Source organism: Cynocephalus volans, chromosome 5 (genome assembly GCF_027409185.1).
Source record: "Cynocephalus volans isolate mCynVol1 chromosome 5, mCynVol1.pri, whole genome shotgun sequence".
In the NCBI taxonomy this organism is placed as follows: Eukaryota; Metazoa; Chordata; class Mammalia; order Dermoptera; family Cynocephalidae; genus Cynocephalus; species Cynocephalus volans.
Genome location: NC_084464.1, coordinates 137132138 through 137276316, shown reverse-complemented (window position 1 = coordinate 137276316; position 144179 = coordinate 137132138). Strand labels below are relative to the sequence as shown.

Below are 144179 nucleotides of genomic sequence, written 5' to 3'. Positions count from 1 at the left end.
GAAATCGTCTAAGTCCCGTTTATTAAGCCATTCGTCATCTCTTTCCCTACTATTTTATGATACCATCTATTATAGGTTGAAAGGGATGCCCCAGAAAGATAAGTTGAGGTCCTAACCCCCAGGACCTCAGAATGACCTTATTTGGAGATAGGGTCATTGTAGATGTAATTAGTTAAGATAAAATTATACTAGAGAAGGGTAGGCGCTTAATCCAATGTGACTAGTGTCCTTATAAGAAGAAGAAAAGAAACAGACACAGAGCAAAACAAAAAGAGCCCTGTGAAGATGCAAGCAGAGATTGATTGGAGTTATTTGCCACAAGCCAAGGAATGCCTAGGGCTACCGGAAGCTAGAAGAGGCAAAGAAGGAGACTTCTCTAGAAATTTCTGGGGATGGCTCTGTCAACAAATTGATTTCAGATTTCTAGCCTCCAGAACTGTGAGAAAATAAATTTTTGTTTGAAGCCACCCGGTTTGTGCTACTTTGTTATAACAGCCCCAGGAAACTAATATACCATCTTAATCATAAACTAGATTCTCTCATAGGTTAGGATCTGCTTTTTGATTCCACTAATTCATATCTATTATTATTCCAGTATAACACCATTTTATTAAGGTTTTTCAATTTATTTTAATATTTACTACTTTCCCCTCATTACTTATCTTTTCTGAATTTTCTTAGCTAATGTCACAAATTATTCTTCACAATAAGCTTTATTTTTAGAATAGATGTATCAAGTTTTATTTCCCCCAAAACACAATCCTAGTAATTTCTATACACTCGGTGATTTATTATTTAACAAGAATAAAATTCATAACACGATTACGTTAAATAACAAAACCTACAGTTCAGTAAAATATGATCTCAACTTTTAAAATTGATTTATATGTAACAATTTACGTTTATTCCAGAAGATTAAACCAATATGTTTAAAACATTTATAGGTTTTAAGGAATAATAAAAAAATGTATACTCCCCTGTAGTTGAAGAAAACTATGTTTAAATAATCATTAAATTATTATTATTGATAATGATGTCTCTTTGACTTCCACATTATATAAATTTTTAAAAATTTTTTCTTATCACTTCTTTCAAGTAAACAGTAAAACAAACATTCTGCCTCAAGAATGTTTACACATTCACCACCCACCCAGCCCAATGCTCCAGCTCCAATTATGAATGTTTTTCCAAAAGCCTGCTTCCCCCAATCTTACCCTTCCCTATATCACCAATGCTAGGATACCATCAGTCCTTCAAGGCCCCCTCAAGAGTTGCACATACCATGCTTAATGCCTTGAAGCCACTCTACTTGGAAGTAATTTCCTCCCCCTGCTGAAGTTGTCACTTTTTGTCTGTAGTTCATCTTGCACTTATCATTTAGCATGTAATAATATTAACTATCTTTTATCTAGGTTCAGGGTTTGAACTGTGATTTATTAAGTCATATTAGTTTGAGCAATATCTTCTGTTACATTGTGTTCTAAAACTTTTTTAAAAATCAGATTGGCTGCTCTAGTTAGACTGGCTATTATCAAAAAGACAGAATAACAAATGCTGGCAAGGATGTGGAGAAAGGGGATCCCTCCTACACTGTTGGTGGGACTGTAAACTGGTGCAGCCACTATGGAAAATGGTATGGACATTCCTCAAACAACTCCAGATAGAACTGCCATATGATCCAGCTGGGTATATATCCCAAAGAATGGAAGTCGTCATGTCAAAGGGATACCTGCACTCCCATGTTTATTGCGGCTCTATTTACAATAGCCAAGAGTTGAAACCAACATAAATGTCCATCATCAGATGACTGGATAAGAAAAATGTGGTATAATTATACAATGGAATATTACTCTGCCATAAAAAAGAATGAAACACTGCCATTCACAGCAATATGGATGAACTCAGAGAAAATCATGTTAAGTGAAATAAGCCAGACACAGAAAGAAAATTACTGCATTTCCTCACTTATGTGTGGGAGCTAAAAAAAAAAAAAAAAAAAAAGATAAACAAAAAAAGAAAGAAAAAAAGATAAAACAATCACAATAATATGTTGAACTTTCAAGAGAAGAAAACAGAACTAAGGTTAGCAGAAGTGGGAAAGGGGGGGGAGGGAAGAAAGGGAGGAATTGGTAAAGGGCCACAAAAATCAATTACATTGTATAATGAAGAGTATACTAATAAAAAAAAAAGAAATAAAGAAAAATCGGATTGGCTGATTCCACCTATTCCTCCTATATTTTTGCTTCCAAATGACCTGTTCTTCATGTAGAAGTCAATGAGAATTGGCCTCATCTAAGACATTTCTATAAAGGGGAGCACTAAGCATTTAAAATGCATCTTTATGTAGGCCAGGAATGGTCCCTGTAGCTAATTCTCTGCACACTAGATACAGACATTAGTACCACAATGGTATGTTTTCCAACGTGCTTCAAATCTAACTTTCTTAGCCTGGTGAAATAAGCTCTCAGCAAAGAGTCAGAAAGTCTGGATTCAAGTTCTGACTTTTACTCTCTGGCCACAGTTTCTTTATCTGCATAATGATGTTATTGCACAGGTTTGCATTTTTGTTTTGCTTTGCTTTGTCTTGTTTCAATTGCAGCTGCAGTTCAGACTTTAACAACTCAAGTGGGAGGAGGACAAGGATAAAAAGAAGCTGCCCTGGTGGAAGCTGGGATGGGCTGGAAGCCTGTCTCTTTACCCTTCCCACCCTTACAAACAGGCCTGGAATCTCTGCGGCTTGAATTCCAGTGTAGTTCCTGAGAATGCACTTTGAAACCATTCAACTAGGTCAGGGTTTCCTAAGCTTCAGGCATCCACGTGGCACCCTATGATTTTTGCCAGAATCAGCATATACCATGTGCCATTTATTCATTCATTCAACCATTCAACAAGGATGTATTTACTGAGAGCCTACTCTGTGCCCTCCAAACCAAAGCCCCTCTGTTGGGGATGTGATTACATTCTAGAGAGTCATGTCTCACAGTGGTTATGAGTCCAGGCTCTGAATTCAGACAGATCTGGGTGTGTCTGGATTCAGACAGGTCTGCCCCTTATCACTATGAATTTGGGTGAGTTATGCAACTTTTCCTTGCTTCAATTTAGTTTCCTGTAAATTGGAATTAAACTCATAGAGCTGTTGTGAAGATTAAATGAGGAGTTACATTCAAGGCACTTAGTACAAGACTCGGCACACAGCACTTAATAATAGTTGTTATTTTTCTAATCTACATACTTTTTAAACTAAGTAATTTACTTAGTCTCATTCTAAGCAAATAAGTTTAATACACCAGCTATATATTTCTAACACACTTGAAGAAATATTGCAACAATTCCATTTGAAGTCATTTTGGTCCCCCTGCAGTGCATGTGGGAAGCATAATTACCCTCCTTCCCTCGGTATTACCAGCCCATGCTCTGGTTGAATGGAGTGTAAGACCTCATTTTCCCTGTGCCTTGCTATCACTCCCGTCCGTCTTAAGAAAACAGTCATTAGACGCTCAGTTGCTGCAGCATTCGGCATGTAGGGAACGGCCCACACCTACTTCTCTGCCATCCAGATAACGATCAGAGCTACACAAGGCGTGATGAAACCTCGCCCAGATCATGCAGGCACCTCAACAAAGACAACAAACCAATATGCAAAAAGGAGATAACTCATTTATATCATGTACGTACTGCTCATATTCCTTAAGAAGGATTCTTCAGGGATGGAGACGAGAGTGAAGCTCTGTGAAGTTGGCGATGCCAGCTCCACATTCAGACCACAAGTTCACCCACCTTCGCATAGTGCCACTCCCGCCCCAAGGGGCCTGGCTGCTACTTACAAACGCCTGCAGAGCTCCCTTCTCCTGTCTCCATCTCTCCCAAGGCAGAGCCGGGCAAGGGCAAGGACATGGGGAATCCTGGCCCAGAGACCTTGCGAGCCCCCTTCTTGCCACCACGTGAAAGCAGCCTTTTCTAAAAGCCAATCTTTCCTAGGGCCTGCCTGTCTCACCCCAACCATCCATTACACACACACTTTTATCTCCATGAATTACCTGCCAATTATTAAAAGAGTCAGATGGCAATCACACAAAGATAGAGAATCTCAGGAGTAAACACACAGGTTTTCTAGTGACTAGATGGGCCAGCCCTCTGGGCCGTTCAAGGACTCTCTCCAGACAACACCAAAAAGAGATCATGACTCCCGCTCCTCTCCCTACCCACCTTACAGCTTACAGCCTGAGTGGTAATCATATTTGGGGACTGTCAAAAGGGCTAGTTACCAGGCAATTATGACACTGAGTAAGTTTAACCCTCTCAGCCATATTTTCCTTTTACAAAAGGAGAAGTTTGTTTGATGGGATTTCTTAGGCCTCTTCCAAAACTAGCATTCACCCAATCTGATTCTAACAATCTCTCTTCTTCGTGACAGCCTTTCCGATGTTTAACTGAAGCATTCACATCATCTCTTCCTCTGCAAATGTCCCCGTTCCCTTCCACACATCCCTGTCGCTCCTGGTTTCCAGATCCCTCTCTGCTCTGGTCATCCTCTTCTGGAAGGGGGCCAGCTCATCAGCTTGGTTCAGATAAGGGGCACAGCAGAGCCTGCCTGGGACTCCTTCCAGAGCACCTGCTCATCGCCAGACACAAGACTGTCTGGCTCAATTAGAACATCTGGTCACCTTGCCTTGTCCTCCATAATACAGTGGCAAAACCACTAGCTTCACAGATAGAGTTAGTTAGATTCAAAATACTGGCTGTTAGGAAAAGAACTTTTAATAAGGACTGTGAAGCTTCCCAGCTCCTCAAAGAGCAACTTGTTTCTGAAGGTATGAGTGGGGAGAAAACCATTTCTTCTCCAGTTAAAGAAAAAGCACCCACTAGACTGGATGAACGCAGCCAAGAGGATACTGCTGCCACCGTGTGGCCGCAGTTGTTACACAACGTCTCTATCCATGCACGGAGGACATGTGGATGAATGGCCGAGTGAAATAGAGAGGAGCTGGTTTTCATATCACAAGTCCTGAGACAGAAAATGAATGAAGAGAGCACACTTGACCAAAACGTTACCCAGATTTGTTCCCTCTCTTCAGACCACTCAGGAACCAAGTGTGCTTTGGGCACGACCCTGCACTGTGATGTCCATCCCTGTGGTAGCAGGGGCGGCGGCACCTGCAACTGCCAATCTCTGACTCCAGCCAGAGTGTGGGGCAGCTTCTCTCCCTCTCCCTTTTTCTCTCTCAAGTCTTACCTTCGATCACATCCCTAACCATCTGAGTGCCTCATGGGAGAGACCCCATGTCTGAGGCTTTTTATCTCTCTGCCCCTACCTGAAAAGGGTGTGGTCAGTGGAGGTTTTCTCAACATCCTTTCAAGCTAGTTTAACCTCATGGTCCATTGCCTCAAATGACACCAATGTAGAGAAAACGTTTTTGTCCATAGTCTGCTGAGTCCTGCAAGGAAGCCCCTGCGGTCTGACTTCCATCTCTGCAGTGAAGATGAGCTGCCCCCTGGCCCCCTTTTTGGCAGCATTATGGCCGTCGGATTGGTATTATGGACGGTCTCCACCAAGAACCCTCCTTAGAGGTCCCAGGCTAAGATGGTGGTCCTGGAGCGCTCAGCCACAGCTTCCTATGGTTGGTGCCTCCGGAACCCAAGCTCTGTGTTCCTGTGTCTATGCAGGTCAGCAAAACCAGCTCCTCCCCCCACAAATGTGTCCCTTTTCCTTCTGAAAATCCTACTGCAGAACCAATGTACAGGAGCAGGGGTGACCGTGTATTTCTGTTCTAGTGATAATCCCCTGAGGCTGATTTCAGGAACTTTGGCAACCTAAAAACAACTTATTTTCCTCATCACTAGTTCACAGTTTCTACTAACTGAAGACAAAGGTGCAAAAAAAGAAGGTAGCAAATTCATCAATACTAGAAAAGAGCTGTGTTAAGCTTACTGTGGAGCACAAACTGATATCTATCTAAGTATCTTTCCCAGGCAGTGATAAAAAAAAAAAAATCATTGCTACCTTAAAGAGAGAAAAGAACCTAACTTTCTGTTTAAAAGGTGATGAGAAGAAATCATCTAAAGAAGGGGAAGAGATGGACATCGAAACAAAATGGAACATACTAAATGCTGTACATGCTACATGATCTAGAGCAGAGGACAGTCTCCTGCACATCATAAACCTGTACTTTATGAGGAGAAGGATTTGCAAACTAACCAGTTACCAAGTGGAACTGCTTGGCCACATGTGAGGTGCTAGCATATGTCACTGGAAGTCATCCAGCCTTGGAGGCCTGGGCCTTGTGACCACCACCACACTGTACTGGTCCCTCCAGTGCAGTGGGGCACAAACAGACATATGAAGTACCTGGAATAAGATCTGGAAAGAACAATGCTGAACTGTGACCGTGGTTACCCTTGCAGGATGGGGGTGGGGAAAATAAGAATAGAGAGGGGTGATTAATGGGAACACTAATTTGTAATATCTTTTTTTTTTATTTTTTGCAAAGAGAATGTATTCATTTAGTACTTGAGTCATTTTTTAATACATTAAAATTATTACAAAATCCAGTAGAAGCAGCATGGGAATAAAGAGCACAGCTAGATGTAGGTGCCAGCTCTATCTGTATCTCACTAGTATCTAGCTTTGGGCAAGTCACTAAAACTTTTGAGCCTCGGTTTCCTCATCTGTAAAATGGAAGCATTAATACTTAGCTCACAGGGTTGTTGTACTGATTGAGAATGCAATCAGTACAGTCGGTCGTCAATAAATTCTTAAGAAAAAAGAGATTATTGCCCAGACCAGAGGTAATGCAGGCTTATGAAGATGGTGGCAAGGAAGACAAAAAAGAAGAGAAAGATGAGAGAGACATGTCAGAGACACAATAGAAAATAGACGATTTGCCAACAAAACTTACAAACCAAACCCTCTTCCCTGCACCCTTCACTCTCCCCAAGCTGTTCTTTTGTGCTTCTTTTCTCCCTTAAGAAGCTGCCAGAATGTTGCTGCTGCATAAAAATATAAAAGGGGAAGAGAGAAAAGAATGGAATTGGATAAGCTCAAGACCAAATAAAGTCCATGGTGATATTTTTAAATATTTATATGTACAGAGCAAACAATTTTTAAATGAATTATTTCAATTATATTTATTCTGGCTAGCTATTAATTTAAGACACATTAAGTAGGGAGGTAATAAAAAAGCAAGTTAGAATTTTTTTAAAAAAAACATGAAATATAGTTGTACCTTTTTATGTTGTTTGCATATTTTATAGTATGATGGGGTCTCTTGTTTAAGAAATGTGAGAAATGATAAATGATAGAAGGTGTGTGTGCATGTGCAGGTGTGTGTGTCTTAGGATTTTCCTGAAGGAGGGAATATGGAGTCAGAAAAGGAGCACGGTATCTGGTTGACTCTGTCAGTGAAAAAAAAAAAAAGAAAAGGAAAGAAAGAAAGAAAAGGTACATGGATCTGAGAACCTAGGCACCATGGCTGTCCCCTCAGCTTTTCTGAGTTAAGTGGGTGATGCTAGAAAACTCTGAGCTTTGATTTTCCCCCTTGTGAAATAAAGGAAAGATTATAAAAGTCCCTGCCACCCCTAAGATTCGATGTGTTGAAACATACTTCTACTACATCACAGATTACAGAGGTTTGTGGGGTTTTACTTACATTGTTACTTTTGCTAAATATTCTGGGTTTGTTTGTAATTTTTTCTGATGTTTTGAACAGAAGCAAGTTCTCAATTATAATGTCTTAATAGGAAAATATAATCAATTTAACCATAAACCACATCACATCACAGTTTCCAAGAAGAGATATTTGCACCAACAGATAAAACCTGTTGTATGCATCTGTTTTAAAAGATCACACTCAATCTTCTGGACGGATGAATGGACAAACTAAATAAATAAATGTTCTTGCTGTCTATTATTGGGTATATTTCACAGGTGACACCGAGGAAATTAAGTGGCAGGTGTATGTCTTTCAGCAATTAAGGAAGGTTGGACATCGTCCCTAGTCTAATAATAGGTGTATGGATGGGTCTGCAGCTTAAATCCACATTAGCAGCACTCTATCTGCCAGCTTCCCAGAGGGCTTTCTAGCATTTTCATCACACTCTCTGCTTTCTTTCTATTAACACATCTGAACAGTACGTTGCCCTTGCAAAGGGCAGTGACAGCATTTAAGTCTGTAATGTCAAAGAAAATCTCTGTTGGTAGATACATTTCCCTAGTCCCTTTTCCCTTAAGAATTATGAGATTTATAGGTTGCTACTAACAAGTCAGATTGTGTTTTCTTTTGATATGATATCCCATATAAAAATTAATAATTAAATAAATACACAAGTACAAACACCACATACACCAAGAGCCGCTTACAAAATCAATATAATTTTGAGATTATTAAGCGCCACAATAAATTATAAATGTTTCTACTAGAAAATTCTCATCTAGAAGGGCTTTTTAAAAAGCAGTTTTCTATTTGGGCCTAATAAATTAATATAACCAGATAGCTATTGGTTTAATTATTTAATTATTCCTAACTAATAGATAAAGCCCAACTGACAAAAACTAATTCTAATATCCCAGGCTCAGAAACTCCACCACAGATGCTTCCTGTATGCCCCATTCATTTGAGATCTACAAAGTCAACACCACATTGTGATTGTTGCTTTAGTGGCCACTTCCTGCAGCTGCCATCTGGCTGATTAGAAGGGGGAAAGGCCTACGGTGACAAGCCCTCAGGGCATTTCTCCAGCCCTTTGGGAAACAGAAGGAAATGCTTGGGACTCTAATTATAGAGACCCAGGAACCACTAATAAATAGTTCAAGCAACCTTAAAGAGAAGAGATTATGGGTCTGAAACAGGTTGATCACTTCACGTGCCATATTTCACACTCTCTGTTAGTGCCCTCCTTTCATTTTTGAAGAGTCTCTATTCTTTCTTTCTTTCTTTCTTTCTTTAAAATTACAAATCATGGCCCCATTATTAGGAATTTTTGCTCTGCATCAGGCCTATGAGCCCATTCGATCATTCATGTCTATTATGCTCCAGGTGTGGAAATAAATGCTGGGAATTCAAAGACAAATAAGATAAAATCTTGCCTTGAGAGTACTTAGAACATAGTTGATTCAGTGCCCCCTCTTCCCTGTGTTTGTGTCTTTCCCTTTTTCAGTTTCAATTGTTTGTTTTTGCTCACAATATAGCCCAGAGGTTAAGAACACAGACTTTGAGCTTGGACTGGACTTGAATCCTAGCTCCACCTTCCATTTCGCACCCTCATAGATCTTGCCATCACTCATGTGTTAAGTAATATACTCCAGGTCACACAGCTTTTAATGGGTGGAGCCAGAAAGGGGTAGAGCCATGATTCCAAGCAGTCTGGCTTCTGATTCTATGCACTAAACCAGTATGCTGGACTGCTTTTCCAAACTAACATGCTGTTGTTTTTCACTTAAAAATGTAATATAAAGTTCTTTCTAGGTTCTTGATATACATCTATATAATTATTTTAATAATTTAATAATCTTAGTAATATTCTATCTGTATTCACATTAATATATGTACACATATAAAATAAATATGTATTTATTATACTAGAGTACTTACTATTTCTATGTTTATAAATATTTATTTATAGATTTAACCAACCCCCTATTATTTAACATTTATGCCATCGTCAATTTTTATAACAGTGATCCACTCTTATCTGAGGTTTCGCTTTCTGCCATTTCAGTTACCGGCAGTCAACTGCAGTCTGAGAAAATTAAATGGAAAACTCCAGAAATAAACAATTCATAAGTTTTCAATTTCACGCTGTGCTGAGTAGTGTGACAAAATTTCGTGCCATCCCTCACTGGTTGTGAACCACCCCTTTGTCCAGCATCCACACTGTGGACACTCTCGCCTATTAGTCACTTAGCAGCCCTCTCAATCAGATCAACCAACTGTCTTGGTATCCCAGTGCTTGTGTTCAAGCAACCCTTACTTTACATAGCAATGGCCCCAAAGTGCAAGAGTAGTGATGCTGGCAATTCGGATATGCCAAAGAGAAGCTGTAAAGCGCTTCCTTTAAGCGAAAGTGTGACCTTGGCATTCCTTGGGTAGAGTCTGGTACTATCTGCAGTTTCAGACGTCCACGAGGGGGTCACGGAACATATCCCCTGCAAATAAGGAGTGACTACTGTATCATAAACAACAGTGGCCATCATCCTTATAAATACAGGTGTATGTATGTCAATTTATTTCCTCTGGATAAATACCTATAGGTAAAACGCCACATCAAAGGGTATTCACTTTTTAATACTTTTAGTGGGTGGTCCCTCTAGACAGCAGAGTTGGCGCCGACTTTGTCCACACTGTTGCCAACACCGATAAAATTTTTGTCAGGCTGAGTAGTAAAAACTTTTCAAATATCTACTTCTATTGATTAATAGTGGAACATTTCTTTGTTAGTTAATTACCATTGATAATTCTTTTGAGAATTGCCTTTCCCTGTTTTCCTAATCGAGTTTTTGAATTGTTCTAATTGATTACAATTTTTCCTGACATACCAATTACCTCTTGTCTGATACAGATTTTTAAAATATTTTCCTCAATTTTTAATAAGCTTAGTAATAGAGGGGTTTTTTTTCTTCATAAAAATATGTGTGTGTATATAGGTGGCCTTCTCAATCCCAAAATTATAAATATATTCACTTATATTTTCTTCTAGTCCTTTTAAAAAGTCACTTTTTAAAAGATGAAATTTTCGTGGAATCACCAAATGTATGCCTAAGATATGACTGATAGCAATAAAGGAAAAAGGCGTTGTAACCCAACCAGATTGAAATCTTACTAAGTTGAAGTATTTCAACTTTTTAAATAATAGCTGTATAATAATTTATAATAGTTTGATAATTTTAAAGATAGGGGAAAGCAAAATATCAGACTGATAGAGAAATGATCCCACCGATGAGAAGTTGGGAGGCCTAGAGAAATGAAGTGACTTGGCCAAGGTGATAGTGTCATTAATTGATTAAACGAATTTGAGCCTCGACTACCTGGCTTCAGTCACTTAACTTCTCTGAAAACCGAAGTCCTCTTCTCCCATCCCCGCACCCCTGGTTCCTACCCTCACTCACTCAGTATGTTGCTTCTGGCTTACACACCTAAAGGATTTCCTATTGTCCCTGACTCTGGCCATAGACCCTTTTGATTCACCAGTGATGTCAGCGTCCTGGACGTTCTCGAGTGAGCGTTCTGGGGGTTGGCTGGGTAGCTTTACCCTGGGCTTTGCGATGAGCAGTCGGCTCTGGCGGCGTCTCAGTGCCCTGGCTCGAGGGCAGCCGCCTCATTTGCGGGGCCTAATGCAAAATGAAAATGTGGGGCCCTTTACTCAAAAACCAGGAAAAGTGCTTTTTCTTTTTTTTCCCCACGGTTTTTCTCTTGCCCCTTCCTGGTGTTTTTTATTTGCTATTTAATGGCACACTCCCACGGGCACAGGGATACTTGCAGGATGCGTGCAGAACCTCCAAATCGCTAGGGACCCTGTCCTGTGTCTGGGCACACAGAGCATGCGCGCGCGACAGCCCGGGCCCCCGCCCCGGGGAAGGGGAAGGCTGCGGTGGGTGATCGGGGTCTAGGGGGAGACAGGGAGGCGATAAAGGCTCCAAGCTCCTAGCTCCTGTTCCATTGTGCCATCGCTAAGTGAAGAAAAGACTTCACTTGAAAGATACTAATTCAGAAATAAGTCAGAATTGCAAAATTGGGGAGTTTGGAAGCCCCCTTCTGGGCGCGGGGCTCTGTGTGCCTGTCCTGGTCGCACGCCCATGCAGCTGGTCCTGTCCTGGCTCCTCTTCCTCCATTGGAGCACCTCCCTCCTGAGCTCTGGTCTGCATGCTCTGTGCCATAATTAACTTTCTTCCTCCCCTTCTCCTAGCCACCCCAGCCCACTAGCCCACAACCACTGAGCTGGTTGAGATAAGCACCCGAAGCCACAAGGAAAGCCAAGATGCCCTTGTGTGTGAGGTCGGCTAGAACACGCTTAATTACCAGGAGAAATCCTCTAGGACTGCTTTTGATACTATTCCTAGAACCGATTAGCCTGAACCTTTCATTTAGATGCAACTTGAAGATGCAGAAACAAATAACTGTGGTACTGTATGTGAACAGCTTAAACAGCTCCATTTGTTTAGCTGAAACACATGAATAGCTTTCCAGAAATACACAGAAGAGCACTTCGAGTCTGATGAGTGCATGACAATGGCAGCTGCGAAGTCACAAAGGAAGTGCCATTTAGGTGGCATTTGCTAATGAGTTGTATTTTGGGAGAGAAAGAAAAAAGTTGTGAAAATAATGAAAGTCAAAGCCTAAGTAGAAATCTTCTCTCATCTATTTTATTTTATGAGTTAACAACTCAATTATCAGTTTGGAATATGATCTAGTTGACATCAGCCAGGAGCGGGTTATAGCATTTAGTAAGGGAAGGCTCTGTCTCAGAGGACTTCTTTGACTTCACTTTTAAGTAGGAATCATGTAAATGAGATTATTTTGTAATTGTGTGACTGTAACATTTGCTTTTGCTTTCGTAAAGATATGTATTAATCATAAGATAAATAAATATGCTGAAGAGCCATATTTAGAAAGCAGAATTTCTAAAATAGGCAGGTGAGTTTCTCAATTCAGTGAACACAGGTAAAAGCTAAGCTAAAAAACATGAAACCTACTTTCAAATATTTTCTTCAACTTTTAGAAAATTGTGGATTCAAAATAAGTTAGCAAAAGAGTTTTATGAACTTTGAATTCAAGCAGAGATTTTTAAAATTAACTGTTGTTTTATTTCTGATCTCTCATTCAAAAATGGTTTTGCAAAATTAACTTAGTTGATTTTCTACCTGAAGATCCTAATCTTAACAAGGGTGGTTTTGAATTACATTGGCAATGATATAAGCCCGACAGCAAACATTTCACTGAATTAATACAGACCTGTCAATTTGCTGAATTAGATGAATAGAATGATCAGAGAAATGGCCTGTTCCTGAATGACACTCTAAATGTGCATGTAACACATAAAATAAGGTTACACACAAAATAAAGACCCTTAGCAGTTTTGAAAGTGCCGAGAGAGAGAGATAGTATGCTCTAGTTGAAAGAGGACAGAACTGCATTATTCCAGCTCTGAGGACACTGTAATTCAATTTGGGAAGAGTAAGCAACATCTGCAGCTAAAACAGTGCTCATGTTGGAAACCAGGGACACAGAATCGACCTGCCCAGTCTTTATCTTAACTCCTCTTGCCTTCTTCCAAATTGTACCCTTTCTATCTTCTACTCATAGTCTATTTTGTAAACCTCTCGTTCTAGTGTTAATCTTAATTCCTTTCTTTATTGAACCCCTGAGTAAAAATCAGTCCCTCCAACACACTCCCTCACAACCAAAAATGTATTATTATTTAGACTGCTTTGGGGTTAGTTGTCTGTGTTGCAGACAGACACATTGGGTTCTAATTCTCGTGCTGGTGAAGTGAGTCAATGTCCAGGTGATAACACAGAGGGGCCAGCCATGATCAAAACCAAACTAACTCCTTTGTGCCCTTTCTGCTCTCCCCCGTTTCCCTACTTGCCTGGTGCTGCTTCCTCCTCACCACTGCCCTCTCTACGCCCTACACTCTTGTCCATCCCATCCTTCAAAGAGTTCTTATCTCCTCTTTCACGAATGTCCATCATGCCCTACCCCAGTGGTTCTCAACATGGGCACAGGTAGTATTATGGAAATCAGTTCCTAGATCCTCAGCATCCATATGGGCTCTTTACTAACTGTTCTACCTGAGGAAGAGCCTGTGGTCCAGGTGTCCTGCTGGTTCTCTGTTCCTGTCTCCCCTTTCACAGGCACCCTCCTCCCGGTGGAAAAGAGGAAGGCCCCATCTCCCCTATCAGAGCTCACCCCAGTGTATCATCTCAAGGGGTTAACACCCTCTGAAGCACTCAAGATAAAACCAATTTGAAATCGTGGTGTGGGTGCTGATACTGTGAAGGCTCTAACAACTGGGTAACAAATCCTTACAGAGTTGATAAATCATTAAAAATTTTTCACAATACATCACCGTGTAATTTTGTTAGGATATGTCTTGGAAAAGTGAATGGTTTTTCTTATACCAAAACTCTTCTCATTGACATCTGCTTATTTAGTGAACAAAATTTCTCAATACTTACATCTATAAAAATAACAATTATGATGAGAATTGGAGATGAAAACTATCTCTTCCTAATCATAAGTAATATTTATCCATGAATATATGAAATAACTTTTAAATGCCTCATCTATTTCATTAAGAGATGCAGTTCTAATAGAATTTTATTTTTATATTTAGTAACTATTAATATTTGTAATATAATGTGGAGGATGAACTGAGTACTAATAATAATTGTAATAATAACTCAATCCAGAAGAAAATCTTTAAACACTTTGAGACCTATGGTCAAAGGAAATTAAAAAATCAATTTTAATTTATATACGTATTTTTGTTTCAGAAATATATTTAAAACTTTCAAGCATAGAAAACACTAGGATAAGATTCCATTGGAAAATGGAATAGAAATATGATTTCAAAGATTTTAAGGAGAAAAAGGATGATATAAGATTTCCTTCTCAGGTATGCCCATGTCTTTCATAGTGATGCTATTTAGGCTACATTAAATACATTGAAAATGTATTTTATTTTAAATAAAGCAAAAGTGGAACTTACATCCTTTGCAACTGCATAAATTTAAGTTGAAAGTTTTTAGATATCAACTTGGAAATGTGCAAGGAATACACAGCCTTTGAAAATTCTCTTAGGGATACACAAGCAAAAAAGTTGAAAGACAACCACTGCTCTACCTCGTTCTAATCCACACTGCTTCCCTCCCAGGCATCCTGTCCAGAGTGTTCTGCTTCCAGCTATGGTGCAGTGGTCAGGAGCATGGGCTTTGGAGTCAGGGGGACTAGGTGGGATTGCTGGGCCGAGGACAAGGCAAGCTAGGAGCCAAGGCTGCAAAACTGGACACACTCAGCTTCATGCATGTGTCGACACTGCACTTGTACAAACCGGAGTTTGCCTCCCTAAATTTTGCACTTGAGGTGACTTGCTTGCCTCCCCCAGTCCGTTCCACTTATTACTGAGTGTTTTCAGTAGATCATTTAGCTTCTCTGATCCTCAGTGTTCCCGTTAGTAAAATAAGAGAAATAATACCATTGTACAGAGTTGTGAGGGAGGATTCAAGTAAAAAACATGCCGAGTCCTTGGCAAAGTGCCTGACTGTGGTCACCAATCAATAAATGGTTGCTGCTTTATTCTGACACTGAGGAAAGTATTGATAAACCAATTCATAATGAGGCAGTAATCACGGAAAGACTTAATGGATTATCATTCCCAGGAGGTTTGATGTTAGAAGGCCCTTGGAGAGGCAATATTCTCTCTCTCCCCCGTTCTCTCTGTCTCACACACACACACAGAGCCAGGGTGGCTGACCAGTGGAAACTGTAGCTGAGAGAAAGTAATATCTTTTCCTCAGCCATTGCAAGGTTCACAGCTGACACCCTTACAACAAAAGACAGATTAGCAAGAGAAAAGCATAGCTAATTTATTCAACCAAAGTTTTAGGAGACACAGAAGGCTTCAGAAATAAAGACCCAGGGAGAACTGTATTTTTATGCTTGGGTTTCATGAACAGACAGTCACATAGAAGTATGATTGGCCAAAAAGAGGTTGTGACCTGATCGTAATAAACTGGGGACGAGGGGGGCTTAGCAAGGCCGTTTTTGTTCCGATTCTTCTTGACCTGCAGGTATAGCGCAGGATGATTCTGGAATGAGGGTCTTATGACTTACTTTCAGGCAAGAAAAGTAGAAAATTCCTTTATGACCATGCTTCAGGGGAGACAGGTAGAAGGACAGAGTGACTTCTCACTTCTGCAGTTTTCTACTTTGCTAGAGAGTCATATTTCGGGGTATGGTGTTCTGAGCCCCCACAAGGCTCTCATCCTTTCCTCCTGTCTGTCTCCTGCTGCCCTCTGTCTCCTCTGCTTACACTAATATGTGCCCTCTCTGTGCTCAGGAATGTCCCTTTCAAAACAGACTTGAAAAGGGCAGGAACTTGCAATAAACACAGATATGAGCACTTAGTCCACATAATACTTTAAACATAGAACAATATAACCCAACAGCATGGTCTCCGAAAGACATTAGTGGAAATACAAAAGTGCACAGGGGGATCCCAGTACCAGCTAGCTGCCAAAAAAATTAAAAAATAAAATGAAATAAAATGCTTGGTTTTTGAAACCAAGGAAGGCTTGGTTTTGCAAGAGTGCAGTAGACAACTCTGTGAGAAGCCTAGTGAAGATTTAATGGTCTCCTTTTTCATTCCTTTTCAACTGTTAGGATCTGCTTTAGGACTTGGTTCTAACCTCAAGCTTCCAGTTACCAAACACTGAGCGTGAATTATGCAGGGCAATGTTCTCGGGCAACGTTCTAGGGCAGTTCAGGATGCAGAGATGAGGAAACACAACACTCACTTGGTGCAATTACCTTAAAATTGAGAGGATACATTGTGTTCTCTTAGCTGCTTGTTTTCTCTTTTCTAGATTCACAACACCAAACTGATACTTTCATTTGTTTGTTTGGTGTTTGGGTTTACATGCCCAGAGTCACAGGGACACTAAATGTTCATTCAACCCTTCTCTGTAAGAGAGTTTTACTCATTAAAATATTCATTCAACAAGTATTTTGGACAGGCAGCTGTCTAAGACAGGCAACTGTTTTAAGTGCTGAGGACAGAGCAGAAACAAAACAGAAAAAATAACAAAATCCTGCTGTTGAGATGAGGTGGGGGAGGTGTCGCTTTTATTAAATTAAAACCCAAACACTCAAGGCTTAGGCAGATAGGGAGTGCCCAGTCTCTCTCTTAAGCCACCTGTTCCTTAGGCTTCTTTCACTTCTGTTACGTCTGCCACCCTTTATCCTGGGCCCCTGGAATGGGTCATATCCCTTATATCTGTCTACAGCACTCTGAGGTCAGTGGGCCAAAGCCAGCCTGTTGCTCGTTTTTATAAATAAAGTTTTATTAGAACTCAACCATGCTCATTCGTTTATGTGTTGTCTATAGCTGCTTTCCCACTACAATAGCAGGGTTGAGTAGTGGTGACAGAGGCCATAAGGCAAAACTCAAAATATATACTATCTGGCCCTTTAAGAAAAAAGATCAACTCCTATAGTCTAGAGGCCTAAACCAGCCCGTACCTTCCCTTAGCTCTTCCTAGCATGTCTGAAAAAGGCTCAACCTTTCAAAAAGACATTATTAAATATTTACAGAAAACAAAATGGAAATAAATAGAGAATAAAATCAGCATGCAAACATTCTGACACTGGACAAAACATTGGTATCTCACTTTGTCACAGCTGAGGTAGCACAGTGTGCTCCCCAGGTCTTTAGGTTCTACCTAAATCCTGCCCCAAAGGCAAAGACAAACCCAGAGCTGCAGACTCTTTATCAAAACCCTGACAGATTCCTACTCCACAGGCTTCCTGGGACTCTTTTTATTTATTTATTTTTTTTAAGACCATTTTTAGAGCAGTTTTAGGTTCACAGAAAAGTTGAGATGAAGAAAGAGATTTCCCATATACCTCCTACCCCTGCACAGGCATGGCCTCCCCCATTGTCACCATTGCCCTCCCAGAGTGGTACATTTGTTACAACCTACATTGACACATCTTTATCACCCTAAGTCTATAGTTTACATTAGGGTTCACTCTTGGTGTTGAACATTCTACAGGTTTGCACAAATGTGAAGTGACATATATCCTCCATTATAACATCATACAGGGAATTTTTACTTCCCTAAATATCCCATGTGCTCCACCTATTCATCCCTCCCACCCCAACCCCAACTCTTGGCAATCATTGATCTTTTTATTGTCTGCATAGTTTTGCCTTTCCCAGAATGTCAAAAAGTTGGAATCATATACAGCCTTTCCATATTGGCTTCTCTCACTTAATAATATGTGTTTAAGTTTTCTCCATATCTTTTCATTACTTTCAACACTTAGTAATATCTTAATGTCTGGATCTACCACAGTTTATTTATCTATTTGCCTACTGAAGGACACCATAGTTGCTTTCCAAGTTCTGGCAATTATGAATAAAGCTGCTATACACATTTGTGTGCGGGTTTCTGTGTGGACAGAAGTATTCAACTCATTTGGGTAAATACCAAAACAGTGTGATTGCTGGATCATATGGTAAGAGTAGGTTTCATTTTGTAAGAAGCTGCCAAACTGTCTTCCAAGGGGGCTGTACCATTTTGCATTCTCACCAGCAATGAATGAGAGCTCCTGTTGCTCCACATCCTCACCAGCACTTGGTATTGTCAGTGTTCCAGATTTTGCCCATTCTAACATCTCATAGTCATTTTAATTTGCATTTCCCCGGTGACATATGATGTGAAGTATCTTTTCATATGCTTATTTTCCAAATGTATGGCTTCTTTGATGAGATGTCTGTTAAGGTTTTTGACTCATTTTTTAATCTGGTTGTTTCTTGTTGAGTTTTAAGAGTTCTTGGCATATTTGAGATAACAGTCCTTCATTAAGTACATTTTTTGCACATATTTTCTTTCAGTCAGTGGTTTGTCTTTTCATTCTCCTGACTGTCTTTTAGAGAGCAGAAATTTTTAATTTTAAAAATGTCCAGTTTATCAATTCTTTCTTTCATGGACTCCATATTTGGTGTTGCATCTAAAAAGTAATCACCAAACCTAAGGTCATCTAGATTTCCTCCTATGTTATCTTCTAGGAGTTTTATAGTGTTACATTTTACATTTAGGCCCAGGATCCATTTTGAATTAATTTTTGTGAGGGACATAAGGTCTGTATATAGATTCTTTTTTTTTTTGCATGTGGAGGTCAGTTGTTCCAGCACTGTTTGTTGAAAAGATCATCTTTGCTCCATTGCAGTGCCTTTGCTACTTTGCTAAAGATCAGTGTGATATATTTATGGAGGTCCATTTCTGTACTCTTTATTCTGTCCCACTGATCTATTTGTTTATTCTTTTGCCAATATCATACTGTCTTGATTACTGTAGATTTACAGTAAGTTCTGAAGTCAGATAATATCAGTCCTCCAAGTTAGTTCTTCTCCTTCAATATTGTGTTGGGTCTTTTTTCTGTCCATATAAACTTTAGAATCAATTTGTTGATAGCCACAAAGTGATTTGCTGGCCTTCCTGGGACTCTTTCTCTCGGTTTCCATTAAACATTGAGTGCTACAGTTTTTCCTCCAATGACTGACCCAGTCAATGACCTCATTCTTCAGAAAAGGGCCTTGTCCAGACTACAAAACCAATAGCATAAAAACTCCTGATAAATGTAATATTCCAATGAAAGGATTACCTTCATGTAGTAGCAGAGAATTAATACTATCACCTTCCATTTTCAGAAACCCGATCTCCTCTATATAAATATGTAAATTACCTGAGAAAACCAAACCTATTGGTGGACAATAGTCTGAGAACAACATGAGAAAAGTCCATGAATAAGGATCGGTATAAATGTAGTTGCTGAGGGCTATGGAGTGAAAGAATGGTCACAGAAGTGGGAAGAAGAGGCAGGGAAGGCCTCCTTGAAGGGGTGGAACTTGAATAAATGTGGGATAAGAAATGACAGGGGAAATCTGTCTCCCTAAGAGACTCTGCTATGACTTCGCCACTCTCAGTTTTGCCCTCTGCATTATTTCCTCCCTTTTAAATTGTCTCAATAGCGGTCACAACAGCAGTGGATGGCTGGGGGCCTGGTCACAGCAGCTAAGGTACTAATGGCTGTGCTTACTGGAAAAAACAAAAAAAGATTTGAAGAGATCTTAACTCTGAAGAAAAATTTAGGCTTTTAATGATCAACAGTGAAATAGAGTTTGCTCAAATAATCACCCATTTTATAAGGAAAACATCACTAAGAATAGAGGAAGTCTGTGACTAAATAGTAACTGTAAGAGAGTTTTTCCCACCTTGGCAAAATGGACTTTCATAATTATAAGGTAGCTGCTTATAGAAACTGATTTCCAAAAAAAGCACAAAATTTCCCCAGCACTGCAGGTTTCCCCCACCCAATAACTCCTTTTTAACTCGATTTTTCTTCATCATATGGTCATGGAATAAATATTCTTTCCTTATAAGTTAAGCGGATTAGACTTTGATGTAAAATAAAAGTGAAGACACTTATTAATGACAACATTAAGCTTAATCATTTGCCTTTGGATTTTGATCTTCCACTCTATATTAGTATTTCTAAGGAAAAACTGATGAGGTCCAACACATGATAACTAGCACTTACTTTACCTCAAAGGAAAAAAAATCTTTGCTTTTGTGGTATAGTTGGGCCCCACGATTGTTTGGTATCAATTTCATTCTAATGGCACTGTTTTCTGTTTTACAACTTACATTTGAATTATTCCATATATTTTACTTTGATGCATTTCCAAAGGAAGATCCATACAAATTGTCTGTTTTTTCTTTTAAGTGTAATGTTAAAATCCTATTCTCTGCCACTCCTCTGGAAACCTTATTAAAATTTTAAAAAGTCATCAACTTTGATCTATCCGTGGAGGTTTACTGGGGGAGAGGAAGGGTGGAACAAGATGAAGGGGATGTTTTCATCAGAGAATTGTTCCAGGATGAAAAAGCTCCCAGGAATATATAATGTATTTCAGAAGAATTAAGGGGGGAAAAAAGCAGAGGTTGGAAGGAATCTGATCCTGTGGGTGGCAGACGCACAGGAGAGGCTGCTCGTACATGACATGTTTCAGATCTTTTGACACGGTCATGCAAGCAACAGAAAGTTATATGGTTTTTAGTCTTCTAGGTAGCAGTGAAATGATAATGTGGGTGGAGAAAAAATGAGCTTCTCTTCATTTTTTATTTAAATTACTTTTGAGCTAGTTCTAGACTGTGGAGGAGTTGAGAAACCACCCAGTTCCCACACACTCATACCTCCCCAGTCCTCCACAGCCACACGGAGGTTCACAGACTCACTCTGGCCAAATCTTCGCTCACACAGCTTGCCTTCCCTTACGGAGGTACTGGTGTATGTGGACATCATGTTTATACTCTGGGAAAACAGATGAAAGAATACATTTTTCGCCTCTGATGAGAAAGTCAGATGTGTAGACAGAAACTGACACACAGCGGGAGGTCTAGTGCTAGGAGCAGCATGCCACGGGCCAGGCACTTACCTCAGCTGGAGATGGGCCTGCAGTGGGTGAAGGAAGACTTCCCCAAGGAGGTTACAGCTCACTGGGTTTTGAAAAATGGACAGGAGTTGCGCAGGAAGGAGCTTTCTGGTAATCCCAGCTGCACACTTCCAGATGTAAGATGTGGCATGGAAAAGTTTCATTTGGGAAAGGAAACAGGGGGATCACAGTCTTGGAGGCCATCCTAAGAGTTTAGACTTCATTTTGAAGTAGATGGGAATCAATTACTAGGATACTTAAGAAGGTATCGTCCAATTTGTATTAACAGCATCAGTGTTATGAATAGGCTGCATATAACCCTCCCCAAATGACCTGAATCAGGAAAACCAACTAGGACAAAAGGCAGGGCTGGAGCAGTGGGTGTGAGGACAAGGAAACACACCCATTCAAGAGATATTTACAAGAAAGGAGCAAACCAAATGTGTTGATGAGTTGGATGTGAGTAGTGAGTGAGAGCTGAGGCCAACAGCATAGATGTTGATACAATTCAGGGCTCAGCAATAGGGGGCTTCATAAAGGAGGAGAAAGTGGGGGGGGGCAGTGGTGGACACAGTTCAGATGAGATGAGTTTAATCAATGGAAACATCCCATGTGCAATTGGATTTAGAGATCCGGAGCTCAGGAGATAGAACAGGATAGAAAGGCAGGTATGGGTGCTGTCCAGGGGGTAGAAGTCACAGGTTGGGAATGAGATGGTCAGGAGAGATATGGAGCCTACCAGCATTTAAAACAGATGCAGTGGGCACATGGGCAGAATGAAAACTATGTCAAAGCCAAGGAGAGAAATAGAAATGTGTTTTAGGAATAGAATGATCAACAGGAACAAATGCCACAGAAAGGCAGTAAGATCAAGCTGTAGATGGGACTTGGCTTTTGTAAGCACGACATCCTCAGGACCTTGACAGAGCAATTTTAGTGGCGTGGTCAGGGTAGAACCCAGATCGTGAAGCCTGAAAACTAAATGGACATGGGAAAACAGAAAGAGCAACACAGACTCGAATTTCCAGAGGCCTGATAATGTAAGGCACGTCAGAAGAAGGGACAGAAAACATAGGTGGATTCAGGTCAAGGGAGGAGTGTGTGCATGCATGCGTGCGTGCGTGTGTGTTTGTGTGTGTGTGGGGGGGGGGAGAGAGTAAGAGTGACTCGGGCTTTCCACTAAGAATATACCATCTCCTTCTCTTTCCTGACCAGTGAGAACTCCGGCGTTAATCTAACCCAATTAGCAGGTAAAGTAAAAAAAAAAAAAAAAAAAGAATGTCATACGTGGTCCAGGAATCAATATTTACGGAACACTTACTGCACGTCAGAAGCATTATGTATTTTTTCCCTTTTGTCACCCCAGCAGTTCTACCGCACAGACATTTTTTGTATTAGCTTCCTTTGAACTACTGGGGATATTGAGTCAGTATCACCCAAGGCCCAATGTAGGTAACAATGAAGCTAGAATTTGGTTCCAGGTCTATCTGAATCTACATCACTGATGCCCTGGAAGTGAGAGGGCCGGCCACTCTCTAGTAATTGCACCTCAAGGGGCCTGTTTCCTTACCTGAAAATAAGAGAACTGGGCTGGGAGGTCCCAGCCATGGACTTGCTCACTGCCTTTGGTGCACTATGCAGTCAAGACCAAAGCGTTCCATTGAAGGAGCAAACCATTTGGTAAACAAACCATGTGAAAATCCATTTATTAATCTTCTTGCCACTCTAACTCCCATATACACACCTGAGCACACAATTCTATTATTTTCAAACTCTAATTTAAGAATAGGAGGAAATGAGTGGGTTTTAGCACCGTAAGTAGCTAGCTCAGCATGCTGAAGACCCATTACACTAAACACAAATGCCTTTCCGAGGCAGTTTCAGAAGACCTGTTCTGGTAAGGGAATCTTTTTTCTTCTTCTCTTTATATCAGGTTTCTTAAAGTATATATTTAAATTTTAACTTTTCATTAATATGCACCATATATTTATAATAATGAACACATCGTAAGTATTTAGTTTGATGAAATTTCACAAGATAACACAACATGCAACCAGCAGCAAAATGGTTGACTCTTTTTGAAAATTATTTGTTCTTTGTTCCCACAGTTATAAAGCTTGCTTGGTAGCTCAGCTCTCTACCTCACAGTGAATTTAGAAGGGCTAGCTAATTATAGCTTTAAATGTGAAACACTTTGACAAACTTGAAGTAGGTAGAGAGCTGTTTAAATTGATTATAATGTCACATGGTTTCTACCTAAATTATTTCACCTGGAAGAATGTCAAACTGTCCTCATTAGCAGATCACGAAAGAAATGTGTTTGAAATTCAATATAATGGAGACTTCTGAATTTTTAAAACTATTGGTGGCTTGTTACCTGAAATATTCCTGTTTAAGTTTTCTGAGTCAGCCTCCTTCCCTTCCCATAACTTTCTCTTTATTTCTTTTTCTATAGCAATAGAAACATTTTGAGTTTGAAAGGAATAGTGGCCCCCCAAATGCCCATGTATTATGAATTGGCAATATAGTTGGCTACCACTGGTTTCCAGCCTCAATTCTTGGTTTTCAGGCATTGTCAATGATATTTTGTCTACAGCCACATTCAGATTCGAACCTTTCAGAGTCTACTCTTGTTCTAGGTCATTTCTAGTATGGAGCGGCATGGTTTGAAACCACTCAGGTGGATGCATCTTAGTAACTGGCCTCTTTTGAGGACTATGCTTCCACTACCTCATTGGGCAGTGGCAGAAAGAGGCAAAGGGCCCTCTGTAATGAAAACTGATGGTGAAATCTAGAGAGTCCCAGCGTGAAGAGCAAGAAAAAAACTGCAAGATTTTTGTCTCACAAAGTCAATAGCACATCAGCCGTTGGGAAATAAAGAATAATGATGCTTCTTGTGGCACATGAAATAATAATGAACTAAAGAATAATGATGCATCTTGTGGCACATGAAAAGGGGTCTCCTTAATATTATTAATATTTAGTTACATTGTTTGTGTCCAGTCATTCCAGCATGACTGGAAATTGCTGGATGATTCATTCTCTTACAGATGGTTATTTTGGTAAATCTAGTTATTTTACATAATCTCTGGGAAATTGTTTTTCTTCCACCTGCTACCTGTGTGAAAGATCTAGCTCATGATCTAGATTTGTATTTACTGTAGACAGACAGGTCTCATTCCCAAATTATGTGCCTCCAATCTTTCAAGCTCAGAGATTTACTAAAGTAGTAAAATTTAGCCCAGCTTCAGTAGTTCTGAACTTTATTCTCCTTCTTGGAGCAAACATGTATAGTTTGCGGATTAAAGGCCTGTTTTTACTGTTTCGTCTGTTTTGCTTTTGGCATGAGTTTTGTACTATCTTGGATCTTAGGTCACTTGCCATTTACCTATGTCTTATAGGACAATGTTAGATCCTTGAGAGCAAGAACTAAGTCTTAAACTTCTTTATATGCCTAAAGTGCCTCATGCAACACAGTGCTAATAAATATTTAACTGGATGATTGGACAAGGAAAAAAACCAGATAGGCCATATTAATATTTTTAAAATTTAGGAATATGCTACTTGATTTTGAACTGTCATAGTAGTAGTAGTATAAACTCAAAAAGACTTTTTCCAACTTAAGCCACTGTTGCAGACAATAAGCAAATCAGCCACCCAATAAGGTTGAACATGAGAGAGAGCAACACCTTTCCTTTTATAATTCTAATAATATCTTCAGGTGAGGATCATAACTAATTTTAATCCATCTTAGATAAAGTAACACTTTTCCCCCATGAGCAGCTAACAAAATCATTTGAAATAAGCTAAATGCTTCACTGAAAAACATTTTAGATTATATTCTTGTTATCAGCTCTGTCAATTCGTGCAGTCTCAGGAAAACATTATTTTACATATCTGACGATGAAAATTACTCTCTCAGCAAAGTGCAGCACCCCTCTTAAGCAATCCATGTGAGCAACATGAATAGAAGGAAATAAGAAAGATACTTTGGGATGCATGTAAGTGAACAATGTAGAATCTTCATTGACCTTCTCAGAGAAGACAGCCTTTATAAATCCTGAATAGTGGCATTATTAAATATTTCAAATGCAAAATATGGATAGATCTGTTTTGCTAATTAAGATGTCTGTTCAACCAAGTAGTTGGCACCTCATTTAAATAATTATCTAGTAGAGTATATTGCACTTCTATGTTGTACTTTAAGAGCGTTCAATCAGGAGAAACTCTAGCCTGCTTAGGGATGTTTGTTAATTAAAAGATTTGGAGATTTAAATGGAGTACCTCCAGCTATGGGAGAATCCTCAAAGTCAAGTCAATAAAAATAAAGCTTTTATTGTTCATCTGGAACTAACAACATGCTCTGGCAGTCATTTGAACACATCCTCAGCCACATAGAGGTAGCTCCATTGAGTAGGCCACTTCTAGAATGCTACCTTTGCTATCCTTCCATAACTGGACTCTTCTTGCTTGTCCAGCTTTGCTGGTCTCCCCAAGGATCTTTTTCTATTACTGAATCTGAAAACAAAGCAAAAGAAAGCAAAAAAGTTTTTTTTTTGTCCCTAACTGCCCAGCTTATATAACAATGTCTTGCTCAGGTTTGAAAACAACCAAATTTGCCAGTAAGAGATTCGTAACCAACTTAATAAAAAGAGAAGAAAAAACTAGATGCCTGTGCTATAATGCGGTTTTAATATTTTGACAACAATCCAAGAGCAGGAAATTCAGGGAGGATTTTCAATGAGCCACCTATTTTCAAGGTCTGTCATCGAAGGGTCTGTGAATCCCCTCATTGTGTCCTGTTAATTTTCATGATAAGTGTGTTTTGGAAATTTAGTTTAGAAAAAGTCTCAATAATTCAAAACATGTTTTTAGTGCACCAGAAGGGGTTTATGCGTTGAGTAAGCACTTACTAAATGCCTACTAGTTGCTAGAAATCAGAATCCCATGGAATACAAATATGAGCAAATCCAAGCCCTGCTCCATGGCACCTCAGTCTAGGGGAAACACAAATACACAACAAATAAAAACACAATGTAGGTTGCAAGTCCTACAACAGATGTTTAATAAACCCTTCAAGCTTGAAGAAGTCAGTGAGGCTTTTTGGATAATGGTTACTCCCTACTTAAAAGAACTGTCTTCAGAGTACTTCTATAAAGCAAATTATCTCTTTTGTTAGTCACATTTTCACATATTAAGATTTTAAAAAACAACTGAGTTATACTCATCGTCCTAAAAAAAACCCATATCCTGAAGCTCTTTGATCTTCCCAATTTTCAAAGAGGACTGAAGCCACCAGGGTAATAATGGGAACCCACTGCAAGGCACACGGTCCTGGCTTCTAGTTTTTCATACAACTCTTTAACTTCCTGCTGACACAACTGAGGACTTGGTAATTAGATTTGGCTCCTATATCAGAATTAGTCTTAAAGAGAAAGACTCCCTTAATTTTTTTTTATGGAACTATTAAACTTAAAAATACTCCTGGACCCAGAAATTCTATTGGATTCTCAAATAATATCTCTAACCATTTGCATCCTCAGCATTTGAGTCAGTGATTATATTTTTTTCTTTTATCCCTCTTTCTTAATCAGAGGTTCTCTTGGGTGTGACCTAAATTGTGTTGGTGTTGAGACACACACCCCATAGCACTGGTGCCCCTAAAACATCTTAGACATCATCAATGTCACTGGCTCAGTCTCAGCACCAGCAAACTCTTCCGCTGTCCGTAAAATAGACTCCCTTCTTTTTTGCTGGTTCCCCCTCTTCGGTGGCTTCTTTCCTCACTCACTTGGTTCACTTTCTTGCTACTGTATCTCTTCTTTCATATCTTTCTCCTTAGACATTGCCTACCTCTGCTAGGATAGCTCAGCGCTAACTTAGTAGCTGCTAATTGCTTTGTTAAGAGCCACATTTCTTCAAACTCAGACATGACCCACCAGTATCCCAGTTATCTTTTATTGTGGGGCCCCACTGGGGAAACTTCTGGCCTCCAGTGGGACGTCTGGTCATTTCCAATTTATTAGTTATATCGATCACCACCCGCAGGGGAATGACAGAAATCTTGGCACAGATATTAACTCCAAAATACAGAACAAATTTCATCTGCCAAGAGCTATTTCAAACACTATTCAAAAGATTAAAGAAAAGCCAGGACAACTTCACCCTTCGTTTTTTGTCTGACCTATTTCTACCTTCCCTGTCTGAATTGTTAACAATGATCTATATTATTTTTCAAGACAAGCATCCTAGCCAAAAAAAAAAAAAGAAAGAAAGAAAAGACAGAGAGAGAGTTTCTTTATGAGCATTTTTATTAAATTGAGCCAGGGCAAGTTTCCTAAAACTTGTCTGCAGAGAGCCCCGGGGCACTAGGAGTGCTGAGCAAGAGCACTTCTCCTGGCTGAGCAGACCTCCAAACACACCACACCAGGCCATCCTGCTCCTCTGCCTCTTAGCAGACACTACCCTGCCTATTCCTCATCCAGCAGATTCAATTTATAGCATTTGATTTTCCAAGAATGGCCCTATAGGCAAATCAGGCTTACCTATCAAGCCATCTTCAAAGGAGCTTATAATACACTGTAGTTTCCAATTGAATGAGAAAACTAAAGTTGTGCTTTGATTTCATGTCTTTGATTCTTTTGTCAGTGAGTGAACCAATATGTATTGAGTGCTAGACCAAGTTCCAAACACAATGTTGGGCACCAGGAAGAATTAGAGCAGGTAAGACAGCTGGAATGCCTGCCTTTGTGAGGTATACTGTCTGATCTGTCTCCCTTTCTACAATCATCTCTCCATAAGGTTATGGTATTAAAGAGGTTGGTATTTGCTCACAGAATCATTTATCAATGGAAAAGGTAGTGTCCTCCTATGTTTGAGCAGTGCTCTGGAAGGCTGAGATAAAATTAAGCAAAGTGAATTTCCCTTTATACCATTGCAATGACAGTAAGTGCCTACAGAAATGGCCATTTACCAAGTCAGTAAGAATGTTTATAAAATATATTGCAGATTTTGGAAGACAGCCACTAGGTGAATTGCAAAATGTAAAATCTTTCTGTAACTGCCAATACAATTCATCGAAAAATTGAACATTATTCCATAAGGAAAAACAGGAAGTAGCTATTTGAACTGGGTTGCTTATGATGGACTGCTTTAAGGGTAACTAGGCATAGCAGTTATTGACGACAAAGAATGGTAACCCTCCAGAAAGGCGGGCAATTGGTATGAAAGCACTCTACATACAGCCAGGACTTCTGAGCCTCAGTCATGACCTGTATTAACTCTCATAAATCCAAAGCAGGGTGTTATACAGCAGAGAATTACAACCAGTGGTGTTATATTAAGTCACACAATAGATTGGCACTCTAGTCACACCATAATTGTATGGAAAGCCAGCCCCAAGACCAACAGCAGCTCTCATTCATTAAGGGATCTTTGACACAAGGAAACACACACATGCACACATGCATGCACAGTCTACATGAAGCCAAGTAGCCAAACAAAAAGCAATAAATTTGGTCTGTGGTCCAGATATCACTAAATTAGGTGTTCTGCATCAAGTACCAAAAACATCGAAAGAAAATGGGTTTTTACATTTTTTTAACAAAGATTTTTGTCATCACATAATTAGAATCAAACTTTCTTTCTTCCATCACAGTAAAGAACAAGGTTGATCCAGAGGCAGGAATGTATCAAGCATATTTGGAATTACCTCATGTGAAAGGATAAAACCAAAGGTATGCTCTTTGCTAATAAGTGATCATTCTTTTCGTGGCACCAAGTTTATTTTATGGATTATTTTCAGAACATATCACAGAGATCAATCCATTTTTACATTCTTTCAAGCTTCAAAGATCTACCAAATTAGTTTACAATAAAGGAGGAATTTGAGAAAAATAATGGTTTCTATCCTTTTGCTTTCATGTTGTAAAATCTTTTCTATGGTGAGATAAAAGAAATAAATGACAAATAGACTTGACTCATGTGACTTTTTTGAACATATCTAGTATATTCAGTTGACTCTCTGTTGGCACAAACCATGAGCTAATTCTTATTTGAGTTATACTACAGAATATGGTACTTATCAAAACTATCAGCTGCTAATGAAATCAATGGGAAAAAATTAAACAGTAATAGCTTACTTTTATATACAGTACTGTGCCTTCAACAGTTCAGTAAATCAGAAGTAAATTCACATAGAGGGTCCAGGAAGTATGGAATCCTGGGGCATTACTGGTTACAAGCTGAGGGCTGGTTAGAATGAGGGAGGAAAGGAGTAAAAGAGGGAAGGAAGAAGCCCCCAATTACTGTCTCTTTCATTTTTCAAAATCATTGTCTTTCTCATTGTGAGAGGTGAGGTGATGATGGATTAGGTGGAATATTGGCTAAACTGCTGAACTGAAAAGAACCCTAAATCCAAAAGCTGAACAGACAAAAGTGTATTTTATCTCAAAATAATCTGAAAGTAAAGGTAGGGATAGAACGGTAGATAGCCTTGCTCACAGGACTATTCAGGGCCCCAGTTTTCTTGTCTTTGCTTTGATGTCCCCTGGAGCTTTGTCATGGCTGAGTCAGTGCCATATCCACAGCTGAGCTGTGAGACTGGAAAGAAGGAAGGAAAAGACAGGCAGGTGTCTCTTTTTATTTTTTTTAATGGCTTTATTTTAAGATCTAATTTACATACCATGCAATTCACCCATTTAAAGTGTACTAGTCAATGAATTCTGATATTTTACATTATCGATATTTTAAATTGTGGTAAATACGTAGAATATCACATTTGTTATTTTAACCATTTTTAAGTGTACAATTCAGTGGCATTAATTACATTCACAACACTGTGCAACCATCACTACTATCTATTTCCAAAACTCTTTTGTCACCAAGCAAGTTTCTTTTAAACAAGTGACACGGACATGTCTGCATCCCTTGCATTCACCTTCCATGGATGAGATTAGTCACACAGCGGCAGCTAATGCAGGGGAGACCTGGGAGAGTGGTCTGTGGTTGGCAGCCAGTGCCCAGCTAACCACAGGGTGCTCCTGAGCCAACGGGGAGAAGGGAGGAGGGACGCCTCAGGAAAACTGCAGTCCCCCAGTGGCAGTCATCTAAACCAAAATCTTACACGGCACCAGCATGTGTTTTGAGTTCTTTTCTACAAACTTTATTTATGTATCCCTTACACTTTGGGGGACATATTAAGGATTCATCAAGTCTCTGGTGTCTTCATTAGTGGGTTGTCATTTATATTCAACATCAGCAAACAAGCACCAGTATTTTATCAAGAGCCCAGGGAAGGGGAATTTGGGAGAGAAACAGGCTTTGTTCTTCTCATAATGGAATGTAACCATCTTTTTAAATTATTATTTTGATTTTGAATAGATAATTCACAAGACACAAAATCCAAAAGGTACCAAGGGACACACAGTGTCTCCCTCCATCCCCTGTATCACAGCCACTGGAATCTCTTTCACAGTGACAACCATTATTGCCAATATCTTGTGTAGTCGTCCAGAGATATTATTCTGTGTATATATCCCTTTTTGAAAACACATGGAAACATACAATTTGCACTTTCCTGTACCACATATTTTCCTTAACATATTCTGAAGATCATCCCCAAATAGAATGTTGTCTTTCATTTTTAAAGGCGGCAGGTATTCTATTATTTGGCTATATCATAAATTATTTAACCAGTACTCTTTAGATAGAAATTTAGGATTTCTGTAATTTTTGCTATGACAAACAATGGTTAGTCCTTGAACATATATCATTTTGCCCATGTGCAATTATATTTCTCAGATAAATTCCAAAAATGAATCGCTGGATCAAATAATAGGTGCATTGTTTATTATCCTGTTTTGTTTTGGTTTTTTTCCCCTACACAGGTCATACCAACATGTCCACTCATGAACAGCCGGTGAGAATTTCAAATTCCTGCAGCCTGTTTTCATTGTACTATAATTTGCTTTTCTCCTATTTAAATTAGGTTAAGGATGTTTTTTATGTGTATAAAAGCCATTTGATTTCCTTTGCTAAGAACTTTCTGTTTATATCTTTTTCCCATTTTTATAGGGCTTCTGGATCCTTCTTTAAACTCTTGGTGAACATAGGAAACATTGCCCAGCTTGGTCTTTCAGGTAGACGTCAGAAGGCAGGCTTTACAGGACTTTCAGCCCCACCCCGCAAGCTCTGGGGAGGTGAGAGGGGCGGAAGGTTAAGTTGATCACCAGTGGCCAATGATTTATCAATCATGCCCATGTAATGAAACCGCCACAGAAACTCAGGAGAACTGGGTTTGGAGAGCTTCTGGATAGCTGAGCACGTGGAGGTGCCCGGAGGGGGGCGCAGCTGGCGAGGGCATGGACGCTCTGCGCCCCTTCTCCAAACCTCGCCCTATGCGTCTTTTCACCTGCATTCCTTGTAACAGCCTTTATAATAAGCCGGTAAACGTTAAAAAAAAAAAAAAAAAAAAAAGTAAGCCTTCGAGTTTGTATTTCCCTTTCAAAGAATGACAAGTGTTTATCATTAAACTCGCCCTTTTGGAAGTAATCTTTCATGTATATTATGTCACTAATTACCTTTACTGAAAGAAATAGTAGAAAGAGGAAACTGTTCAGAATTGGTATATAATATGTACTTAATAAATGTTTGCTGAATCAATGACTAGATAATGGATAGATGGATGGATGAAAGGAGGAAAACGTGTTGCAATGGAAAAAAAGTTTTGCTTTTCAAGTATATTTTTCTTTTTGAAACAAAATTATCAAATTTAAATGGCATCAGTTTAGAAACTGTCGATTAAAAGAAAAAGAATCCGCAACCAAAAGTGACTCTATTCTCTCATCTAACAAGAAATCTGGGTGTGGCGGTTCCAGCATTGCTCATTCAGCAGCTTGACAATGACATCCCTCATCCCTCCCGGGTGTCCTCAGCACGTCGCCCTCTGTCCTTGGGATCGCCCACTCCCGGTGGCAAAATGACTACTGTCGTTTCAGATACCACATTCTCACCAACTGCATGCAAAGGCGGGATAAAAGGGAGTTTCTTAAGAGTCTTTTTTCACCCTCGAGAAGAGCTTTCCCAGAAGCCCGTCCCCGCACACTCACCCCTGAGAGCTGGGACACAGCTCGCTCCTGCACCAGTCACTGGCGAAGTGATGCGAGTGCAGCCTGAGTGGTTTAGAAAAATGACAGCTCACCCACTAGGGGCCGGCCCAGCTCCCTGAGCTTGTACCTCAACAAATGGAGTTCACTATGCAAGGAAGAAAGGGGCAGGGGCCGGGGGGAGATGATGGTGAGCAGACAACCAACTTTGCATTAGTTGGAAAATTTTCCAGAATAACTTTCAGTATGAGTTTTGTATACAAGGGACGGAGAAGAGATAATGTTTTAATAACTACAGTTTTTCCACATTCTAGGAAGTGGTGAAGAATTATTATGGAGGATGTCTGCTCTTTTGTTTTAAAGAACACTGTTAGAGCTCTTCTGTAGAAAAACATGGAGAAAATGAGGAACTGGGGGCTTGAGTCGAGGTCGAGGGTAACTGTGAGAAAAAGGAGTTAGAGAGAGCCCATGCATGTCGCAGCAGGCAGGGCCCAAGGAGAGGAACACTCAGAAACCCCACCAGCGGGGGCTTCTGATACTGACTTTAAAGTATCCCTTTTCGACATTGAAATGCCCTTATAATCGGTGGCTTCAAGTGTTCAGTAAATCTGTCAATGGCATCCCAATGCCAGTTTTGTATCAGTAGTACCTTGAGGGGGAAAGGGAGTATAGGAATAGAGTAGAAAGAGCAGTCTGAAAAAGCAATTTCAGGATAGCAAGAAATGAGCAGTCCGAATAGGCAGATCTATGGAGACAGAAAGTAGGTCAGCAATTGCCAGAGGCTGGGGGATCAGGGAGAAATGGGTAGTGACTTCTAATGGCTACAGGATTTCTTTTTGAGGTGACGAAAATGTTCTAAAATTAGACAGTGGTGATGGTTGCACAACTCTGTAAATAATAAAGACCATTAATTGTACACTAAAATGGGAGAATTTTATAGTATCTAAATTATATTTCGATGAAACTGTTCTTTTAGAGAAGTGACCAGCACAGCAGCCTGGAGCAGGAAGTAATCAGCAGCACTGAGCACGCTCAATGAGTCCTCAGAAGTACTAGTGGAGGTCTGTGCTTTATAAGGCTAAGGAGTAAGTTATATTATTTGAATATGAAAGAAGATATTGGCCCAAAAGTTCGGATAGCTTGGGGATACTTGATTTATGATAGCAATTGAGCCCTCTTCTCTGTTCTGCTTTTCATAGTATCTCAACCCCTCTTTCAGTCTCTTAGCTCTCACAAACAGAAAACTATTCACAACCTCCACCCCCAGCACACACACAGGTTGATTCAATAAACAATATTGTATCCTATTCCCTTCTGAGGACAGCAGAAAGGAGTGAGGGATAGAGTGTGGGTCCTCACTAAGTTGTACATCTAATGAGCACTGGAACTGCCTACCACCACTCCCACCATATCCAGCTTCATGATGTCACGTTGAATGCTTCTCAGCAACAGGCAGAATAGCAAAGTGGTGAAACATATGGGCACTGGAGCCAGACTACTTGGGTTCAAATCAAATCCCAGATCTACAAATTACTAGCTATGAGACCTAGGGCAATTTTCTTAGTCTCTCCATGCCTCAATTTACCCTTTGTAAACTGAGATAATAATGCCAATCTATAGGAATGTTGGTAGAATAAAATGAATTAGTATGGGTAAAACACAACTGCATCTAACAAATAGCAAGCACAATAATATTAAGCCTTAGGTATTATTATTTATAGTAGTGTGCAATACAGTTTCCAGTGAATTTGTGAAGCATGAATGTAGGAATCAAATGAATTATAAATTGAAGAAAAAGACAGTAGATAAAACTATGGGTTGTTTAAGACTGTGGGTGATACATGCTAGATGGTAATTTGCAAGAGATCAGAGAGTCAATAATCCCTAGTCAGATGCAAGGGTAACAGAGGTCCAGCTTGTGTGGTGAAAATTAAAATAAAAAACAAACAAGCAATAACCCTCTTTTGGTCCTCCACCCCACCCTGCTGGCTGAGAACCAGTAATTTATGTTTGTTTCATAAACTTGGGAATTTTGGAGTTTCAAGCAGTAGAAAGCTCAACTCAAAATGGCTTAAGCAAACAATAAAAACAAAAAAGACTTATGTCACTGACAATCTGAAGGACAGTGTGAAACTCAAGGTGAAAGTCAGCTTAATACCAGGGCCATGTAAGATCACCAGGACTCATTCCCAACCCCGTCCCTTTCTCTCTAGCTCTCTGGGCCACCTCTCTGTGTTGTTTCCTTTCTTAATATCTGTTCCTGGCAGCAAGATGGCGGCATCATATCTGCCCCATCCCATTCTATCCTCCTAGGTTCAAGTCCATTAAGAAAAAAATATACAACTGAAGTCGTGACAAAAGAATCCTTGCACCTTATTGGCTCTGACCAAGTCTCATGACCATCTCTGAACTAGCCAAGTGGAGGAAATGTTTTGGTTGGATTGACTGCAGTCACATGGCTGTGGGATTGAGTCAACATTGTCTGAACTACATGAGCTCAGAGTAGGCAGGGGATGGTTGCCCATGAGGGACTTGGGATTCTGTTTCAATGGTTACATGTCTTGCTATTCTGTTATACTCTGTTCTGGTCACAGGTTCTCTTCCAAACCCTGATGTTTTATCTCAGAAGCAGGAGAAAGCAGATGGGGAAAATAATATATCCAGAATTAGAAGTAGCTGTTATGTATGTAAGGGGGTGGGGGTAGCCAGGGAGAGGGCATAGTTTCAGCAGATGCTGTGATGATGTCCAGCCTGGCAGCCCTAACTTGGTATCTAGAGACCAAGGCAGCAGATGAGTCAGGCCAGCAGTCATCACTGAGAGGTTAACATGAAAATTATAATGTAGTAACGGGTAGTTGGGACACAGTAAAAGAAAACCTAGAAGTGGGAGAGACTTATGTTATATAGAGGCAAAGCACCCCAAGACAGAGAAGGGAGAATTGATCCTAATTACAATGGCTGTGGCACAGCAATCTTAATATGCATTGACTCTTGCTTATGATGCGCTGGGATTTGAATGTTACCCACACCCACATGCATATACCACTATGGCTGAGTGCAGGAGTGGCCAACCCTCCACAAGCAGTGTGGGAGAGCAGGGGTTACAGGAAGGGCCAGTAGCTTTGAGTACCTTTATATTCTTTTGGAAACTTCCTTAGGAATATCTAGCTTCCCTTTACACTTCTGTTTTTACAGCAATTGAGCAGACTTTTCAAAAGTGTTCACCCAGGACATCTGGTTTCAGCTCCAACATGTAAAGCGCTTGGAAGTTGTTACTCCCATTCTTACAAGAAAGAAGATGCGCAAATTGAAAATCAACAACTTTTCTTGGACCCGTCAGAGAACTGATGTCATAGGGTAAATCACCACCCCTAAATCTGGAGAGACAGATGAATCCAGAAAGTTGTAGCTCAGACCTCCTTACCTGGAGCAGAAGCCACTGGAAATATAAATTGGTAGAAACACTTAAATGGCAATTTTGATCAATTTCTAGAGCTGAATATGGCCTACTGTAAAAGTAAGAAACTCCTGGGAGGCCACAATCTTAGGGGACACCCAAATTTTCATGGGTTTGACCTACAGGAACTCCACAGGTGGTGAAGAGCTGAGAAAGATCCCCTTGCCCTCTGGCAGGGAGAAGGGAAGAGTAATCACTGTGAAATATTCCCAGAGCATTCTCCATAACAAAGGTATCCTCTCTAGGGCAAAGACTTAGCAGGGCCTTATCCCACCTGAGGGAAGAGCATTTCTCCCACTCTAGGCCCTTCTAGCTTTTCTGTTTCATCTAAAAAAATAAAAAGCTAAGAAACACTTGTGAAGATCAGAGCCCAGGGATACAAGCCCACTAAAGGACTGAGATCTAATAAGATTATAGAAAAGTTTCCGTCCCCCACATTTTCCATCATGCCAACAGGGCTCCAGTGCAATAACAGTGGATTACAGCTGAAAGAGCTGCAATGTGTGGGCAGACTCTATCTAAGGAGCAGTTCTTAGGGAAGCCCAAAGACAACAGGAAGACGAAAACCAGAACACTAGAAGAACTTGGAACTTCTAGCACCTATGATTGCCCCAAACATTAAACATGAAATCTCACACTTAAAGACCTATTTGCCTCCATTTTTATTATCTAATATATCACCTAGCCTTTAACAACAACTACAAATTATTAGGCTTGCTAAATGGCAAGGGAAAAATATATCAAAAGAGACAAAGCAAGCATCAGAACCAGACTCAGATAAGATACAGGTTTTGGAATTATCAGAAAGAGAATTTTAAATAACTATAATTAGTATTTTAAGGGCTCTCATGCAAAAAGTAGACATTTGCAAAAGCAAATGGGTAATGTAAGCAGAGAGATCAAAACCCTAAAAAAGGATCCGAAGGAAAAGCCAGACGTTAAACAAAACAGTGTGACAGAAATGAAGAATATCTTTAATGGGCTCATCAGCAGAATGGACAAGGCCAAAGAAAGAATCAGCAAGTTTGAAGATGGGTGGGTAGAAAATTCCCAAACTGAAATGCAGAAATTCTTCTGTCAGTTAAGGACTTGTAAGTTTCCCCCAGTTATGTCTTCATGAAGCATTGCTATTACTCTGTTAGAGAATTAGGTCCTGTGATGGCTTTCGTAGGACTGCTGGTCTTGTGGGAGCTTAACTCGCTGCGCAGCTCTGCTCAGGAACCCCCAGTAACATGCACACACCTTCTCACCTGATTGCATAGTCTGGGCAATCATTGCTCCAGTGTTTCTGATTGATTTATGCTGCAATTAATAACAGGGGGCAAGGCACCACTCAGGGGAGGGAGCCAGCAGCAGAGCTGGCATTAAGGAGGTCTGTCTGACACCATTCTGTATTTCAGAGACCAATTCCAGCTGAGAAGTGAGAGGGGAGCATGAGATAATGCCTCCATCCTGAAGAACTGGTGTAGGAACAGATTGTCAAGGCAGGGACCCAGCTGGGCACAAGGTGGGGATATAATCTAAGAAAGAAGGTATTACAGGGACCACTGAGCTCCTGGCTGAGGCTCCCCCAAATTGATACCAAACTCACAGGTTCAGCTGCCTGCTTCCAGACAAAAATCAGACAAACATCAAATGCTGGTGAAGATGGAAGCCAGCTTTTATTCAAGAATACCAGTAACCTGAGGAGAGATGTCGGGCTAACCCATCTTCCCAGTAAACGTGAAGGAGAACGACCAGGCGAAAGCCATCTCAAAGACTCAGATTTACTGAGGGGTTTTTAAAGAAGAGGAGAGAATGGAACACAGGAAATGAAAAGCAGAAGGGAAGGGGACATGAGCTATGAAGGGTCCATGTCTATGAGTCAGATACAAAGTCTCACCAAGGCTTTGTCTGGTTTCTGCACCCATCTTTGCTGTTATCTCAGGGTCTGGATGGTATGTGCGAGTATGCAGCTTCAGGCTGACTGGAAAAAAACTTTACATTCATTTAAATAATGTCATCTTGCCCCATATCCAAGGTCCAAAATATCAAATAACCATGGGAAAAGATGGAACTCAGAGAAATGCATGCCAAGAAAAAACTGCCCTTTCAAAATATTTTAGAGTACATGTGGTTTTAGGTCCCAACATGGCTTCAGTCCTGCTCACTCCAACCAAGGGAGCACCTGAGTTGTCAGAAATGGGGCACAAAGACTGGGTCAGTCAAGCAAAAAGGGTGAGTGACTTCCAGTGGAGTCCCACCCACAGTGACATACAGGAGTTCTTCAGAAGCCTCCCGTCTGCCTGATGCAAGGCCATACCAGAGCCCAGCGGTCAAGGTGGACCTGAGTCTGTAAATGGGCTCAAGTGCTACTGATATGGAGAAAGGATTTGGAAGCCAGGCACAGCCTGCCACCTGCTCATGCCTTCTGTGGTTGAGCCCCAGGCACTGACTCACAGACTGCCCTGCTCTGTGACTTACTTTTTTTGCTCCATGTTGAGATTCCCAAGATTTGCCAAATGAAAGGGTGTGACAGAACTTCTGCTTTTGATCTTCCTGGGTTTTTCTTATCCTATCACCCCCCGACCCACAACCCCCTCCCAGCAATCCTCTCCCACCATAGGTGTCTGTGATGGTTACTTTTATGTGTCCACTTGGCTAGGCCCTGATGCCCAGCTGTTTGATCAAACTGCAGTCTAGATGTTGCTGCGAAGACATTTGTAAGATGTGATTCACATTTGCAATCAATAGACTTTAGAAAAGCTGATTACCCTGCGATTACTGGATGGGTAGGCCTCGTCCAGTCAGTTGAAGGCCTTAGGAGCAAAGACTGAAGTTTTCAAAAGAAGAAGCAATTCTGCCTCAAGACTGCCTGAGCTTCCCACCTGCCAGCCTGCCCTACAGATTCCGGACTTGCTGACCCTTCAGTCACCAATTCCTCAAAATCTCTCTCTCTCATGTGTTCTGTCTCTCTGGAGAACTCTAATACAGTGCCTCTACAAATCTTTTGAGAGGAAAGAGTTAATCATTTTGCAATAAATTCAAGCTCACATTTTTAACCAAAGTGGAATTCTTTTCCATGAAAAATCATTAACAAAAGATATATATTTCATTCAACTTGCTGCTTTTCATTAATTCTCAGCTTCACAGAGTTGCAACAGGATGTTATCCTCTAGCATGTTGACATAAAAATGAATGCTTATTTTTAAAGAAGTCATTACAACCCTGATCAACCATTTCTAACTGCAGCCATCTGAGGGTTCCCACATCCTCCACAGCTGTGGATGCCCCTGTGGAGGCAAGCGATGGCCTGTGTAAACCAGGAACAATCACCAAGCACAATTAAATTGGCTCACCAGCTAGTGGAACCAACGGATGGAACTGGAATTTCACATCTACTTCTGCTTTTTGTTTTGTTTTGATTTTTGGAAAAGAGAGAAAAATATAAGATGCTACCACTTGACAGTCTCAGGAACATGCTGGCAAATACGAGTGCCCTCACTTTCAAAGTACCCCCCTTGGAGAAGCCGACAGAAGGCTCCCCCTCTGTGGACTCTGTTATTTATCACATCTCAAACTCCATGTTAACTAGACTCTGGTGTGGATGGCTTTCATACCTCAGCATGACACAGTATTTTGTTTTACGTTTTAATAGTGTCCTTTGCTAGAAAATGTGAGTGTTTTTGTTGTGGTGGTGGTGGTGCTTATTTTAAACTAAACTCTCATGTTAATTTAGAATGTTCCCAAGGGGCTGGCACCTACATACGAGATTCTGTAGACCACACGTCGAAGGCAAACATAGACTGTACAGCAAGGATAGAACACAAACGCGTCTAAATTTCTAACAATGTATCTTTTAACAGATAGACTCATACTTTATTTTGACAAATTTAAGATAGAAAAATATCATAATGTGAATATAGCAGTCGCTTTCTGTGACATGGTTTGGAATGTGCAGTGAGACTTGAATTGCTTTCAAGATGGTCTCTCTTCTGGTTGGGCTTCAGTTAATACTGTATTATATGTCAGCCATTGCATTTGCTTAAAAGAATACCGGACAGAGTAAAACTGGTTTTTAAAAAGGTTATGGCATTCAGTAATAAATAGTATAAAGCGATGAAACAAAACAGCTTTAAAAATATTTTGATAATTACTAAATGCAAACTTTAGACTTCATGATTAAAGCTAATAACTCATATTTTCAAAATAGCTTTGACACTTTCTACCAATATATAATAGAATAATAGAGCACTTATTTTAAAAAACAAGAGAAGAAAGATTAAACATATTTCAGATGACTATAAACAGTAAACATCAATTCAGTGTATTTATATGTGTCATTTCAACAATACACTCTTTGCCCAGCTGGCAATAAAAACTGTGGTTGTAACTATCATCAAAAATGTGCCCCTGAATGTCATCTTTGAGCTTATTAAGTGCTGTCATCATTTCTGCATTCCATCTTCCGAGGGGGCGATTGAGGGACTCTTGGTACATGCAGACATTTGGTTACGGTGATAACGACAAAAAATAAAAGTGCCAGGAGTCGGAAGCTGAAACCGCTGCCTTACTTTCAGCACCTCCCATCCTTTTGTCTCCGTGATGCCTCAGGTAGTCACGCTAAATAATTCACACCACGTGCTAATTTTGTTGCTCTCAGTCGCTTTCAGCTTCTTTCTTTGCTTCCCCTCCCCTCTCCTCAAGGAATAAAACTGGGAGGCCCCTCATGAAAATGTTATTTCTAACATATAAGTGTATGTACATATGTACACACATGCCTTTCCTTTTCAAGGACTGGGTAACTCCTCATTTTCTATCAAATAATCCTTCCTCATGTACTTGGTTCCCCTAACTAACCTCCACACTTCCAGGTAAGCCTCCTTCAAGGACCTCGTGCCGCCTTCTCCACAGCTGTCTGAGATCTGCGAGCTTCCAGCCCCCAGCGGGACTCCTCTGGGGCTGCCCCTCGCCTCTTGACCCCTCTGCTGAGCGGAGCCACCTGCTCCCTGCCCACCTGCTGACCTGCCATTTCCACCCTCCCCGGGCAGCTCCTCCATAACGAAAGGCAGCTGGTCTCCACTTGGCTGCGCCTCTAGGTCCTCGTAGTTGCTTCTCTTTTTGGTCTCCACGAATTTAGCCACACAGTAAATAATGGAGCCCAGCGTGTTCACCACGACGCCGGCAATGAACAGAGAGGTGGGTTCCACGTCGCTGAAGGCCACCATGCCCACCGTGATGGTGGCGATGCTCTTCACCACGCCCACGAAGCTGGTGGTCACGGCCGAGTTGATGTAGGTACAGTGCAGCGTGGTGAAGTTCATGGCGCAGCCGATCAGGATGCAGGCCACGAAGATACAGACCATGGCCGGGTCCTTCCAGCCGGGAAAGGCCCAGGCGTGGATGGAGTCGGTGCTGGCGAAGGAGCAGACGACGAGCAGCGGAGTGGCGGAGACGGCGATGACATACTGCGCGGTGAGCGGCCCGTGCTCCGTGTCCGCGCTCGCCTTCTGGATGAGCACCAGGTAGGCGGCGTGCACCAGCACTGCCAGCACGCCCGTGACGTATCCCATGGGGTCGCCAGTCAGGTCGCCGGCTCCTAGAGCGCCAGAGGAGGTCAGCGGAGCCCGGGAGGGAAAGGAAAAGAGAAAAGACACCGGTTGGCGCGGGTGGGTGGCCTCGGGGGCAACGCGTCGGGTTGGAAAGTAGACAGGGTTCGCGCCCCAGCTCTGCCCATCGAATTCCTAAGTGACCAACAGATGCTTGCCGTGCCTAGGCTACCGGTGTAAAATGCGACAGCCAAGCTCAGTCAACGCCAGGTGCGATGCGTAAGGAGAAGCGCCCTCCCTCCCATGTCCCCGGGTCACTCCATCTCCCTCTGTCCACGACAAAAGCTCGGGGGAGCACACATACCCTCGGGGTAGGCGCTGCAGCTTCCCCCGGCTGGCAATGAGGAGGCCACCCGGGCACGTGGTGCCTCTGCTCACCCCACCCCACCCCGGTTCAAGGAGCACCAGAAGGAAGAGGGATTCCTGGCTAGTGGCCTCTAACCTGGAGCTGGCCAGGCGCAGGGCAAGGAACATCTCTCCCTCGGTCCCGGGAAGATTTCCCGCTGCTCCGGCTCCCATCTCGCTCAGTCCGCCCAGCCCGGCCCGCACCCGGGTCCCGGTCCGGCCCCCTCTGCCTCGCGCCCGCAGCCCCCGGCGCGGCGCCAGACGCCCCAAACTAGCCCCGGGAGCCAAGCCTCGCTGCCACCCCACCCCCATTGCAGCCCCTCGTGACCCAAGGAAGTTCACGGCCCCCTCCTTCCGGCTCTGTCCAGGGGTGGAGGACTCCAGCTCTCAGGCTCAGGCGGCTCTCCCACCTCTCCCGGAGGAAGGGGTGAAGGGGGAAGACGGGGGGTGGGGGCGGCGGGACGGGAGATACCGGGTGAAGCAGGGACGGGGGTCGGAAGCGGGGATCCTGAGGCGGGGAGGAGGACCTCAGGGAGGAGGCTGGAGTGCTGGGAAGGCTCCGCTGGATCTCAGAAGTCCCTTTTGCGAGCCGAGCGACCACTGTCACAGCCCTCCGCCTCTCTCTGCCTCAGTCTCCCCATATGGAAGTGAGGGCGTTGCACTAAGGGGTCCCCGCGGCCTCTGCTCCGTGGGGTGGGGTGGGGTGGGGGTCGGCGCGGGTCCCGCTCACCTGCCAGGGCGGCGCCGCAGGTGGTGATGAGCACGGCCGCCAGCACCCCAGGCGAGGGCGCGCCGTTCTTGAGCACCAGGACGCCGATGAGCATGGTGACCAGGGGCAGGCAGCGCTTGAAGACCACGTACATAGGCAGGCTGAGGCCACGCAGGGACCAGAGCGTGAGGCTGGACTGCAGCGTGGAGAGCACTGCGACCCCCGCGAAGGCGCGCGCCAGGCTCAGGCCGAAGGGGGGCACGGCGATGAGCCCGAGGCGCCGCAGCAGCTCCAGGCTCAGCGCCGCCGTGGAGCTGGTCAGGCACTGCACCAGGGTCAGGAAGGAGAACTGGTAGCGGCTGATGAGGAACTTCAGCAGGATGTTGAGGGAGCCCGAGAAGACCCCGTGCGCGATGGCCACCGAGATGCCCAGCAGGCGGCCCCGGCACAGCCGCCGCATCGCGCCAGCCCCGCCGCACCCCGGCGGTGGCGGAGCTCGGGGACCTGCGGGAGGGGAGCCGCGAGGAGCGGAGCGAGGGCGGCGGGGGCGCCCGCCCAGAGCCGCGGCGAAGGGCAGGGGGCGCCGGCTCGGCTGCAGGGGGCAGCTCCAGCCCCGAGTCCTAGCGGCTCGGCGGCTCCGCTCCGCGTCCGACTGCCCCGCAGTTCTGGGGAGGTAGTGACGGGGGCGGGGGACTCCGAAAAGTGGCAGGGGTGGGGGGGGCCGGTCTGAGAGGAGTGGCGGGAATCCTAGCGACAGCGATTTGTAAGGAGGTGACGAGCCGCGAGGGGTTGTGTCCCGCGCGGTTTCATGGTCAGAGGAGACGCTCTGCGGAGGGAAGCCGGGCGGCTGGGTGCACCCGGGCGGCTGCCGCAGGGCGGGACGGGACCCGCGCCCCTCGGGCATCCACTGGCCATCCGGGCGGGCTCTCGGGTTGCAGGCCCCCTGTCCTCCCGCAGCTCCAGCTGCTCTCGCTCGCCCCTCCCCCGGTCCCGAGCCGAGGGGCGCGGGTTGGGGGGGATGCAGGACACAGCTAAAGAAGATATTAGAAACAGCAGCGCTTTAGGATCTAGCACCGTTATTGGTCGCAACAAGTGACGGCGCCCCCAGCCTCCTAGCGCTTGTGCTGCAGCGGCTTTTCCATCCGGATCCCTCCCGGCGCAGCAGCGGGACTTTATCCAGCTGCCGGCCAGGGAAGCGAAAGCTGCCAGTGCTGGCGGGCAGCGGGGCCTCTGAGGCTCGGATCCGGGCGCCGACGCCCAGACATTGAAGGACCCCACTGCCCCGGGACGCAGCTCCGGCGTGTTTTGGGGTCTCGGGGTTGGCCCCTTTGCAAACCAGGCGATGCGCGTCCGGGTCCGCTCGCCTTCCAGGGGAGGGGGTCCTGGTGTTATGATCGCGGCTCTAGGGGACTTTCCCGCGTGCGCGGTGGCCTCTCGGGACAGCAGAGCCTGAGGGTGGGGGCACAAATTCGAAGTTAGACAAAGATGTAAAATCAGCAGAAACCAGTCTCCGGTGCGAGTAGCCACTAGCGGCCCTGGAGAAGCGCTGGGGGGACGCTGCCGCAGGGGTGAAGGGGGTGCTGGCTGCGTCCGGGGATGGGGCGGGGGGGGGAGGGAAGATGTGGCGGAGGCGGGACCCTGGTCCCCTCACTGTGCCGGGACACTCCGTGTGGCGTTCTCCAGATCTCAGTGATCACACTTCGTTAGGGAGAAGGACAACGCATTGTGCCACCTCCCCAGGCCGACGTATGCCTCTGCCCCGCCACACTTGTGAACTATGTGCTTCCTTTATGGCGAAGGAAGAAAATCTTATTTTTTGCGGACACAAGACTTCGGTGACTCTGGTCTGAATTCAGTTCTCTGGAAAGTGACGCCGGGACCCTTAGTTAACTCAGCAGCAGCAGAAGGGTCCGCTCCGCCGCGGTCACCGCTGAGCGCCAGGCACAGCTTAGCTTTCGCGCTGCTGGACACGTATGGCGGTGCCCAGGATTTGGGCTTGAGGAAGACAGTCCGAGATCGCTACGCTCCGTCCTCCCTTTCATTCACTGTCGGCGATTACGTCTCTGAACCACGGGATCGCGACCTCCTGACATGTATGCGCTGCTCCACATGGCCTTTATACACAGGGTCCATTTCGCTCGCGATTCTTCTGTTGTCTGCCTTACTTCCATCTGTGCTGAACGCGATGCTTCAGCCCAGGTGTTGAAGTTGTGATTATTACCGCAGCCGAAACAAACAAACACAAACACAACGTACAAAAGGCATGGGCAGCCTCTCTGCAGCCCTTCAACTGGGAGAGCTTTTTAGGTTATGGGTGCTTCACTACGGTGGGAGAGGGTTCGATCTCAGTCAGTCCACTAGCTCACGTCCGAGAGCCCGGTAGGGACACCTGCCTGCCCCCGACAGGTGGGCACTCAAGAACGTGTTCGTGAATGGCCCACTGTGCCAACTTTCCAGGAACACTGCTGGAAAGCATTACACTGAAAACACGTGCTTCCGGCTCTCCGGGGAGCTCTTGGGTTTTGTTGCTAAAAGTTGTGGTTACACACTATCGGCTATTTAAAGGACTCTGTTTTTCAAGAGTTGATATTTCTTTGAGAAATGATGAAGTCTGAAATAGAAGTTCACATTATGTGTATGTGTATGGTATATTCAAAAGGGTATGTTCAAGGGCCGGGCCCGTGGTGCACTCGGTAGAGTGCTACGCTGGGAGCGTGGTGACGCTCCCGCAGCAGGTTCGGATCCTATATAGGAATGACCGGTGCACTCACTGGCTGAGTGCTGGTCACGAAAAGCGACAAAAGTGTATGTTCAATATATACTCAGATAAAAACTCTGAAAATTAACTTTTTAAAGACATTAGCAAGTAACAGGTTTCTAGTTCTAGGGACCATTCCAATTGAAAAATGGCTGCTTTGTCATCCTAAATGAATATTATAAAGAAGTGGCTGCACAGACCTAGTTTTGGAATGATTCATTTCTGCCAGCAATTATAATTGCTTCCATTTGTGATACTAACATTAGGTGAAAGATGGGGGCTGATTCAGCTATCTTATCTTTCTCATTTAGTCAAGAATATTTAGCTTATTATTTGCAACCCGCAGTGGCCTGAAACGGAGCACATTTTCTCCACTTTACTGTGTATAGTTCTTTCAGAGCTTTTGTTTTTTTAAAAAAAATATTTTTAGGGGCCGGCCTGTGGCTCCCTCGGGAGAGTGCGGTGCTGATAACACCAAGGCCACGGGTTTGGATCCCATATAGGGATGGCCGGTTTGCTCACTGGGTGAGCGTGGTGCTGACAACACCAAGTCAAGGGTTAAGATCCCCTTACCAGTCATCTTTAAAAATATATATATATATATATATTTTTTAAGCTCATCTCCCACAAAACCATTTACTAGATAAGATTCCAAAAAAAAAAAAAAAATTGAAAATAAAACTACTATGTTTAGCAAGGTTAATGGAACAAGAATATAGATCTGAAGATCAAATACCTATTTGACCTACTTGTATCAACTATCAAGGGTCTAGATTCAAGCTCATTAACTTTGAAGCTACTCAACAGCTATCAATGACATTAAATAAATTCTGTAGTTCATTCATTCAGTAAACACAGGGAGCAAGTATTTTGTGCTGGGTAGTCTGTTAGCCCCAGAGGATTCAAAGATGAACATCATCTCAGTCTGTAGGGATTCCCAGGTGGGCGGAGGCAACAACGAAGCTAAGGCCATAGTGGGGTGTTGGGGCAGGAAACAAGCGAGCACCCAGGAGGGCAAATAAATCAGGTCGAGAGGGGTAGTAGAAAAGTCTTCCTAGAGAAGGAAAGATGGTCTTTTTTGAAATCTTTATTTCATTATTTTTAATTGTAAAGATAATATATACTCATTGTCATATACAAAGGGAAAACAAGCTTTATAAATAATAGATGAACATGCTGTCTTTAATGTTCACCATCCCCAGCTCCACTATATAGAGCTCCTTATTGTTTGTTGTGGAACGTTTCAGTCTTTTTTGTATATATATTTATATACACATCAACTCCCACTTTTTAAAAGATAACAAAATTAGGATATCATGCACATTTGTCTATGATTAGTTACTTCAAAGGGCATATTGGGTAATCAGCCTTCAAGATAGACCTCAATGATCTTCTTCTTCCTACTCACACCGATGTGTTAATTTCGCTAATAATGAACCAGAGTTGGTCTGTGTAAGGAACAGAATATAGCATAAATGATGGTATGTCACTCCTGATATTCAGTTATAAGACTGAGGCTTCCATCTTGCATTTTCTTTCTCTTTTATCACTTAGTCTGGGGGAAGCCAAATGCCATGTTATAAAGACACAGAGACATCCTATGATGGGTAATCGAGGTGCGCTAACAACTACACGAGTGACTTTGGATGCTGATCCTGCAGCCCCAGGTAACAGTTTAACTGCAATGTCATGAGAAAACCTGAGCCAGAACTCAGCCAAGCCACTCCTGGTGATAATACATATGTGTTGTTTTAACCTGCTAAGTTTTGTGGTTATTTGTTACATAGGAGTGGATAACTAATACACATAGTAGTAGCAATGTATTTTCTCCATGTTAGGATGCCTTATTCTTTTAAATGACTGTTTATAGAATAACCTCCCTTCTGTAGACAGGCATTTAGGTTTTACCAAACAATGATGTAATGAACACCCTTGGGCATTTATTCTTACATACTTCTGCAAGTATTTTGGGAAGTGGGGAGACAGGGAATTCTAGAAATGGAACTGCTAGGTTAAAGGGTAATTTAAAATCTTGATTTATTGCCAAACTGCCTTCGAAAAAGGTGAATAACAGGGCTCTCATTTTAACCAATATTGAATATTATCAATATTTTAACTGTCTGCCAAACCGTTAAGCAAAAAAGAAAAAGAAAAAGATCTCATTTTAACTTGCATTTCTTTGTCATCAGTGAGACAGAGTCTGAGCCTTTTTGAAGTGTACTAAACACTTGCCTTTCTACTTCTGGAAATTGTCTATTGATACCTTTTGTCCACTTTTATGTTTGGTTATCTTTTTAGTGATTTTTAAGAGTTCTTGATAAATTCTGGGTATTAACCATTTGTTAGTTTGTTGCACATATATCCTTCCATTATGTCCTCTGTCTTTTAACTTCACTAATGGTGTGTTTTGCTACTTTAATTTTTGTATGTTGTCAATCTTTTCCTTTAGTCATTTCACGTGACTTTTAAGTGTTGGGAAAGAATTTGCCAAGCCAACAGCAGGGCAGTCCAAGCACATGGTCTATCTTGAGCAAAGATAGAGATGAAAACCTGTATTCTTTCCATGGGGATCTGTGAGCACTTTGGTGTTGCTGAAGCACCAAGTGTGTGAAGAGAAGCAGTGCTGCAGAGAGGCAGTGATTAGTCCCAGAGGACTTGGCCGCCTGGTTAGTGAGCTTGAACTTTTTCCTGTAGGCAATCCTGTAAGCAGAGAAAGGTTTTACACTGAAATTGATGTAATCAGATTGCATTTTAGGTCAGTCTCTGGCAGCTTTGTTGAGGAGGATGGCTCTGAGGGCACAGAACTACAAACACTGTTTAGGAAGCTGCTGCAATAATTCAGAGAAAAGCTAATGATGGCAGGGACTGGGGCAGTAGTGGTTGAGTGAAAGAGATAGAACGGAGTAGTATTTAGGGGATAAAAGGAACAGGACTTAGTGATGCATTTGATGTGCGTAGAGTAAAGAGGTAGGAATAAGGGAAGGAACAAGGAACAGACATAAACTGGTCTGTTAGCTTGGTTCTATTGGCAACGAATGAAAAAGCATGTGTGGGAGAAGCCGGCTTAGTGAGCAAGATGAGTCTGGTTGAAACAAAATGAATGCAAAGACTTGTGGGATATCCAGGCGGGGAATGCAAGAGGTACAGATTTGGGAGTATTCAGTATGTATATGAAGGTAAAAAACATTTAAGTGGATTAGCACATCCAAGAGGCCTTTTAAGTAAGAAATAAATGAGAGTTCATTTTTGGAAGAGCCACATTATTGCTAAGATATATAGTTAAGTGCCAAAGGCAGAAGTGACAATTGGCTCTCAGCCTGGATTTCCCTGGGCATGATGGACCTCGGTAGGGTCACCCCAGAATCAGGCTCAGCTTCGTAGCTCTTTGAACTTGGAAACTCAATTTTTTCAATTTTCTCAGGATCTTGTTAGAGTTCCACATCTTGACTCTTTCTCAGTGGTGCTACTTCTGTTATTCCTGGGAAAAAGAGGTTACATGGCAGGACCATGGGTTTGGATTCAGCCACTCCAGACTTCAAATTCTAGTTTCTTTACTTCCTGGTTATTATGACTCCTGAGAACCTTGGCTTCCTTGTCCGGAAAACAGAGAGGGCTACCTTGCAGGGATGTTACAAAGATTAAAAGGGATAACATATGTAAAGCATCTCACACAGTGCCCCCATCACAGATCAGTGACTTTTCCTCCATCCACTCTTTAGTGTTGTTCTGTCACTAAAGAAGCAGGAGAGGCTTGGGGAGGCAGCCAGGATGAAGCTAAGAGCTTAGCAGCCAAGAGACAAATGCTGATTTTCCCAACTTGTAAGGAACGACTGGCTGTCCAGATGTTGCTTAGCTTGTGAGCTACAATGAATTTAAAAATCCTGCACATTCTCTTTCAGGAGAGAATCCAGCTCCACTACTAGTTTTCCAATTCTAGTTCCAGGGAACCAACTGGATAAATGTACACATACACTCTTTTATATTGATAGACCCTGTGCAATGCATTATGAAGTCAGTATTCTAAGCATCTCTAACATCCCTGAAATAGAGGAAAAATAAATAAATAAAGGGCTGTTAGTTTTTAAATCATAAGTTTTTGTTCCAAAAGATAGATCGTAGATTATCTTGTTAATAAAATCTCTTGCATTCTAAAAGGAAAATAAATAATTTCATTTCATTGTAAATATGATCTAGGTTGGGATATTTTGAAAGGTCTGTTACAAATTCTGCTGATACAGAGAACATCCACTGTGGCTCTTCTATTGAAACCCTCCTTGGTGTGATGCCATTAGTTATATGGAGGGAAGTAACAAGAAAAAGCTCCATGAAACTCATCATCGTAGCAAGTCTAAGTATGTGGTTAAGCACCTTCTTCATTATACTTATGTTAAGCAGTGTCCTCTTCATGGGGTCTCTCAAAAACAATCAGTATTGCTGATCTCATAAGAACCAAAAACACTTGTACTTTCCCTGGGACCATTCATTCATTTAACAAATATCTATTGAGCACCTTTTATGTGCCAGGCATGGCACGAGGCTAAGCCCGGCACTAGAAGAGTCCATGCCCTCAGGCCAGGGGCACTGAATTGTGTAACTGATGAGGTTTCCCATTTATGAGGTTAGAACCCTTGGTAGCAAATCTTTGGCCCAGTCAGTAGCAATTTTTTAGGACTTTGAGGTATATATTTTCAAGCTCCACTCCTGGCTCCACATTATATCTTTTGTTCCACCTTTTAATTTAGGCTGCCTTGTTTTTATATCTTAAGCTGTCTTAATTTTTTTTCTGGACCAAGTAAACAAAAAATATGTAAATAAGACAATATGCACATATTTTATTTCTGCTGATTATTACAAGTATATTTTGTTTTTAAAAAAATCCTCAAAACTTAAGAATTTAATTATAAATTTTGCCATTCATATTTTAATGATATATAAAAATATAAATGCTATGCAAAGTAGTTTGTTTTACTAATTTTTTCTTTTTAACCTACTTTTTTTCAGTTTATCAACACCTCAAGATTTTTCAAGGAGACTTAGCAAGGTAAAAAGGAGGATTTACAGTATCACTTAGGGCTAGTTTCAAGGTCAATAGCTAGAAGCCTTAGCAGGACCTAAGAGTTTTTGCTCAGTGGACAGTTTAATATATTTTTGATAGTAGAGAAGTGAGAAGAAAGAAATATAGAGTCATGGGTACAATATCTAAAAAGATTTGAGTAAATGTAAAAAAAAAAAATGTAAGCTCTTAGCTCACAGCATTCCATGTTCTTAAAGCATGGCACCAGTCCTTGGGAGAATCTCAGTCTGTGTGTCAGGGATATAGTAGATGCTCAATAAATAACCACTGAATAAATAAATTAATCTACATTAGTGCCTTGTTACTGAACCATAGATATATCTACATTACATATAGTACTGTATTCATATATACAAGGTATTAGAAAGAACAATCTTGTTGGGGATGTCATAAAATGATAAATGATCACGAGATGCAGTTTGATTTTTATCGACAGCAGTGATTATATTTTATATCACAAATGATATAAGTTAAAAATGAAATACATCACTATCAATACAATCTACTGATCTCCCATTCTTTAATCCATTTTACAATACAGAGATTACATTTTAATAGATATTATAAGATATATCATAATATCAATTATCCCTTACGCTTTAAAGCAATATGGCTTATGTACCAGGCTTAAAAGACTGAACCAAAGTCTTTACCAGCTGCCTCAAAACTGATTCCAGGGTAAATTTGAAAAATTTGAAATCTGAACAGCATATAAAAGCATAATGTCTATGTTCCTAACAGTTAATTTATTTGCTGTTAAGTAGTTCTTCAGCCAACATCCTCTGTTTCTGGCCACAGTAGTTATCTCAAGCAGGAATGGTAAGACAAGCAGGATCATATATCTTTATCGTTTCATCCCAAGAACAGTCAGCCACCTACAAAACAAAAACAAAATAAAAAGAAACATATTTAGACATACAAAAAATTGGCAGCAAAAGCCTAAGTCATTCAAAATTGGCAGCAAAAGCCTAAGTCATTTAGAGTGTAGTAGACCATCCACCAATAAACATTTCATTAATAGGAAATAGGAAAAATACAGGGATAGGTTTTTGATAAAAGGTCTATTTTCCCTTTTAAAGATATACTTCAGAGCCTGCTTCCCATTCACTGAATTTACCTATATCCCTACCCTACCTGACAGCTACATAATTCTCTACTTCCTGAGATAAATGGCTTAGGTACCAGGCTTATGTACAAAGGCACAAAAACAAAGATTTGTTCCTAGATTGTGAACCAAGACACTGTGCTAGGTATTGTGGGGACAAAGAAGAAGATGAAGTACAGTTCTTGCATTCTAAAACCACTCATTTAAGACCGAGTATGAAAAGTGCTCTCATAGAGACTCCTAGAGAAGGGACTATATGATTCCAACTGGGGCAGTGTCAGAAGACTTCACAATGCTGTGGCATTCCCACTGGCCCTCTGTAGGAGGCAGACAAGGGAGACATGGACCTTCAAGTCTAAAAAGCCATATAAAAACATGAAGGGAAGAAAGTCCATGGTGTTCAGGAATTGTGCGTGAAAAAATCAGTAAATATAGCAAGGTCTCAGGGTATAAGATTAATACATAAAAATCAACTATATTTCTATATAGCAGAAAAAAATTTAAAATATTTAAAAATCCATTTACAATAGAATCAAATAACAAAATACCTGATAATAAGTTTAACAAAAGACATGCAAAACATCTATTCTAAAAGCTAAAAAGTGCTGTTGAGAGAAATTAAAGAAGGCCTAAATAAATAGCAAGACATACTATGTTCATAAATTGAAGACTCAATATTGTTAAGAAGTTAATTCTCCCCAAAATAATTTATAAATAATGCATAATCTCAGCAGGCTTTTTAATATAAATGGACAGGGTGATTTTTAAAATTTATGTGGAAACACAGAGGACCTAGAATAGCCAAAAGAATTTTGAAAAAGAACAACAAAGCTGGACTACTTACACTAGCAGACTTCAAACTTAGCATAAAACTACAGTAATCAAGACAGTGCAATATCTGTGTAAGAACATATAAGTAGACCAAAGAAACAGTAGAGAGTTCAAGAATAGATCACACACCTGGACAACCGGTTTTCAACAAAGTTACCGAAACAATTCAATAGGGAAAGGGAAGTCTTTTCAATAAATGTTGCAAGAACAAACAACTGGATACCCGTACGGAAAAAAGGAAACTTGACCCCAGCTTCACACCATAAAATTAACTTGAGATTGGCCATAGACCTAAATATAAAAGCCAGAGATATAATACTTTTAGAAGAAAACGTAGGAGAATATGTTCTTAATGTGGAGATAAGTAAAGATTTCTTAGACAAGATATAGAAAGCAATAACCACAAAAATTTGATAAATCACACTCAACCAAAAATAAAACTTTTTCTCATTAAAAGACATTATGAAAATGAACAGGGAAGCCACAGGATAGGATAAAATATTCACAAACGTATGTCTGACAACTCATATCCAGAATATATAAAGAACTACTACAACTTGATAATAAAAAGACATCCCAGTTAAAAATGATGACCAAAAGACTTTAACGGAAAATTCACACAAAAAAAGATATATGAATGACCAATGGTCAAATAAAAAAGTGTTCATCTGTTTTAGTCAGTTTTGTGTTGCTACAACAGAAATACCTGAGACTGGGTAATTTATAAAGGAATGAGGTTTATTTGGCTTATGATTCTGGGACACCAGCATCTGCCATGGGCCTCCGACTGCTTCTACTCATGGCAAAAAGTGGCAGGCAGCCGGCAGGTACAAGCAGATTACATGGCAAGAGGAAGCAAGAGAGAGAGAGAAGGTGCCAGGGTCTTTCTAAGCAACAAGCTCTCGTGGGAACTAATAGAGCGAAAACTCACTCATTAATCCCCCCACCCCAGGGAGAGCATTAATCCATTCATGAGGGATCCACCCCCATGACTCAATCAGTTTCCAACACTGCCACATTGGGGATCAAATTTCCACATGCATTTTGGAGGGGACAACACATCCAAACTCCATCTACATCATAAGGCATCAGGGAAATGCAAATAAAACCCACAATGAGATACCACTATATACTCACTAGAATGGCTAAAATTAAAGACAGACAATACCAAATGTTGGCAGGGATGTGGAGTAGCTATAACTCTCATGAATTGCTGGTAGGGCTGCATACAGTACAACCAGTTTAGAAAACTATTTGGCCATTTCTTACAAAGTTAAGCAAATATCTATTTTTTGACCCAATAATTCTACTCCAAGATATTTAACTAAGAGAAAAATGAAAACATATGTTTACAAAACAATGTATACAAGAATATTCATGGCAACTTCATTCACAATAGCACAAAACTGTAAACAACCAAAATGTCCATTGATGAACAGATAACAAATTGCAACAAATTCATAGAACAGAATGCTGCTCAGCAAAACAAAGGAAGGAACATCAAATAAACTCAAGAACATGGATGAACCTCACAGATAATAAGCTGAGCAAAAGAAGCCAGAAACAAAAGAGTACATAACAAGAGATTCCATTATATAAGTTCTAAAACAGGCAAAACTAATCTAAAGCTTAATAGAAAAAATCAGAACAATTTTTTTTTTCCAGTTGGTGGTAGGGGTGGGAATAAAGGAGATTGGAAAGGGATAAAAGGGAAATTGGAGCAAAGACGCAAATATTTTGAATTGCAACAGGATGTGGATCACACAGGCATATCTGTTCATCAAAAATGTATATCTAAGATTTGTATGTAAATTTCAATTTATATACATTGACTATATATATATTTGTAAATGTATATCTAAGATTTCAATGTATGTAAATCATACATAAAAATAGTAATAATAATAATAATAATAATAATTGAATGAGAGGTGGGAAGTGAGTAGAGGAATAAATAAAACAAGAATGTTGATAATTGCTGAAGCTGAGTAGTGGAAGTTTATTATCCTATTCTGTTTACTTTGTAAATGTAAGAAATTTTCCACAATAAAAAAAGACAAAAAGAAAAAAATGCAAGCAAGAATACAAAGGATGAAATAGCAAGAGAGAGATTTTGACCAAGGTATTTGCACTCTATTTCCTATCCTTTAATGGTTACAAAGGCCGAAAATTACATAAGGAAGCCCCCAGTTTTGATTAATCTAATTTCTTAGCTGCCATTAACCATGAATACAAGAACGATTCAAATTAATCAGAACACATTGACTCCTTATCACTTACTAACAATATTTTTTAGATGATAATCCAAGCTACAGAAAGCATTAGAGACCTTTCAGTCAAACATTTTAATTTAAATATTAAAAACCAGGCTCCGAGATTTGATTGCTACCTACTTCTTCATTTCTCACACATTCAAATCCAAGCACGCTGTTTATGCCTCTGTGCTCTTGTCCTTTTACTGATCCCTTCCCCTGAATAACCTCCCTCTCCCTCCCCTTCTATCTGCCTCCTCTGCCCCCTCTGCCTTGCTCTTTGCCTGGAGATGATACATCTCTTTTCAAGAATCAGTTTAAGCATCACTTCTGTGCAGTCATTCATAGTACCCATAATACTTGATTATACTTATTTATTGATACGTGTGTCATGAGCTCTTTGAGGGCATTAACCATTTCTTGGTGGAACATAATGACTCAAAAAATATCATCTTATCAAGTCAATTTTATAGATTAAGACTTCAGAGATTAACTTTGTCCTCTCATTCACACCAGAGTAGCAGAGCTGGAACCAGAATCTAAACCTGTTGAGTGTATCCACTAAAAACAGTGCCTCATAAAAGGCAAACTGGAAATCATTATTTGCCTAATCTTGCAGTTATAAGTTTTTATACCAAGGGACACAAAGATCATTACATTAATCTATCCCTGTCTCATCTATGTATATTTTCACCAGTGCTAGACCTTTCTGTTTGTTAAACATCAACTATTATCAAGAAAAGAATCAAAGAAGACTCAAGCTTCTAATGCAAGGTATCTATAAATTATGTTTCTGAATCCTTATTCAGCACTCTGCAGTCCAGCTTCTTATTTACTCAGGACTCACAATAACTAACAAATGTCAAGGTCACGGAATCAGCAAATGTTCACAAATCTATACTTACCTGTAGTACAAGAAAGATCTAAAACTGCAATGATACAGAATTATGAACAGATTCAAATTAATGTAAATAATAATATTTCTCCAAGGGTTCATTAAACACCACCTAGTTCTACAAATTTAAAGAAGCTTATAATAAAAAATAATAATAATAAGGTAAGAAAAAAGGCACTTTACTAAACTGGAGAGGCTCCAGATTCTCCAAGGCACTGTAGAGACTTCCTGGTAAGGAAAAATGATTGTACCATGTGGTCCCTGGGAGGGGGCATCTCATTAATTACATCACCACCCCAATGGCCTCTAGGACTGAGAGTAAACACAAGGCTCTTTCTTAATGTCCCATAGTGCCCACCTGTGGGCAGCCTAAAAGATATTTTAAAAAGATGGTGCTAAAAATAAAATATAACCAAAAGACAAACGTTTTTAAAAAAAAAACTTTGCTTAAAAAATGTTAACAAAAAGACAAAGTAAATAAAGGGGCATGAAAATAAATAATCTGCTATAAAGGATGTGATCACTCAATCTTTAGCTCGCAAACAGAAAAATTTTTCCTAGCTCCCATCCCACTTCCTCATGACAAAAGCCATCTTTCCCTCCCATCCCTGGGAATGCACTCCTGGCCATGAAGATTCTTTCAAGGCCAGACTCAGGGTAAAAGAATGAGAAAGGAAATGATGACAGGAATCTCCTTGTCCACCTACCTAAGAGCCCCTTCCTCAGTTTTAGTTCCCTGTCTGAGGACTCACTTCTTTGCCCATTATCTTGTGTCAAAATTTTTGAAAACCTGAAACCAGTAAAAATATTACTAGGTGTCCTTTCAGTGCAATGCTGGCAGTGTCTTAGGGTCCTTCTGGGTCACCTGATTCCATAAGGGTCTGTGCCTTTTCCTGTCTTTGAGTGGATTATTTTACAACTTTGTAAATTATAGAAAACTGAAAGTAACGCAAATGATTCTCATCCATAAAAGTTGCAAAGGAATGTTGTCCTGTGGGGATGTAACTGATGCCCGCCCCCAAGAGATTATTGCAAACCTTACAATTTATTGCCCAGTGGATACTGACCAGTTACGCATCTATTAGTGAACTCATTTCAGAATTCTATGATTGCCTATATGTGCCTGTTCTTTAGTTCCTTTGACCTAGCTGTAAAATCTTATATGAGTTACATGAATGAGTTATATAGAATCTTTGACACACATTCATACTATATTTATGTGACAGTCATGATCACCATTTTGAAAACTGTCCTTTAACCTGGCCACACACAGGGATATAAGTTTATTTGCCTCACGAGAGTAACTGTTAGTTCTATGGAACATAATAACCCTTGCTTTCTTATACAGCATAACACAGTGATTGACAGAAAAGCCACTTCATTAAAACAACAAACATGAAATCGGGAGATGGAATAGATAATTATACTACAAAAAGAGGTTTAGAATAATTGCTAAAATTGGGCATGAAATTAAAGGCAAGCAATAATAATATAAGATAAACAGATAACATAATCAATTTGCCAGTTCATCAGGGGATATAAGTTTTTCCTAGTACTTGACTATAAGAGAAATATACAGTATGCTTACATTACAAAATCATTCAATGCTGAAAGAGTGGTTTTACAGAATATACAACGTCTTTCTTCACATGATCGTTTTTTCAAAAAACATCTCAACCTTCAAACAGGTCAAAAGCATACTATTAAACTGTAGTTTCCTTGAGGCACCTCTATGAGACAGTGGTTCTCAAACTTTAGTGTGCATTAGAATCACCTGGAGGTTGTAGATGACTGGTCCCCAAACTCATAGCCTTGGTTCTCAAAGTGTGGTCCTGGGATTGGCATCACTGGCATCACTTAGAGCTGATATACAGCCTGAGGTCTTTAAACCAAGGTCCACCGATAGGCTTCAGAAAGTCCATAAATGCAACATTTTGTGTATACGTACATTTAGTAGGGAGGGGAAGAGAATCCATAATTTCCTTCAAATTCTCAACCCCTGACTCCCCAAAACATTAATCCAGAGCATTCTCCAGCTGTGCATTATTATAATCTATGGAACTTTCTAACATGCAGCTAGAATTGAGGACTTCTGATATAGAACATAACGTACACCAATTTTCTTAACTGGGTTTTTGTTATGTGAACTAAGATGGAATTCTTTGGGAGTACTTTATGTGCAAGAATTTTTTGTTGTTGCCTAAAGGAAAATTCAAAATTTGGCAGGATTAAAATATTCTTCATAAGGAAGAATTCTCTTCCTTTCTTGAGGGGAAAGAAGAGATAAATATGCTACTAATATATTGGAAAACACCATGTGCCATAGTTTCACATTTTTATTTAAAATCTAAGTTTCAAATCTGGTAGGTTGATAAGCGGTGGGAAGACAGAGAATTGAGAGGAGGACTAAGAGACTAAACTATTTTAAACAAAAACCTCAGCCCTCCCTGAAACATTCCTAAACCAAAACTTTATGTAGCTTCCCAGTCCTATTCTACATAAGCCAGTATCCAAAATTTCTTCCAAAGGACAAGAGAAAATTTTACTAATCATTTAAGTTATGGAGAGCACACCCAGAGTCCTAGGCAGGAGCTGAGGGTGGCATCGCCTGCTGGGAAACAGGCCAGGAGCACACCAAAAACACCATCTGCTCACGGGTGGCACGCCACAGCCACGGCTGCCACAAAAGTAACTTGATGCCACAGCAGTAGCTACAGCTACTGTGCAGGAGGCCTGCCAGACACCCGACTGCAGTGACACAAGGAGAGTCACCAGCGGAGACTGGAAAGAGAAGAGGACATCTCTCTCCTCAAAGCCCACTCCAGCATTAACAGAAGAAGCAACTGCCCTACTGTGCCCCTGCTTTATTTCTGATTCTAGTAATTTCTGTCTTCCTTTTTTTCTTGTTCAGTCTTGATAAGTCTTTGCAAATTTTGTTGATCTTTTTAAAGAATCAAAAAAAAAAAAAAAGACTATTAAGTTGTCTACAAAGCACCATTGATGTAAATATTTTAATCAAACATTAACTTTATATAATTCTTTTAGGATATAATCATCTTTATATAGATTGTGTAACTGTTAAATATGTAATTATCATTCATTTTCTTTGACAGACTTTGTTATGGGAAATTGAAATCAAGCTCAAAACTCATTTCTCATTATGATCTAAAAACAAAACCAAAATGGAATCAAATACATTTTGAACTAAAAGAAATCATTTAAGTTATGGTTAATAACAATATTTGAATTTATTTTACTTGAGATTTGCACCCTATTGACTTCTAAACAGGTGAGGTGGTTTATAGATTAACCCACAGGGCCAAATAAGGTAAATCAAGATTAAAAACATACATACAAAAAATCTGTTCTAAAGGGAACAAATGGAGCAAAAGCTTTCAGGCACCAGAGCTGAGCACATCACAATACCTGCACAATAACTTAGGCTCTGTGCTTTATGACGGCTAATGAGAAAACAAATACATGCTAGGTAATATAGTTTCTAACAACATTCACGTACGGATATAAACACTTCTGTGCAACTACACCTGAATAGGATTTTTTTCAGTCAGGGACTGTCTCTTGATCAAATCTGTAAATCTGTATTCCTTGTGTTTTGTATATAGTAAACCTTTAATATATGCTTGTTGAATAAATGAATGAATCCATGCATGAGCTGTGGCTGGAAAATTGCAAGATTTTGTTGCGTACAAAGACCGTCTCACATAGTAAAGAGCACCTAATCAGGTGTGAGGTCAGAAATTGAGGTAAAAGCAACAAGTATCACAGGATTTGGGGGATGAAGTATATTGAATTATGTCCCCCTGAAACTCACTGAAGCTTGAACTGTGTCCCCCAAGTTTTATGTATTAGCAACTTAGCCCCCCCACTGTTACTGTTAAGATGGTGGGAAATCCTATTATGGTAATTGAAAGGTGGAACCTTGAAGAGGTGATTGCATTGTAGGATAGTGCAGTAGTGAATGGATTAAAAATAGTGGTCAGTGTCTCTCTCTCTCTCTCTCTCTGCTCTCTCTGCTTCCACCATCTTGCAATGAGAGACCCCTGGGTCACTGTTGCCACCACCAGATGGACTTTGGACTTTCCAGTCTCGGACACTGTAAGCAATAAATTTCGTTTTTCTTTATAAATCACCCAGTTCCAGGTATTTTCTTATAAGCAACAGAAACTAATACAGAGGCTTTATGGGATTTTTGAGTGTCATGAATATCATTCAGAGAAGTTTCACAGAGAGCTTTCCTTTATGTGCTAGAACCTATTAGTCAGATATTCCTCTGCATTGCAAAGCTATCTAAAACATAACTCATTTATACATATATTCATCCATTTATTCAACAAATATTTATTGAGAACCTCCTCTGTGTCAGAAGTATGCAGAGGCTACAGCAATAAACATAATGGTCCTGGTCTCTGTCCCCACAGATCTTGAGTCCAGTGGAGATAGATAAGTAAGGAGACACCTATAATGCAGAGGAATATGTACAATAATAGAGGAATTATTGGGCCCAGTAAAAGTAGGTAAGGGGTCACTCTCACCAAATTTGAGGAAAGTGGATGCTTCGTAGAGTGTTGTTGTTAGTCGTGGGACAGGAGCACGATGGAGAACAGGAAAATGTTTTAGGCAGTGGGATAAGAATGAATAAACGAAGAACTAAATGTTCAAGTTTTAAGGTAACTAAATTGCAATATAGCTCCTCTGATGAGACTCTTAATCTTCTGTAAGGAGGGGGTTTTTTTGGAATCCCATCTAGGGTTTCTTGAAAGCTGGCTGCCAAGGATTATCTTGTCTGGTCCTCCTTCGCTGCAGTATGAGTGTGCTTGTGCACACCAAAGGGTGGGAGCCTCCAGGCTCTACTGCTTCTGCCCAATAATATTCAAGTGGAAAATTTATTCCTTAACCTATAAGCCACCACTGTAGTATATTTCATCCTTGTGCCCTTCTGAATTTCCTTTAACCTGAGACCAAAATGCAAATCTTTTCATCAAAATTCAGAATTAAGATTATCAAATTAGATGAAAAAAATGGATTGTCAAAATGTTATATTTCTTTTCACTTAATGTAAAATTTGAAGAGATAACCAATCTTCTTTATTATTTTTAAAATCTGTTATCTTCTAGGGTAGTGAAAAATAACTAAACTGATAGGGTAAGATTCCATATAAGACCTACTTTTAATTATTTCATTTTCACTTATACACAGCAAAATAGACATTTCTAAGTTTTAAGAATAAAGCATACTAATTAGAAATGTCTGTTACTGGCTATTGCACCAATATGTCAATTTCTTTAAAACATATAATGAAACGTTCTTGAAAAACTGAATAGAAAATCATCTATCAATATTGCCTATTAATATCTAAATACAGCTATGGCATATACATCATGGCATTGTCATAGATGGAACGCTTGAGAGCAACTGTATTAAACAAATATTTCAAGCTTGCCTATGTGCAAAAGTATTGGGCTAGATGCTACATAGACCCAAAGATACTAAAGAAACATATATTCAATAAAGAGTTTATAATAAAAATTTATCATTGGTGGGTCAAATATGATACATTGTAGAACATTTTCAATAATAATGGTCGTATAAATGCAGATTTTAGAGAAGGAAACATTATAATGAAAATACCTTGCTTCACACATGTGAAATTAGAAGATAAATTTACATTTCTTAATTTTATCCATTCTCTCTATTAAAATGTTTTCACATGCTACTGCTAAAGTAATTTATCTCAAATGATAATATGGGTGTTATTAGTACAAAACATTCCAATTGGCCCATTAAAAGATTTACTTTACTGACAAGGTTTTCCATTTCCTATTTATCATTATACTCTTTTCTCTCAATTTTGTGGACAATTGCTTTTGCCCTTGGGAAACTTGTTCAATCTACTATAATTATCTGTATGACATATGGCCTCTTTAGCAAAACCTAACAAGAGAAATAGGCAGAAAGATGCAGAGAGAATGAAAAACGGCATTAACAGTGAAATCTAAATTTTGAAAAAGCAGCCCAGTTATGATGATGCAGTATATTAAATTTGGGGCTAAGGAAAGAAACACATTTTTAACAGGAAGTGACTATGAGGGGAGAATATGGTTTATCATGTTAGTCATTAATAGAGTTTATACAAAAGGAGAGGGTTGAACAATACACTAGAAAGAATTCTTTTCATTCATTCATTCATTCATTCCATATGTATTTAGTACATAACTAACAGTTTACACTAATCTACTGTTTATCTAATGGCACTCAAAATTTTTAGTTGGCACTCAAAATATTTATTGAAGCAATGAAGGAAGAGAGAAGGAGGAGAGAAGGAAGAGAACTTACCTGGACTTTAAAAGTCAGAAATATTTTGTATAAGCAGAGGAGGAGGACAGCAAGAGAACAGTAGCAAAAACACGGAGATGACAAATAATAAGATCCAATTAGTCTGCAATGGAGGATTACACAGGATAGTGGGAAATAAAATTAGAAAGGAATACAGATTACACTGAATCTTGAAAGCAAGATCAAAAGTGCAGACCCTGCCCTGAACGTAATGGACTTCCTCTTGAAGGTTGCTGAGCAAAGATGACATGATAAAAATCATAATTTAACTGTGTTCATTTGCAAATTAAAACTGGTATACAACTCGTACAGCAGAAGGTTAATGGTCAGAGTGGCTTAAAAGCAACACAGGGGCCAACCCCGTGGCTCACTCGGGATAGTGCGGCGCTGGTAGCGCTGAGGCCGCGGGTTCAGATCCTGTATAGGGATGGCCGGTGCGCTCACTGGCTGAGCGTGGTGCTGACCACACTGTGCTGGGGGTTGCGATCCCCTTACTGGTCAAAAAAAAAAAAAAAAAAAAAAAAAAACCGCAACACAGGAGTGGCTGACAAAAAAGAGAAGGACCTGTTAGTTGGCAAATATACTAGCTATCTGTATGAGATGACAAAGGCATAAAAAATGGCAGCAATAAGAAGAAAAATGTATTCTGTTGCAGGACCATGATATGCCAAGACTGGTAAAAAGACTTACCAGTCTTTTAAAAAGGTCCTTTAGTAAAGTCATATAATTTTCTTCATCTAGAGTCTTGCAATTTTTATTTCTGCATGTATCCCCCTCCCCACACACAGAGTTGTTGCTGCCATGTAAAAGTAATTTTCTAACTGATAGTTGCTGATATCTATAAGGTATTTATCTTTGCATATTTATTTTTACTTACCTTCTTACTGAGCTCTTATTACTTTTAATAGGCTTAAAGTTGATATATTTGGATTATTCAATTTGACAATCATATAAAGTACAAATGAAAATAAAATAAAACTTTCTACCTTTAAAAGATATTTATATTCCATTTTGTATCCTTCTATTACTAATCAGCTCCAATTTTTAGAACCATGTTGATTAACAGTGGTGATGGTGGCAATTCCCAGCTTGCCCTTGCCTTTCATAGGGCTACTGCCATATTTCACATCAAGGAAACAAAACCAGATTTGCATTATGGAAATCTCTCTCTGGAAGCAGCATTTAAAATCAATGGAATGATGGAAAGAGTTTAAAGACCAATTACAAGGTAACTGCAGTAATCCAGAGCAGAGATACAAATAAATGCTTATCTAAGGTGGTAGAGCTAGAATGGCATGGCCCAGGTTGTAGAGATATTGGTAAGGAAGAATTCATGAGCTTAATGCCCAGTTGAATTTAGGGGGTACAGAGAGACAAGAAAACTAGGATGACTTCTCAGGTCTCTGGCCCCACCATGCAATTGATTGACCAGGTTGGGAATACCGAAGGAAAAGCAAGACATCTACTCAGATCCAGCAAAGATAAAGGCAATTGGATAAATGGGTCGAGCATCACTAGCATAGAACTAAATGACAGCTTCAAGGGGAAGTTGCACAAAAGTAAGAAGACTAAGAGTGAATAATTGCAGAATATCTACTTTTGAAAGAACGGTAAGGAAGAAACTGGCAAAGGAGATGAAGATATTTAGCAAAGAGGTAAGGAAGAAGAGGTTAGTATGGTAGCATTAAAACAATAGGAGAGTTAAAATATTAAAAAATTTTAATATCAGAATTATATAGCTAAATAAGAAAGAAGTCTGAAAAAAAAGGCTAATTTGGTTTTCAGGAGTTTACTAGTGACCTTTTGGGGCTTAACTTCAACTGAGTGATGAAAGGAAGACAGAAGGAAGACAGATACAGAGGGTTAAAAGAGAGCGAGTTTTGAGAAACTAAAGGCAACAGGTAACTACTAATTTTACATGTTTGATAATAGAGGTGATGTAGAACATACTGGTAGTGAAATAGGACACGGGGGTCAAGTGACAGTAAACCCCACAGAGCTTTGAAAATAGAGAAAAGAACCGACTGAAGACCTAAAAACAGTGGATAATTAAGAAAGCAAAGACCTGGATGAGGGAGCCAGTGTGAAAATTAGGAACCCACTGAAAGGAAGGAGAAAAAAGAGAGATAGAAAATAAATATTTTTGAGGTGACAGAGATGGGAGAAGGTGCTCATTCCTGGGAACTGTATTTTTACAGTAAAGTTGGATACAAGGTCAAATGTCCAGATACTGATACTGAAAAAAACTTGAGAACAGATACTGTGGAGAATAGGCTAAAAAATCAAAATGACTTCAAAGTTAGATTGAGTGGAACCACAAGCCCAAATGAAGTTTTTTCAAAGAGTAATTTGTAGTGTGCCAAGTCAGTATGTTTGCTTGGTTTTTAGAAGCAATGCTCTCTAGTCTAAAGAAAGAAAAATGAGTAAGAAAGTGGGTGGTTGAGGAATAGGAGCCAGAGGCAGCAGAGGCTGAGGTGTCAACAACTCTGGGAAGCCGTCACTATAAGGGTTGTCTATGACGCACAGGGCACCAGACCCAGGCAGCACCATCCACCCAAGGAGCGCACTGAGATCCTACAGAGCAGGGCCTGGGCAATGTTTTATGGCTGGGGGAAAACAACCAGTGCTTGTTACATAATTTTAAGCTAAAAAATTACACAATTATGAAAGCATCAAAGAGGAAACAGAAGAGACTAATGCCTAAGGACACTGAATGCTTCTGGCACATGTTCTTTTCAACTCTAAAGATAGTCTGTGGCAGATGCAGAAAATATCCTGAGATGAAAGGTGAACAGGACACAGATATCCTAACTACCTGTAATGCTAGCCCTCTTCTAAAATCCAAATTTCCAAATTCATACTGAGAATTTTACTTTTTATTTATTTTTCAAAATTTATTATCATTATTATTTTTTACATTCTAAGATGTTAAGAAGCAGTTGGGGGTGGGGGAGGAGGATATGATGGAAGTGGGGCATGGTCAAAGCCCATGGACCCCTCCATTCTGGCAGCTGCTTGGTCATGGCTTGGCGGGATATGGACTTGGGGGGCATGGCTGAGGCCCTTGGCATCCACCCACCCTGGCTTGGGATCCCAGGGCACCTCCAGCAGTGGCCTGGTGGTCGTCACTGGGCTGGATGTGGATGTCAGGGGGGCACAGCTAAGGCCCTCAGCCCTCCCCCATCCCTGGTTTGCTAGCCCAAGGGGCTTCTGGTCCTTCTAGGTTTTATAGGTGTTCTTTGGTGGTATCTGATCTTTACTGATTAATATCAGAACTTCATCTCTGGTCTGTTGGAATTTTTTTTCTTCTCTAAGTTCTGTGTTGGATTATTCACTATTCCCACCACTTAACCTCTGCACTGGAACTAATTTACTGTCTTTTGATTACTTTTAAAATGGGGGAACTTTCTGTGGGAACCAGCATTTGAACCCTGTGGTTGAGCTAAATTACTGCTTTTTGTGGGAAGGCTTTTTGTGCAGCTCAGGTTTTAATTGCTAACTTTGTAAGCACTTCTGGGTCTTATGAAGTTGGACACACCTGGGTTGTGTGGAAACTCTGGTCTGGGCTTGAGTCATTTCAGCAACTGCACGCCCTGCAGTTCTATATTCCTGACCAGTCTCCACTGAGTGCTGCTTTGCTGACTGGAGGGCAGAGCAGCTGTCCATGCTGTGCCCCAATGTTCCCCGGGTGGGCCCGTCTCCCCCACCACCTGTACTCCAAACACTTCCCATGGGATGGGCCATGCGCTTGTCCCTTACAGTGACTCACTGGCCTCTGAGTAGCTCCTTTTTTCAGTTGTCTGTGGCCCCTCATTCCTATGTGGGTCCACAGCAACCCTGTTAGTAGTCTTGCTGGCCCGTGGGCCACCAACGCCCTTCTCTCCACTGCAGCCTCCAAGCAACTGAAAGGCACAGCTGCAGCTTTTGCCAGCTCCTGCTCTGTGCACTCACCAGATCCAGCCTTGAAATGGCCAGGGCTCAAAACAGTCAGAGTGGTCCTTTCTTTCTCTCATCATGACTTCTCCTGCCTTCACGAACTCTGTGGGTTTCTCCTCCTCTTCCCCTGAGCTCCAGTGGCCCCAGTTTGGTATTCATTGCTTTTTAATAGTTATAAATTGGTTGATTGTAGGAGATGGTGATGCTGGGGACCGTCTATTCTGCCATCTTGACCGAAAGTCCTCCATATTGAGAATTTCAAAATATTTTTTTGACCAGTAAGGGGATCACAACCCTAGGCATGGTGTTGTCCGCACCATGCTCAGTCAGTGAGCACACCGGCCATCCCTACATAGGATCCAAACCCATGGCCTTGGTGCTACCAGTGCCGCACTCTCCCGAGTGAGCCATGGGGCCCGCCCAATGTAGTTTTTTTTTTTTTTCCAAAATATTTTTATCCACTGTCAACCTTTAAATTTAATATTGACAATTGTAGAAATAGAGATGTGAACCAAAACATGAGAATTTGTAAATGATATGTAATTTTTTTATAGTAAAAAATCAATAAAGCAAAAGATACTTTTAAAAACACATCTAAAGAACTATTTCAAATCAGAACCAAATCGAAGCAACTTCCACTGAAATAAAACAAAAATATACAAAATTTCTTTTATTCTATTTTAAGGAAAAGTCTTTATGCTAGGAGCTATATGTCCCAAGTATGGATAGACTAAGATATTCATTAATTAAAGATTATGTTTACCGAGCATTTTGGGAGTCCCAAAAGGTAAATTCATTTATGTTGTGTAACCACAACTATGAAAAATGAAGAAAAAGACTGCAAGAGTAGACTTTTTACTACGTAGGAAGCAGGGAGTGGGTAAGATTTGGGACGTAGCTTCTTGAATGCTGACAATGTTCTATATCTTAACTTGGATGGTAGTTATACAGGTGTGGTCATTTCTTGATAACTTATTAAGCTGTACACCTAAATTATGTGCATTTTTCAATACAGATATTACACTTCAATTAAAAAGTTTTTTTAAAAGAACTGAAAAAAAACAAATGAATATGGTGTAACAGAGATTCTTTCTGGAAGTGTGGGACTGCAGGTAATCTTTTTTCTTTCTTCTAAATGTAATTTCCCAAATTTCATTATGAGAAAAAAATTCAACTTTATTAAACATATAGAGGTGATATCTTGTAATGAACTGATAATGTCTACTTTAAAAGAGATTAAAGAGGGAAATAACTATGCCCCAAAAGGAATGTATAAAGATATGTAAACCTGTATCCAGTTTATAAACACTAAACTAAATATTATTGAGAAGTCAAAAGAGTAGAATTAATACTGCAGAGCACAAAGTTGGGAATTCTAAAGATAAATTAATATAGAAAATCCAATTATACAAATGGGTGTATAACAGTTCTAGAATCACATACCTAAAAACAGAAAAATGGATCCAATTTAGAAATAATAAGGATAAGACAGAAAAGAGAAAATGCTAGGACTGTACAAATCATGACCAGAGGGGGGAAAAAAATCAAAGAAAAATTTTTTCGAGCAAAAGGTAACTTCAGCCTGGTTAACAAGAAAGGGCGGAGAGTATTTCTCAGCAATTATCCTTAGAGAATGACCCTAGACATTTATTGTCAAGTTTCCAACCTTTAAAGACAAGATCTTACATTCTGTCAAGAAGAAAGGTGGTATAATACAAGAACACCTTTAGACCTCATTTTTCAGATCTCTAAGAAGAGAGAAGCTAAAAAGAAAAAGAATTATAAATACAAGAACTCAGATAAATCTCTTTTATTAAGACACAGAGCCCTAAAGTAACGTCAGCAAGGTCCTATAGTGGCTAAGACCACAGGAAGAAAACAGGTTTTTAAAAGCAAATGGAAAGATACTAAGAGGTGAGAGGAAGATACTTTCTAAGAGAATAAAATATGAACATAGGGTAAAATTAAATTAACTTGCAATCAGTAAAACTTGATCAAATATTGTGAGGATAAAGGATAAATATAATATGTCAAAGTAACTTAAACAACTAACTATACCAACAAAGGTCAGTGTGGTAGATTTTAAATGACTACAAATTCTTCGCAGCTCCTCCCATTGAGAGGTGGGGTCTGTTTTCCATTCACTGAATCTGTGCTGGCCTCAACTTGATTTGCAACAGAAGGAATGTTGTGTGACCTTCAAGTCTAGTCTTCAAGATGGCCTAAAACTTTTGCTCTTATTTACCCTCTTGGAAACATACAACTGTTAAGTGGAGGAGCCTGGGCTCACCTGGAGACACACGGCCCAGAAGACAGGCAGCACTACCCAACAAACATGTGGATGAGGCCATGTAAGACCACCCAGCCCTAGCTAAGCCACCAGATGACTAGAACCACAAGACTAGCCACAGGCAAGATCAACAGAAGAAATGCCCAGATGAGCCCAGCCCGAATTGCTGACTCACAAAATTATAAGCAAATAAAACAGCTGCTGTTCTAAGCCATTAAGTCATGGGGTAGTTCATTATACAGTACCAGATAACTAATACAATAAATGAGAGAAAAATATGGAGATACATCAAGAACTGCATTCTTATCTCCTTTAGAAAGGAGTTCAATATTACTTGGTAAAAACATAAGTTAATAATATAAACAATTCACATGTCTGTGTTCAAATGATATTAGATATGTAAAAAAACACAAAATATTGGTTAAGATCATATTAGTTTAAAATGACAGAAAGTTTAAAATCTAACACAAAATATAAATAAAATGAGATAAAAAAGATAAACTAAGATAAATTTATAGAGAGAATAATATTGCAAGCCCATCACTGAAAATATTATACAATAAGTAACCAGATCCTAGAACTTGGAGTTAGAAAACCTCTTCTTCAAATCAAAAATCCAGTAAGTCACAAACTGTCAACCTAGAGAGTTTCTCAAAGTCTCTCACACATCTTATCACTTTTTTTCTGTCTTTTAATTGGGATGTTTAGACTACTCACATTTAATATAATTGTTGATACGGCTGGCTTTACATTTTAAAGGTTTTCTACATATAAGATCATCTAATCTGTGAACAGAGATAATTTTACTTCTTCCTTTCCAATTTGGATGCCTTTTATTTCTTTTTCTTGCCTAATGGCTCTGGCTAAGACTTCCAAAACTATGTTGAATTGAAGTGGTGAAAGCGAGCATCCTTGTCCTGCTCCTGATGTTAGAGAAAAGTCTTTTACCTTTGAGTGTGATGTTGGCTGTGGGCTTTTCATACATGACCTTATAATGTTAAGGTAAATAACTGCAGTAGTAAGAACATTACAACAGTATACTTCCAATTTCTCCTTTACTACCTTTGTTCTATTACTGACACACATTTCACTTCTGCATATAAACTGTCCCCTGAGGTAGACAAGCCTACCAGACATTTCCATTTGAATGCCTCAAACAGAACTCTTGATTGTTCCTGTCCCAAACCTACTCCTCTTCCCCTACCTCAGTAAATTAAACCATTGCTCACTCTGTTTCCTAGGTCCAAATCCTAGGAGTAAAATTTGATTCTTTTGTTTCTTTCATAGTCCATTTCCAATACATTAGTAAATTCAACTGTTACTATCTTCAAAATGTTAAGGTGAACCATATGCAAGTTCCAGCAATTTCATATGGTTCAACCTAATATATTCTGAATCTCCATCTCTCTATCTCTAGGACTCTACTTTAAAGTCACCATGATCCTTTGTCTAGATTACTTCAAGAGACTTCAAACTGGCCTCCTTGCATCCACTGTTGCTTATAGTCTATTCTCCCACAGTTGCCAGAATGATCTTTCAAAGACACAAGTCAGATTCTATCATTTTTCTACTTTTAAACTTCCAAGGGCTTTATGACGCAATTACAGTAAAAATCAAACAGTACGGTCTACAAGGTCCTACACAATTTGATCCCTACCTAGTTCCTGTCACTATCCCCCTCATTCTCTAGGTTCCAGCCACAGTGGCTTTCTTTCTGCCACTTAATTATACCAAACCCATTACCATCTCAAGGATTTGACATGTGCTGTTACCTCTGTGAAAAACATTCTTCCCTTACATTTTTGGATGGCTAGCTCCATTTCATTAGTCAGATTTCAGCTTGAATTTCACTTTCTCAGAGAGTCCTTGACAGACCATTCAAGCAAAAGTACCTCCTCCCCATCATTCTCTATCAAATTGCCCCAATTCTAAATAGCATTTACTACTACATAAAATCATCTTATTTGTTTACTTGTTTGTTAGATTTCTCCCACAGTATGTAAGCTCCACGAGAGAAGGAATCTAGTCTGTTTTGTTCACTGCATTTTCCCTAGTTCCTAGAACAATGCCTGGCACTTAGTAGGCACTTGACAAATATTTATTAAATGAATATTTTCCCAAAGCATCCTTTACTTCCCTCTGTTTTAGCGTTTACTATACTACACTGTAATTACCTGTCCCACCTAGCTGTAGTAGATACTCCATAAATATGACAGAATGAAAGAGTGAATCAGCAGATGTCAAAGGAGGATTAAGAGAAACAGTCACTATGTAATAATACTTTTAAAAGATTAAAAATACATTAAATAATAAAAGATGCATTAAATAAAAATTCTTCAATGCTGTATATGACCCACGGTACACAGCAAAAATTATATAAAGAAAAACTAACCCTAAAGAATAGGGAGTGCTATGAACTAAATTGTGTCCCCTTAAAATTCATATGTTGAAGTCCTAACCCCCAATGTGATTGCATTTGGTGATGAGGCCTATAATGAGGTAGTTAAGGTTAAACAAAGTTGTAAGGGTGGGTCCAGATCTGACAGAATTATAAGAAGATGCACAGAGAGCTTCTCTCTCTCTCTCTCTTTCTCTCTCTCCGTCTTTTTCTCCTTCTACTATGTGAACATGCAGTGAGAAGATGGCCATCTACAAGCCGGGAAGAGAGCCCTCACCAGAAGCAACCCTGTCAGACCTTGATCGGGAACTTCTGGCCTCCAGAACTGTGAGAAAATAAATTTCTGTTGTGTGAGTCATCCAGTCTGTAGGATTTTGTTATGGCAGCCTGACTACACTAATACAGGGGGAAACAAAATTTAGTTAATAATCTCAACACTCAATTTTTAAAACCATGACAAGTTAATGAAGATATATTTAAAATTCTAATGTTGAATAATATACCATAAATAAGATATAGATTCTTTGTTTGTTTTTAATTTTTTATTGTGGTATAATATATAAGATTTGCCTTTTTAAGCATACAATTCCATGGAATTATAGTCACAATGTTGTGTAACCATCACCTCTATCTATTTCTAAAACCTTTCAACATCCTAAACATGAACTCTGTACCCATTAAGCAATAAAGGAAGAAATAAATCCTTTCTTTCTCAAATACTAGCCATGTTCCTCCCCTCACAGGGTCTGTGGCATACCGTTACCTTTGCTTGTTTATGATCTTCCCTCTGTCTCTTCATATTGTTAACACCTATTCATTCATCAGACTCAGATGAACCTCACTTCCTTACAGAACTCTTAAACAGGTCAAATACCGGTCCTGATTATGAAGTCTTGAGGCACAATGCACTTCTTCACAGAACTTGTCACAGCTGTCCATTTACATTCATTTGTGAGATGATTTCACCTAACACTGGACTAAATGCTTTATGAAAGCAGGGCCAAGTTTGTTTCTGTTCCCCACTGAATCCCCAGTACCTCGTACAAGGTCTGGCAAATGAAAATATTTGTTGAAAGAACAAATAATGAGAGGAAGACTCATTTCTAAGATCTCCTCAGTCCCAAAATTCTGTCCCACTATGAATTAACTCAGAGATTTCTAGCACAGTTGAACTGTGCATTATGCTGTTGAACCTGTTTCCAGCTCAAGGACCCCTGTTTCTCCAGTCCTATTTGCTTGCAACAGCAACCACTTCCTTAGTACAAATGGAATTTGGTTATTCACCTGGAAGAGATACTAGCAGTCACCAGGCTACCAACAAAATATATGACCCGGTAATAAAGTATCTTATTGTTTAAGGTTATGTGTCATCTAATTAATGGAACCTCTAATCATAAAGCTCCTCTTAATAAGGTGGGTCTATGCATGGAGAATTTAGAAAACATGGAATTCTTCACACCTAAGTGAGGAACCGCCGTAACAGAGGAAATGGAGAAGCCGCAGGTGCTGCTGCAGTCCCCAGTCTGGGTCCCACAGAGTATAGGTGACAAAAATACATAAGAATGAATATTCAATGAGTATTTACTTGGGATCCTTTCTTTGGTTTTGTCATGTTTGAATATGTACATTACAACTTTTTTTTTTTTTTTTTTTTTTTTTTTGTCTTTTTCGTGACCGGCACTCAGCCAGTGAGTGCACCGGCCATTACTATATAGGATCCAAACCCGCGGCGGGAGCGTCACCGCGCTCCCGAGTGCGCCACAGGCTCCGCCCCATTACAACTTTTTTTAAAACAAAGGTAGAAAACAGGTACAATTATTTTATTAAAAATCACCTATAATAAAAGTAGTTCGTTTGAAGCACATTATATTTACTGCCATTTTACTCATCACTGTTTCAGTTTCTTCTCTTCTTACATGTTAAATCATATTTAAACAATTATTCTCACATTAATGAGAATATTCTAAGGTCTACCCGAGAATATTTTAAACTCAGATTTACATCTCAAATACCAAAAATAAAAAGATGCCTGTGTATTTATCTAAACTTAAGAACACAGAAATGTGAAATGGGATTTTCTTTTTGTTTAACTTCTAAAATTAGAGATGGAATGTCCTCCACACAAAGAAATGATTACATTTTGTAATGATGAATATGCTAATTATCCTGATTTGATCATCACACATTGTACCCAGGTATTGATATTCAACTCTGTACCCCAGAAATATGTATAATCAATTACATTTCAATAAAAAAAATTTTTGTAAAATACAAAACCGAAAAACAAACTTCTAAAATTTATCATAAAAGCATACTTCCTTTGTCATACTCTAGAATTTCCAAATATTACTTTGAGTTTCATTGATATATTTTTTTCACAGTCTGCTATAAAGTGCCTTACAACATATTGTAGTGTTTCTGACCTGATTTTACAATTTCTGAACCAAACAGTTTTTTAAAAACCCCTAAAGAATATTTAAAGTCCAAAATATTTACTCTCAAGTCCTCAAGAGAACAAAAGAGGAAAAATATAACATTTATTAATTAAAACAATACACATTCTCTTCTACTTTGTTCTCCATCTGAAGCCTCCTGTTTGGCATGGGGTGTGGAGACAAGGGCGACAGTCCTGAGAGGGAAATGACCTGCCCATGGTCTCAGCTGCTTAGGAGGACAGCTGAGCCTAGGACCACATGATCCTGACAACCACCAAGCTCCGGGGACAATCCTCCAACATGAGAGGCATATCTCCAGGGAAATTTCCTTTTCCTCTCGGAGAAGTCAATCTTTCAACAGGAGAGAGGTATGCCACGTTCTGAATACCTCTTATTCCCTAGTACAGTTGATCCTTGAACAACGCAGGGGTCAGGGGCACCATATCCCCCTCCCCTCCACACAGTCGAAAATCCCCTTATAACTCTTGACTCTCAAAAAACATAAATACTGATAGCCTGTTGTTGACAGGAATCCTTACCAATAACATATATGGTTAATTAACACAGACTTTGTATATTATATGTATTATACATTGTATTCTTACAATAAAGTAAACTAGAGAAAATTTATTAAGAAAATCATAAGGAAAAGAAAATACATTCAGTACTATACAGTATTTATTGAAGAAAATCCACATGTAAATGGACTCATGAAGTTCAAATCCATGTTGTTCAAGGGTCATCTGTATTTCAATGCTCAAATTTATATAGCAAAGGAGATCAGGTTAATTAAGTAAATGTACTTAGCTCTGCCCTAAAGGCAATGATTTTATTAATAAAAGCAACACATGCCACATGTAGAGTTAGCTTTGAACAGTATGGGAAGAATAAAAAAAATCATGAGATAGCACCCATTACCTGAGTAGGACTCTGAAGACTTAAATCTAAACCACAAGTAAACTCAGTATGATGCTCCACGGTTTCAAGAAGAGGGTCAGGCTTTGAAAAGTTCCAGAATCTGTGAAGATAAGCAAAAGGAAATAATTTAAGTGCTAAAATTACCAAAAAACTCATATTGAGAAAATAGATATTTGACATAGCAAAGATTTTATCAAAACAGGCCTAACCAATTCATAAATGCAAAGCCCCACTACTGACTTACACAAAAATCTAACAAGTAAAAACAAAAGTATTCCATCCCATTATATCAAAAAACAAAACAGAATTTTTAATCAATCTACTCTTGTAAAAGATTACTGTATTTCCATTAGTACACCTTGTAGGATGGAACATTTAACAAGTTTTAGTTTTAAAAAATTGTTTTCATATTGCACAAGAACATTTGAGATGAGAGACTCTATCTTTTTGTACCAATTTCTAAAAGCATTCATGGCTGTAAAATAAGGATATTGGATTTGATGAACTCTAACATTTTGTGATTTTTAAACACTACTTCATTTCTCAACAGCTGAGATGAAAAGATCTTAGGCTTAATTTCCATTTCAACAGCAATTCAAATTCTTTGGGGAAAAAAATTGTTTTTTTATGAAAATATCTGTAATTCTGAAAGGCACAGACTTTCTTATAGATTCCGCATCAATGTAATTTCTAGAGTCAAGAAAAACAGAAATGTGTTTTCCTGAGCCAATATTATGTATTCTACTTAAACCTCTATAGACTGGGAGTGGTAATATTTTCCATAATACAGCTCTGATTTCTACTGTGCCGAGAAGAATTTGGCCCTATTTTCAATACACAAAATAGTACTTTATTTCTAAAGCATTATTTGCTTATCATCTTTTTTTATTTGACTCTAAACATATTATAAAAATGGCACATTCAGAACCATAGAGTCATACCCTAATTCAGCTTCTCTAATGATCTACACCATGGAACACTGAAGGCTTAGCAGATCTCTTTGAAAGAGGGTAAATACACAGAACCAACAGTCATAGTTTGTTTAACCTGGTGGTATTATTTCCCTAATAAACACAGAGTTGGCCCTATTAAGTTTTGAAAAGGATTGTTGCTATGGATAATCCACTGTGTGGGTACCAGACAGAAAACGAATAAATAGTTCATTTATCAGATTACTGAAATCTACAGAATATTTAGGGAGAGTGATTTTACTTTTGAAAATTTGCCTGTTCATACAAATGAGGGAGCAAGCTATCAGTCTTCTCAGAAATCCTAATAGTGGCCTCCACTGTTTTTGCATATATATATGGTCCTTTGGGTCTAGAGACAGTGAATTGTACCAAAATCTAATTTTCAGTGAATTGTACCAAAATCTAATTTTTAAATAAGCAAAAGTAAACATATAATTGTGTAATTTCGTTTCTAAAACATGGTTATTCACTGATTTGCATTGTTTGAAACAATAATCTAATGATTTTGCATATACCTACTATGTTCCAAAAAATATTCAAAATGGTTTTTAAAATATGCATTTAATATGGCAAAAAATTAGTAAAAGAAAAATTAAGATTAGGGAAGTACATTGGAACCTGCAATGAGATTGGTAAATAAAAGTACATGCCATAAAGGTGAATGAGCTTAACAGGGGAGGACCTCCAGATCTTAAGCTTTCTAGCAGCCAAAGGAAAAAGTAAGACAATCACGCCCCCAACTCATGCTATCTACAACCAAATTGCTCCTGGACAGGTCAGAAGGAAATTCTCCCTTGGCAGCTCATACACAAGAAACCTTCAGCTTGTGTAATGAAAAACATCCTCAATAACTCCCACAGAGATGTTTCATCAGCTGCTACTATGAGTCAATGGCATCACCCCAAAGGCAGTTTAGTGAAACATTCTATGGGAAGGTCAATTTTATTTCAATGAATGGATAGGCTAAATATTCTTTACATAAACCATAAAAATTGGTTTCTTTCAGCAGAACAGAACTATTTAAGGATAATAAATAGCAACAATTCATTTACACCCTCCTGACAAGTTCCTGGACTACAGTTTCTGTCGTTATTGCCGTTGTTTTTCAGCCTGAAAGTGTGACAAGCGAATCACACGTTTGGAAGGGCTGATATTTACACCAAAAGTGCATTTGAACTTATGGGCAGTCAAGGCCTCATAGAGTTCTATACCATAGTGTCACAGCCATCATAATTTAAACCTGGGAAAAACTATCAGTATTTATCTAAATTTTACAAAAAATTCATCAAACAAAGTGCATGCTAAAACTCTACGAATACTCTTTGCTGGAGAGAGGGTTAGTCCAGTGAATGGCATAAAAGCACTACTGGCCATTATACCATTTCACAGCTCTAATAGAGATTATGTAATATGCAGTGTATATTATGGTGAAAAAATTATGAGAGTTTCACTTCTAACAGAATGGCTGACTAGGTAGCTAGACCAATATTTTTTAAACAACCAAAAATCCTAGGCAAAGCATACAAACAACCAAACAACCACAAAAACTTCATAAAAGCATTAGTGAGGAGCACTCAAGTAAAAACTAAGTGAAGACTGGAACCCAGAGTAGTAAATGGAACAATGAAGGCAGCATTTGCCTTGAGAGGACTTGCTAAACAGAGAGAACTTAATCTTCAAATTTTTAACCTCAAGGGGATTCGGAGCCGAAAGCTAAGCAGTATGTTGATATACTAAAATTTATTTTTAAATTACTAATGGCTTTCTAGTAACAAAAGAAATATATGTATTTCTTTCTTCACTCGCACTCACTAATGGCAACCATTGTTAACAGTTTGACAGGTACAGTTCCAGAATTTTTCTATGTATTTCCATTTCAAGTTCTACTAGGAAGGGGTGAGTTGTAAGGAGGAGATGACAGAAAGAAAGCGGGCATTTCTCTACGTTTTCTCACATTTTCTCTCAATTAGGGGAAAGGACAGGGTCTGTCCTTGCAACCTTCTTCTGGACTCGTCAGTCCCATAAGTGCTATATATCCAAAAGCCTTCATGCACCTATAACACAAGTAAAACAAACTCCTTAAAGCCAGGATACAATATAAGATTAGGTGGTCAAATAAGGGACATTATTTTTAAGTGAAATGTTTGTTTTGGTCCAGCATATTTACCACTTGGTGCCTTTTTGTCTCTTTGCTGATGAAATCACTGACTATTTAAGCTCCCTCATGGGAAGTAAATAAACTAAACAAGGCCTCCAATGATGAAAAATATTACAGAACTGTAGGAACATTTTTCATCTAAATTGGAGATCATAATACAATGCCTTGGTTGAGTTACTTTTTGTCTTTGACTCCACAATTCCTTAACAAAGCAAGCATGCATCATTGTATTAAATAAAACATCAAAACTATTTCCAAAATTAAGCTGAAATTATTTCCTACTTTATTAAAATGTAATTTTGAAATCTATATACTGACAATTTTGAAATTTAGCCAACAGATGAATTCAGTAGAAGGTTTAAAATATTTTTAAAAGCTTTTCCTTTTCCCTTCCTGTTCTCAACTTATGAGTTAGTGATTAATTCTTTGTGAGTCTTTCCTAACTACAAGAAAGGGAAAATGTTTTGGCTATTTTTCAAGGACTTACATGTACATTAATCTAGTTGTGTTCTTATAATTTTAAGCAAATTACACCATTACAATCTGTTCTGTTTGCATTGCTTGGGTCTAGCAGTCTCTAGAACAATGAGCAAAAAAAAAAAAAAAAAAAAAATCAGAACACTTCTTTTCTCCTCATTTAATTAATTACTCATTCATTCAACAATTTATGAGTCCTACTACGTGCCAGGTACTGTGCTAAGCACCATAAGCATAAGAGACTTGGCCTCGGCCCTCCTGTAGCTCATAGTTCAATAGAATTGACTGACATTTTTTAAAAAATCACCAGAACACAAAAGTAATTATAATTGACAACTGCCCCAAAAGGCAATGCAGGATGATGTAAGAATGACATCCTCAGGAAGTGACATTGCATTGCAATCTGAAGACTGAGGAGTTAGCCAGGTAGAGAGCAGAGTATCAGCTTGCCCCTTGTCAGCAAGAAGCCTGACAGAGTGTGACAGAGAGAGCCTATGAGGCTGGAGCAGGGAAAGGGGAAGACTGTTCCAGGCGGTAAGCAGGGCCAAATCACATAGATGTTGCAGGTCATTTGAAGAATCTGGGATAAAAACAAACAAAAAAACACTAAAGGGCTTTAAGCAGCAACTATATATGGTCAGTTTTTGCCTTACTTAAAAAAAACTTTTAATAAACTTCTTATAGAAAAGCTTTAAATTTACAGAAAACTTATGAATAGTACAGAGGGTTCACATATTCCCAAACAACCAGTTTCACCTATTGTTAATATCTTACTTAGTATGGTCAGCTTTGTCTTTAAAGGTGTCTCTTGCCATTATGAAAAGAATGGACTTGAGGGTTCAAGAATTGGTGTGGGAAGATCAGTGGTCCAAAAAGAGATGACAGCAGGTCGGACTTAAGGTTCAGTGATGATGAAGAAAGGTTGACTGATGGAAATATGTTTAGGCAGAAGAATTAATAGGACCTGGTGATTAACAAAACAGAAGACATCAAGAATGATTCCCATATTTCTGGCTTCTATCATAGCACTTACAATACTTCCATGCATTTATTTATACATCTATTTGGCTTTAATAGGCACTGTCCTACTCTTCTCTGTAGCTCTTGCATATATAAAAGTGTCTGATACATGGATACCCAAAGAATGTTTCATGAATGAATGAATGAACAAATACATATACAGTGGGTAAAATTATTCTACTTCCAGAGATGAAGAGAATAGGCAAGAAATTAACCAATCCATGGATAAACACCTAATAAATGGCAACCCCAAAGCACAGACTCTTCTGACATCGTGTCCAGTACTTTCCAGACATGGCATGATGCTGCCATTCACTTTTTCTCCACTTTTTGTGTCGTGCCAGGGAATTGGGAATAAAGGTGGGTAGGATCTGGAGTTTTTCAAGCAGTTCTGATTAACACCTTGAAAGTTGAAATGAGCCTAGACCAAGTCTGGTTTCCCCCAAACTCCTCAAACTACATAGAAAAATTCCATAAGCCAAAGCCCATGCCAGGACTCTGTTAGTCAGCCAACTACATTCGAAACCATACCCTAAGGAAATTACAAGCCATACTAAATCTGAACCACCATGGCAAGGAATTTAGGAATTTGCCTTTCTCTCTTCTAATATTTTTTATATGCACTCTCTGCACCCTTCCTTCTACTTTGCTGTCTCTTCCTAACTTATGTATCACTCAACTGATCAACTCTTTATTTAACCACACAGATTCCCATCCTTCTGCAGTGCATCCCCCCTGAGGAGAACACATAGAACCACGGGCTTATTTTATTGTTTGTATCACTTTTGTAGGAGATTAAAAAATAGAAATTGTTAGCTAGCAAAACTATTTTGTAAGGAGCTAAACTTTCATTCATTCACTCAAAGATATTTATTGAGTACTAACATTCTTTGTTTATGTAATTGGATTGGAGAGTTGTTTGGTTTGGTTTTGGAACTGGTAATAAGAAAAATAAAGTATAAAACAGAAAAAAAGGAACTGCCTACGAAATGAAGAATATTTGATTTTGAAAAATTATTGAGTAGTTTTTTTGTTTTTTTTTTTCACTGAATAGTTTTCAAAGATGACTTTTAGAACACTCAGCCACAAATATCCATAAACTATACCATATCTACAAACTTTCAAGGTTAAATATGATAAAATTCCAGTCGTAAGCTTCCTTATCAAAATGAATTAATTACAATATTTCAATTAAAACTTTAATCATAACAGTATTTTAGGGGTCAGACTCCACTTCATCACAATAAACATTAAACCCAGGAACCATATACCATAAAGCCTACAGTACTTTGACAAATTAAAGAAAACCATTAGGCTGATGGAAGGCTTGCTCTGAGAGTATTTATGGCTGCAATCCACAGGCATGCAGGATGACTTTCTGAAGAATGCCACATCTCAATAAGAGGAGATAAAGGAAAAAAAGAAAAACTCTTACAGGGTTTGTTTACTACTTATTGGTACAAATCAAAGAATCATTAAATAATTTTTGCAATACAGTTTCAAATATATATTTAAAAAAGAAAATTGGGAGAACTCTACTCATGAAATAGTATCAACATATCAAGGATAAGAATAGTATCGGCACATTTGGACTGTTACTGGCATCACAACGTCACTACCTAGAACAAAAGAGCATTTCACAGAAGTACAAATGGATAATGCAATCAGATTGAATTTGCATTAGAATTTCACTCCACACCTAAATGTTGAAAATCATAGAACTTAAAGCAGCTGCCTGCCTGAGCTTTGGTCATTTATTAGCTACATAACCATGAAATACTTAACATCCTCCTCTCTACAGCTAAGCATTCACGAACAAGCCCACTTGGTGTTCAGGTTGTGGGATGTGTGCATGATTTACAACGGTTTCCTTTATTGGATGGGTATGAGGGGGGATGTGTACAAACATCAACAAAGATGGAGAGAGAAAAACAGAGACAGAACAGACCAAATAATGATGTTTTTTTTTTCTAGTGACTGGACATGAAAGCTTGAGGGGTAAAAAAGAAAAAACAATGTCTGCAGAAAGAGGAGAAATGATGAAGTAGGCACTAAGAATAAAGCAGTTCCAGAACCTTCCTTAGGCCCTACTACACTCATGCCCTTGAGCTCTGAAGGACCCCAAATCCTCAGAGAAACATTCCCCCTTTTCTATTTAAGCTAGCTAAGAATGGTTTCTGATTACACACTTGTGCACAGGCACACATGCATGCATACATGTCCTAAACAATATACTGGAGAAAGATAAGGAACTCTGCTGAATTTTACTTAAGATGAAAATAGATTAATAATTATTGTTTTTTATTCTCTGTATGGTTCATTCCCTTAAGTATAATTTCTAAGAATTCAATTTTAGAATATTTAGTGTTGCCACATCCTAGATTTGGGTCTCAGGACAGATCTCAAGGGTGAACTATTTATCCCTGAGTTCATAGGGAACAGAGTAAACTACTACCAGGTGACTGGTAGTACTCAGTTGATCTAAATAAATAGGCTTACTATGTGTGCAAATACCTAAGAGGGAAAGACTGAGATTTTCTACTCAATTATCTTTTTCTTAAAAACTATAATTGCACAAATTAGGGTCAACTATTTCCACAAGACTTCTAACAAAAAACAGCAGCTTCTCTGCTGTACCCCCATCCATCCTTTACCTTAGAGGCAATCACTCTAAATTCTTCAGGTTGTTTCTTCTGATATTTTACTCTATATTTCTAAATAATATCCTCATAGAATTTATTGACTTTTTTCATTTTCTGATATTCTATTTTGACTTCTTACTACTGAAAAAGAGGCAAAGCAGTATCTACATTAGAAAATACAAATATAAGCAACGAAATCCACTAGTTGCCTTATTGAAACTGCACAACAGAATTTTTAAAAATTATAATGCAAATTAACTGACAAAATCCATAAATTTTCTGGTGGAACTAATCAGCACGATTCAAAGTTCAAAGCAGTGGCATACCACATTAAGCTAAGGCTTAACATTCCTCACTCCTTTTAGATCTATCTATTTATTCATGTGCTTTCATTAGGTTATGAATTAGACACAGATTTGGTTTGATTCTTGAAAATGTTAGGACTAAATAATTCTGAAAATGTTCTGCAGTTATAAATCATGATATTTAAGATCAAAAGTTTTCCCAGTTCCTTTTTAAATTAATGTATGTTGTTTCATTTTATAGGAAGTTATTTTCATTTTTCATCTGGCATTTAACTTACAAAATTACGCTTCACTTCATAAAAAGATCTTTCCAGTATGACAATAATTAACATAAGAATTTTTTTTTTTTTTTTTTTTTTTTTTTTGTCTTTTTTGTGACCGGCTGCACCGTGCTCAGCCAGTGAGCACACCGGCCATCCTTATATAGGATCCGAACCCGCGGCGGGAGCACTGCTGCGCTCCCAGCGCCGCACTCTCCCGAGTGCGCCACGGGGTCGGCCCAACACAAGAATTTTCTAATTTAAACAAGTCAAATGGAAAAACTCTTTTGGGATGTATAAAAAAAGTCATGTATCAACAAACTTGGGAGTTATTGCTTCATATATACAAATATTCTAACCTATAGGTATATGATGCTCAAAGAGATTTATCAGAGTATTGCATATTACAATTGATTGTAGAAAAAAAATAAAAATATTTATCTGTAACTTTAGTTAATGATCAGGATACCAATACAATGGTTCCAAATTTGTTAAATACTAACATTCCCAATCTAGTCAGTACTGACATAAAAACAATAGAACATCAAGTTTCCTCCTTGGAAAATATTTTCTCATGCCAACAGGACTTTCCACCTTAAATTCATTTTCATTAATGACCACTTCAGACATAATTAAAAAGAAAACCATATTAAAATACAATTGTTTGCCAGCTTTAATAGTCAGAGTAGCCAGAGTAACCAAAGGGTATTATAAATTTTCATATAATTTAAATTCACTGACATTTATAAACATTTATTTAGCATACCCACATGCAGGTGCTAGAAACAAAACAATGAAATAGACAATTCCTACCCTGTAATCAGGCAATGTGCTTTATTAACACAAAATATATTCAGTACAAAAATATGCTTACAAGAATTAAACATGGGAATGCAAATACAGTATTCCTATTCTTAAAAAGGTAACCAAGGATGACTACATTGAGACGTTTTCCTAATGTCAGTGGTGATGGTGAACCTTTGCCATAAAGCAAAAAACGTGACAGGGTTACAAAGAACATTTATATCTAAGATCTCTGAAAGGCACAGAACATTAAACAAATCTTTGGTCATTCTAAGCATCCAACCATAGTCCAGTCCCTGCAAATGGTAACAATTAGTATTATATCATTAACCACATGATTTCTGGTAGTTTGATGAACAAATGTAGAGGAATTAAAAACAACTATCTTAAAAGATGAGGTAAAATGATCATTTGAAGCTGCACAGCAGCTCACATTCAGCCACATTTCTTATGTTTACTTTGACTGACCTTTATTGTGGGTAAGGGGGACTAGGTAAAGTTGAAATGAAAGGTTTGTGAGACAGAGTACATATTCAGCTATACTATCTGTTTACTTTCGCTGACCTTTTTTTATGGGGAAGGGGAAGAAAGAGAAGTATCTGCCTGTAGAAATCTCTGTGCTAACAAACATAAGGATCAAAAAAGCCCATCAACCATGTCAAAGTTAAGACACTTACTATATGAATGCAAATCCCATGAGAGTAAATGTGACAAAGACAAAAGGTATTTCTGTATCTGCTGCTTTAAGATTCTAGTTTTACTACAATCCAATTAAAGATCATTTTCTCACTTGTGCAATATAATAAAGTTATTTATCTTATTCTAAAATTAAACAAGTACCGTTAAATAATCACATTTATTAGAAAGCATTAGTAAGAAGCATTTTTAGTCTTATTTTGCATGAGTAAATACAATTTATTTCTCAAATGTTTTCGTTTTGAAAGTTACCAATCCACAGAAAATTTCAGATAATAGTCTAATGAACACCTATATATTCATCTAGTTCACCAGTTGTTAAAATGTTGCCATATTTGTTTTATCTTTCTCTCTCTACACATACACTTATAAAATAATATTTTTGCTGAACATTTAAAAATAAATTGCAGACATCATGATTTCAGTGTCTGTGATTTTGCTGGTTTTAGCAATTTGGATCAGAAATATAAGAACACGTATTTATAGTGATATGGTATTAAGTACAAAGTTAGAATATATAGAGGAAGAATATATACGGGAATGAAAAAGAGAAGGAAACTAAACTTTATTGAGTGCTGGATATGGGCCAGTCACTATGCAAACAGCCTTGCACATACTGATATTTAAATCTTATAACAATACATTTTATGACTGAGGAAACAAAGGCTCAGGGAGGCTAAGTGACTTTATGAGAGATGTGAATCAAAAGCCTCACATACATTCAGCTCTGCAGAGTGTAACCACTGTACTGGTTCATGCTGCACCATATTCACAAGGTTCACTGTCCCTACTTCACCTTCACAGTGCAATAAAAATTCCTATTCACAAAGCTCTTCAGTGGCTTTAAGCAATGTAATTATCTTATCAGTGTAATGCTAGGTAAGGCATGAATGATTAATACCTTAACTCTCCCTAGGTACTTACATTTTAAAATAGGAAACTTATTATTACTATTAGTATTTTCATTTAAAACATCTGCTATTTTTTTGAAAACTTATTATGTGCCAAGAGTATTGACACATACTACCTCATTTAACCCTTTGAACAACCCCACAAGGTAGGTATCATTTCCTATATTTCACAGCTACTAAATGGAAGAGTCAGCTTTTCACCTCAAGTCTCACTGGCTCAAAGGTCCACATGCTCAACCCAACACATAGACGTCTCACCCACAGAACTGTCCTAAATGTCTCCAAAGAGCAAGAGGTGATTCTAGATAACACCCTGCCACCACTTTCTACTCTTCTCCCACCTTCAAGGTGCAGAGGACAACAAAAGGCCTAGTTGAGGTTGCTTGCTTTTGCTGCTGTTAAATAAAAATTATTACCTCACCCTTGAAGACTAGAACCGAAATGGGCCTCAAGCCCAAAGAGATGGTCTTCTGTCAATGCTGGCATTAATAATGGCAAAAGTAGCAAACGCTTATATAGGACTTACTATGTGCCAGCATTTGTGTATAGTAATTCACCTAATCATCACAACTATCCTTTGCAGTAGGTACTATTATTATCTCCATTTTACAGATGAGGGCACTGAGCCATAAAGTATAAAATCACTTGCTCAAGTTTATGTAGCTAGTAGAAGTAAGTCTGACTCCATCACTGACTCCAGTCTGTGATCCTAACCACTGTGTTACATGGGAATGCGCCAACCCATAAGAACTCCATTGAATATGTGTCTTCCATTACTCCATATCTATATTTGTGACTGCATATCTCCCACTGCACCAATAAAACTGACATGCTTAGGGTTCTCTTAAGTGTGCTTCTACTTCTCTCTAAGCCTTCATTTTTATCATGTCTTCAGCAAGATATTCCAAACTGTCTATTACAATGGCTGGCAGATAACAGACGTCCTATACACATGTCTGAATTTTAAAGCAGAGTACAGCTGTACAATTCTGTAGTCAAAAAGTAGCTTAACAGTTGAGTTGAAAACATTAAAGTTGCTGGTATAGGCAGAGAGAAACTCACATCATGCAAATTGTGGATGAATACAGTTTGATAACAGTGAAATTAAAATTCACTTTATATTTTTCTCACTAAAAAATCTATGTGTCTAAAAACAATAAGTGCTTGGTTTGGTTTATTATTGTCAAAGACTATTGATTAAAAATGTTTTAAAGGTTAGAATATTTACAAAAGTATCATGAAACTGAAGAGCATTATTTTATTTGAAGCTAAACTAATCACATTAGCTTTATGAACTTATGAAAGTTACATATTCAAATATCTGAGAAGTATTTGCTACAATGTGGAAGAGACAAAATGTTGCTCTTCCTAATGAAAAAACATAATTATAGCAGTTTTTACTTTTGTTTGATTGTCACACATACCTGGTTTGCTGATTTCTCACTGTTTATGAAATAAATGATCTATTTGGTATGAAGCTAAAAACAAGCATTCAAATCATCAGAATTCAAATCATGCTACGCACAGTTGGCACAGCAACATGGCTTGGCAGGAAAAAGAAGTAACCTAATAGTCTATCAGGAGAAAGATAATATGTTAAAATCTATGATGAGAACACTCATAGAAGAAAGGAAATAATTTACTATGAAACATTTTAGATTTACTATTATCTTGAGAGTGAAGTTTTGAAAGAATTGACGTGTATTTTTAAAGTATATTGCCCATCAGCTGAAGGGAGTTCTGATATTTTTCATAAAAGTTGAAGTTTTTATTTAACCTTTTACCATACCATATACTTGAAAATGTTAATGTTGTATACTACTTTTTAGATTTTCATTTGTTATTCAGTGAAACATAATAAATACTATACAGGTAAAGGACTTGAAGCTTCTTCTATTAGATACGATATATATTGACATGAAACAAAAATATGAAACTTGCATTTTATAATACTAAAATATCTATCACATCATCAGTATTTTTCTTTTTTTTTTTACTGGCAGCTGGCCAGTATGGGAATCCAAACCTGTGACCTCAGTGTTAAAAGGCTGTGCTCTAATCAACTAAGTTAACCAGCCAGCCGGTATCATCAGTTTTGATGTAATACCACTACATGAACTATTTTTGAATGGAGTTTTAAAAGTTAAAAAAACTAAACAAAATATAACAATAGGCAACTAAATGAGAACTTATACTTAAAGAGCTTGCATTACAAAGACTAGCCATCCAGAATCTAGAGGTGATATCTGTATAATTATCAGTGCTAAAAATTAAACAGGTTACTGCTGGTCTTACATCTTAAATCTTTTTCTACTTGTTACAATGATTTTTCTGGCACTAAAAATATCATCAATCCAATGAGATTTAAAATTCTTCAAAGGATAAATTTAACTCATACCACGTGGGGTAAAAATCTACCAAAAATTCACCTTTTCTGACCTTTCCAATCAGTGGTCACCACAGACAAATAATGAGAGACTAGACTCACACAAGGCATTAGTATGATTAAAGTCTTATTCTCAACATGTGTTGAGAGTTACAAACACACATACGTATAATACATACACTCAAAAATGAAAGTTCTTCAAATGATTTTATTATTTTCCTTTTTATAAGAAAGTCTTTGATAATCTTATTTTGGAATACATTGTTATTAGCCTCCAGTTACATTTAGTTTGAAGATGAAACAGTAGCTACAACATATCTGTATGTTAAAATTAAAATTCTATTTCTGAAAAAAAAAATGGTGTTGCTTCTATATACTGCCTATGAAGCAATATGGTTTAAATTTTTTATTCCACTTCATACTGTGAAAATGTTTATCAATTTTTCAAGTAAAAAGCGAATTCTAGGTTTCAGGCTTGTTTAACTACAGATAATGCTCCTATTAACTAAGACAAATAATGTAAATAAACAAGCAAGAGCAGCAGAGAGAAGGAAAGGAAGAAATAGAGTTCAGTGTGAGATGACTGTTCAGACACTCAGATGCCTGTGTTCAGGTACAGCTGAATACACAGGCCTAAAGCTCTCAAGAGAGGTCAGAGCAGGGAATTACTATTTAGAATGGATATATAAAAGAGAACTAAGCCAAAGGTAGACTATCAAGTTTAAGGTGGAGAGAAGGAGAAGGAAGGGCCAGAGGAGATTAAGAAAAACAAAAGAAAATGTAAACCCTGGGATAAGAAGTTTCCAGAAGGAAGGATTGATCAACAGTGTAAAATACAGCAGCAAAGTTCAGCATGACAAGTGCTGACAAATGGACTGGATTTGGTATTACAGAGGTCACTAGTGGCTTTTGCCAAAGCAATTTCAGTAAAAAAAATAGAGGCAGAAGCCACTTGTGGGTTTAGGAATAAACAGACCTATAGCCATAATTGCCTATGTCTATAAGCTTTCAAGAGTCTACAAAAATGCCTGAGAGCTGGAAAATCTAAACTATCTTTTAAACTAATTAAATTTAAAATTCATAAATTAACATTATTAATTGGTAAATTTGCTATTCAGAAACATTTCATTCCATCTCAAAACAATTTCCAGGTTAGATTTTTTACTTCACACAAATTCCTTAGTAAGTATAATGATTGCCAATAAGTCATAATCCTCAGTGAGTCACTCACTGCTAAATCACTTCAAAAGCAAAAGCACAAAAATTTTTTCAACATAATTAACTCTATTTAATTAGTGATGAGGATCCATTTTCTAGGTTCAAATGATATGGGATAAGACCTCTAAAGTAGAGTACCCTAGGACTAACGAGGCCTTAAAATGGCCCTGATGAATGTAAGCTTAAAGGAATCCTAAACATGTGGCTAAGAAAGAAAGAGAAATGTAAGAGAGAAGTTAAAGGAAAATACAGGATAAAGGAAGAAGTTACAGGCTGAGGAGAAAGTCAACAGAGAGTTGGAGACTGGTAATACAGGGAGAAGAGGTAATTTCATAGAGCAAAGTCCTGAAGGAAACAGAAGTATGAGATATCAAGAATACTCACATCTAAGGGTTCCAAACAAGAGGATGAATGGAGAGGTACAGATTTAGATAAATTTGCAGGCTTAGGTTGGAAATTGAGATAATTTGTGTTTGAGCCCTACCATCAGTTATTTAAAAAAAAAAGAGGTAAGATCTTTTGCTGAAAGTGCAGGTTATAGGGTTGGAAAGGTGGCTTGTGAAGAAAGACATAGGTTGGGAATAGCGATTAAGAATTATTGCATGTTTTCAAATATGTCCTCATATAACTCTTGTAATCACGTTGTGAGCTTGTGAGGACAGAAATTACTAATTTCCCTATAACATATAAAGAAACTTGGACTCAAATTATACAGGATAATAGATCATTCAAACATCTTTTCAACCATATGTTAAAGGTCTCCTATTAAACTATAATCTCAATTTTTCCAAGTGCTAACAAATGCAGCTATGATACCTTTGATCTAGTAGTATGTCTTAGAACCATGACCTATGACATCTCTCTCCCTAAGAGCACTAAACATTTTCCCAACCTCCAGTCTTGTTCAGGGTTCAGGAAAGAAGCAAAGCCTAATTCTTAAATGTGGAGAGGAAAGTAAGACTGTGAGCCAAAAATTCTGATAATTTCTGAGCATGGTTTGGTACCTACAAGATTTTAGAGTAATGCAGTTCGCATCCACTCTTAGCAAATATTCCTGAGACAAATCTACATACAGGTACAAAAGTAAGGTATTTTCCATCTGGGTGTTTTTGAGTACTGAAGTATATAGATAAAACAGGGAGTGGTCAGTAGGATTAAGATCATAATGACAATTTGGAAAAGAAAGTATCAGAAGTAACTAGGTCTCCCCCTTTAATCAGAAACAAAACACTGAAAAGGATTTAAGATGTCCCTTGATTGATAGGATCTAAAAGAAAGACCCAATTAAAACTACTAAGGATACTAAATATGAGATCATCAAAAGATGAATGCCCCATCTCAGTTGTTTAAACCTTTTTCTTTTTTTTTTTTTTTTTTTTTTTTTTTTTTTTGTCGTTTTTTCGTGACCGGCACTCAGCTAGTGAGTGCACCGGTCAGTCTTATATAGGATCCGAACCCGCGGCGGGAGCGTCGCCGCACTGCCAGCGCAGCACTCTACCAAGTGCGCCACGGGCTCGGCCCAACCTTTTTCTTTCAAATACCAGAAATGCCTTTGAAATCTAAGGAATAGGTTCTATATCCAGAAATCCCTTTTGATACCACAAGTGACACTATGTGAGAGAGAAGACTACAAGTTCCCTCTTCATCCTGCTGGAGCCTATGTGGAGAATCTGACCATATGGGCCTTCCACATCTGGCTGAAGTCCTCTTCTCTGAGGTTTCCGTGACATACTTCATGCCCTAGGGTCTCCCCCACAGTTCCAGTCTGTCAACTTGTGGGGTGAATGGTGAGTAACTGACAAGTTTTCTTCTGGTCTGTCTTGTTGCCATTCCCTAGCTCCCAAGCTAAAAACTCTATAATCACTCCTTACCATTTTATATAGGATATTAAAAAACAAACAAACAAACAAAACACCTGGTTACAGCATCCTTTTAATTAGAGTGGGGAGCCTCGTTGTTATGTTTTCCAGTTTGTCTGCCTGCTTGTATTGGATCAGCCAAGAAAACCAAGTTAAGGTAGTACGTAATCTCTCTCAAGGCATTGTTGTAATTTACTCTATCAGAAGTACATTTTACACAAAGTTATACACATTGTGCCATATCAAATATTAATTCAGTATAAAACAGACAAATCTGGGTAGTTGATGCAATGAGGCCATGTAAATACAAAACTCTTAGTGTATCCTCACAAAAACCGATATGAAACAGCAAGGAGAACAAATAAAACTACACAAAACTCAGGTCTTCAACACATCCAAACTTTAAATTACCTGTAAGGAGAAAAATAAACACAGAATCCCAATGAGCTATCTCCCATATACCAGCTATAAGCCTTTGTGGATGGCAAAGGCAGTTGAGAAAACACGGAGAAGAACAGAGAAGAGAGGAGCTAGAATCAGGTCTAACAATGATCTAGAACTATCACCGGAAAGAGAAAGTCTGTCCTATGATTAAAAATACTGGAAAAGCATAATGAAGATAAGAGTGAAGATTTAAAAGCTGATAGTTCAGGAGGAAAGGAGGATTAGAAGGGAGGAAAGGAGGATTAGTAGGGAGGAAAGATGTTAACCTCTAACCATCAACCCTGCCCACGGATATGCAGAGACACATAAAGTCTTCAATTATTTAAATAAATAAACAAACATAAAAATAAATGGTACAAAAATCAAACAATTCACCTGACAGAAACTTTTCTTTCTTTTTTTTTTTTTTTTGTCCTTTTTCGTGACCAGTAAGGGGATCACAACCCTTGGCTTGGTGTCGCCGGCGCCAGGCTCAGCCAGTGAGCGCACCGGCCATCCCTATATAGGATCCGAACCCGCGGCGGGAGCGCCGCTGTGCTCCCAGCGCCACAGTCTCCCGAGTGAGCCACTGGGTCGGCCCTGACAAAAACTTTTCTAAAAAAAATATATAATAAAAAATCAAAGTAGAAAACTATAACATAACACTCTAAACCTAACCCTAATTAAATATCTTCAAGCAAGCATTTGGGGACATGAAAAAAAAATTGATCAGGAATTCAAAAACAAAGAAAAGCAATGAATAAAAACAGAAAGAAATGAAAAGAAAGCTGAAAAAACTCAACAAAAAAATAGAAGAAAAAAGGCAGCAGGGTCCCAGGAAAAAAGATCAAACAACTTATAAGGACAAGAGAATTAGACAAAAACAACATAGGAAGCAACGCAAAAATGAGGCAGCATTTTCAAAAAACTCAAAAAAAGAAATGTATATCATGGAGTTGATATTCAGCTAAACTATCCTTTAAGTATCAAGACTATTGAAAAATAGTTTTAAATACACAATAGCTCACAAGACTTCTGTGCCCATCAGCCCTTCTTGAGGAATCCACTAGAAGATAAACCTCATCAAACCAAGAGATGATGGAGAAAACTTAATACCATATTTAGTTATGTATCTAAGACTAAAATAAAGGTAGAAACAAGAGTGGAAATACGTCATATGATATGTGATATACTTTATATTTTGCATGTTCTGACAAAATATAAATGAAACAACTCAAATTTTGGAGAAGGGAAAGAAAAAAAGGAAAGTAGAATAAGCTGATTGTTGTATATACAATAGGTGGGAGTTAAAACAAATACCATTAAAAATTCACAAGTCAGATAATAAATGGTTAAATAACAAAATAAGGGAATAAAGACACCTAAAAAGTTGTAAGACCAAAGGCAACCACTAAAACAAATAAGCGAATAAAAACTACCTAAATATCAAAAAAAAGTTTTAAAAAGGAGAAACAAAACAAAATGCCCCATCTCAGTTGGTTACGCCTTCTTCTTTCAAATACCAGAAATATTTTTCTGGTATTTGAAAGAAGAAACAGCAAATGTAACACACATAACAACAACATATGACAGACTTGATACTAAACATTTTTATCAGAAATATGAATGGGTTAAACTTACCTATTCTAATAAAAAGATGTTTTATTTAATTCACCAAGGAAGACCTATTAGTTCTTATGTTAATATATACTAATATGCTCTATAAAAGAGTCATACCTAAAAAAAAATGGGTCAACAAAATAGTTTAAAAATAACGGTATGGGAAAAGGTATACTTGGAAAGTAGAAACAACATGAAAACAGGGACAATGATACTGATATGAGACAAATAACTAACACAAAAAGTATTAACTGTGACAAAGAAGGATTCTCTTTAATGCTAAAAAGTCTCAAGCCACTATATGCATACTATAAATATCTATGCACCAAAAAACACAGAATCTACCTCTTTAAAATAAAAATTACAAGAAATTACAGTGAGACATAGATAGAAGTCTGCTAATAATAGGAGATTTTAACATACCATTCTCAGTAACATACCATTCTCAGATTAAGTGGACCAAAAATAAGACAGGATACAGAAGATCTAAACAACATAATCAGTTAGTAAGCTTATAGTTATATATTGAACTTTATGCCTGATAAGAGAATATACCCTCTTCTCAACAGCATATGATCATTTATTAGGCCCCCCTTCCCAAATATTAATATGTTCTGTAAAATAGAATGATTAAGTATTCTGATCACAATGCAATAAAACTAGAAATTACTAAAAAATTTTAGAAAGTTAAAAGGCACTTTCATCTGGAAATTAAATAACTTCCTATTATACAACTCTTGGAAGAAAGGGGAAATATAAACAGAACTTACAGAATTTTTAAAAATTATTATAAAAACATTATATATCAGAATCTATCGGCTGTAGTTGAAACAATAACCAGAACAAAATTCATAGCCTTAAACACTTCATTAACAAAATTAAAGAATAAAAATAAATTCCCAGCTCAAAACACTGAAAAAAGAGCAACAAAGTAAACCAGAAGAAAGTACCGAGAAGGAAATGATAAAGACAAAAGCAGCAATTAATAAAGTAGAGAATAGGAAAACAGCAGTTCTAATTAATCAAAATTCTGTTTGCTGAAGTAAAATAACAAAATAAACATTCCACTAGATAACTCAATCAAGGGAGAACTCACAAAGATACAAAATCAAAAATGACAACAGTGAAATAACCCTTGAAACAAAAGAAATTAAAAATCCTTAGACACTACTTGACAGGCATTTATATAATTAAATATGCAAGTGAAAATTTCCAGACTAGATCCCACTCAAGACAGAAAGTTTAAACAGACCAATTTCCATAGACGAAATAAAGTCATCAAGAAAGCACTCCACAAAAAGTCTCATACCCAGATAGTTTTACAGTGTAATTCTACCAAGACTTCAAAGACCAAATAGTCTCAATACTGCACAAATTGTTCTAGAGCTTTGAAAATAAAGGAAAATTTCTTAACTCTTTATTATGAAGCAAGTAAAACATTGATACATAAACCTCCCCCTAAAAAAAGAAAAACTACAGACTAATAATACCTTTGAATATTGATACAAAAGCTCTAAATAAAATATTAATAAATAGAACCTGACACCACAGTAAGAAAATGATACATAAAGAACATGTGGGATTTACTCCAGGAATGGAAGTTTGGTTCAATCCATTAATATAATATATCATAGTAACAGCTCTTAAAAGAAAAAAATCATGATTATCAGATGCTGAAAAAAAGCCTTCAACAAAACTTAAGATCCATTCCTGCTTAAAACACACACACACACACACACACACACACACACACACACACACAAAAAAAAACTCAATAGGAGTTGATGCATACTTTCTTAGCATGATAAACAAATAAACGTATATATTTGTCTTAAAGTCAGCATCTTACTTTCAACAGAGAGAAACCAGAGGCGTTTTCACTACTATCAGGAATCAGACATTGTCTATAAACTATTTAACATTGTAGTTGAGGTATTTGCCAATGCAATTTTATAAGAAAAATCAATTAGAGACATCAGAATTGGAAATGAAGATGTAGCACTACCTTTATTTGCAGATTATATGATTATGTATCTGAAAAACCTTAAAGAATCAATAATCTTTAGATGGTAGAGAAACAAGGAATCTCAAACATTGCTGCTGAGAATGGAAATTGGTATATTCCTTACCGATGGGAATCTGATAATATGTAACAAAATTAAATATCTTTTAACCTATTAATCCACTTCTAAGAATATATCTGAAGTTAATTCTCTAGCAATGGGAACATACATACATACAATGTTATTATTCATTGTGGCACTGTATATTTATAAAATATTGGAAAAAACTAAATGCCCATACACAGGAGAGTAGCTGAATAAACTATAACACATCAACATAATGGAGTATTATGCAGAAATAAAAAAGATCTCTATAAAGTGATATGGAGAGATTTCCAGGATATATTTCAAGTGAAAAAAGTCAAATTTTAAAGCGTATCCACTTTTTGTGTAAGAAAGGGAGAAATATGAAAATATACATGTATTTATTTATCTGAGCAAGACTGGTTACCTACAGGGTGTATGACAGCATGCAATGGAAAGACGGAGGAAATAGAAGGCAGGAAATGCCACTTTATATACGTCTTGACTTTTGGAACCTTGTTAATATTTTGCCTGCTCATAAAAATAGACAAAATCAACAAGGATAGGAGGAAAGCCTTAAAACTGAATACAAACAGAAGCAAATAAATCAAACCATGTTTCAAATAACGAACATAATCACATTCTGACAGGAAAGAGAACTAATCTAAATAACTTTTGAATAAAGTATTTGGACCAAAGGCCAAGTATTGAGCTTTAGTTAGCTCAATACTAACAACAAGTATTGAGCTTTAATTAGCAAGATTATTTTTCGCAAAAACATGGCTTTACAATTCTGAAGCTACTTTCTAAGCATTCTAGGGTTTAGCAAATAAGTAAATATATAGTGGATAATGGAAGTCAGGAGTTATACATTTGGAAAGGGAGACTGAATCCTGTGTAGTGTTATGGATGGAGACACACACGCGCGCACACACACACACACAATTATACCTAGATACACATGCACACACACGTACATACACATTCACATGTCTACATTAACAAATATATATATATACACTCATGCTGATTGTTTTTCCATCTATAAGAATCTTAGCCTTAAGAGTCATATAAATAGGTCTGAAGAAATGAAACTTCCAAATTTCGAAATCTAAATTTAAGAAATACTGTAGAGTAGAAAAGTGTTACTACAGGAATAACTGTCAGGAAAAAAAGGCTTTTAAACAGAGTAGCCAGGCTAATCTTTGAACAGAAAGAATTTACTCATATATGTGGCTAGATCAGAAAAACAAGAAAAATATAATATTAATCCTAGCGGTAAATATTAAAATGTGCCCAGCTCAGACTATTTTCATATTAGTAAGCTAAACACATTATCTTTCATAAAAGTTGCAAGGATGCAAATGTTACTTGATATGTTACAACGAAATGTATTAAAAGCCACTGTACCTTACTGTAAAATCATAGGAGCAAGAGGCCAGCACAGATGCATGAAATGGTGAAAACTACAAAAAAAACCAAAAAACAAAAACACACAAAAAAAACTTTTTGAGGTTAGCTGTAATATAACATGCTGCTTCCTATGATCATTCCATGAACGTTACAGTCAATTTAAGTTTAGTCAGGACTGTTACTTAAAATTGCTTTCCTGAACCTTACATGCTTTAATTTGAGGCAAAAATCTTCTGGCTTTAAATATCCATCTACAGAAAAAACATTTAATTTTACATTTTCTAAAGAAAGACATCCCTCTAGCTTTTTAGAGCTTATTCCAAATAAAATATGTCAACATGTTGCTACTCTGGAAAAATATTAAATACAATTTTATATTGGCTATCCAAAAATGATTCTTACAAATCTAAGTATGTGGTGGCACAACTATATAATTATATAATTTACCAGTTTTACAAATACATATTATGATTGCTATAATCACAAGTATCAAAATAAACATTTAAATGTTAGATAAAAACACCTTTAAAATAATTTTATGTTATTTGTATACTACAGCTAATAAAAAATGACATCAAGGATAAAAACTGCAAATTTAAAGACAGGTAATATCTTCTAGATGAGTAATAAACATACTTTAATAGGCTGCCATATGCAATTATATTTCTTCAGTGTTTGTCTTACTAGCACTTTAATAGTTATATGTACGTATATAAAGGTACTTCAAAACATTAACGGAAAAATAGAATTCAAAGAATGTTTCCATGAACTTTTTGAAGACCCCTCATATAATTACATTTAAATAGCACTGAACAATTTGCAAAGTACTTTTACTATATTACCCTATTTCATTCTCAGAAGCCCTATGAAATATACATAAAGAATATTTTTCACCTGCTAAAACCTGTCCACATAAGATCACCATTAAAAAATAAAACAGGACACTGTATCTCATATGTTGCATTGCAGCCGATAAAGTTTAAAATATTCATTTAACTGAAATTTAAAATTTCGAAAATACAAATAACATATAATTATCTTATTCAAAAGATCAATAAAGGTACTTTTTTACCCTGAAAGTAAAAAATAAAGAATGAAATTGGGAGATGTCACTAAATAAGATGCTTTCCCTAGTAACTTAGTGGAACCTGCCTAAACAAAAGCTGTGAAGCTAAGTCAATCACCTTATATCCAGGGAGCAGCACCAAAAATTACCTCACCCTCTGCTGTTTACAGAGTGGAAAATTTTCTATACCTCTAACATTTGTGAACATTCATATACATTATCATGTTAGGGAAAAGAAAAAATTACCCATCTCTCTATACCAGTTTTAACAAAAAGACTTTCCCACTGAATGAAAAATTATGAAGAATATAATACTAAAAGTAAATTACTATAGTTAAAAAAAATATTAAAAGGAATAATAGATTGGGGATGACAGAATGAGAAAAACATTTTTATTTAACCTTAAGTACTGATTGTCTACATTGTCCCAATTCATTCAATAATTATTCAAATATTTTACCTAATTTTAGCTTTCAATATTCATTATCATTAATTGGGTAACAAAAACACAAATGAAAAAGAATCAATAACCCCAACCCCTTAAACACCAAAACACTCTTCTATATACACCTCATTGATTATATTTATATTTAAATTTTTATTCTATGTTTAAAAAGAAAAGATAACAACTTACTTTCACCCTCCTAATAGCATAGGTGTGACCAAGAAGTTCAAAGACTGGTTGTCGCACATTCCTTAAGTCCCAGCCTCTCAAACTACAGTCAACTGCCCCTGTAACCAGCAAATTCTGAAAACAATTCAGATAAAAGTAAGCTGTAACATCCTGTGATTAAGCGGTATGCAGGCTTTCCTGCTAGAAAAAATAGAAGGGAGTCATCAAAAAGTTCATGGAAAGACTCATATTACATTTTTAGTTCATTTTTCTATGAACTTTTTGAAATACCCTAGTATCTATCTTCTGGTAATTGTTTAATATGAACCCAGGAGTCATTCTGGAAAAGCTGTATAACAAGTATATAAAGAAATCAAAATAGATATTAAATAGCAAAAATTAATATAACTTGAGAGGAAAGGAACTCAGTATGTTTTATGTATATGATTGAACACTACACACAACACAAAAGGGCAACAGAAAAAACAGCATTGTGGATTTTCTAATTCACCTTTAGTGATAGTAATAAGTACCTAAGGGAAATGCATAAAAATTATACCCGAAAAAGAGCCCACCTTTCTCTTCAAAAGGTTTTCAACCTGCTCTGAGGTTTTACCGGGCATTACAAAAGCAGAGATCTGTTAATTTAGGAATTTTTGAAAGAGTAAAGGGTATAAATTAAATTCATATATGTTTTTCTAGATCTGAATGTACCCAACCCCCTGGGGACTTAATACAAGTCTTACTCCAAGTACAAAATCTAATCATATCTGAGAATCTATGCAAATAGTGGTGAGTATCTCATCTAGTCAAGTTTTACAAAATCTGCTATCTAAGAGCCCTGGGTATGCCCTGAGTTCCTGGCTGAACAGACAAATGCTGGGTCCACATCAGCCCACCCCACATCAGCCAGAGCATTGTCTAAATATGTCGGGCTTTAGTACAAGCTCATTTGAAGAAAAGTTTCAATGATTAGAAAACAATTTTTTTAAAGCCACTTTCAAGTGTCTATCAACAGCTTTTTAGAATTCCCAAAAGTATAACATACAGGCCATAATTTAATTTTTCTGTATGGATAATTCACCTATGATGAGAGAGGTTGAAACTGTAGTCATCAGCATTGAAATTTTTATTTAGATCAAGTATTATTATTAAATACATACTATATTTTCTAATTTATTTTATTTCTTTTTATTAAAGAACTCTGCCAATACCATGTTCTCTTAACTTTCATTAATTAATTTAAAACTGATGGGAAAAAACAACATACATTTTATGTTTGTCACTGTCAACAGACCACTTCGGGTATAAAAATAGTATATTACCATATATTCAATCCATTTCTAATTCTAATTCATATGTTCATATGGTTAACTGAAACTTTGCAAAAAGTTACACATGGACTCTGCTATCTTACAGAAGCATGATACTAGTTAGGCTTAAAAAGGAAGATGAAACAGAAAATTTTAAAAACTGATCGACTATCAAATTGAAAATTAAGTTACAAATAGTTCAGCAGCCTGACTAGCAAAGTGAGAAAGAAATGAAAGCAAAAGACAATACAAAGTGGTGGGGTTAAGAGCAGTAAAGAAAAAAATTACATAAATCATAAAGCAGTTTCTAAAACAAACAAGTACGGATGTACTGTTAAACTTTGAGAATTTCTGTTTCTCATTTTGCTTGTTTTATAGAGCACTTAAGCCCAATTAATGATAATGCAGATCAGTCATGATCATTAATTAGAAATGAAAGGAACCTGATTTAACTTAATGGTCCAGGAACACAACTGAAGTCAACATAACCAAAGATAAACAAAATCTTGAACATTTTAACATAAGAAACGGCAGCAGCTCAGGATACAGCCATCCACTATACCTCATTGTATTTACACCAGTCACAGCTCAAAATTTCTGCCTGATGTGCTGGAATCACAATTCTGACTCCTATTGCCTTTGCATCCCAGATTCTCAGAGTCTGATCACCTGGTAAAAAAAAAGAAGACGATCACTTTCTACCACACCACTTGGATGCTCAGTGACATAATGTGCTTATAATGATAATCAAGTAAAAACACACTACACTTTCACTATTAGGATACTGTCATCTTTATATACAAGGGTACTTCAAAAAGTTCATGGAAAAACAGAATTAAGGGCTAGCCAGTTATCTCACTTGGTTGGAATGTGGTGTGATAATACCAAGGTCAAGTCAAGGGTTCAGATCCCTGTACTACAGTCATCAGGTCAGCTGCCAAAAAAATGAAATAGAATTAAAATAATACGAATCTTTCTATGAACTTTTTGAAGACCCCTCATAATTTTTAAACCATAATAGTGTGTAAGAACTACGCAAAGTGAAGGACTACAAAAAGTAATGCAGCATAATAATGCTTTTAGATCTATTTAAAATTGAAAATTTTAATCTCACACTGAGACAAGCACAACAGTGACTAAATACATCCCCAGTGCATTTTTCTTCAGGGCAGGGAAAGGCCCTGAAAATCCTCATGTCTAAGGAAAAAGACAGCACTCTGTTCCAGCATACTCTACAAGAAACAAGCAATATGGTAACAGTTTTATTCTTAAATGTGGGCAAAGTCTACCAAGCCAAAATAGAGAAGTTTTTACTTTTGGTTATATATACTACATTTTAATGGGACAGCTAAAAGTAAATTTTCTCCTTGGAAAAAACAAGCTAAAAAAATGTAAGGATTACTGTGCATTGTTACAGAAATGATCTGTATTGCTTAAGTGCACAAAAGTCACCCCAATTAAATGTTTTATATGCTGTTTGCCTTCAATTTTTCTAAACTATGAGGAAACAAAAATGACAGGATGAATAAAATCCAGAATACATACATCTACCTCAAAAATAAAATACAAACAACTGCTAATGGGGGGAGAAAGCTAGTTCAATGTGATGAAAAAGCATGTGGTCTCTGGCGTGACAGACCGTGGAATCTTGAATTCTATTTTGTAATTGTGTGACTCCGCACAGGGTATGTGTATCTCTGACAGTGATTCCTCGTTTTTAAAAAAGAAACAGAATGCCTACCACGTAGGGCTGTACAAGAATGTAATATAATAAAGTTTCTGTAAAGCACCTGGCATGGTCACCAGCACAGAGTAGTCACTGTAATATATGGTATTTAAAAATGCTAAATTTTAAAATTATCCTTTACTTCCCTACATATATTTTCCTATATTCCCAATTCTAAATCATATGTAGTCTAGCTAAATTTAGTTATTTTAGACAAATTTTTTCCTAGCTTCTTTGGAAGTTGCTTAAGAAAGATTTAAGAACTAAATTTGTTGGCAGTAACAAAATGTAGAGGTTTAGAACTGGAGCTTTGAAGTTCCAGAATTTGGTTCTAATCCAGCTCAATCATTTGGTAGCTGTTGATGTTTAATCAAGTTGCTTAACTTCCTGATTCTCAGCTTCCTTACCTATGATAAAAATAACAGCCTTCTATGGTTGAAATGAGATACGGTAGTGGCGCTTAATCTGGTGCCAGATACACACTAAGCCCTCAATAATTGTTTAAAAGAAGTAAATGAGAAACATACCTATGTTTAGAACTCACTCCTGTCCCCACTAATAACATGAATAATGCCTAATATTTACTGAGTGATTCCTATATGCCAGATACTGTTGTAAGCATTTTATATGTATTAACTTTTTGTAAAACATCATAATAACTATAGGAAGCAGGAATTTTATAGTACTTTACGAATGAGGAAACTGAGCACATGGAGATGAAATAACTCAGCCAGGATAGTGAGCAAAGCAACCAGGACCTGGAACCGGAGCCCAGGCAGCCTGGCTCCCCAGCATGTGTGCTTTACAACTCCATGATGCTGCCTCCTCGTGTGTCTGGAGGACAAATGCCATACAATCAATGTTGGCTGATTCTTGAGGAATTATTCTTTTAACTTCTATGTTACTTTTTCTGTAAACTGGAGAAAAACATTCCCTCTCACACACAAAAGCCAACATTTTGTCACATTTGCCCCAGTGATTTTTGAAATAAAATACTAAAGTTGGAATCTCTATTGTATTTCCAATCCCATTTCCCATCCTCTCTGCCCAGAGACAACCACAATCATGAATTTGGCATGCATTCCTTTAATCCATGTTTTTGTAATACTTTTACTACATTTTTCCTGTTGCTTTGTGTTGCTTCGGCCCCCACGGATTTGTCACCCCTCTTCCCCTGGGTGACGGAGATGCAAAAGATTACTCAAAGCCCATAAACATGTACTACTGCTTTATGTGTGTGATTTTTTTTTTCTCTTTTTGAATTTAAAAACACCACCATGCTACTTTATAAAAGGATGAAAACTACTTTGATAGAGAGTAAATAACATTTTTGGATCTAAGGATTACAGGGAATGATGAGTTTGAATGCACCAAATTGAAATTATTCAGAATTGGTACAGGTTAGAGCTTCAGGTATCTTCAGGGTCCCTAATTACATTTACTGTCTGTGGTCTAGCCACCAGTCAATAAAATTTATTTCAGAATTCCAAGTAGATTTGATGAAGCAATCTTTTATGATTTCCCCAGACTTCGATGTATAAAGCAGGGTGACGTGCTTGGTCTGCCCAGCAAAACCTTTCTTCTAGGAACAGTACATCTCTTTCTCACCAAGTGATTCTAAAAAGGCCTTTGGCTCAACTAGGCTCAGACTAACCAGGGGCAGGTCCAAGCAAGGTGAGCCATAGTACCTCATTTCCTGCTCTGACCACAGCTGACAGGTCCAAGGTGAGTATATGGAATTTTTTTTCCCAACTACAACTGAAAAAATAATGTCAGCTCCTCTCTTATAGCAGAATTTACAATTTATAAAATTCAGAAGCTGCTGGTGGCCATGTGGCTCATGCAGAATCAAGTCAACAAGCAGGAAAAAGTCCAGAGGAGAGACAGAGAATGTGTCCTGAGGCCGCTGAGGCACCCTTTCCTTTTCTGGGGTATACTTTTCAATAAATTTCACAAAGATCCAAGATAGTTCCAGTTCTATCACTTGCAAGCAAAGGACATCACTTATCATCATGATAGGAGTGAATGGTATTCACCTGAAGTTTCAGTCTATAACAAAGCCTAGCCCCAGAGAAAACCAGCACAAGGCTTCCACTAAAACATATGCAATTGTGTTTACTAGCTTTGAAAAACTTTTATTTAATACTAGGTCTGAAACTATGAAGTCTGTTACAGCCATGACTAAAGCACTGTCTAAAGTTCAACGAGCTTGTGTTCACACTAATAATTTTATTATATGAGAATGTGAATTGATTTACCAAAACATTCCAATGAATGCGGACTAGGATACTAAGAACTGTTATTCTAGCAATAATATGGATGAGTCTCACAAGATATGTTGTTTAGCAACAGAAGCTGGACACAAAAGTATAAAAAATAGGCAACATTTATCTATTAGAAGGTGGACAGTGGTGACCCTCAAGGTGGGGGACTAGAAGGATTGGAAGGGACCCTCAGGTAACGCACTGTTTCTCAATTTGGGCACTGGTTACGCAGGTGTGTTCACTGTAAAAATTCATCAAATTGTACACTTAAGATTATGCACTGTTGTGTATGTGTATTATACTTCAATAAAAGATTAAACAACACAACAACAAAGGTTGGGCAGATGGTTATTCTATATTTCTCTGTCACAATAGTTTGGTTCCACACCATCACATTCAAACAACATGGAAAAAAAAAAAAAAAATCCTTGGCTTGGGTAGCCCCTTCTTGCAGTTAATTTAAGGGGCACAAAAATGTGAAGATTGCTGTGCAGGAGTTAAGAATTCCACTTGCTTGATGGTCAATCCTGCTGTACACATTTGGCACTTCGTCTTCATCACTTTCTTTTCCAGGTAAGAAAGAGACCTTCTGGCCAAATGTTACAATGACTCACTCAACTCTTTTAGCCACCAGGGCATCTGTATTTATGTTGTTCTTTTTAATCACATTTTCCAGACAACTGGCCTTTCATTGTCAGCCAGACGTTTATCAGGGCCCTGTGATGGTGCCATAGACCCACCTGAATTACCAGCTTCTCTTATCAGTTGCAGACCTGCCACTGGCAGAACCAGCGATTTTAAGTGCACAATACGGAATAGGAAGTGCTGGCTGTTATTATGTCTAATTCAAACTGCAGCAGTTAAGACGAAGTGGGGAAAGGAGAATTAGTCAAAAGCTGTGTAGTGAACTGAGTAGCAAAAGGGTGCTTTGGGGCCCAAATAATTTAATTCAATTTAAATGCCAGATGTCTATCAGATGTAACATGACTTTTCCTTATAGTAGAATGAGGTTTATTTTAACTACTGGACCCTACACATTCAGGCAGGGCTATGACTTATATAATTATATGAAATCTGGAATAGGAATAACTTAGTTTTCATAATTTAAAAGAAAGTTTACTTCACATTAATCTTCTTTATGTAAAGAGCTCTTATAATTTAGAAATATGAATTCTGTATTAGTACAACTATCATAAGCTACGCAAAATGCAATGTCCTTAGAGAACCCCAAAATGGAAAGTGAATCTAGATCTAGCTTTGTAGGATATAAGGCCAAAGGGCATCCCTCCCCTAAGAAAATGATGCTAATGTCAATCTAATTCACATCCTTATAAAATTTTTAATTTACATGGGACTAATACTCTCTGTGTTAGGGCTTTTCACCAATGACAAAATCATAAAATGGTAAAATTATAACCATTAAGCTGGACTGTGGTCATCTTACAGAATTGACTCATTATAAGCATGAAACTCATTAGCATTTACACTAAATTAAAAGCGTAAGAGATGATTAACTCAAGTTATATGAACATGTTAAAGGATTAATTAAACTAAGTATATTAATATTGCTACCATTTACTTAATACACATTCAGCCTTATGGGTAGCTGTGTCATGGAAAGATAAAAGATGAAAAAAGAAATCAGGCTTGGAAAAGGAAATGTGACAAGGAAAAATATATTACTGGTCTCATTCCAAAAGACTTGATATTTTAGAAAAGATTTAATTCAGTTTATAGATTAAAAAGCTATAACTTAGACAACTTATAAATTTTTTAAAAAATAGTAATAATGTTATAAGTTGACAGGGTGTACCACTCTTCATACTAGAAAACAATGCTTTAATTTTTATCAGAGAATAAAATGTTTCTTAAATTAACTATACCTCCATACATAGACCTTAATATTATTCACTATAAGGACCTTAAAAAATTGCATAATCCTAAATGGACATATTTGTCTGTATACAATTTACCTGAAGGTTTCCATTTCTGAGTGTCTTTAACCTAAGAACACTTCCAGAATTCAGGGTATTTGGCTCATTTTTAATTTTTAGGATTAGAAAATAAACTAATGGAAAGGAGTTCTGTGACATTATATTTCCTGTAGAAGCCACTCAACATAATTCAACAACTAGGGGCATTGATATAGTTTATTAGCAAGAAAGTAACAACTATCCTACCTATTGCCTATCTGTGGATGCTGGATAATTAAATGAGGAGACAATACTAAGAAGCACACTACCTCCTCCTCTAGCTATTGTCTTCTCTGCTCCCCTCTTTGAGGGCCATTTGGTCTCTGTCACCACTACTCAACTCTGCCACTACAGTGTGAAAGCAGCTACAGATGATATGTAAATGAATGGGCATGGCTGTGTTCCAATGAAACTTTATTGACAAGAACGTTCAGTTCTTTTTGATCTCAGGGTGGTAGTTTGCCAACCTGTGCTCTATTTATAGGTTTCTTCTAGAGTATTGTTTTTCCTGGGTGCTCTGATTTACTGCAATGGCTTTAGTTACCAATTATAAGCCAATGACAAAATTTTTTTTCATAAGGCCAGACCTCTCAGCTCCAAACTCAACCTGCTCATTGACAAGGCCACATGTGTTTCACAGGTTCAATAATCCTCTGAAAGAAAACTCAAGATCTTCTTTCAAACATATTTATTATTCTCAGTTATGACATTACCATTCACAAATCTGTCCTTGCCAGGAAACTAAGAGTTATTCTTTAGTAGTTAAAAATCACTGAAAAGTAATCTAGGCCTCAGCTAACTATTGTCAAGAGCTTGATAAAGAATGAAACAGTCTTAAGAGCACAAAAGAACAGTAATATACTCCTGTTTTCTCTCTGAATCTAAGGCACACAGTGCCACCTAATGGGGAAAATAAGGCCACCATTCACTATAAGTGAGGCTTTTGATAAACACAGAATTATTTACCTGAGGCTGAAGCAAAACAACCAGGGATGTGGGGAGACCAGATTGTGCTATAAATGACACTTTCATGGCCTCTAAATGTGCACAGAGACTTTCCAACAGTTGGATCCCACTACAAATGAAAGAATAGATCAATTACTTAGAGGTAAATTCAACTTTATGCTGTTATATACGCTATATATACCAATACACTATATATATTTGGATATATACATACAATATACATACATATCTCAAGGATTTTTTAAGATCTATTTTTAGATAAAGCAAGATGGTAGTTAAGGGGCAAAAACAATCAATGCTGAGTTAATTATTAGTTTACATCCAAAAGTTTAGAAAATTTTAAATTCTAATAAATGTTTTAATATATTTTTTGAAAAGAAAATTAACTATCCAATTGTAAAGCTACAGAAGTATGTTTTGGAAAAGAAAAAATTCAGTGGAAGCTCTGGAGACGGGAGTACTGGTTTTTACATACAGTAATGCTGACATACCAATCTGACAGTTTGGTCCCAGGAGCCAGACACCACAAGCTGTTCACCTCTGGTTTGACTCCAATCAACACTATACACCTAAAAACATTTTAAAGTGTTTAGAAAACAAAAGAGTATCAAATTCAATATTACGTTTTATCTCTTTATACCAGTGATAACCAGTTAGAGCAACTAATTTACTTCACTGAAATATCAAATAAAGTCCTACCTATCTCTACATGGTGTCTAAGAAATGTAAAGGTGATCTTGTCCATTCTTCCAAAGTTATTCCTTACAGATAAGATTCCATTCTGCTTTAACAGAATTCTACAGAATATTTCCAAACCTTCCTTAAACAAATTATACATATTTTTAAACCTACCTGTTTGCAGCACTCTGAAGAAATGTCAAAGCAGATTAGAAAGTTAGTCATCTAAAAAAGTTCACTGGGTCAATGTTTATGAGAAAGCATTAAAATTCAATTAATATCCCTATCTGGCCTTTCTTAGAAAAAGTTTATAGGAACCAGGGGATCCTTTCAGATCTCTTGGTAAACAGATTTGGTTATCCAATGCTGCTACTCTAATTTATGCTTCACTGCTCTCAGTGAACCATTTCAAATGAACCATTTGAAAACTTACCAAAATATTTTTCATTCTGGGTCATTTTATATACAGATCACTACTGTAAGCTAAGTTTAACAAAATATGTACATAACTATACTTTATGAAAGTAGTCCTGACATGGGCCTGAGTATACGTCATTAAATGTAATCAGCCAGTAGGTTATTTTGAATCTGAAAACTCTAACTCCCACATATATGTAGGAAGTATGAGTTTCTGGGGTATCTTGTGGCTTAAGTATGGGTTACTTGCTCTCTGCTGCCCAGAGCCATGTTGGAGCCTGAGGGGGGAAAATACTCAGTAATACCCATCCTGTCTTTATTTAAAATTTTGATGTTTTGTCACTTATCTGTGGACTCTAAAGAAGTTGAACTTAGAGAAATATGGAGGAGAATGGTGGTTGCCACGGGCTAGGGGTGGCGGGCAGAGAATGGGGAGATGTTATCTAAGGGTACAAACTTTCAGTTATGAGATAAATAAGTTCTAATGATCCAATGTACAGCATGGTAACTATATATAGTTAATAATAATGTATTGTATGCCTAAAATTTGCTGAGAGCAAATTTTAAATGTTCTCACCACATACACAAAATGGTAACTATGTCAGGTATTAGATATGTTAATTAGCTTGACTGTGGGAATCATTACTCAAGGCATACTTATATGAAAACACTATGATGTACACCTTAAACATATACAATTTTTTATTTGTCAATCATATGTAAATAAAGCTAGAAATAAATTTTAAAAAATAAAATTATATTAAGCTTCCAAAAAAAATAAAATATTAATATTTTGTTCATAATGGGTTTTTTTGGCATTAATTTTTATTTTTAAAAATATTACATTAACAGCATAATTCAGTGCTTTGTATATGGAGAAACCCAATAAATGACTTCTGAATAAAGGAATAAATGAATGAGTGAAATAAATAAATAAATAATAAAAATAAATTAACAGATTATTTATCTTGATTACTGAGTTTTTTGGGGCCCCCTTAAATTGTGTATCCAAGGTGAGTGCCCCACATACCCCAGCCTAGTCTTGGCCTTGCTGCTGCCCATATTCATGCAAAAAGGAGAAGAGCAGTTGGAACACTAAAGGAACCACAATCCAGCAACAGAGAGCAGCTCATGAAGTAGAAACAAGCAGCAAAAACCAAAGGCCTGCAGTAGCCAACTGTTAGTTACGGATGGAAAAAGATAGGTTGGAAGCAATCACTGAAGATCTTGAGAGATACAGTGTTTGATTTTTATCCTTTAAATTTCTTCTACAAAGGGTGATATAAGAAATCGTAAATTTCTTCTACAAAGGTAAATTCATTTTACAAAAAGCTATATCATAAATATTTTGGACTTTACAGTTCAGTCAGTCACTGTTACAACTACTAAACTCCACTCTTGTAGGACACAAGAGTAGCCATAGCCATTACTTAAGGATGGGCATGGCTGTATTCCAGTAAAACTTTATTTACAAATCAAACAGGAGGCTAGGTTTGACCCTGGCTCATGAGTTGTAGTTTGCCAACCCCTGCTCTAGGCTGATGTGAACTGTCAAAAATAACAACAGAAAACCAATATTGAGAGCTCTTTGTTCCAGATGTTGTCATAAGCACTTTATGTATGTTATCTCATTTAATCTTCACTCCTATGAAGTAGATACTATACCAAGGCCCTAGGAGGTTAAGTAACTTGTCCAAGTTTCCAAAGCTAGTAAGTCGAAGAGCTGAAATCTGAACCTAGGCAGCCTAACTGTAGTGTCCACTCTCAAATGCTAGGCTATCTGTACAGCATGCTGCTTGAGATCACTGTTGAATGAGAACTTCTTAGGCTGTAATATCAAGGAAACAAAGCCCTGTCTTTGCTGATATCATCCTCCATTGAAGCTACATTTGGGCCCAGACTGATTCCATTCATGAATTACCCATACCCAGGAACCTAAAACCACTGTCCACTTGTGAATTCCCACTTATCCATCAAGACGTAGCCCCATTATGTCCTTTATGAAATAAGCCTCCCCTGACAAGCCCCTCAATGAGTCAAATGCTGCCTTCTGTGAACTCCAACAGCAGCTTACGCCTACTTCTAATTCAGCATTTGCCATATTTTACTAAAAGTACTGTTCAATAACTGCCATATCTGCTAGATTTTGGAGACCCCTTTTGTACATCTATGCTCATCACAATAAAACAGGCACTCAATAAATGTTGATTACAATAACTTAACCAATTGAATTTATCTTCACAACCTGCATTGCTGCTAAGTAGGTGTAGAGAACTACTAACTCAAAGGCCAACAACATCAGCTTAGACTCCACTGCCTCCACACACTTCCAGTGTGATGCAGGAGTCAAAACCTTAGGACCTCTCACCTTTCAAAACTGCAGGAGCCTCCATCACCTGAGAGAGAACACAGCCCTGATGAGAACAAAAGATGGAGGTAACAAGACTGTGCTGATGGCAGTGTTGCTGCCAGCTGTGTTACCTGTCACACAACAAAGTGGCAAGCATTTTGTCTCTAGGACAAAGCTAAGGATAGGACACACGTGGTGATGAGGTTAAAAATGGGGTAATCAGGAAATAAAGGTGACGCTTTAGAACACTGCCTGGCACATATTATTTTATATAGTATGTTCTTAAAATTCAACAAGTTCTCCCTTTAACATGATTTTTTCTTAACTTTTGGTTTTACCAGCAATTCATTTTATTTACTTATTCTAAAGGTGGAAAAAACATTATTTGTATAAAGATAGTTGCATAATGTATTATTAACAACTAGAAATGAATAAGTAAACCACAGAATATTTTCTTGTAAATTAAAAGGCAAATGTGGAAAAAGCAGATTCATGAAAATTTTTGTATCAAAAAACAAGAAAAAAATTTTTAAGCAAAAAAAAGAAATAAAGGTGACTCAATGAATAAATACCTTGTTTTATTGAGTTTAAAATATTAGGGTATGGGAAAGGAACTAACAGGCCAGGAGATAGTATAGTGTTTAAAAAACAACTGTAGACTTAAATACAAAAGGGGTGCTGGGATGGAAGACTGGCTAGATGCCCAGAAGAGAAGAATTCAAGCAGGGCCTTGGGGGCTGGTGAAAATGTCAATAGGCAGAAAGAAGGGGAAAAACAGTGACCAAAAACTCCTCCAAAGACATAAACCAGGACTAGCCCTAGGAATTACGGCTAGTGAACACTGCAAGAAAGCACCAAGGTTTTGTGCCTGGGACTATCAGTGATGGTGGCATTAACAAAAGCGTAAGACTGGTGAAAAGAAGATAATGTGTAATTTCACACATACTGAGTGTAAAGTGACAGCAGGATGGCCAAGTGCAAATGTCTAAGACAAACAGGGTTTGGGCATTAACCTCAAGCTCTGAAAACACAGTTCACAGACAGAGAGATCTGGTGAGACAGATGAAAAGGGACAAGTGGATTCCACTACCCCAACTTCAAGTCAATTCATTCATCTATTCAACAAATATTTATTAAGCACCTACTATGTCAAGGCACCTGCAGAGGGTGGGGAATGGGGGATTTATAATGTTAGATAAGACCAGCCCTCACAGATGTTATATTTTAGCAGGGGAAGACAAGCTGCAAATAAAATGTATAATTTCAGGTTGCAATTAAAAAAAAAATAACTACAAAGAAAAATAAAACAGAATAAGGAGACTAGAAAATAATGACAAGGGCAGGGGGTCACTTCTCAATAGAATGGTCAGGGAAAACCTCTCTGGGCAAAGGCTTGAGTCCAGTAGAAGACTGAACTCTGCAGATCTGAGAGGAAAGGCTCAGGTAGAGAGAACAGGGAAAGATCCTAAAGCAGAAAACAAGCCTGCATGTTTGAGGAACAGCAAGGTCAAAGAGTTAGGAGGGATAAGATCCTAAAGGGTCATGGTTAAGAGTTTGCATATGATTTCCCTCAAGAGGTTACAACCAGCAACCATAGCTACCACTAAGACTACAACAGCTAACTGTTCTCCTCAACCATTTCTGTTCACCTCCAATCCATTATCCATACTGCATAAAAACAATCTTTATAAAATACAAATTAATGTCACTCCCCTGTACAAAGCCTTTCAATGCAGTGGTTTCATACTATGTGGCTCTGGCAATTTACCATCTTGACTCAACGTGATGTGAGATTCACCCATGTTGATTCTCATTACCCAGAGGACAAAATCATGCAAAACTATGCATGATTTAGGGATGTATACAATCACATGTAGTAAAAAGAAGAAAAGCAAAGAAAATACAGGATAGTGGTTAGTCCTTGGAAGAAGGGAGGGAAATTAAAGGGAGGAAGATGAAGGATAGGACTAGAAAGAGATAACCAGGGGACTCCAATGGTATATGCAATGTTTTATTTCTTAAGCTAGATAGTGAATATATCATTTTTACATCTTACATATATTTTATATGTATGAAATATTTCATAGAAGATTTTTTAAAATCTGCAATGTCTTTCTACTGATCTTAACACAACGGCCAAAACAATGACTGCTCCAGGCCCACAGCCTTTATCCTTCCATTTCAGGTGTGCTTTTTCTTTTACCTCTAACACTACTCTGGCCTTTCAACCTGAAATGTTCATTCCTTCTCTCCCTTTAGACTCAAGGATGCCCTCCCTGCCCCTTCTGCAGACAAGATCCTCCCCTCTCTAGCACTCTGTACATCCACAGCATTTGTCATGTTATAAATGAGGTAGCCGGCAGGCTAAGCCTCTCTCCCTAGAGAGGGCAAGAACTGCAGAAGGACAAGGACATGCCTGATTTGGTCATCTTCCCAGCTAGGCCTAGTACAGTAACTCGCGCACAGTAGAGTTAATAAATTTTTTGGAATGAATGAAAGGACAGAGAAACAAATCTATATGGAAAGCACATCTCATATTAGTCTCTATCTCTTCCCTATTGCCAATTTCCCCCTCTTCTCCCATTCAACTAAAGGACATGGTAAATGGTCAAATTATATATGAAATGGAAGAGAGATACGCAGTGCCTGATATTATGCTTTAAAAGCAGGGTCCTTTCAGGCCTATCTTATGATATTATTCTTGGCAATAGTGAATAAAATTAATTGGGAAAAGAAAAAAGAAAAAAAAAAAAACCTGAACAATATTTTGTGCTGCTTTATGAAATCAGAACCTCATCAAAACTACAGTTTGAGAGGACAAATTTTATTACTGAAACCAATCCCCAAATGGTTCACTTTTAATCCACTGTAAAGTATTGCCCTTTTTCAGTTGGTCTATTTAATTAAAAATCGTCAAATAAAAACTATGTCCAGAAGTTTCATACTTACCTGTATCAATACAAAAGGAAAGAGACACTGACTTTTAATTATTGAGTGATTAGAAAGAGCTACATATTTCTTTTAATGTGAAACTTAAATTTTCAAAATTTTTTCATTATGGGAATTATTATAACAAACCCCCAGGTACATATTACACACCTTACATAATTATCAACATTTTGCCCATCTCTTTCATCTGTCCCATTATCCATTGAATGACTGACCACTAGAGTATTTCAACATTAGACCATTTAAATTGCAAATAGTTTAGCAGATAAGGAAGGTTTGTCTTTTTAACATAAGCACAAGGCCATTTTCACCCCTAATAAGATTGACAATAGCTCCTTATTCAATCCATATTCATATTTCTGATTGTCACAAAAAATGTCTTTTTACAGTTGGTTTATTTGAATCAGTATCCAAACAAGATCCACACTTCACATTTAGCTGTTATGTCTCTTAAATTATTTCTAATCTAGGACAATCTCCCCATCTTGCTTTTCCTGCCTCCCTTTCTATTGACATTTATTTGTCGAAAAAAAACAAGTTATTGGTACCACAGAATGTCCTACATTCTGGATTTGGCTAATTGTTTCCTCATGACGGTATTTAACTTTTTCCTCTACCCTTCCGATTTCCTTTAAATTGGAAGCTAGATCTGGAGGCTTAATCAGATTTGGTTCAATTTTTTTTAGCTTCCTATTGTATTATGAGGCTTATAATTCCTGGTTAACCCACTTTTAGTGATCCTAAAATTGTTCAGAAAATGTTTCAATTATAAATTAATGGTTTTAGCATCCGCAGATGAACCTTGCCTAGGTCATTATTTCATTAGAAGCTACTAATTGCTGATTTTCTAATTCTGTTATTCTTTCTGAAGTTACTAGCTAGAATTCTGTTATAAAGAATTTTTCTTATCAACTGATTACTGCACAATAAAATACACACAGGAAAGGCAGGATAAATGCCTTGATTCTTTACCTTTTGCTATGGTTTGAATGTGTCTCCCAAAGTTCTTATGTTGGAAACTTAACCAATGCTACAGTGTTGGGAGCAAGTTTGGCCACCTCTGGCTTGCTCAAGCTCTCTTGCCCTTCTGTCTTCCACCATGTATGACACAGTACAATGGCCCTTGCCAGATGTGGACCCCTCCATATTGGACTTCCCAGCATCCAGAACTGTGACAAATAAATTTCTTTTCTTTATAAATTATACACTCTGTGGTACTATCTTACAGCAATACAAAATGGACTAAGACACCTTTGTTTATCAATTTTCAGAATGAGCTGATCTAATAATCTTCAGTGGTGACCAGTTTTTCCCTAATCATCACAACTCCACGTATGTAGTGAAAATATACATGTAAGAGAGTGTGAGTGTGAGAGTGCACATGTGTGTGTGCATGATATTTTAATTCATTGCTGTCATTCTTTTTAATGCTCAAATTGTCCCATCTTTGGCCAATGAGAGTCCTTTCAAGTTGTCTCTTCTAAACTTTTGATAGATCCCCAGTGGCCTTTCACAGCTTTCTTGCTTTCTGACACAAGAAAATATCTTGGATTCCCACCCAGTCCTGGAATAAATGATTTCTCCAGAGATATTTTTCCTTTTAGTGGGAAATAGTATTTAGAGGCCATAATCTGGGCACTGAGGACATTCACTGCTACTGAGTTGTAATTGCTTCTAAGTCCTTACATTACAAAGTAGAAATATGTACTTTTTCTAAACAGAAAAATAAATCACAAGTGTATACAGATATTCACCATTCAATTTTAAGATTAAGTGTTTCTACTTAACTTCTTTATTCTCATAATTCTTTTCTCTTACACTAAAACTTTTGGTTTCTAATGACACAATTACTGATACGCTTTATCCTACAATATACACATGAGAGTTTCAAAGTATCAATACTGATTTTTTTAATGCAGTTTAAATTTTCTTCCCAATTCTTTTTATCAGACATATCCCATTAGGGATGTATAATCACAATACTGTGTTTTTAAAGTCACTTGAAGTAATTATCATTAATACCTAGTTATGGCACCAATTTGATAGACCACTAGATTAATTTGTTTCTGTTCATTTTCAATTTTTAGCAATTGCTTTTTTCTATCTGACTTACATTGGCATTTTTAATTATGCAAAATATTTCAGTGGTTCCCAGGCCAGAACCATAATACAAGTTATATCTGAAGAAATCGTATTTCCATCCTGTCCCCTTTCCCCTGCTTTCTTCCCCACTCCCTTCAAAGGTAACCATTTTTATTAGTATTTGAATTATCTTTCCATTGTTCTTTTTTGAAATCTATAAATATATATAATATATATCTATAAGATATAAATATATTAAAAATATATATATGCTTATATTCCTGTCATACATAAAATGTAAATTCTACATATATTTAAATAGGTCTGCCAATAATTCCACTTCATACCAGCTTGCAGCAAAACTAAAAATAATTTCTAGTTTCATATGATTTAAAATTATCACATAAGATTGCATAATTCTCCTACATATGTTTCCTAATAGATTCTAAAATAGGAGATATGGGGTTCTAATTCCTATGATTCACTCACTAACTCCCTTTGGAGACAGGCAGAGTGTTCACATTTACACTGAGTATGTGAGAGAGACTACATAGTAGCAGCAGTCATGCATAAAAGTCTTTCTCTACCAGAACGTATTTTATTACAGTTTCCTTCTATTCTAAACTATCATTTTCTCTTCTTTAAAAAATTTTAGAAAAATCTGAGGTTAGATAAATGGATTATTATTAATGACTTTGCAAGGTACATCAAATCACTCCCTTTAATAAAGTTTTTAAAATCTACATTTTTGAATACTACAATCCCCAAAATATCAGATAATGCACATATCAAGATCATTTAGAATTGAATGCCCATTCAGAAAAGGCAGTGGCTTCCAAACATTGCTGCACAATGAAATCATCTGGGAATCTTTAAATAATACTGATGCCCGGCTTCAACACCCAGACATGTGACCTGGACATGAAGATTTCTAAAAGCCCCCTAGGTGATGCTAATGTGTAGCAAAGTTTGAGAACTACTGGGTTAAGACAGGTATTTGCACAACTCTTTCATTTTAAATACTAAAATTTCAACTGCCTGAATTACAGTCTAGTCCTACCCAGGAGCTAATATGTGAACATGTAGAAAATAAGTAACACTTATCCATCCATGTATGTCCTGTTTTCTGCCCAAAATCCACACAATCCACCTTTTTCCTGAATTTCCAAAGCATAAATCCCAATCCCCTAGCCAGGCATTCAAGGCCCATCAGGATATGACCCTTACCCAGCTTCCTCACCTTGTGTCCCACCACTCTACCACACATGCTCTATGCTCCAGTCACACCGAAGGACTTACGGTGGCCCAAACATGTTGCGCTCTTTCACAAATCTTAAACTCTGCAGGATGCTCTTCTCTATCAGAAATGTCCTTGTCCTTTGGGCTGCCCTGAAAACTACTAATTGCCTAAGACTCAGCTCAAATAGCACCTCTTTAGTGACAGTCCCTGGTTCTCCTCTCTGGGTACGTTCTAGACATTTCAACATTTATCAAATGTGTTTAATGGTTTGCTTGCATGTCCCAGAACTACTACTAGAGTTTAGCATGTGAGTCTTATTCACCTGAATCTTCAATGACTAGCATGTGCCTGGCACATAACATGTGCTACCAGTACAGACAGGTCTAGTTCTTTTAATCCAAGTTCAAACTTTAAAATTCTAAACAAAGCCAAAAAAATGCTTTTAAAACAGAAAGATTGAAAAGTGATGACAGATATTACATTCCATTGGCAGTAAAATCCAAAAAGGAAGAAATGATTCAACTGCCACCTAACTAGAAACTATTTTTCCTATAATCACAGTATTAGAGGAGAAAGTTTTTAAGCTGCTGTTTTAAGTTGTAATAAAATCTTATTGCAGTAACCTACACCAAAATGAATGGCTACATGTGACTAAGTATGCAAAAGGAAATATATCAAGTCCAATCACTTCCTCACTTTTTTAAAAACAAAAAAGAAAGAAGAAAAAATATCCCTTCAGTTGACAAATCCGTTGTGCAGTTTTAAATATAAATGCATTTATGAAGGGAACTCACTGGTGTTAAATGCATGACTGGTGATTCTGCATTAATGTTTTTTATTGGTGCCCATCTTTATAGACTTCCCAGCTTCTATCATTATCAAAGGGTAAATAATTGACTCATTTTTTAAAGCAAACAAGATTTTAACCTGGTACATCTTTACTATACGATATATAAGTAAATATATTTTCTCCACAACAGGATATTAATAGCTGCATTCTTAGTTTAAAGATAAGTTTTTATAAGCAAGCTCAAAACTTTAATGGCTCAAAGAGCTTATTTAAAAAGTTCAGCAAATTGATAATCCCTATTTAACAATGAAAACAAATTTGAACTATTTTTTAAAATTGTAATAAACAAATTGAAAATTAGAAATTAGAATAAATATTAAATTGATTCTACATCATCTTTAAAGTCACTTTAACTCACTCTCAATAGCACAATGCTGTAAGTCATGAAGTAGAGAAACAAAATTCTCAGTTCACCTCTTTTTTTCTCCTACTCACTGTACATGTTAAAATTTTCTGTTCTTTCATTCCTATTATAAATTCAGCAGCAGGCTAAGGCAAAGGCAGTTTACGGAGCTCAAAAGACATACTGGACTCTTCGGATACCAGTTAAACAAGATAGAGAAGAATTTGATCCCTGCTTTGACACTAAGTTTAGAAGCTATGCACACAGATAATGTCCTTGTTTTTCTTTTTCATTTTACCAAGACCTTCATTCCTCGAGGCCTAAAATATATCTAAATCTGGATTTCTTTTTGCTTCATCTCACAATCTGAAAATTGACTGCTAAACATTTCTCACAGAGTCATCAGGCAGTAAAATTGGTAACTAGAGGATTTCTAACTTGTTTTATGTTTTTCTAAATCTATTATAAGAAGAGCAAACAATAATAACAGCTCATATTTATTCAGCGCTGGCTCTGGTACAAGCACTCACAACAACCCTATGACACAGGCTAGTGTTATGCTCAATTTGCAAATTAAGAAACTAAGGCTTAGAAAAAATAAGAAACTTACCCAAGGTCACACTGCTGAGATTCAAACCCAAGGATGAATGAAATCATGCTGTTCATCCTATTATTCACTCTCTTCCATGGGAGAAAATGACCCACTGTTTGCTATTCTATTTCATAACATAGCTTCCCTGAACACACTAGTGAAGAAAATAGGAATTGGCTATGCTCATTCACTTATTAATTTACTCAACCAATATTTATTAGCTCCTCAAAATTCTCATTTGACCTTAAATCCTTTTAAGTGTTTCTAGTATCTGGTACATGCAATGGACTGAATGTGTCCCCCTGAAATTCACATGTTGATATTCTAATCCCCAGTGTGACAGTATTAGGAGATGAGGCCTTTGGGAGGTAACTATGTCATGAAGGTAGAGCCCTCATTAATGAGATCGGTGCTTACATTAGTCAATTTTCTGTCACTTATAATGGAATACCTGAAATTGGGTAATTTATGAAGAAATAAAATTTATTTCTTACAGTTTTGAGGGCTGGGGAGTCCAAGGTTGAAGGGAGCATCTGGTGAGGGCCTTTTTTTTGGTGGAACTCTGTACAGGTTCCCATGGTAACACAGGGTATCACATGGCAAGGGCTGAGAAGACTATGTATTTCCACATGCTTTCTTCCTCTACTTATAAAGCCCCCCAGTCTACTCCCTGATACCCATTAAACCATTAACCCATTAAACCATGAATGGACGAATCCATCCATGAGGACAGAGTCCTCACAATCCAATCACTTCCCAAAGGCCTTACTTTTCAACTCTCTTAACACTATTACAATGGGGATCAAGCGTCAGTGAGTTTTGGGGTGACATTCAAACCATAGCAGTGCCCTTCAATGAGTTTTGGGGAGATATTCAAACCATAGCAGAGACTCCCAAGAGCTCTCTTCCTCTTTCTACCATGTGAGGAAACAATGAGAAGACAGCAGTCTGCAACCTGGAAGAGGGCCCTCATCAGAACCCAGGCACACTGAGCTCGGAATTCCAGTCTCCAGAACTTTGAGAAATAAATGTCTGTTGTTTATAAGCCACCCAGTCTATGATGCTTTGTTATAGCCTGAACTAAGGCAGAAATTTGTATCCAAAAGTGGGGGTGCTGCTGCTGTAACAAATACCCTCAAAGATTATCTTGGTTTATTATTTCACATGACGAAGTAAAATATGTTAAATAATCAACTCTGATTGTTAAAACCATTTTAGTTGGGTTTTCGAATACAGTAAAAGTCAAGGCGTCCTCACTGATATAAACACTTACCAAAAATTGTATTTGAGAAGAAAATAAGGAAGGACAACCTAAAATAACAGTCCAGAAAATAAACAAAAACAGTGTGTCTTCAGTTCAAAAAACCAACTACAGAAGTACAGAATGATATAATAGCAAGATATAATGATATAAATGCTGATTTAATAGCATTTCAAACAACAAAGATCTAAGTGTTCTACCAGTGAGCTCAAAGTAACCCAACACAATATCATGGCTGAGAACAATGTACAGCCATTTAGGTCATATTATTAGAATTAATGGCTCAAGATTATGGTGGCAAAATCTTATAAGCTCAGCACTGATCATCACATTTCTGGACTAAATTAGGTATACTACATTAAAAGAGACATTAAAACAGGAGAGTACCAAGGGGTGAAAGATGTAGAGACCATGTAACCTGAGGACAGGCTGAAGAAATGACAAATACACAGTCTGGAAGAGGGAAGATTAAAGAGGGCATGACGTTTATTTTCAAGGGTTCTAGAAGAGAAGGACTGGACTTAGTCTCACCCCTTCAGAGAAAGGCATTAGAAGCAACAGTTGTTTGCTATTGAAGATCTGGGCTTAAGACAAGTAATTTTCTCATCATCAGAGCAATCTAAAAGTCAAATAAGTTATCTCGTGAGACAGTGAAATTCACTTTGACTGAGACGAAGACTCAGTGACCACCCCCATCCGTATTCTAGAACAGTATCTCCCAGATAGTAGTACACGCACCACTGGTTGCACAGATATGATTTTAACTGGCGCATACATTTATTTTATTTGTTATGTATTTAATTTACATTAAAAACAAATAAATGCACTTACTAAGCTAGCCATCAATCCCACAGTTTCATGAATATTACTGTTTCAGGATAAATGAAGTAACAATTTAAAACTGAGTTAAGAAAGATTAAATCAATATATTTAACTTAACTAGATATATTATTTTATGATATTAGTTACCACCCTAGAATTTATATAGATAAGCAATAAATGGCACCAAAGATGTAAGAAAAAGAAAAAAAAAAAAACTTCTGAGAGAAAAAATATTTTTAAAAAAGGAAAGAAAAAAACCAAACCACATTAAGTTAATTGCAGCACAAGTGGTATAAGAAGATCTCAAAAATCATAAAGGTACCGCAAAAACATCTGAATTTTGAACACGCTGCTCTGTGGAGATTCTTGCATTGAACATTCTGAAACTAAAGTTCTTCCTTTACCAAAGTTGTCTTAGTATTCAATGATTCTCTGAAAACATGGTAATTTACAACTATATTTATTCAAATAGCTATCACAATAAAAGAGGAACTAAAATTTTTTATTATTTCAGTAACAATCTTAGAAATATTGTTAATGTGATAGCTATAAAACGTCTGGAATTCTTCCAAAACTTAATCTTTAATCACAAAAGACTGGTGTTCTTGCATCTAATAAGCATTTATTGAGGGCCTTCTACGGGACAGGCACTGTGGTAGAAACAAATTTGAAAGTAAATTTGCAAGTTTTCATTTGAAGGAGAAAAATTTTAAAACATTTACAATAAAACACAAAAAGAGAACGTCTTTACCATCACGTTCATTAAAAATGTGTATGTATTTTAGTATTATACTACACACACACACACACACACACACACACACAATCTAGACACATGAACCAGATTTAGACATAAAATTCCTTCAGTAAGCTCTGCCCACAAACTCAGTATTTAATGCTCTTGCTCCAGTATATTCTCAGGAATATCCTGAAAATTCTCAGGAATCTTACTGAAGTCTTAAAGGCAATCTTGTGATGTCTTTATGAAAAGTCTGCCAACCTCTATCTTAAGGCACTGTCTGGCAGGCATATTCTTACAGCATAAAGCAATGAGCCTCTCTGGAAAAAATGATGCCAGAGTATACTACTGGAGGCATTTTTTCTGCCTAACGAGAAGCCTGACCTTTTCTTTTCTTTCCCAGCTCCTTAGGCCATGAGGTACTTTATGTCTGAATAATCAAATAATAAGTGACATCTAATATGTACAAGAAACACTAAAGTTTAAACTTGTCCCCTGAAGACATTTCCCCATGTGTCCATCCCCAAATGGATTTCAACCAAAGTCTAAGGAAGAAAAACAATCAGCCCAGGAAGATTTCTCTCCTACCTCCTGAGTGTGTTCTTTATAGACTTGCAGTGGCCCTGTGGCCTTGGCAGTGTCCCATAGCTGTAGCGAGCCATCACCACTACAGGTGACAAGGACATGTTCATTGTTCTCACTCCAGGTCACGTCAAATAAACCATCGTTCCAGTCAAAGCTACACCAGGAAAATTAAAAAAAAACAAAACCAACTTACATAGGCAACTCAACAAAAAAGAATAACAATAATAATTTTACAGTTATGGGGACTTTTCTTAGAGTTTATCACATATTTTAATACATATTATCTCATATAATCTTCACAACTATGGGAGATAACTAGAGACAGTACCTGACAGATGTGGAAGCAAGTTCCAAAAGGTTAGAATTGTCCAGGTCATACAGGTAGAAAACTGCCAAGCTGGATTGAAATTAGGTCTCCTAAATACAAATACGCAACTATTTATATGAGACACATGCTGTCATACATCGATGCTCACTATTTCTTGTGGTTCATAGGATGGGCCAGCAACCACTTCAAAATAATAATTTAGAGTAGTAATTTCAACTCTTCCCATAAATCTTTCACCTGAGCTATATAATACTGGTCCCATAAATCTTTCACCTGAACAACAAACAGGTGGTTATTTCCTGACAGAATTTCCCTTCTTTTCTCTATCTTTGACTAACGCTGATAAAAGTGGGGCTTTTTCCCTAAAAAAAAAGTATTTATTTATTTATTTTTGATTATACACATTTAAGGGATACAAAGTTGACTATCAGTATTTGTGTACAGTATGTGATGATCAAATCAGTACTATTAGCATATTCATCATTACAAATCATAATTACCCTGTGTCCCTTACCCAACTACTCCCTAGCCTCCCTCTCCCTCCCCCTTTCCCACCTCTAGTAACTATAGATCTGTTCTTGTCTTCTGAAAGTTCAACGTTTTTTTGTGATCTGTCTGTCTTCCTTCCTTCCGTTCTTTCTCAGTTCCCACTTATGAATGAGCCTGATAAAAGTCTTAATGAGTCCAACTGTCACACAGGCAAGACATGCATGGAAAGAAAGGAAAAGAGGCACTAGATAACACATGAAATGAATAATTAGCTCCTGTATGAGTAAAGCTAAACTATATTAACAATATACCAGTTTACATTTTTTATGTTAAGTTTTATAATTTACAAATGGACACTATAATAAGCTTTAGAAGAAAAGTGGCAAAATCATAACTTAATGGCAAAAATATGTTCTACATTCTGGAAATGCTGAAGTTCCTTTTATAGTGCAAACTAAAACATCTTGTTGATCAAAAAGAGCCAAAACCTAATTCTTTAAGGCTTTAATAGCAACAAAGAATATACACAGTCATGCCGAGCTTAAAGACGGACACATTCTGAGAAATGTATTAGGTGATTTTGTCATTGCACAAATGTCATGGAGTGTACTTACACAAACCTAGATGGTATAGTTTACTATACCCCTTAGCGATACGGTATAGCCTATTGCTTCTATGTGAGTAATACATTGTAGTACAACATGACAAAAGCTACAATATCACTAGGCTATAGGAATTTTTCAGGTCCATTATAATCTTATGGGACCACCACTGTATATGTGGTCCATCATTGACTAAAACGTATTTATGCAGTCAGTGCATGACTTCATAAGTTTAATAATTAGAGCCACCTTACCTTCTGAAAAGCCTAAGCCCAGATTCATTTTGATCCAATATCAACAGAGTTCCACAGCCTAAAGAGAAAAAAAAAAAAAATCTATGTCATGCCTTGAACCCACCAAGAGACCATCCAAGCTCAAGGAGGTTATCAAGCACTGAGAACCTGATTTTACTACCACAAGTTTCTCCCTGTAGTTATAGGGATCATGTATACAAAATGATTAGGACTATGCTTCAATCATTAAATATTCAACTTACCATCTCACTTTGAATCCAGACACAGCCCTAACAGAGTGGGGAGACACTTGAGTGCCTACTCAGTGGCCAGGCAAGGCATCAGGCACACAAACATTCCAAGTTGGTGTTATCCCTATCGAGAGATGAGCAACTCAGGCTTACAGACCCGAAGGACTCTGCTCCTTCTACTAAATCACCCTACCTCATTAATAAACCTAAAATACATCTAACACAGGATTTCAAGACAGAACATGAATGTAGAAATACCTGGTGTAATTTACCACATACGTAGTGGTAAAGTGCTGAAGCACAATATTAATATCAGTTTTCTACCAAAGATGAATTATTTTACTAAAGGAACGATGTATTTTAAAAGTTATATTTATTTTCATAGAGAACAACGGAGGAAAACTCATATATAAAAATGACTGATTTTTTAAAAAATACCAATTCCTTTCAAGGAGTTTTTTTTACAAAGAATTTACAGTATCATTTCAGACTCATGAGTCTTCAACTTAGCTGGTGGGCAAGTATTGTAAATCTGAGTGTGCAAGCACTAAGAGCTAATGGTAAAAATTAACCAAGTATATCTCAGTTATAGATATCACTTTTTTTTTCCTGCTACAGGACCCGACAAAAAATACTACAGAGCACTAACATTACGCAGTGACTGGTTCCATATCACTTCAGTGTGTAAATAGCTAGGATATGAATGAAAAGAAAGCAAAATCGAGAATGGACCCACGCCTTTCCATCTAGTCTACGGCCAGAGGCAAATTCACTTGCGTCTCTAACAACCGAGTACGTACTCCCGGTGAGACAAAAAGGTGAGGACAGAGCTTGCTACATTTCATGCTGGCTCTGGCGGGGAAACTCCAAGCGTCTGCTCAGGAGCACCCTTCCTATCACGGACGGCCCGGACGTTTTGCTCAGGGCTCGCATGCTAATTGTGGGAAACGTGCACCAGTCAGCAGGCACTGGGGCGACCCTGCAGAGCGTCTTCCAAGTGCGGCTGGGCCCGCCAGGCCGGTCAGAGCGGCCACACAGGCTCACCCCGCTGTCTGCACGGGAGCGTGCACGTGTATGTGTGTCAGTCAGGCGGCAGGGAGAGAGGACGGTCTTAAGGGACAAGGACAAGGGGCTACTAGGCTACTTCCACCCTGTAACGGTTAAAGCTGATCGACACCATCTCCAGACCAGCTCCCCACGCCTGGCAAACGAGGACAGCGGAGCCGCAGGCCCCTCTGCTTCCCCCTGGCGTTCACTGGCGGCAGCGTCCACTCTCGAGCGCGAGCAGCCGCAGCTCGGCGAGCCCCCGCCCCCTGCCCCGACGGCGGGGCCCCGCCCGGCCTCACCCGCGATGCCGTAGTGCTGCGCGGCGGCGCAGGCCAGGCGGCCTGGCAGGTACGGGGAGAATTCAGCGGCGTAGCCGTGGCGGCCCGGGACCCGCAGCGTCCGTGCCGCTCCGCCGCGCACCGCGCTCATCCCGCCCGCCGCCTCCGGGCCTCGCCGCCCCAGCCGCGGAAGCAGGTCCGAGTCGGCGGCGGACCGTCGCGTCTCGGCAAGAAGTTAGAGAGACCCAGGAAGGCCGGGCGGAAGTGAGAGCGCTGGTGCCCTGAATTCTAGATTCCGATTGGTCCGCAAAGGAAAGGGCGTTGACTCCAACGGAGACCATTTTTGCTTTGGGCAAAGCGAAACTGAATTGCGCCAGCTGCAACCTAACGTGGGCATGGGGTTAGGTGGTAGTTCCGACAATTTATATTGTGCGTCTCAGCCTCCACTGCGGGGCTATCTGATATTTATGAATTCGTTGAGCTTTGGAAAGACTGACATCAGGAAATTTTCCCTGATGATTACAAAATGAGATAAATTACGGCAAATTCTGAAACCATGCAGCTAGTCCAAGAGGGGACTGAGTGCTGTGTTTTCTGAGGTAACTTAAGTATTGCTAAGTCAGTGGAGTCGTGCGGTCCTAAGGAATACGGGCGTGGACTCCTAGGCTATTTCCACACTATAACTGGAAAGATGAGACACCATCTCCAGACTAGTTCCCGACGTTTGGCAAACGAGGACAGACGGCCAGTTCTAGTGAAACTCAGGCTTATTCATCCATTCACTCAAACATTTGCCAAGCGTGTACAGTGTATTGTGGAAGATGATCATATATAATTTATCTGCTAAATTAAGACACTTGAGAGTGAAAGAGGATGTAGTAAATCGTTAAGCCAGGTTTACAGGCACAAACCAATTGTATGACCACCTTAACTATTCACCAAGCAAAGTGCTAGGCACTTGGGATTTAAAGCAATAAAGTATGGTCCATGTCCTCAAGAGATTAGAGTCTAAGAAAGAGAAGGCATGTAATCAGTTAAGTGTAATCAAAATAATGTAGGTGCTATGAGAAATATATATGGGGTATTTATAAAAGGAGATTGTCAGTGCTGGAGGTGGGGGGATGGCAGGAGGTAATCCTTGTGGCCAGTGCACACAGATGAGTAGGTTTCCTTTAAACAGACAAGGAGATGGAGGTCATTGTAGGAGCAGGAATAACACGAACAATCCAGGAGGCTTAAGCCAACATGATCCATGGGGATGGTGGCTGCCTGGACTCAGCCCGACCAGGTGCAGGGGTATGGTAAGGAGAATACTGGGTGGAGGGACTAGAGTGTTGTACTGGGGCCGGATCATGAAGAGTGTTGTATACTATACCAAGGGAATTGAATTTCTACTGAAGTTTAAACAATGGGAAAGTGTGGAAGTTTCTAATGTGAGAAATTAAATGAACACATTTTAAAAGATCTTCTGGCAAAATTAATCTGGAAGATTGAGATTGAAGTCAGGGAGGCCACTTTAGCAATAGTTAAAGCAAAAGATCAGAACTTGAACATAGGCTATAGTGATGGGAGTGGAGAGTAAGGATCACATGGGGTTTTTAAGGCAATAACTCGTAATGTATGGTACATAAAGAAGAGGAAAGAGTCCAATGACTTCCAGGTTTCTGACTTAGGTGCCTGGATGAATGCAGGGACTGTTAACTGAAATAGGGACTTTGGGAGGAAGAGCAGATTTGGGAAGAAAGTGAGCTCCAGTTTTAATATGTTGAGTGTGAATTTCTTATGGGCTATTGGACGCACCATTTGGGACTCAGGCAAGAGTTCTTATTTGCATGAAGATAATATTTAAGCCATGGAAATGATTGCCCTCAGGAAGAGAGTGATATGAAAAGAGATGAGGGCCAACGAATTTAGAGTATGTAAGGCTTGGCAGAGGAAGAGAAGCTAGGGAAAGACCCACAAGGAGCATGCTATTGATTCATTAGTTAATCTGTGTAAGAATACAGCTCAACGTGGGAGGATTTGCACACTGCGTTCTGATGCATGCTTAGGTGGATAGGTTAACGGGTGGATCCTTTATGAGGAAAATGACTCAACAGAGTTCTTAAGAATATTGAAGGAAATAAAACATCTATTAAAATTACCTGTCACATAGTAGACAGGGAAAAAATGGCAACCATTACTATGGTAGCAGGCAAGAATTTGCTAGCACAATCAAGTATGCAAGAAATGAAGCAGTTCTTCATTTCCTTCAACCAACTTAAATCTCCATCCCCCCAGACTGTTAGAAAATTCAGGCTTATCATGTTAGGGGTTTCCTGGCACTCCCTAGGGCCACACTAGAGTCTGACTCTATAGTGTAAAGTCCACAAATACAGGGTCATTGTTTTGTTCACCGATGTATCTCCAGTGCCTAATAACAGTGCCTGGCAAAAGAAGAGTCTCTAATTTGAGATAGTGCCCTTAGAAGTCTGAATGGGCATACAAATATACATTTCCATGCCATGCTTGAATATAGGCAGGGCCCAGGCTTCACTGTGGTAATGGGCTCCCACTTGCCTGAGGGCCCCATGAAACCATTCCTGCCAGAGAGCTGGGCCACACTGCTGTCACCTCTCCGTGCTTCAGAATGTCTCCTCTCAACCTCTGCTCCCTAACTACCTCCTCAAGGACACATCAGATCTCTGCTCAATGAGTTTAAGCTTTCACCAAAGATTATGAGCAGCTTCTACACCAGTTCTTCAAATGCTCTGAGGCCAGGGATCACAAAGAGTCTGGCTACCTAACTGGAATGCAGGAAATTAAAAAAAAAAAAAAAAAAAAAAAAAAACTACAGCAAAATACAAATTAATACCTTAATAAATTGTCCTGCTATACTATACATTTCAATGTCCTGCTATACTTTCAAAAATAAATGGCATCAATCAATCAATAACAATTGACAGTAACAACATAGACAGGTAGAAGCAGACAGAATAGTACATATGCCTCCCCCAAAACACACAAGCCCCAAATTCTAACCCTCCCCTGTGAATCTGAGATGAGACATGCACCTCATCACTCAGGCAGCATTCCTCATACAGGTGCTTCTCAACTTACGACAGGGTTACATTCTGGTAAATATATTGTAAGTTGAAAATATCATTAAGTCCAAGATGCATTTAAAACACCTAAACTACCAAACATCATAGCATAGCCTAGTTTACCTTAAACATGCTCAGAACACTTATATTAGTCTACAATTGGGCAAACTCATCTAACACAAAACCTACTTTATAATAATGTGTTGAATATCCTGTGCAATTTATTGAATACTGTACTAAAAGTGAAAAACAGAATGGTTGTACAGGTACTTTACAGTTTCTATTGAATGTATTGCTTTTGCACCATTGTAAAGTCAAACCATCATTAAGTCAGGGACCATCTGCATTTCAAATCATTTCCTCAGAATCTTGTTGGGTTATTTTTATAATATAGATACTTAGGGCACACTGTAGAAATATTCATTCAAAATTCCAAGGAGTGGGCTTGGAAATACGCATTCTAACAAGCTCCTCTGGGTGATTTTCAAATGCCGGCTAAAAGTACAGACAGAGAACAAAAACATATTTGGAGAGAAGTGCTCAGCACTCACAGGGACTTGTGCAATGGAAGCAAACACTGTAGCTAAAGGGAGAATATGCTCCAGGCAAAGTGACATGGGTTTCTTAAGAAGGTGAAAAAGGGATATCTGTACAATATTGATGCGTCATATAAAGAACTAAGAATTGCATAACATCTCCCGAACCCAGAGGAGACCACCAGAACTGAATTACTCATGTAGCAATAGGGTTATCCGGAACCAGGCTCATGTTCAATTCTTACCATCAACTTTAAAGATTAAAGCTAAGGATTGGATTTTAGCTACATACTTTATTTTTATTAGCCTATAAATATACAGATTGTAAGACTTACTCTGACCATCCTAGAAGTTTTTATTCAAGGGGCAAATTTTTCATATTTGTTTTCTTTCAGGTCCTGTGCACTAATGTAAACCAGAGATCCCAATGCACTTGATGCCACTTCACTTACATCCCCCCTGTGCTGTATTTTCAAAGGTGACACGAGATGGCTTATGATGACAAGATGGCTTCATCAGTGTCATTATGATGGCTGCAGTCTCAGTTTTGCTGACACAAGCAGGTAAATTCCAGTGTAAACTACATTATCCTGACTGAATAAAGGCAGAGTGAGAGCACTCACATTCTTTGACCTCAAAGAAAGGGAGCCAGACCACAGAGCAGATCAGCCAGCCCACCTCCAGTGCTTGCACCTGCAAATGAAAAGGAAGCTAATAAACTGATCCCCAAACTGTCCTTCTAGGAGTACCTACTACACATGAAAATCCTTGGGGAGGATGCACTTCCCCAAAATGTGACCCTTTTTTTAATGTTTTAATCACAATGAAAATGTCAACGTTGGTAGGAATTAAATAAATAAACATTTAATGAACTTAAGTAAAGTTTTCATTTCATTTAAAGGTGTTAACACATAATGTCAGAGCCTGGAATATCTGTGCAAGAAAGTAAGGAAGTGCACAGAAAAATGACAAATACTGTCAAATGGACACAAGAACCTGCATGAGGGGCTCTCCCTGGACAAAGTTCGGCTAATTAAAATGTCAATAGTTACAGATTATAAACTACTGAATAAAATAAGAGCCTATGAGACCATAGCGATATGAACAAATAATGAGAAAGAAGGCAGAGTTTTTCCTTATAGTAGAATTCCTGTTGATAACGACAGAAGGTATGAAGTTACAAGATAATGATTTTGCAATCACCAAAGTAATAATTATGTTAAGCAAGACTCATGAATGAATGTTAAAAACTAGTGGAAGGAAGTATAAAGAGAAACAGGACATATACATAGTTTCAGAGTGTCTCCCCACAAGATTCTTATTAGTTACAAAGGAAAAAACAGTAACTTTATGGTGAAGAAAACTGGCAAACACCACCTTCACCAAGTGATTAAACATCTCTAGTAAAGGGACAGATCAATATCATGTGCTTGCTGATGTGATGTAGTGGGAGGAATGCAAAGGCACTTGTGTGATGTTTCCGCCAAACCACATAACCTGAGGAAAGCAGACCACGAAGCAATATCAGACAGACCCAAAATGAGAGACGTTTTTCAAAATAACTGGCCTGCACTTCTCAAAATATCAAGGTAATGAAAGACAAATTAAGACTGAAGAACTGTTACCAATTAAAGTACGCTTAAGAGACATTACAACTAATACAACATTCAGTCCTGAGTTAGATCCTGGATCAGAAAGATGTTTTTCTTTTGCTGTAAAGGACCCTAGAGGACAATTGGCAAAAGCTGAAAAAGGTCTGTAGATTAGTTACAGATAGCTCAGTTGGCCTTATTACACCAAGGTCAGGGGGTCAGATCCCACTACTGGCCAGCCACAAAAAAAAAAAAAAAAAAAAAGTTTTTTATCTATGTTAATTTCCTGATTTTGATCATTATGTTGTGTTTATGTAAAGGAGCATGCTTGTTTTTAAGAAATACATACTACGTCTGCAATTTATTCTCAACCATTGAAAAATTATACATAGATAATAAAGTGTGATAAAAAATTATACATAGATGATAGATAAAGTGTGATTTGGGAATCTGTATGGGATTTCTCTGAACTATTTTTGCAACTTTTCTGTCCGTAATTATTTAAAATAAAAAGTTTTTTTTTAAGTCTAGTACACTAAAAACAAACCTTATTGACAATTAATGTTAAGTAAATTGAAAAGTTTTAGAGTTATGAAAATATATGCTGTTAACTAAATTCAGTATTCTGAAATCGGCTGTTATTTTCCAGTACCCTTCAGAGAAAAAACTTTCCAGGAGCTACAAAATAAAATTAAATCTCCCCTCCCCCATCTCACTAATACAGATTTGCCTGTAGATTTCTTCTGAAAGAATCTTTTGTTACTTACACCCACTGCCTTTCTGGGTTCTTTGATGGTGCCCTCTGTGCAGGAAAAGTCTTAACCTTCCTATCTCACAGGAGAAATCTGTCCCCTTTCATATTCTCCATCAAGACTGAATATTTCCAGAAATTCTTTTTTTTTTTTTTTTTTTTTTTTTGTCGTTTTTTCGTGACCGGCACTCAGCCAGTGAGTGCACCGGTCAGTCCTATATAGGATCCGAACCTGCGGCGGGAGCGTCGCCGCACTGCCAGCGCAGCACTCTACCAAGTGCGCCACGGGCTCGGCCCTATTTCCAGAAATTCTAACCCATCTCTAAAACTTAGCTTCTGAATTTGAAAAAAAAAAAAGTGCATCTATTATAGTTTATAAGAATTGTAATTGATTTTCTTATTTTCCTCCTTTCTTTGAATTATCATACAGTTTATCTCCTTTTTGTGATAAATTTAATAAATCTATTATAAGATAACGATTATTAAGGCTTTTTTTTTAATGGAGAAAGCAATGAACTGAGTGTCAAAAGTCCCTGTATTTTGGAAAAAGATGTTTTACCATTTTGATACTGCATTTCCTCATCTGTAAAATGAGTGTGATTGATTCTGAATCTTTTTATCTCAATATTATGACTCCAAGACTTATTATAAAGAAAATTTATTATAATTAAAAGTTATTTTATTTAAACAAAGACCACCAAAGGTAGCCAAGCTTTACCCCAAAACTTGGAATGTACATTTCATAGACAACAGAATAGCATTTCCTTTTAGTGGCAAGTTGATTTTAGGTAGCCTCACATAATCCAAAGCATAACTGAGAAAGTAAATGTTGCTGAAAATCATGCCCCTCAAGAACTAGAAAGTTAATGGTGCTACAAAATTAAAAGAGAGGTAAATTGACCTTGAATTGATTTTCTTCAAAATCTTAGTATTTGTCTTTAAGATCTTCATCCAAATATGTAGAAGTTTCTTTGTATGTATGTTTTATAATTTAAAAAAGTAAGTCATGCACATGGTTAAAAAATTATTCAAAGAAGTGAGGAGACTGAAAAATTAAAGGCTCTAGAGTGAGAAGCAAGTCTTCTCACTCTTGAGCCTTTAATTTTTCAGTCCTCCTTAGAGAGAAGTATATTGGTTATGGAAAAAAAGCTGTTGGGAAAATAGAATAGTTCGGTCAGGGCCCTCACCTCGCGTCCAGTTGGGTGTGGTTCAGCATCCTTTGTAAGCGTGTGTGCGTGTGTGCGTGTGTAGTTAGTGTGCGTGCGTGCCAGTGTTTTTTAGTTTTGTTGCTATTCTTGTGTTCTTCAGAGAGAGAGTAAAGAGAGTAGTTTTAGTGAAGCAGGTGGACGGGCGTCTGCCCCAGGCATCTGCCCTGCACCGCCATGCTTTCAAACCTGTGTCTTCCAAGGACCTTTTGGCCGTTACCTAGCTCATAGACCTGCATGTGTGGGGTCTGGTGACCCAGCCTGGCATGTGAAGGGTTTGTGACCCAGTCTGTGAACGGGCTTGAGGGGTCTGGGAGCTCCAGACCCAGCCCTAGCTCAATAACCAGCCCAGGCGGTGCAGGATTACCAGCAGGTAAAAGAGCCGAACAACTGGCGTGGTCGTGTAACTAGACAATTGGCGTCACGAACAAGATTCCGACATTAGCAGAGCGCTACAATTGGCGCTGTTAGCAGGATTCCAGACATTAGCCTTGCAGTAGCCATAGCCCCACAAAAGCAAAGTGCAGAAGTGCTTATCATATACCACCCATTGTGTTTTTAAAATGTGTCTATGTGTATGTGTCCTGCTTATAATTCATAGACTATCTCTGGAAAGAAGCACAAGAAAACCAGTAACAGTTTCTCTGAGAAGAAAAATGAAGACACTAGAAGACAAGATGAAACAATACTCACTAGTCGTTGTATACTTTCTTTACTCTTTAATTTTATACCGCATGCAACTATTAATTAAAAACTCCCACAATATATCTGGAGACCATTCCATATCAACGCATAGTTCCATCTCCTGCTTTTTAACAATACAGAGGTTTCCTAATCTAACTAAAATAACAAATATTCAGCTTCGCCCTAAATAATATGGTTAAGAACAGGGTTTGGAACTAAGCAGATCTGGGTTTAAATACAGGCCCCACTACTAACCACAAGTGCAACCATGGGCAAGTTACTTCAATTTCCTTATTTGTAAACGGACATAAAAATAGTCTTTAGGGCTGTTGTGAGGATTTAATGAACAAATTACTCAAAGGGCCTACTTTTATGCCAGACACATACTAAGCACTCAGTGAAGTTCAAATTTTTTTTCTCTCCTGGAGTTTTGGTAAGTTGAAGAAGTTGCTTAAATACCTAAAACAGACAAAGGTGTTGTTGTGGTTGCTTATTATTGTCATTGTTGCTTGTAGTAGTCTTCTGCTCTAAAAAATAAGTACTGAAAAATAAGTGCTATTTTTTTTACAGTTTTCCAAACTTTTATTCTTTTTTAGAATTGCTTCTTTTTTTTGTTGAAACATATTAAGTATGCATATTTGTGGAGTACAGAAGTTGAATATCAATATATGTATACAAAGTATAATACCCAAGTCAGAGTAATTAGCATATTCACCAAAACAATCATTTCTTTGAGATGAGGACATTTGATCTCCTCTCTTCTAGCCATTTGGTATCATGCCGTAAATTATTGTTAATCATAGATGCCTAGCTCAACTGTACACCAATAGAAATTATTTTTCCTTATCTATCTGTTATGTGTTCATTAACTAACCTCTCACTATCCTCCCTTCCCCCTACCCTTTCCCACCTCTAGTAACCACAGTTCTGCTCTCTCCTTCTGAAAGTTCAACTTGTAATTGTTATTGTTTCTTTCTTTCTGAAAGAAAAGTAAGTGTTAAATTGTATGGGATCTAAGATCGTGTATGTTTTGAAAGGAAGCCTGTCTTTTATTTTTCAGGTAGTTAAACCTAACAACTGGAACACCAAGCATAAGGAAATGAGTAGGAATGAGAAAGCAGGAAGCAATTATCTGGTCTTACTGTCAGCTAAGCTATCCATTTTGAATCGTTTAGGCCAAAACTAAGGAGGCAATTTGAGTCATTAACATAACATACAGCATATATAGCCTATCTACTATATTGTCACAATTACCAAGAATTGATTTTAGAACACTGTGCTCTGTGTTACTACTTATTATGGACTGAATTCTGTCCCTCCCCCCCCACCCTCGCAAAATCCGTATGTTAAAGTCCCAACCCCTCAATATGATATATTTGGAGATAGGGCCTTTATGGAGGTAATTAAAGGTTAAATGAGGTCATAAGCCTGGGGCCCTAATCCAATAGGACTAGTGTCCCTATAAGATGAGAAGGAGACAACAGAGTTCTCTCTTTCTCTCTCCGTCATATGGAAAGGCCATGTGAGGACACAGCAAGAAGGCAGCTGTCTACAAGCCAGAAAGAGAGCCCTCACCGGAAATAGAATTTGCAGGTACCTTGATCATGGACTTCTAGCCTCCAGAACTGACAGAATATAAACCTGTTATTTAAACCACCCAGTCTGTGATATTTTGTTATGGCAATCCAGCAGATTAATACACTACTAAAGGAATTTCCCCTTTATCAGGACAACTTGGAAATGTGCTGTTGCTTTTGTTGATATATATGCCCCGTCTTCAATCAAAATTGTTTCTAAGACCAAAAAAACAAAAAAAAACCAACCAAAAACTCACAAAGATATAGATAGACACTACAAATTCAGAAACCTTTCAAGAAGTTAGTGATTAACAGTTAAACTTTTATGACAGTAATTTAATCACCTTCATTTTACAAATTAGGAAACCAAGGTCAAAAGAACAGAAACCAGCTCCTTCACTACTGAGTCTGAACTGGGTTTAATCCAGGCACCCAAAGCTCTTACCATTACACCCACTGCTTCAGATCCACAGGCCTTTTCCATTCCTGGGGCTACAGGGTGTGGTAAAGGGGAGAGGAGGGGAGAGGCTGACTGCACTCTCATCTTCCTGCCATAGCCATATCTCTAAGAAGAGGCCAAGGATCCAGGGACACTATCTTCCCTGAACCAAAAGCAGAACTTCCCAAAGAAGTCCTTATTCTCTCTTATTTTAGAATAGTGGATTTCACTCAGTGAAATGAGTGACAGGCTATAGCCCACACTCTTAACAATAACTGTCTAAATGGGATAATCAGCACTCTAAAAATTTAAAGATGGGTCTCATATTTAAAGTTAGGGTTTATAGATATTGTTTTTTAAAAGAGCACGTAACATTCCCAGACAGTCCTACACATATGTGATGATCCCCCATATGCCTTAAATTTCTGTCTATCTATCTATCATCTAATCTCTCTCTCTGTCTCTCTCTATTTATAGATAGAGATACACACATGCCCACATACCATGTTGAAGATTAATATTCCTGTGACAAAAACTGTTGCCTGTGCAACATTCATTTTCCCATTCTTCCCTGGCAACAAAACCCCTAAATTGTTGTTGCATATATGTGCCCAGGTTTAAAGCTATAGTTCCCAGCCCACCTTGCCGATATCCCTTCTATAAGTGGGCATAGTTGGGTGAAGCTTCCAGGAAGCTACTTTAAAAGAGCTGACTCAGCAGGCAGGTGTGCCATTTGCCTGTTCTTCCCTCCTTCCTGCTGCCTGGAATATGAACATGATGGCTGGACTACAACAGCCATTTTTTGATCACGAGGTGACCTTGATGATGGAAGCTATGAGACAGGACTGAGAAAAGAGGGATAATGAGGTCAAGATCCTTGATAAGAAAGGAGCCATCAATGGAGTCCTGGACACACTAAATCTGTACTTATTTTACATAGGAGAAAAATGTTTGTCTTTTTTGAGCATTGATTGTTTTGGATTTCTATTATATGTAGTCACCAGGATGTATGCTCCATGACAGCAGAAATCTTTGTTATGTTCAGTGGTATACACCAAAGACCTGGCATTTATGAATTCAGGAAATATTATCATAAAGTGAGTAGAATACAATGCCTAAACTATCACCATATTTTTCATAATACTGCAATAGTAAGCTGGGAAAATTCGGGGGGGGGGGGGTTTGAAATGCTAAATAGGGGTTAATAAAATATCCAAGTAAGCAAACATGAAGCAGCTGTGACCTTGGCAAAGAGTGGTGCAGGAAGATTTATCCAATCTCAGCTAAAAATAGTGTGCTCTCGCTGGGAAGGACAAAGGCTGGTGCCAGCTGGAGTAAACTGTTTATAGTGATCCTGGCCAGGAAAAAGAAATTCTGAGGGGCTCTGAAATATCAGCTGCCCTTACCTAGCCTTATGTGTTTGTAGCATTGTAAAATATTTCATCCCACCTGTGAGGTTTCTAAGATTTAAACAACTAAACATACAAACACTTAAACCACATTTCTACACTGAGTTGTGGGTACCTTAAAGTGAAATCCAGGTCTGATTTTTATGTGTATTGAGCATCTTGAAGAATGCCCAATATATAGTAAACTCTCCATAAATGTTTGATCACTTGAGTTGAACTGGAAAATCAAGGAATAAGGGACATGAAATATTCCTTATCTTCTCCCATGTCTCCCCTCCCTTCGCACCACACCCCTGCCTTCACCTGCACTTTCTGAGTGGAGTCCAAGGTTGCTAGAGGTTTTGATGGAGGTAGAGTTAAGGACTGTCTGAAATTCCATCACTAGAAATTTATTTCCTGTGGGTTTATAAATTGATGACTTGAAGATTCCTCATTTAAATGCAAGTAGGCTCTAGGACAAAGAAAACTAAATTTTAATCTGAACTTGCCCTTTCCTCCTTGATTCCATACTTTCCCTAGACTTTTTATTTCTTCCTGTGTAAAATGGAAAGTTTTGACTCAATCAATTATTTCCAACTAGGAGGCCTTGAAGACTATAACGGGGTTAGATAAATTATTGTAAATATTTCAAAAAGCCAAGCAGGAATTGTATGTTTCTAATTCTACAGCACAAGTCAGCCTAAAATTTAAATTTTCTCTGTTTTTAGGCTGAAATTATGTGACTGCAAAATGGTTATACTGGTTCTCTGATGTTGATATTAACTTGTGATTGACTGCTTATGAAATCATGATATTTCTGGGGCCCATGGAGGAAAGAATTTTGAAAAGATTTCTAGGTATTAGGTTGATCTAAGGCTCAGCACAGCCAAGAGGACTAAAACGTAGAGCCACTGTCTGTCATGCACACCTTCCTGTGACTCTTAGCAGAAGCCTTGAGGAGGAGGGAAGGTGCCAGAGCATTCAAGTCCCCACAGGGAGGCCATTTCCTCCCTCCATTGTAACCCAGAGGCTCTCTCCTCAGACTCTAAACCCTCAGCAGCACTTAGAAAAGATTCCCTTTGTTGTTATAATATGCTTGTCTATTACATGTTATCATCATCATTTCGGGGTACATGGTATTTCTCATCTGAGATAGAAACCATTTTTGTGTAAACATTCATTGCACCTCAGATTTGTGTAACTTCTGAATTTGGCCAACTCTATGGAAGACGATTTAACTAAAATATTGTAGGCAGGTATGGCCAGTTGTCAGGTTTCTGTAAAGATCAATAATTATATTTAAATTTTGTTTTTATAACCACCGTGGTGACCTCATAAAGACTCTAACTGCAAATATTTACCAACCCACATCATTTTTAAAACTAGTTTATTTTTCCCATGGAAATAGACAGGAAGTAAAATAATTGAAATAGTGGTCTTTCCACCTAGGCAAAGCATTATCCTAGGTAAATCCATACGTCACTATGTTTAAGGCTGCTTATGGTAGTTACAGGAAAGAATTCCAAAAAAGGATGGATAATTTCTTTTTTCCTCTTAGCTCTGCATAGCATTGTGCTAGGCACATAGTAGGCCTTCAATCAGTGTTTGCTAGAGGATAATGTAGTTGTTATCCAAAAACTTTAAGCATTATCTTCGAATATGACAGATACTGCACTGATGCCCTTCAGAAGGCCTTCAAGCTCTGAGAGTCTGTAATTATGAGCTAATTGTCTATGTTGATCATTTTTATATCACTTATCACTTATTATTTTAGTTACACTTTCTTGTTTAGAATCTTAGAATCTGTAGTAATATAAAATGGTGCAGCTGATGTGGAAAACAGTATAACAATTCCTCAAAAAATTAAACAGAATCACCATATAATCCAGCAATTCCACTTTTGGGTATATATCTAATGAATTGAAAGAAGGAACAAGCAGATATTTGTACGACCCTGTTCGTAGCATATTACTCAGGATAGTCAAAAGGTGGAAGCAACCCAAGTGTCCATTGACAGATGCCATGGTCTGAATGTCTGAATGTTTTTGTCCCCCCCCCCTCAAATTCATATATTGAAATCTAATTGCCATTGTGGTAGAGTCAGAAGGTGGGGACTTTGGGAAGTGATTAGGTTATGAATGGGATTAGTGCCCTTATAAAAGAGGCCAGAGAGAACCCCCTGGCCTCTTCTACCACATAAGGATATAGCAAGAAGGTGCTATCTATGAACCCCAAATCAGGCCTTCACCAAACACCAGCTCTGCTGGCACCTTGATTGTTGACTTCCCAGCCTCCAGAACACTGAGAATTAAATTTCTGTTGTTTACAAGCTATCCAATCTATGGTGTTTAGAGCAACCTGAACCAACTAAGACAACAGATGACTAGATAAATAAAATGTGATACATACGTAGGTACTTCACAATTCTTGTGGAAAAATACAATTGAAACATAATACAAATCTTTCCATGAACTTTTTGAAATACCTTATACAATGGGATATTATCCAGCCTTAAAAAGGAAGGATATTCTAACATGGATGAACTCTGAAGCATTATACTCAGGGAAATAAGCCAGGCACAAAAGGACAAATACTGTATAATTCCACTTATATGAGGTTTCTAGAGAAGTCAAATACATAGAGACAGAAAGTAGAATGGTGTTTGCTAAGGTCTGGGGGAAGGGAGTAAAGGAGACTTATTGTATGATGGGTATGGAGTTTGGGAAGATGAAAAAGTCCTGGAAGTGGATGGTGGTGCTGGTTGTTCTGCAACGTGAATGTACTCAATGTCACTGAACTGACACTTAAAAATAGTTAAAATGGTAAATTCTATGGTAAGTATAATTTACCACGGTAAAAAAATTAGAATCTTAATTAGAGTGTTGGTCTAGGATGTATATTTAGTGCACTCTGTGTTGAAGACCAGACAAAATAAATCTGTAAGATTTTGATCAATTTAATCTGAACATAGTAGAGAATGTATTTGATCTTTTCCCCAATTTTCTGGAAAGACAGAGCAGTTAAGAACACAGGCCTTTAGAGCTGGAGACCTTGGATTGAACCCAGGCCTTGTGCTTTTTAATTTGTGTGACAAGGAGAGTCTGCCATCTATTTGTGTACATTCAGCTCTTGGGCAGGATTGATATTTTACGTGATACTGAGCATGTACTGACAGCCCTTTGATTCTCCATGTGGCTGGATAGATGGTTGCCTCTTCTCTTCCGCTGGCTCAACTCAGCAGAGTAACATGGGGTGCGATAAATTGGCTCCTTCAAATATTCATGATAAGATCTCTGTGAGAATTAAATGAGGTAGCATGTGTAATTGTAAACTCTCATATGGAAGAGGCTATTATTTTAATTGTGTGCTTTCCAGCTTGCCTCAAGTACTAAACTTCTTCATGGCAGAAAATTTAACCCTCTAGTTCCCATTTCATTCTTAATTCTCTCCACTATTCTTTTACTATCACTGAGAAATGAGGATTTCCAAATGCTGTTAGTACTTTGCTAGTCTTTTTTCAGGTACTTCCTGAAAGAATTGAGAGACATGATGAACCCCATATACATTTCAAGTTGTCCTCTAAAATGTTTTCTTATAAGTTTAAATAGTTGCAAATGATGTAATTTCAAGTTTATTAAAAATTAATGTCACTTAATTTTGCTTGGTTTGGTTTGGTTTAGCAGCTGGCCAGTACAGGGATTGTACCCTGGATCTTGATGTTAAGTGTCACTTAAAAAGTAAAAATATTTTATCACTCTTAAATGTATCCAGTGGATTCTAACAACAATCGCCCTTTGATATTCACCATTATCATATTGGTTATCTATTGCTGTGTAACACATTGTGCCTAAACTTAGCAGCTGAAAACTGCTCACAGTTCTCTGGGTCAGATAAAAGTCTCTCACAAGACTGCAATCAAGGGGTCACCCAGGGGTCCAGTCACATCTGAAGACTAGACTGGGGGAGGATCTGCTCCCAAGCTCACTCACATAACGTCAGGATTCAGTCCCTTGCAGGCCATAGCACTGAGGACCTCAGTTCCTTGCTGGCTAATGGCCAGAAATCTTCCTCAGTTTTTTGGCACATGGGGCTCTCCATAGGGCAGTTCACTATATGGCAACAGGCTTCCCTCAAAGCAAACATGAGAGAGAGAGAGACACAGAGAGAGAGAGAGAGAGAGAGAGAGAGAGCACGAAGGAGGATGCGCAAGATGGACATCACAGTGTTTTTGCAGTCTAATCTGGGAAGCCTCATCCCATCACTTTTGCTGTATTCTCTTCGTTATAAACAAGTCATCAGTTCAAGCCCACCCTCATAGGGATGGAATTACACAAGGCCATTAATACCAGGGGCAGGGATCATTGAAGGCCATCTTACATAGGCTGCCTACTACCGACCTATAATCAATTTTTAAGAAATGCTTACATAGGTCGTCTTTAACTGTTAAAATATTTTAGCATTTCTTTTTCTCCTTGAACTCATAATTCCATTCTACTATTCTCCTCTAAAATGTGTTCTAATGTAATATATGTTTATGCTTGGAATTATTTTATTGATCTCCATATGATATATCACTATAAGAAAATTATGTATATAAACTGATATTCTAACTTCAAAAATTTCTTAAAACCATACGGCTTTAAGGATTATTGCTTTTCTAAATTGAGTTATTATTTCCTTATTAGTACTACTACTAGTATGATGAGTAACGTTATTGTTCAAACCAACATAAACATTTAATAAAATTTGATAAATAATTATTAAATACAAAAAGTAAAATGACATTGTAAATACATTGCTTAATGCAATACAGTTGTTTATTTTTTTTCAGTTAGTTCATTTATCCTTTCTTGAGTATAACTTAGTATGCATCCAGGTCACTAGTATATGAGGGGCTAATGATGGTTGTTAAGTGCCTTGTTTTCAGGGGAATCCATATTATATTCCCATTAGAGCAATCCAAACAAAAGAGGTAGATGAGAGGAATAATAAATGAGCAGAGAAATGGTTGATGAATGATAGAGAGTCCAAGTAAAAATTAATATGGATTTAGGGTATCCAACAAATTTCTGGAAAAAAATAATAAAGACTGAATAAATGTTCATGTAAATAGTGAACACTGACTTATCTCTTAAAAAGAAAACAAATTCTGAAACCTTCTCCCGACCCTAGCAGCACAGCAAAGATGCACTTGTAAAGGACAGAAGAGAAAATTTGCAATAGAGGAAAACACATTTGAGAGTTTCTTTTCTTTTTTTTTTTTTTTTCTTACAAATTTGTAATCAGCAGGAGGAATGAGAATGATCATCACAATAGAAAGTGTATTAATTTCAGGGCTCTTCTGTACTGAAACCGCGTGCTTTGGCTCAATGTAAGAGAGACTCAGCAGAGATAAACATATACTGGAAGTGACGCAATCAGCACCCTGTTCACATGTGTGACAAAAGTATAATTTCTGCTCTTGGTTATAAACACCATAAGTGCATGATAAAGATGTCTCAACTCATTGGGAAATAAATATGGAATGCTTTTATTTTCCACTTGCTGCCACCCACGATTTCTTATCTAATTCCCTTCATGCTAGGTAGCAGGACTATTGATAAAAACTCAGTCTGTCTTATGTGACTTTGACACTTGAGTACTTACAAAGTATTACTAGTGTCACAAAGGCTAAGGACTCGAGAAAAGCTGAGGGGGATAATGCTATGGAATTCATGCAAAAGCAGGTTAGAGTAAGTAATTCCTTTCAGACCATAAGTCATCACTATAAAGCTCTTCAGTGGCTATTGATTCTGTCTGCCCAGCACCCTTGACTACTGCTGCCCACCCCTCCCTGCGCAGGCCTGGGCTTAAGACCAAGGCTGAGCCTCTCATAATACCCCTATCTAGATGCAGCATAGTCCCCCAACAACACATGACCCAAGCCACTCTAGTCAGTTATTCCCTGGGACTTTTCTAATTGTCTTCCACTTTGAGGATAAACAGGCCTGAAAGTCCTAGAAATAATGGGCTTAGAATTGCTAGGGTATGTGCCTTATAAGAGTGCTGTAAGGCAGTGGAGTTTGTCTCACCTCTCTTAAATGGACCAAAGACACCTCCCCAGCAGAGGTCAGGTGTACTGAAATTCACTTCTGCATAGTCTAAACTTTAGTATTTCAGAAGTTAGAAATCGGAATAAGCCAGAACTACAAAAGATAAAGGAATTGTCTGTGTTTGAAATAAAAAAATCTCATTGAAGCAGAAGGCAGTAAGTAGATGTTGGAATTTATATTCATAAATATTCATAAATGTAAGACTTTGGTTTACAATGCTGGGGTAATCTGTTTTACAGATAAAAGTTTCTGTTCTTTCCAAAAAGAGTTTGGAATGCTCTGACCCATACAAACATATTAAAAGTCTATTGAAATGGAAATGTCATTCAGAGACCTCAGGGATCAAGAATGATTGTCTGAGACTTGCATATTCCAAACATAATTTAATTGAAATTAGGAAGCTTTGATTGGTAAGATGCACAAAACATAAAGAACTAGAAGTTAAATATTTTACCTCAAGTTGTTTTCATACAGAAAGAGTGAGTATGAATGTATTTGTATGAAGCTAAAAGTGGTGTAAATTAAACCTTTTAGAACAATGTATTTTTTTCTGAAATTAGCTGTAAGCTGAAAAAAATAAAACAGAAATTTAACAGGCTATAGGAGAAGAACAGGGACTTCAAAGGAACTTCAAAGATAGGAAATAGGCAAAGAACTTCAAAGAAAGAAAGGGAAAAAATGGCAGTTTTAAATCTTGTCAAATAACAAAGTCTGGCTTTACAAAGGTGAAAATTGAACCAACTGCCCCTCACCCTTTCTTTTGTAGAAGAATAATTTATGAATCTCAGTTTTCAAAAACATATTCCATATTTAGATATTTTTATATTAAGCATATTTTAAATATCTAAAAGAATATAATATTCTACAATGAATCAGGGAGATTTAATTTTTACCTTAATTTTTAGAGAATATAGTTTCATTGGTTTTCTCAGTAGTGGTAAGTACAGTTGGTAAAGAATACAAGATTGGGAGTTGGTATGTTTTACTGCACTAACAAATTTGGAATTGTGCACTAAAATTAGTTATGTCTGTGTAAATAGTTATGTTTATGTTATTTAACATAATAGTTATGGTATATAAATAGTTGTGTTTATGTAAATGTGATTAAAAGTATGGGGTTTCAAATAAAATGTATTGTGCTAGAAGTGTGTAAGTACTTGTATATTGTATGAATTGATTTTTGCAAGAGTTAGGAAAGTTGAAAATGTCCTGAATCCATAGAGCAGTTTCCACTTTGACGTTCTGGGTGACATTTTAATATTTAGCATTTGATACATTTTTTTGGTATGAGTGATTGGATCAGTCAGGGAGACAAAGAGAGAGAAAGAGAGAATATTTGTATTAAGGAATTGGCTCCCAAGATTGTGGGGACTGGCAAGCCTGAAATATGTAGGGCAGGCTAGAAACTCAGTCAGGATTTCTATGTTACAGTCTTGAGGCAGAATTCCTTCTTCTCCAGGAAACCTCAATCTTTGCTCTTAAGGCCTTCAATTGATTGGATAAGGCCAACCCACATTATGGAAACTAATCCACTTTATTAAAAGTCAACTGGTGGTAAATGTTAATGACTGCACAAAATACTTTAATAACAACGTCTAGACTAGTGTTTATCCAAACAACTGGGCAGCATTGCCTAGCCATGTTGATGCATGAAATTAACCATCACAGTGATCAATTTAATTAATGTCATTACCTGGATAAAATCTGATCGTAAAAAATTGTCTTGGTTGACTTTTGGAGGTTTTAGTTCACAAACCATTAAGACAATAAATGTTTATTCAAAGTCCTCCTCTTAATTGGAGTTCTATACTAGACATTAGAATTACCTGTAATTAAAATAAAGGAAGTAGAAATATATATAACATTTTGGCCCATACGCCTCAAGGATAGCTTATATTTATATAAATATTAGCTATTCATATGGAATTCCAAGATACAAGACAATTTTTGATTTCTCCCTGGAACATGAATGATTATAATAGGTATTAGATCAAGCTGTTACTAACTGGGAGACTCATTTGGATTTATACAAAGCAAACTTTTTATATAATAATAATATATAACATTATATAAAGTTGATAGAGGGAAGTTTGTCATTTTAAAAGAAGAAAACCTTGTAACTCAGAAAAAAGAACACAGTCAATTTTAAAATTAATAATATCTAGACAGGATTTAGTAAAGCTGAAATACTATTAAATACATAAATATACTTCTGTTCTAATATTACTAGAACTTAGATAATAGAAGGCAAAACCAAAGAATTCCAGCCAGAACTCATGCTTGTATATATATGAGGCTTATTCTTACAACTGTGCAGTAAGGCACTGAAAATGGACTAGATGGTGGCAGAATGACAAACTTATACAGAACCTTAAATTACATGCATTTCCCTATCTCAAAATGGAATATGTAGATGTTCCATTGTATATGTATATGTATTTGTGTGTTCATATCCTTTCTTTCTTTCTAACTCTGTCAGCTTGAATGAGCACCAGAGGTTACAGCTCCCCCAAAAGGATGAACCTAATAGCGAGTCCTAGTACTTGGAATGTGGCTTCTAATAACAGCTACTGAAGGGAAGCAGTCTCCTTAGAAGGAGGGCTGATTCCATTTCTGTGGCAAGACTAAACTGAGGCTGGAATATCTTCTTGTGCCACAAAGTCGGGAAACTTTCAAAGATTAATGGAAGCGTGTCAAAAGGAAATGGGAACTCATTTTAAAAGGGCTTTATTGGCCAAAGTTATGACTTTGAGCATCAAAAAGAGAAAAATGGCTGCAGTTGATCAAAATATATTAAATCTGTGAAAGTCTCTAAGTCCATAATGGCATGCCAAAGAGAAAACCATTCTCAAGGAAAGTGAGTAGAAGAGAATGTAGCATTGTTATAGTCATACAGGTCTGATTTATGTCATTGATAAAATATACAGAAATTAAGAAATATTAAATACACCAGTTATACTTCCTGAAACAAGAGCATTCCAGAAGAAGGAAGATAGTTGATTCTCCTTCCCTATATTTTACTCCTTTCCTCCCTAGGAGTAAATATATTGAAAGAAAATGAGCCAAAATGCCAGGTACAGTTCAGGCTTTATTAAAGGAGGAAAAACCTGCTGGGCTGCGCTCAGAATGACGGGGCAGGTGGCTAGGAGGAGTACATATGCTTATATGGGTTGGTGGGCATGAAAAGCGCAGGTGGGGAGGAGGAGGGAGTGCTGGTGTGTGGGATCAGGTCGACTATTGATGCAGGTGTGGTGGGTATGGGTGTCGTAGTCAAGATGGGAGGTATCTCTAGGCAGGAGGAGAAGGGTCCTTTGTCTGGGAAACCACGAGATAGAGGTTTTTCTTTGTTTTGAAGCAACCACAAAGTAGGGTTAAAGACTGACAGCCATTTTGTACTCAGTATGGTGCCAGTCACGTACATTATGACGTCAGTCATATCCAAGGTGATGTGACCGCATCCAAGATGGCGCTGGTCGCATCTGTGATGACGTCAGTGATGCACCCTCATCCAAGATGGCAGCAGCCACATCGGAGATCTGTCATTCCTGCCTTTTAAGTATAAGAAAAGGGGAAAAGGCTCAAAGGTCTCATTCTTCTGAAGCTACTTCCTGCTGAGAGTGGGTGAGGAGGAAAAATATGTCTCCACAAAAATGCCATCATCCTGTCATAGAGTGAGATCTTCTAAAGGGAGAGGTTGATATTTATGTTCCATGAACAGTTCATTTACCTTTTGGTTGGCAAAAGCCTGCATATGGTCCTGCAAAAAATTGGACAAACACCGGAAAAGACAGGGGCCAAACAGCAGGAGAAGCCCCAGCATGGTAAGGGGTACCAGTAGGGGCATCAGCCAACGGGTCCATTT

At 38.1% G+C, this 144179-nt stretch overlaps 2 protein-coding genes across 3 annotated transcripts; both read right to left on the bottom strand.

Annotated features, from left to right (window-relative positions):
- Window positions 1-40544: 40544 nt before the first annotated feature.
- Window positions 40545-42877, bottom strand: SLC35D3 (solute carrier family 35 member D3). The gene is made up of 2 exons (XM_063096140.1): window positions 42439-42877; window positions 40545-41353 (listed from the first exon to the last, which is right to left on the bottom strand). The coding sequence occupies exons 1-2, from the start codon at window positions 42875-42877 to the stop codon at window positions 40545-40547; spliced, it is 1248 nt and encodes a 415-aa protein (XP_062952210.1).
- Window positions 42878-50232: 7355 nt separating this feature from the next.
- On the bottom strand, window positions 50233-123205 carry PEX7 (peroxisomal biogenesis factor 7). 2 transcript variants are annotated; one of them, XM_063097518.1, is made up of 11 exons: window positions 122992-123205; window positions 121416-121473; window positions 119746-119896; window positions 105326-105403; window positions 104835-104943; window positions 98468-98574; window positions 96614-96727; window positions 94911-94966; window positions 73664-73763; window positions 61687-61789; window positions 51080-51124 (listed from the first exon to the last, which is right to left on the bottom strand). In XM_063097518.1, exons 1-10 carry the CDS (start codon window positions 123119-123121, stop codon window positions 61694-61696), a joined length of 999 nt encoding a protein of 332 aa, XP_062953588.1. In that variant the 5' UTR covers window positions 123122-123205; the 3' UTR covers window positions 51080-51124; window positions 61687-61693. The 2 variants fall into 2 exon arrangements, with proteins under 2 accessions (XP_062953589.1, XP_062953588.1); XM_063097519.1 differs by lacking the exon at window positions 61687-61789 and having other exon boundaries at window positions 50233-51124.
- Window positions 123206-144179: the final 20974 nt, after the last annotated feature.

Coding starts and splice junctions, on each gene's coding strand:
- SLC35D3 (XM_063096140.1), bottom strand. CDS start 42,877: ATGCGGCGGCTGTGCCGGGGCCGCCTGCTGGGCATCTCGGTGGCCATC. Junction 41,354..42,438: donor CTGCGGCGCCGCCCTGGCAG/GTGAGCGGGACC, acceptor CTGGCGCTCTAG/GAGCCGGCGACCTGACTGGC.
- PEX7 (XM_063097518.1), bottom strand. CDS start 123,121: ATGAGCGCGGTGCGCGGCGGAGCGGCACGGACGCTGCGGGTCCCGGGC. Junction 121,474..122,991: donor GCAGCACTACGGCATCGCGG/GTGAGGCCGGGC, acceptor TTTTCTCTTTAG/GCTGTGGAACTCTGTTGATA. Junction 119,897..121,415: donor GGGCTTAGGCTTTTCAGAAG/GTAAGGTGGCTC, acceptor TTCCTGGTGTAG/CTTTGACTGGAACGATGGTT.